The sequence below is a fragment of the Mirounga leonina genome, unplaced genomic scaffold (assembly GCF_011800145.1).
Source record: "Mirounga leonina isolate KUSES-001 unplaced genomic scaffold, KU_Mleo_1.0 Mir_115, whole genome shotgun sequence".
Classification (NCBI taxonomy): Eukaryota; Metazoa; Chordata; class Mammalia; order Carnivora; family Phocidae; genus Mirounga; species Mirounga leonina.
Genome location: NW_023270268.1, coordinates 72448143 through 72592321, shown reverse-complemented (window position 1 = coordinate 72592321; position 144179 = coordinate 72448143).

Here is a 144179-nt window from a genome sequence, read left to right as displayed (position 1 = left end):
TTATTCTCTGGAGAGGTCTCTGAACTGTAGGATACTAGGCACATAGCCCAGCCCTAACCCTAACACTAACTCTAAACCATAAACCCCAAACGCCTAAGCCCTAATGCTAATTCTAACTCTAATCTTAACCCTGACTCTGTAGAGGTCTCTGAACTGCAGTACCAAGACACATACCCTCACCCTGACCCTAACCCTACCACTTACCCTTTCCCTGAACCCAAACCCTAGCCCTAGTTCTGAGGGGAATACAAAAGGAAGATGTGGCATACACACACACACACACACACACACAATGAAATATTACTCAGCCATAAAAAATACAAAATCTCGGCATTTGCAATGAAATGGAAGGAGCTAGAGAGTATTATGTTAAGTGAAATAAGTCGGAGAAATACAAATACCATATGATTTCACTCTTGTGTGGAATTTGAGAAACAAAACAAAAGAACAAAGGGACAAAAAGAGAGAGGAAAACCATGAAACAGATTCTTAACTATAGAGAACAAACGGATGGTCACCAGAGGGGAGAGGGAGGGGGGGATGGGGAAATAGGTGATGGGGATTAAGGAGTGCACTTGAGATGAGGACTGCGTGTTCTATGGAGGTGTCAAATCACCATATTGTACAACTGAAACTAATATTACACTGTATGATAACTGGAATATAAATAAAAACTTAAAAAATAAAAATAAAACTAGCCAGTCGACCCCAGAACCTGCATTGTAGAACACTGTGCTATTTATGATCTAATGACAGGTTTTTAAACAAACACAGCAGAATCTATATATCCAAATGGATCCTGCCCACTCAAAAGTTGTCACCTATGTATACTCTGGGTTATTCCAAATGTTGCCATGGCTCAACAAATCTGGATCTTTCTCTCCATCTCTCTCTTTTTAAAAAGATTTTTTGAAAAATTAAAAAAAATTCCCTCAGAGTCTATGGCTTGTTGTTCTAAATATCACCAGTAAAACCTTTACTCTTTGACTTCAGATTTGAGTTTTAGAAACAGTCAAAAGAAATTCAGAAGCCAGGTTGTCAGAGAGAGGAGAAATCAAGTTTGGTAAGGTGGCTATTAAACTGTCTCTAAAGATAATTTTCAAAACATGGGTTCTAAAATTCCAAACATATTTTGTATACTGGCAACATAATTTAAAAAAAATTGCAAAGGTCATCTGAAGAACATTCCATGGACAGAGAGCAGTAGCATAGATGTGTCTGATAGAGTACTCATTCTCTAATCCTACCAAACCACACAAGTAGGTCATGATTCAGTAGCTGCTACTTGGCCACCTGACCTGTCATAAGCCCTTTAGATTTCTTTCTGTGTCCAAGTATATATATATACTATATATATATATATATTTGTATATGTATGTATAAATATATATATATATATATATTTGACTATATATATATACATATATATATAGTCAAGATCCTGTTGAGAGTCACTCAAAATGGATAAATAAAGGGACAATGTACAAAGTTACTCTCTTGCTCATTTAATTCCTGCTCCATTCCTCCTTGGAGCAATGCAACTCCTTGCTCCTTAACTGGCTCCATTGACCAAACCCCACACAAACCTAGACAGCCAAGAATCTGTCTGTTAGACCATAGAGATCACCTTTCTGGGGCACAGGACATGAGAGAGGTCCCAGAAGGACAAAGCATAGGGAGCACTTGTACTCAGGGGGCTGTCCCCGAATATGTTAACAGCAATCCAAACTTCCTCTTTATTCTCAAGCCTGCTTTTCATCTGGATCATACCTTTCCTAGAAAAGAGGACCTGGAACATGGTTAAGAAGTTTCATGTACAGATAATTTTCTGGTTCCTAAACTGGCCTGAGGGATGGGAAGAGAAGAATCTGTGTTAATTATTGAGTGCCCGCTATGTACCGGGTATTTAACTTATGTTAAAAAAGAAGACTCGTTATCAGAAGATAGTATCCCTTTACCTGTGTGGTCTTCCTCCCCAAAACCCACACCTGCAGTTGATTTATGAGAAAAACTTCAGACAGATATCTCTTAAAATTTGATTTTTTTTATTAAATATTTTATTTATTTATTTTGATGGGGCAGGGGGAACACAAGCAGGGGGAGTGGGAGAGGGAGAAGCAGGCTTCCCACCGAGCAGAGAGCCCAATGCGGGGCTTGATCCCAGGACCCTGGGATCATGACCTGAGCCAAAGGCAAACGCCCAACTGAGCCACCCAGGAGCCCCAGACAGATATCTCTTGAGGGACAACCCACAAAATATCTAAGCTATCTTCAAAATATGCTCAAAACTCTCAAGGTCTTCAAATACAAAGAAGTCTTGAGGAACTGTCCAAATTTCCTGGAAGAGAAAAAGGACAAAACTATGGATATCCCAAGAAAGAGTGGACTTTGGCACATAAGAATGTATCTATATTGGTTCATTAATTGTGACAACTGTGCCATACAATGTAAGTTGTTAATAATAGGGGAAACTGGGAGCAGAGCATATAGGAATTCTCTGTACTATCTTCACAGCTTTTCTGTAAACCTAAAACTATTCTAAGATAAAAATTTTATTAAAAAAGAAAAAAAAAGCCTAGGGCTTGCTTTACTTGGAGAGTGAGAATGGGGGGAGGGGGAGGAGGGGGAGGAAAGACTCCATTTCTTGGCCTCCTTCATGGCCATTGTTTTGCATAGCAGGCATTGTGGCAGTTGGCGGGGGAGGGGCGGGAGGGGCAGGTCCTGCCATTTCTTGAGTAGGCATCCTAAACAAATGTTGAAATGTTTTCACCTTATGATGTGAAGTATTATATTTTATTACTGAGCCTAAAATTTCTTAGACCATAGGGCCTCAAAATTTAGTATGAAGGACACCAACAATATTTCTTTTAAAAACTCATCTCCCCCTCTAAAAAAGGCAAAAAAAAAAAAAAAAAAGTGGCATAAGCATGGTAAAAATAAAAGCACTTAAGCAAGTATTATAGCAATGAAAAATTAACATATATCTGATTTTCATAATAGAAATAATAAATTCTACTTCTAAGGAATAATAAATTCTACTCCTGAAGATTGACCAAAAGAGTGTTCTCTGTCTTCTACCCATGCCAACCACTCATGTCTCTAAAACATATATAGGACATATGTGTGTACATCAACATACACTATACCAGGAATCACACGCTATGAGGTGTGTGCACATAAGATCTAAGAGAGCCACCATTTGGTGTGCAGGCCTCTGGCCTGCCATCATAGCCTAGCGGTCCTGTGAAGGGGCCCACCCTACATTTTATTTTACTTTGCACTGAGCCTGAGTCTCTCCTGGGACTGAGAAACTTGTGTTTGGAAGGTCCAAGGCAGAGGGAGTGCCTGGCACCCATCAAGCTTGCCTAGACAGGGCAAAGTCCCTAACAGACAAGGATGCTCTGCAAGGCCTGCCAGTCCCTCTTCAGCCAGTCTGGAATCTCTGTCTAATCGTTAACACCTTCCCAAACTGCCCACCTTGCTCTGTCTCATGGCGCTGTGTGCCTGGGCCCTGTCTCACTTTGGACGGTGCCCTGTGGAGACCTGCGGGAAAGGTGGTGCAACACTGGGTGGAGTGAGAAGCGTGAGGACTTTGCAGCCTGCAGAACTGGTTTGGATCTGCCTCTAACTTTGGCTGCTGTGCATCCTTGGGTCAGCCCCCTAATGTCTATTTTCTCATCTCAGAAATAGGGATGTGACCCAGAGATAATGCCTATAAAGTGTCTGATACATGATGAGAGTTCCTCAGACGGCAGTTATTACTGGCAACTGCAGACCTGGCCTCTTATGTGAGGCCTCTAGTGTGAGGCTTTTTCTAGAATCCTGAGCAAGCATTTGCCCTAGAGTAACGAGTAGCCCTTTTCAGTTAGGTATTTGGCATTTCATTTTTCTCAGGCTTCTTTCCTCTTACTAGACTGAATCTGAGGATTCTTTGAATTCCCTACAGTTGTCTAGAAGAGATGCATATGAGGTATGCTAGGGAATATTTGTTCAATAAATGAATCAATGAACCTTTTGAAAGCAATTCCACAACATGTGCACCCGTGAATGTAAAAGTGTGTATGTGTGTGTGTGTATGCACACATGTATGCAAACAGACCCATACCCATGGCATCATTCTACACACACACATATATGCAGCTCAACAAACGTATCCTTATGAAAAGCAATACGGGCATATTTATAACTCAGTGAGCCAAGCTACAAGCTCTCTGCATTTCAAATGGTTCTTTGCACCAACTTAAATTAAATTTTAAAATGTGTGAGTGAATGGATGCTCTGAAATTGAATATTAAAGCATTCTACAAAAAAAGTGCCAAAGAATAGCTACATATATCCATGAACAAATTTCCAACAATAAGTGCGCTTTTGAAGTTTTTAGGAGAACATTGTTTCCGATGCCTACTTCAAACATGAAAGCGAAGATGTGCCAAATTCTGAAGTACTCTTTCTACTTCCATTAATGGGAATTCAATTCTGTCAAGATAATGCTATTCTAATTGCTCACCAAAAATAATGGCCACATCATATTTATTATTAGTCCTTTTGAATTCTAAAGAATCCATTCTAAAACATTAGGTTCATGTTACATTTCCCAGCACAGATTTGATCAGCATTTTCCTTCTTCAGTTTAGGGCATTTTTTCTGGGTGTAACAAAGATATACATGTGAAGTATGTCTCCAATACACCTCTCCGTGCCCAGAAAGTTCCCTGAAAGACATGTAATATGAAAAAGCTGGGATATAGAATTATGTGATTCACTTTTTTATTTAAATAATTGACATACAATATTGTTTTAGTTTCAGGTGTGCAACATAGTGATTCAATATTTATATACATTATGTATGCTAACCATGATAAGTCTAGTTACCAACTGAATCGGTACAAAGGTGTTACAATATTGTTGACTATATTCCCTATGCTAGACATCATATCCCCCTGTCTTATTTATTTTAAAACTGAAAGATTTGTACCTCTTAATCCCCTTCACCTACTTCATCCATCTCCCCCTTTTGGAAGCCATCAGTTTGTTCTCTGTATCTATGAGTCTGTTTCTGTTTGGTTTTGTTTTTCAGATTCCACATATAAGTAAAATTGTATAGTATTTGTCTTTCTCAGTCTGACTTGCTTCACTTAGCATGATGTCCTTAGGTTCATCCACATTGCAAGTAGGAAGATTTCATTCGTTTTTAAGGCTGAATAATATTTCATAATGTATATACATATACCACATCTTTTTTATCTTTATCCATTCATCTATTGATGGACATTGAGATCACTTCTATACTTGGCTATTATAAATAATGCTGCAATGAATAATGTAAGATATTATTTCAAACTAGTGTTTTAGCTTTCCTTGGGTAAATATCTAGAAGTAGAATTGCTGGATCACAGGGTAGTTGTATTTTTTTATTTTAATACTGTTTTTTCATAATTTTAATACTGTTAATGCACCAATTTACATTCCCACCAATAGTGCATGAGGGTTCCCTTTTCTCCTTATTTTCACCAACATTTGTTATTTCTTATCTTTTTGATACTAGCCATTCTGACAGGTGTGAAGTGATATCTTATTGTGGTTTTGATTTGCATTTCCCTGATGTTGAGTGATGTTGAGCATCTTTTCATGCCATCTGTATATCTTCTTTGGAAAATGTCTATTCAGATCCTCTGCTCATTTTTTAATCAGATTTTTATTTTTATTTTTTTTCTTGCTATTGAGTTATTTGAATTCTTTATATATTTTGGATGTTAACCTCTTATTGGATATATCATTTGTGAATATCTTCTCCCATTCAGTAGGTGGCCTTGTCATTTTGTTGATGGTTTCCTTCACTGTGAGGAAGTTTTTTAATTTGATGTAGTCCCAGTTGCTTATTTTTGCTTTTGTTGTCCTTGCCTGAGAAAAAAGATCAAAAACATGTCCTTTAGACAGATGCCGAAGAACTTACTGCCTATGTTTTCTTCTAACAGTTTTAGGGTTTCAGGTCTTACATTTAAGTCTTTAATCTCCTTTGAGTTTACTTTTGTGTATGGTATTAGAAAGTGGTCCAGTTTCATTCTTTTGTATGTAGCTGTCCAGTTTTCCCAACACCATTTATTGAAGAGACTGTCTTTTCCCCATTGTATATTCTTGCCTCCTTTGTTAAAAATTAATTTGTCCATATAAGTGTATGGGTTTGTTTCTAGACTCTCTATTCTGTCCCACTGATTTATGTGTCTGTTTTTGCCTCAGTACCATACTGTTTTGATTGCTGCATTTTTGTAGCATAGTTTGAAATCCAAAAGCATGACACCTCCAGCTTTCATTCTCAAGATCACTTTGGCTATTTGGGGGTCTTTTGGGGTTCCATATAAATTTTAAAATTATTTGTTCTAGTTCTGTGAAAAATGTCCTTGGTATTTTGCTAAGGATTGCATTGAATCTTTATATTACTTTGGGTACTATGGACATTTTAACAATATTAATTCATCCAATCTGAGCATGGTTTTAAAGAAAGCAACCAAACCTGGCTTCATTACTTATGAGGTGTGTGGCCTTGGGAAAGTTATTAACTTCTCTGTTTTATTCCCTCAGCGGCAAAATATGGGGAAAAATACCCATCTCCCATAGGATCACTGAGCACTTTAACTGAGATAATAAACAGAAAGTGGTATGTATTTGGAACAGTTACAACACAAGACCTTTGGGTTACAAAAATGGATAATTAAAGACCAAAAAATAGTTTATAAGAAAGAGTCTTTCCTTCTTTGGAGGAGCTAAAGCTGCCTGCCATAGGTGCTATGTGTGAGGCTAATAGCTGCAGTGACCATTAACCTCATAATCTCGCTGTATTCTGAGTCACCAAAAGATGAAAGATCTGATTGTACCACATGTAAGCATTTATTGGCGGTAAAGACACATGGTCTGCTCAGGAAGACCCCCCCACACTCCAAAAAAAGGCATTTGCCAGGCTTCCACAAGCCAGAATTCCCACATCACTGATGTCCTTGCTATGGGTTAGAGATACAACTATACCCTTACTATCTCAATAATTCTCACAGTACTCTGTCAACCTCCATTATCTATGTTTATCCAGTGCCTAGTACTATGCCTGGCACAGAACAGGTTTACACTGAAGAGGAAGAACCTGATGGAAGAAGGAAGTGAAGGAATAAATGGATGAACTCTCTGTCCTGCTCTTCTCTTTGTGTCATTCTCTGTGTTTAGTACTCCACCTATCAGCCCTGCTTCATCCGGGTCATCAGTCCTGGCACTTACTTATCCCTTGGCAATACTCACCTCCTCTAGGAAGCCTTCCATGATCTATCATACTCTCATTCCCAGCCCAGAGAGGCCACTGCTTGATCCTTCTTTGCAGCTTCAGTGTATGGCATTTGGATAATGCTTTTGCACTTGAGCTGCCCCATGTTTTTATTTATTATCTCCCCATCAAAACTTTTTAGGTCAGGAATTGTCTTCAACATCCTGAAAAATGGTTTTTGTTTGTTTGTTTTTAGTGAATTTTTAGTATATTTAGGTAAGGGCCTAAAATACCATGAGCTTTATTTATACGAAGTCAAACTAGACAATGGAATGCTTAGTTCGCAGGGGAGGTGAGACATACAGCTGTAAAGTGGAAAGTGAAGAGTGCTGAAAGCCGGGTATGGATGAAGGTGGCAGGAAAGGAAAGGTCAGGTACATCTCCCAGATGTCACAGTCAGGGTGGACTGCTGGAGGAGGTGCCACTGGAATCGGGCCAGGAAATACAGAACGAATGGTGCTCCTAGCAGAAGAGAAAATGTGCGCACAGGCATGGAGGAGGCGTGTGGCAAATATTGAGATCACACTTCACAGTTTTCAAAGGGCCTTTGCTTCTCTTTAGGGTTCTGTACAACAGCCAGGTAAGGAGAACAAGACAGAGGTCACCTGGCGGCTTCCACAGTGGGGTGCAGAGAGGCTATGGGACTCGCCTAGACTAGTGATTGAACTAGGACATGACGTGACTGTCAGTAGGACTGAAGTCTGACTCCAGGTCCACAGGGAAAACTCCCTCTTCGGAAAAAGCAATGACCCCCATGGATATCAGTCAGTTCTTGCTTACTGGTGACCAATGGCTTGGAAAGATGCAAGTAAATGATGCACCTCTTGCTTCTGGGAGGGCAACTACCCAAGAGGCCTGTGGGTTCCTGGAAGGACTTGAGGACACTGGTCCTTAGAGGTCTTAGATCACAAATACTCGTCTGGGCCAACTCTGAACAATGGAGGACCACATAAGGCAAGTGATACCATCGGGAATGGAAAGCCTCTTAATAATAATGAGGAATATCACTAGTGTGCCCTCATTGTGAGCTGGGTGCGGCGCTATGTGTCTTAGATGATCTCATATGACGCTCACAACAAACCTATGAGGTTCTCTTCCCACCTTTAGAGACTGGAGAAATTAAGGCTTGGAAAAGCAAAGAAACATTTCCTAAGTACTCAGCTGGTAAGGGGTGGAGTCAGGATTCAGATACAACAGAACTGACTTCTGGGAGTTCTTAACCATGTGCCGTGGACCTTTTGGGCCATCTGGGGAAGCCCATGGACCCCTTCCCAGAAGAATGCTTTTAAATGTATATAATAAAATATGTAGGTTTACAAGACCAGTTGTGTTAAAATTTACCAACATATTAAAAAGCAAATTTGTATATAATAATATGTGCTTCTTTGTCAATAGATAAATGATAAGAGCTGGCAGCAGGTCATGATTTTGGGTCACAATAAGTGTAAACAACATGTTGAGATAAGAACGACAACTATAATGGGATATGAAAATACCTGTGATTTCACCTGATTTCACAAAGGCATGGGTACCACTATACCACTGTTTTGTTTCATTCAAAATGGAAGAAAATGCTACATTTCAGTTAAAAGTTAGTGAAAATTAAATTATGTTGTTTCTATTCAAGTTTATAAGCACCCTGAATTCTCTTCAGTAATCCACTGTCTTGTGCCCTGGACCTTGACTAGCAGGGTCTTCGAAGCTCCAATGCTGCCTTGATTGATGGGGCAAGGGCTTTAAAGCACCTCCTGTGAAGGTGTGATGCTTAGGGCGTCACAGGGCCACTCTCTAGAGGAGGGCAGGGAAATGCACGGATGGGGCTGATAGGGCCAAACCAGACTGAAGGGCTGAAAAGGAAAACACAGGAGAGTGAAGGGGGACAGAAGGAAAAGGAGCTCCCAGTGATAGCCGGATGGATGGTGCAGGGTTAGGGAGTCGTGGGTAATGGGCTCTGCCAGAATCCTGCACACCATGAATATCTGGTGCCCAGAGGAAAGAGGGCTGAGGGGAGGGGAGGAAGAGAACAAGGAAAAAGTGAATGGCAAGAATACCCTCCTTTTCCTCCACTGGAGGCAACATGAAAGAACAGGGAATATGGAGCAGTATCTGGTTGGCCAAATCCTGTTGTCCTCACTTTATAGTTCTATGACCTATAGGGAAATCAATATCCCCACTCAGAGCCCCCATTGCCTTATTTGTATGGGAGGAACTGAGACATTAAACTCTCAGGCCATTTGAAGGGTTGACTTACTCATTGGCACCAGGCAGTTCCTGGCACATGGTTGCTGCTTGATAAAATTAGGGTGAACTCAATGAGATTGTTGTTTTTGTAAGTCAAAAAATGGTTGAATATGGGTAGTTTCATACGGTTCCAATTATAGTTCCTGGTAAACAGGGGAACTGATATGAGCATACCCAGCTCTCTTTGGTGGATTCAGTTTTAATATGGGATTAAGGGATTCCAATCACCCATACTCCCACTCCATCTCTTTTGGGGAGGAGTGTTATTGAGAACTTCCTTCCCCACCTTCATCCCATGATCCAGAGTAAATTCTGTAAAGGGAAGCTTATGGTAACTTTCTCTTTGGTATCCTAGGAAGTGATAAATCACGAATCACAGGATGGCATAAGAAGACTCCTGTGATCTGTCAGTGAATGAAGAGGGAGACAGAGAAGGAGAAAGAAGGACTTTACATTCCTTGGACTAGACTCTTATTTTTTTGGTATGACTTTTAAAAAGCTCAGAGTGGTGAATTGAAAAATCCTGTGGGCTGGACTTGGGCTGTAATCCGTGCTCCATATTTACCACCAATTGCTTATATGACTTGGGCCCATCACAGCCACCTTGAACCTCAGTCTTCTTATCTGTAAGAAGGGAATATTAGACCAGACCATCTCCAAGATCCCATCCATGAGTAACCCTGACAATGGAGGCTTTGATTTGCTCCTCAGCTCTGTACTAGGAGGCCTTGAGTTCATTCAGTATCAGTTTAGCCATCGGCTTAGCAGTGTAATAATAATTCAACCTGTGAAATGGGGCTTAGAGAACCCAAGATTAGAGGTGCATCTGCAGACCTGGATGGATGTGTGGAGAGCCATGTGGAAGGGTCTTGCCATGAAGCAAAGCGAGACCCAATAGAAGCATTCAGGGTCAGTGAGGCGATGCCAAGGAATAACTCTTGAGGTTTGTTTTGAAGTATAGTTTTTCTAAAAGCTCATTTCATATTAAATTATAAGAACCTCATGGAAAAGTGATTACTAGCTCCTTCTGCAGTAATAAAACAGCCCTTGGGGCAAAGAAGCACTAAGGCTTAATACATCTAAAAATATCTTATTTTTCTGCAGCTTGATTGAAACTGATGTAGGTGTGCTTGGCATTTGACTTGGGGAGGTCGTGCCTTTTTTTCTTCTTTTAATAATACTCTTTGGCAGCTTTTTGCTCTATCTTACCACAGATCTTTGCCAAAACTTGAATTTACTTCCGTCAGATTAACTGTCTCCAAAAACAAACTGGCATTTCTTCTAAGGGCTCCGATTAAAAGGATAAGCTTGAGTGACACTCCCTTAAATGGCTGGATGTTCTCACAGGGCTAGGAAAGCAGAACTGGAAAAGTAAAGGGCTGAATTTAGTCACAGGGCAGCAAAGGCCTCTGGACGGTGAGAGGGGCTGCCGTTCAGAAACAATGGGTGAATTACGATTTTGAATGCACACCTCTGAAAAAACTATGACAAGAAATCCTTTCAAATCTCTCCACTACTGCTCTACTCCAGGTCTCAAACTTCCAGCATTCTATTTGATTTAAATATCACCTTCAATAATTTTACTGACCAAATTATGTTGGCTTCTCTAAACCACCAATGAAATAGAAGTTTCTTCTAGTTGCACAGCTGAATGCATATGGAATTTGAATGAGTCAACTACGTAGGGGCCAAAGAACGAACTTTCTTCAACATTCCAGTGGATGGAGAGGAGAGAACAGGAAAAAGGAAAGCAAGAAAAGATGAAGGAAACATTCTCCAGTTTTCCCCTCACTCCTGTCTGTAATTTGGTCCCTCAAGAGTAAGAGTAAGAGTCAAACAATTTTCCAAGAAGGTATTTTTCTATTTTTTGTTTGTTGTTGTTGATTAACTTCTCTTTAAATATACATTTGTTGAGGGAATGGCAAGGGGAGAAAGAAACCCGGTCACTGATTTTCTTTACAAATTATAAATGTGAATACTAATAAATAGAAAATTCAAGTGAGATAGCATTTCAAGAATTGAGTTGAAATGTGGTTCCTGAACATTATCTGGCCTCCCTTCCCCCTTTCACAGGAATCTGTGTTCGTCAAAGTCACAGTATATTGAATGAATGGGTCCCATGAGAAAGCTGTGGAAAACCTTAAGTCAAATGTGAATACTATGCAAACTTCTCTAATCCTGTATTGATACTAACCATCCAAAAATGTAGGACAAAATAACTATTACTGTTTTTTTCCCCTAACTTTTATTACTCAGCCTAAGAAGATGTAAGATCAGTAAATAATGCATTTAATTCATTCTGAGAAAAGACATTTTGCTCAGATTGCTATATATACTTAAACTTTTTCATTACCAAAATCCAAATTTCTCTGTTAGAACCTTTTCGGCTTAAATAAGCAAGGTATGTTATATTTATATTTTATATTCTCTATCTCTTTGGATCCTGAAAATGAGATTGCTCTCATTAACCTAGTTAAGTTTTGCTGAACAGAAGTCAGAAATGGACAATCACCAGCCTCAAAGTGATTAAGTTACTAAGACTTCTTCCATTTTCCATGAGAACGAAAAGCAGTGTTAGCTCAAGGATCACCGGATAACTCCTCAGGTGCCTTTGGTTGTGATATAAATATTCCGTTGAGAATGGGATTGTTTGTAAAGACCTGTATACACTGAAATGAATTAAAAATATATCTAAGTCCCCACTGACAGTTGTCTCAATAAGAGCCACTTAGTATACTAGATTGACAACCACTGGTGATAAGTGCTTTTTCCGGGACTTCATATGTATTTTTGTATCTGATCCTTGAAGCAAGTAGTTGCCAAACTTTTTCGATCACATATCCCCCAAGTATCATAATTTGCAACATACAACCCTCAAAATATGCATATTGCCTTTTTATTATATACATTTACTGCACCACTACCATATTGCATATGTTATGAAATACACACAAAAATAGAAATTTTTTTTTTAAAGATTTTTTTTATTTATTTATTTGACACACAGAGAGAAAGCACAAGTAGGCAGAGAGGCAGGCAGAGAGAGAGGCAGAAGCAGGCTCTCCACTGAGCAGGAAGCCCAATGCGGGACTCGATCCCGGGACTCCAGGATCATGACCTGAGCCGAAGGCAGTCACTTAACCAACTGAGCCACCCAGGCGCCCACAAAAATAGAAATTTTAAAAGACTCGGATGAATATGAAACAAACATTATTTTAAATAATTACTTCAGTTTTTAAAGGCACAATTTTATTTTGTTCTCAATAAAAATATAATAATATTTTAATAAGAGCAATGTAATTAAATGTTTCATGTTCTATGAAAATTTTGACTTACAATTTCTGATTCAAAGGCCTGGCTCTAAGTTGGCCTTATTTTTATGCTTGTTATTAATGATGTCAAAGCTTAAACATACTGTCATTTTTTAGCTTAATGTGGTTACTAATGATTCATAGTAGGGGAAGGAGAAGTGTCAGCTTTGTCATTTCTTGTTCCTTTGTATTCATATTATTAATATTAATTTCAATATATGGTTTCATTGAAGGATCTTCCAAAGCCATTAGTCCATTTTGTGAGGGATCCTGCAGTTAAAACGAGATAATGTAATCCACAATTCCCTTTAGCTAGCATGTGAAAACTGCAATGCCTTACAATATGCTGAAAGCACACTAATGAAAAAAATATAAAATAAAAAGCAAACTAATGGGTGAGGGTGCCCGGCCAGCCCTCTGGGATGTGGTCCCTCCATCAGGATCCCTCCTGAGCTATGTGAGACCTATGGTCATCTGACACATGAGACAAGCAATCCTGTACCAGGCATTGAGGGTCAATCCATGCATTCAGTACTGAGGTCAGCAGAGTTGTATATAAATTAATATATTTATATATGAAGTTGTAATGCATAACATATATATACACATATGTAATGAAAGTACATCATTTTTTTTCTCTTACACCTGCTAGGATGAGCATACCTAATTTGAAGGCCATTTCTCAGAGTAGTTTACATTGTAAAATACATATTGTTGATCCTTATTTTACTGATGAGAAAAATTAAGTTGCTGGAGGTCACAAGTCAGTGACTCGTTTTCTGCAGCCTGTGTTTTCCCAAAAGTACTGGCAAAAAAAAAAAAAAAAGAATAAAGACACAGTCAAGTAGTTTAGTCACCACCGTTTTTGTTTTACTTTTTAATTCCATTCTTTAAGTCTCTTGTTTAGGGGAAAAATATGTTTTCACTTGATAGGATATGGAAAAAAAGCCTGTAAACCAGTTATAATAATGATCAGTAAAACTCAGTGGGGCCTGAACAAGAATTAGTCAACAGTACCCTGATATTAAAAAAATCAATGTTCCAGGGCACCTGGCGTGGCTCAGTCAGTGGAGCGTGCGACTCTTGATCTCAGGGTCATGAGTTTGAGACCCACGTTGGGAGTAAGAAATATTTAAAAATAAAATCTTTTAAAAAAATAATAATCAATGTTCCATTATTCCTATTATCTGGTTATTCTGATTATTCCCCCTTCCCCCCCTTTTCTTTTTCCCATCCATCAGTTATTTTATATCCAAATCATACTTCTCACCGGCACACCTACCAACTGGGGGTCAGCCTTCTTTTTTGGCATAGACTCAGAATTTTCATGTCTACAACATGTAAAATAACTTCAGCAAAATGGAAGAATGATTTTAAACATTATTTGAAAATATGACTCAAACTCACACTTCACTTTACATGAAGCTTTTTATATTATGAAAATAATTTATACTTGGTATATACAAAATTTAGAGAATATAGAAAAAGAAGAAAAATTACTCATAACTCAGTCCCCCAAAATAATTATTGTTACTATCTTGGTGTATTAACCTTCTGATATTTTTTCCTATTTTTCTTTTACATAGTTGTAATCATATTGAATATGCAGTTTTGTACCCTGCTTTTTTTTGCCTTAACATAAATATCATAAATATTATCCATGTTTATAAATTCTTATAAATACATGTAAGTTTCTGTGGAGGCACAATAACCTACCAAGTGGATGGCAGCATACTTTTTTTTACCTATATAGCAATCCTGAGGTAGGAGAGATAAATACATGATGTAGGCAAGTTTAGTCAGCTCATGATTCCAAATCTAATGGGAAATATAAATAGACTAAATAATTGAAAATCAATTGTATTTTCCTTTCTTTTAGTGACTAACTTTGTTAAGACCAAAAGGTATTTTGTGTTTCTCAAACATTTATCTTCATATAGGAAAGGGAAAGTGATCCAAGAATAGAGTAACTGGCGGAGGAAAACCAATTTTTTAAAAAAATACAGATCATAAATAAATAGTATATTATTTTATATTATATTAAGTATTATGTAAAAAGATTAATGAAAGTTAATTATACAATATTTGATTTAAGTTGCAGTTTCTCATCGCTTCTAGTAATATTAGTGTTGATTACCAACATGAAAGGTTGGCCACTATTTTATAAATATATTTCTGCACCAGTGAAGATGATCTTAAAAAAAAAAGGCTGGGGCCCCTGTGTGGGTCAGTCATTTAAGTGTCTGACTCTTGATTGCGGCTCAGGTCATGATCTCAGGGTCATGAGATGGAGCCCTGAATCCAACTCCACACTCAGTGAGGAGTCTGCTTGAGATTCTCTCCCTCTGCCCTTTTGCCCCTCCCCCAATCATGTGTGCTCTCTAAATAAATAAATAAATAAAATCTTTTAAAAAAAGAACGCTAACTTTTACATGACAATTTCCACTTTTTAAAGTCGTAAGTACTGTATGTAACGGAAAAAGAAACAGAAAGCATTCATGAAACTATTCTTGAATACAAGCTGTTATATGGACAATGTCTATGTAAGAACATGGCATGATGATGAGCTATGGAAAACGTATTGCTAATACCATTCCTGTTTTCTCCCATGTACCATTTTTAATAAAAGTGCCTGCTTTATGGTAAGGTTATAATTATTTTAAACCAAATAACAGACAAAATTTAAGGGGTGTTTTTCTATGTATATATATATGTGTATGTGTATGTATATGTGCATATATGTCTATTTTCTGTGTTTAATACAAAGGCTTATTTTACAAAACACATTTTATGAACCAAATTTGATTACCTCTATATATGAAAATAAAAATGACAAAAAATTTTAAAACTTAGTCAACTAGAAATATAGTTCCATTTAGACAAAAATGTTTTGGTAATTTCACTGCAATTGTTTTAACTTTCAAGCAAAATGGCTTCAAATGGTTCTGGCTTTTGAATAAAACCAGTCCTCCGCCTTTCAACAATAGAATATATTAAGATCTAAGATTCTGTGTGGCTGCGAAGTGCTTAAGCAATTTCAGGCAGTCTGTACAGTGCCACTTCAAGCACAGGAAAAAGGTGAAGAATTTCATCAACCAGGTGTTAATTTGATGATTTCTTTTTCTCTTTTCCTTCCTTGCTTCCTTGCTTCCTTCCTTCCCCTTGTTTTTAACTGAGTTTATGGAATTTCTTGACTATTCCAAGGTCCTGTAGTCAAACAATAGACAAATTGTTCATACCTTCGTCATCTGGAAATTTCTGAAAGTATATTTAACAGAGATTTTAAGACAAGCTTTTCTAACATTTCTCACTGGATGGGTAATAAAGCATTAACTTCCTAACCAAAGCACTTCTGAATCCCAGAAATGATAGTGTCCTTCTTCCAGAATTAAAGAGCAGATCAGTTCTCAGGTACTTTGTCATCCAACAAACAATTGTAACCTTGAATTAACTTCACTGAGCCTCAGTGTTCTCATCTATCGAACCAGAATGTTAATACCGGCATCGGAGGGTTGATGGACAGATGAAGTGAAAGGGCATTTGTATAGCCCTTGGCAGGGCACCTAACATATAGCAAGTGTTCAGTAAACAGTAGCTGTCATTTATTTAATGTATCATTTCCTTGTGTCTGCAGTACAGATTGTACTGAACTCAGGCTACGGTGGGGTGATTGCCCAAATGCTCAGTGATATTGCTCTAGGTAACCAAAAGACTATTATAGAACTCAGGGTAAATACATTTAATTCTCAGATGGCATATTTGTTGATATCAGTCATATATATAAATTGTAGAAATAGGAAGACAAGCAATTATGTCTAGAAAATACTAGAGCTGACAACAAAAGCTTATTTTATGGAACATATTTTATTTGTTAAGTGTGGTCAGGAACTAAACAAGAATCAAAGACCTGATGAAAGATAATGAAAATTAAAATGAGCTGTGAAAAGGAAGCCCGTACACTCACAAAACACTTTACCAAATATTGTAAGCTCTGACATGATAGCATCTGATGTTTTCAATGTGCTTTGAGGGCATTTTACTGATCTAACAGAATTTCACTTACACCCTTAAAAAAAATATAGCATAACCTGCTGTATTCAACCACTTTTGAAAATCAGTTAAAAGGGCCACATGCAGGGGCACCTGGGTGGCTCAGTCAGTTAAACTTCTGCCTTCAGCTCAGGTCATGATCCCTAGGTCCTGGGATCGAGTCCCACATTGGGGTCCTTGCTCAGTGCGGAGCCTGCTTCTCCCTCTGCCTGCCGCTCCCCCTGCTTGTGCGCTCTCTTGCACTTTCTCTGACAAATAAATAAATAAAATCCTAAAAAAAAAAAAAAAAGAAATACCTTTAGAAAAAGGGGGGGCACATGCAAAACAGAGAGCGGATATTAGAACAGTCCTACGCTACAACTTAAAGTCATAGTAGGAAAAGCAAGAAAAGCTGCTCCAGCCTAACAGGTTGGAAGCAGAAAAAAATAGGGACATTTCATATGGGCCCATTTATCCTGCTATCTGACTTTAAAAAAACAAAACGAAACCAAATAAAACAAAACAACAACCATCAGTACAACCACCACCCCCAACAGTACAACACCAAATTGTTATCCCATAAACCACTGAATTTATTTGGTGACTACTGAGTGACATGGAATCCACCAACATAATTCACCAAGATATGAGCCAAGGAATATTGGAAAACGAATTGAAAATCTAGATTAGACTGACTGTAGTTTCTTTAGAGCCATCCAAAAACATAAACTTCATTTTATTAAAAAAGAAAATCTATTAGTCTGCTTTTCATGAGGGGAAACTATTCCCTCAACCTCCATAATTTCTCCACCTTTTGTTTTATGGCAGAGCTTCATGTTTTAATATAGTAAATAAGGATGTGATTGGGGGTGAGGGAAGGTCAAGGCACACAGCTCTCTCTTTCTTTCCCTAAAGATCTTCTGGGGCTTCCAATCAATTCAGTCGAGGGCAAAATGAATTAATTAGTCGAAAGTGATATTTCAAATAAAACAATTAGCACTTTAATCCAATTTTGTAGGGGGTGGGGACTTCACCAAGTCTCCTGCCTTTTATTGAAATGAATTCAATTTCAAAGTTAATTTTAAAAATTGAAAGCACAACCTTGAAGCTCAACAGAAATATTTAACTGTTTGCAGTGTGTGCAATTTTAACCTACCCCTGCTGAGTGAATGAGAAAGTTTAAATAGATTTCCTCGGTCACTTTATTTAGGAAAGAAAAGATATAAACAAACAAACAAAGGTGGAGAGGGACGTGACCTATCCTGCTGCAGTCCTCAGAACCATTCTGAAAACTCTCCTTGGCATTCTATAAAAAGCAGAAATTATAGATTAGATCTACATACATAATCAAAATGAGATGTAAGAGAAAGACAAATACAATATGATTTCACTTATATGTGGAATCTAAAAACACAGAACAATCAAACAAACAACAGTAACAACAACTAAAAAGAGAGAAACAGAGGAACAGACTCATAAATACAGAGATCAAACTGGTGGTTGCCAAAGGCAGGGGTGGGGGCGGTTGATTATCAAGGTGGGTGAAGGGAAGGGGTTAAGAGGCACAACTTCCAGTTATAAAATAAATAAGTCACTGGAATGAAAAGTACAACATAGGGAATATGGTCAATAATACTGTAATACACTTATTGTGGTGAGCATTTTGTAATGTATATAATTGCTGAATCATTATGTTGTACATTTGAAACTAATTTAATATTGTATGTCAATTATACTTCACTTAAAAATAAAAAGTATATTATAAATGATTAACAAAAAATGAGTAGTCATCTTTTCTATTCCATATCGAACATAAACATTCTACCTTTATGTTGTAATTTTGTGAAATTATATATACAATCTACATTCTATAGGTTGAATCAAGAAGCATGCCTAGGGGCACCTGGGTGGCTTAGTCGGTTAAGCCTCCAACTCTTGATTTTGGTTCAGGTCATGATCTCAGGGTTGTGAGATTGAGCCCCTTGTGGGGCTCTACTGTGGGAGTGGAGCCTGCTTAAGAATCTCTCTCTTCCTCTCCCTCTGCCCCTCCGTATGTGTGCGCGCCTACACACACACACTTTCTGTCTCTAAATCAATAAAGGAGGCATACTGTTGAGTATTGTTGATCTGCCCAAGAAAATGAATACTGTGAACATAAACCAAATTGCACAGTGAGTACCAACTACAGGTTAAAACTGAGTTTTCCAATGCTAAACCCCATGAGCTCCTGGTAAGACAGAACTGCCGGGAGACTGATGCATGTCAATAGGAGGGAGCGGACAGGTTTCGGTTTAAATCCGATTGGTACCTGTATCTTGGACAGCCATTCTTAACGATGCTTCCACTTAAAATATCAAAAGTCTGTCCCACACAAACTTCAGTGATGACCCCTACCCACCACCACCACCACCACACACACACTATAACTAAGAAATGAATAAAGGGCAAATAACTTTTTAGCGAATAGAAACTTTCTTACTTCAGAGCCATTTCTTTCTTTTTTTTTTTTTTTTTAAAGATTTTATTTGACAGAGAGAGAGAGACAGCGAGAGAGGGAACACAAGCAGGGGGAGTGGGAGAGTGAGAAGTAGGCTTCCTGCAGAGTAGGGAGCCCGATGTGGGGCTCGATCCCAGGACCCTGGGATCATGACCTGAGCTGAAGGCAGACGCTTAACGACTGAGCCACCCAGGTGCCCCACTTCAGAGCCATTTCTAACGGTGCTGGTCCTACACATTCCCTGATGAACAACTTTGATTAAGAGCATTTTTCAGCGACGTCACTAATTGGTCTACTCTTACTCTTTGCTTTAATTTAAAACCAAAGGGGGGAAAAGTGATTTCAAAAGCACCTGCAATCCGGCATGTGTGAGCAGAACTAAAAGTATTTTTTTTCAAAATTGGATTAATTAGCATTATCAGAAAAACAAAGGAACAAAGCCACCAGTAAGTAGTGCATTAATCATATTGCTAGTAATTAGTGCCACAATAGAAATACAAGACAAAGCAAAGAAGTTGGAAATAGTTCTGAAACTAGTCATATTTTGCAGGTATCCCTAGCTAAGAAATAGACATACTTGGACATGCAGAGAGGATAAGAATAAAATAGAATCTCAAAAATCACATAAAGTTGAAAGACTAGACTGCACAAATCCTGAGCCCCAGAGAAATAGAGAAATTGATATATTTATAGTGTCTAATACACAGAGTTTAAAAAAAGAGGAAAAAAGGGGACAGGAGGAGGATGGGAAAGAATTAGAGAAACAGACTATATTTCCATTTTTAAAAGAGAGAGAGCTTATGCTATTGTAACAAAGCTAATGCTAGGTCTTGCCAAACCTCAAATATGCAGGATCATTTTGAAACACAGAAATAGTGAGATTCCTTTTCACTTTAAATATATGATTAAATGACATTGGGGAATGCAAAACCTTTTTCTGAATGCTAAAATTTTAAATTAATTATAACTTTTTAAAGAATGGAACAAATCATAGGGTTGATTTCTTGGCCTTTGATTTTTCTATATCAGAGTTTATTCCAAGAATCCTTTATAAAAAAAAGTTTCATATGAAAACACTGATTTGTGTTGATTCATTTTACAAATGAAAATTGGGCCCAGTGATGTCCAGAAGAATGTGGATGAGAGGAAGAGTAAAATTTTTCTTCTGGTTCTGAAAAGCCCATATTAAGTCATTCACTTTTCTGTGCTCCAATTTTCCTTACCCAGAAAAAAAAAATTGGCAAGATAGTCATCTAATCCAAGTGTTCCCTCCTTGAAGATGGCCTTCCAGGGGGCATATGGGACAAAGAACTTTGCCTCTCCTATTAAAAAAAAAAAAAGAGTTGTGCATCTGAAATTGGTGACATGGTGACAGGTAATGCTGATTGGAGTTGATTTTCATCTCAAGGCCTGCAGGCCATAGAGACAGGAAAGAAGTCACCTCGGAGAAACTAAAGGGAAGAGAGAGATTTGCCTGGCAATTCCCCTCTTATACTTCTTCTGGACCTTCACTAAATACCTTTCTCAGTCTCTGTGCTTTTCTTTTCAATACTCCCATCCTCTCACTCCCATCATCCCTTCTCTGTTGGATTTTCTCCTTCCATTTCCTACTTATTCTTCTAATGTCTTTCTCTTCACAAATCTTTTCTACTTTCATATTTTATGTTAATGCCTTCCCCAAGTGAGTCTGGGAGTCAGTCACCAGCTAACTCTCTCTTTCTGTCACCCCTATCAAGTTAGTTTTCAGGGGCGGTCAGTTGGGTGGCTCAGTTGGTTAAGCATCTGACTCTTGATTTCAGCTTATGTCATGATCTCAGGGCCTTGGGATCCAGGTCAGGTTCTGCATTCAGCAGGGAATCTGCTTCTCTCTTTCTCCTTCTTTCTCTCCCCCTCACCCTACTCTCTCTCTCTCTCAAACAAATAAATCTTTTAAAAAAGTTAGTTTTCAATACTTAAATTTCTCTATTTATCTGAAAAGGATAGCAACACTTATTATCTTAAGTGGTCTCAACCATGCAGATAAAAGAAAATACAACAAAATTCATTGTTGCCTAATTTGGCTAATTAAGTAGCTATTGAGTTTGCAATGTTAAAAAGAAAGCCTTTAGAAATATATCTTCACAAAATTTCCCTGTGTAAAGTATAAATATGGCATCAAACATCTAGAAATTATAAAGGAAAAGGTTGATAACTTTGATCACATTATAGGCAAAAAATAAAGTTAAAAAATAAGAATATAGTGGGAGGAAATTTCTCCAATATAAATGCCAGAAAAAGAGCCAATTTAATAAATACACAATCCTTATAAAGTTAATAAGAAAAATATAAATCATTCAATATAATATGGACAAAAGACAAAAATAAGCAATTTTTAGAAAATAAAATACAATGGCCAAAAATAAATAAGGGTTCATCTTCTCTCATAATTGTAGAAATTCAAATTAAAGTAATAATGTACCCCTTTTCATCTACCAGATAAATGATTCTAAAAATTCAACAATGCTGTTGTTGAAAAGAACATGGAAAAATGGCTGCTCATTCACAAATATATTAAATAAATATTTATTGAATTCTACTCTGAAACACTGACTAAGGGATTGCAAAGTGCAGCAATCTTTTAGAAGGGCAATTTAGAAATATCTAATAAAATTTTAAAATGCACACATCTTTTGACTTAGGATGTATCTACACAATGAATTTATTGCTGCAACACTTTAATAGCAAAGAAATTGAAAACAATCTAAGTGTCCTCCAATAGGCGAGAGTAGTTAAATGTATCATGTCATTTTTACACATACCATCATGCACAATGCATAATATTATATAGGTAATAAAAGAAATGTAATAGAGCTATATAAGCTGACACAAAAAGCTATCCCAAATATATTAAGTAAATATAGAATATAGATATATTTTCTAAAATGATTCAAATTTATAAAAATAAGGAATATATATTTATGTCTATAACATGTTTATGCATTAAAAATTTCTAGAAGGATACAGAAGAAACTGTTACCAGTTGTTAGCCTTGGAGAATGGTAATATGGGGTAAGGAGAAAAAGGCATGTAATATTTTCACTTTACACTCTGTCCCATTGAATTTTTGTTTTTGCAAAGAGTATATGCACTGCTATTATAATTTTAAAACAAGTTTGGGGCACCTGGTTGGCTCAGTCGTTAAGCATCTGCCTTTGGCTCAGGTCATGGTCCCAGGGTCCTGGGATCAACCCTGCATCGGGCTCCCTGCTCAGCAGGGAGCCTGCTTCTCCCTCTCTCACTCCCCTTGCTTGTGCTCTCTCTCTCTCTCTATGTCTCTCTCTGTCAAATAAATAAATAAAATCTTTTAAAAAAGTAAAATAAAACAAGTGTACAAAATTGGCCATAAAAATGAATTTCCTGTCTTTGCAAAAATTCATTTCAGGAAGAGACAAAGAAATTTATTGGTATCCGTAGGTTTTGGGAAAAAAATTATGAACAAAGCCAAAAAATCTTTTTCATAATCTTACTGTATATTTCATACATAGACATGAATATTATAGAAATAATTAAAAGAGACTATAAATGGATATTCATCAAATTTGCCTGGGGGCAGCCTTTTTGTTTAAATGTTTGAATTTGTGAAATTAGGATCAAAAGTTAATTATAATAATTCTCTCAAATAAAACAAAAAGGATAGTAGTTTCCTAGTCTTAATAAAACTGATTTTCACCATTCTTTATAAATTACCTTACAATTTTAACAAGAAAGATTTTATTTAAAAATTGCTTTAAATAAGACCCAGCAGTTACACAACATTGAAGCAAGGGCAGGTGACTTCTGCAGCAGGAGAAACTTTAGGGACCACCAAGCGAATTAGAAAGAACTTGGGCTGTGGATACAGACTGGGTTCTATTGCAGCTGGGCCTCCTGAAGACAAATACTTCATCTCTCTGGGCTTTGTTATTATTGTTGTTGTTTAAATCGGTAAAATAGAGATAAAACACCCACCTCAGGAACTGTTTGTGAGGGATATAACTTGATCCATGAAGGCAGCATGACCCTGTGTAAAGAATGTGCACTTTGGAGTCAGTTCTGATTTTGAAACTACCCTCCACCACTACTATAGTTGTGTGAACTTGGATAAGCTAATCTATCTTCTCTATGCTTCAGTTTTCTCATTTGGAAATTAGGTATAATAATCCATATATCTGATACGGTGAGTGGTTTCAAAGATTTAACAGATAAGTGACATAAGGCATTGAACATATTGTGGCACCTAGTTAATCTTAAGTAAATTTTAGTCTCTAATTCACATGGAGTATCATAAAAAGAATGTTAGAATTATAGAATTATAGAGTCCTTTCTTTTATCTCAATGGTCTATAGAGAGAGCAAAGGAGGAAAGAAGAAAGGGAACTGTGATTTTTCCATATCTGGATTTATAAAGACTTCTGTCTAGAGATAGGACAATTACTCAAAACTTCCTTTGCACTTCTACTTCTGGCCAAGATAGAGTAACAGGAATTGGATTTACTCTCCCACCTGGAAGAACCAAAACCCAGATACAATATATGAAAAAACAATTTTCAAGATGTTGGCATCAGGCAATGAAGGACAGTGATCCCTGAGAGATGAAAAACAAATGGGGTGGGCTCTACTATTCTACTGCTTTGAGCAAGCCTCCAGGTGATGGCACAGAGAATGAGAACCCAGGTAGAGTCTAGCAGACTCCCTCAGTTGAAGAAACAGTGTTGAGCACCTGTGAAGACCAAGGTTGCTAGAATTGACAAGATAGAGCACCAGAGAGGAGCAAGCTGCTGAGAGAGAAAACTCTGGATATCTGCAGAGGATCTCTCTCAAATATTCAGCAAAACACTGGTCAACAATGCATATGAGGAAGTTACGTGAGGCCTGGGAAAGAACCACCAGAAAGGATTGGAGGTAAATGGTACTGACAGTTTCATAATGCTGCCTCGTCCCATCAGCCAGACTGAAAAACCTCATGACTTAAAGGGCATTGGGCAGAGTACACAAAAGAGTCTTAACTCAGTAGTAGGTAATAAGTAGACATAGACTTAATACTGCTCTGGTCTTGCTTTACAAATCTCGAATACAAAACTCAAAAAAAAAAAAAAAACTGTTTCCAAGTAAATTAATTATATCTGAAAACAAAATTCCAAATTATATTTAAGAGTACAAAAATGATGGTCAACAAATCTTCAACAAAGCAGGAAAGAATATCCAATGGAAAAAAGACAGTCTTTTCAACAAATGATAGTGGGAAAATTGGGTAGCCACATGCAGAAGAATGAAACTGGACCAATTTCTTACACCATACACAAAAATAAATTCAAAATGGATGAAAGACCTAAATGTGAGATAGGAATCCTTCAAAATCCTAGAAGATAATACAGGCAGCAGCCTCTTTGATCTTGGCCACAGCAACTTCTTGCTAGACACATCTTCAAAAAGCAAAAATGAACTATTGGGACTTCATCAAGATAAACAGCTTTTGCACAGCAAAGGAAACAGTCAACAAAACTAAAAGGCAACCTACTGAATAGAAGAAGATATTCGCAAATGACATATCCGATAAGGGGCTAGTATCCAAAATCTATAAAGAATTTATCAAACTCAACATCCAAAAAACAAACAATCCAGTCAAGAAATGGGCAGAAGACATGAACAGACATTTCTCCAAAGAAGACATACAAATGGCCTACAGACACATGAAAAAATGCTCAACATCACTCATCATCAGGGAAATACAAATCAGAACCACAATGAGATACCATCTCAAACCAGTCAGAATGGCTAAAATTAGCCACTCAGGAAACGACAGATGTTGGTGAGGATGCGGAGAAAAGGGAACCCTCCTACACTGTTGGTGGGAATGCAAGCTGGTGCAGCCACTCTGGAAAACAGTATGGAGGTTCCTCAAAAAGTTAAAAATAGAACTACCCTATGACCTAGCAATTGCACTACCAAGTATTTATCCAAAGGATAGAAAAATAGTGATTCAAATGGGCACAGGCACCCCAATGTGTATAGTAGCAATGTCCACAATAGCCAAAATATGGAAAGAGCCCAGATGTCTGTTGACAGATGAATGGATGAAAATGTGGTGTGTATGTGTGTGTGTGTGTGTGATGGAATATTACTCAGCCATCAAAAAGAATGAAATCTTGCCATTTGCAGTGATGTGGACAGAACTAGAGGGTATTATGCTAAGCGAAATAAGTCAACCAGAGAAAGACAAATACAATATGATTCCACTCGTATGTGGAATTTAAGAAACAAAACAAATGAACATAGGGGAAGGGAAGGAAAAATAAAATTAGATAAAAACAGAAAGGGAGGCAAACAAAAAGAAACTCTTAACTATAGGAAATAAGCGGAGGGTTGCTGGAGGGGAGGTGAGTGGGGGATGGGGTAACTGGGTGATGGGCATTAAGGAGGGCGCTTGATGTAATGAGCACTGGGTGTTATATGCAACTGATGAATCACTAAATTCTACCCCTGAAACTAGTAATACACTATATGTTAACTAAGTTGAATTTAAATAAAAAAAATTTATAAAAGAGTACAAAAATATCCAGCACCCAACAAAGTAAATTATAATGTCTAGAACCAAATAAAAAATAACCAGGCACACAAAGAAGCAGGAAAGGATGAAAGGGGAAATCAACCTATTAAATCTGATCAAAACTGATGCAGATGATAGAATTAGCTGACATTTCTTTGCCATTATCCAGAGCTAACTCCCCCACTGTCCATACCTTTTGTGCTTATACTACCTGTGAATATGCCTTATTATGTTTTCATTCATTCATTCATTCATTCATTCATCCAACAAGTGTTTATTGAATCACTGTGTGAGAAAGAGATGTACTAGCACATATTTTGCCTCTTTAACAGTCCTATAAGGTTTCATAGGCTATTCATACAATCTGCATTTAACTAGGACAATACTGAGAGCCTAAGGAATTTGCCCAAGGTCATCTTTGGTGTTAGCTGAAGTGTTAGATCTAAACTCCACTTGTTCTATTTGTGAGTCCTTTTTTTTTGTTGACTCTGACCCACTGTGGATTTTCCATATGTATTAGTTCACCTTTCCCCATAATTGATTATCTTAAAAGTAATGGCTTTTGAACTCTTTTTTTTTTTAAGATTTATTTATTTATTTGAGAGAGAGAATGAGAGAGAGAGAGCATGAGAGGGGGGAGGGTCAGAGGGAGAAGCAGACTCCCTGCTGAGCAGGGAGCCCGATGCGGGACTCGATCCTGGGACTCCAGGATCATGACCTGAGCGGAAGGCAGTCGCTTAACCAACTGAGCCACCCAGGCGCCCGCCTTTGAACTCTTATGATCTTGGGATGTCACATTCCTAGTTATCTAAAACCCAGAAGCCCCAATACCTGTTTCTTGGTGCAGTCACACCTGAGTTACTTTGGGATGAGAAACTAATGGCTGCAATACTTCTCAAGCTGTCCGCATGTCTAGGAGCACATCTCCATGTGCAATGTCAGCCTTCAGAAAGGATCGTGGATTATTTAATAATGATGAAGAAGATGATGATAATAGTAAATAATTTCATGGTGAATTACAGTTTACAAAAGGTTTTACATATATGATTGAAAATGTAGTTTTTACAACAAAACCTATTACAAAAATGTTATCATTTAGCATCCTTGTCTCCATTTTACAGATCAGAAAATAGAGAGATAAAAGAATCTTTCCAAGATCAGCAGCTTTTAAGTAGAAGGGTGGGGAGTAGAATTCATGCCTATCTGATGCCAGACTTCATGGCCTTTACTTATAGCTGTTGTCTGCCCATTTCTCATTTAACAGACTGTTTTTAAATGTGGCTGAGAATACCAAGGTCCATGCTTACTTCCAACTTTACGAATTAAAAATCTACCCTTCCTATGGTCTATCATGTGTAACTCCATAAAGGTTTTTTTTTCCCATGGAAATCTGCTCTTAAACTTTTAAAAATTTAATCAGCTACTGATGAATGAATACTATACCTTCATGTTTTCTACAGTTAAATGCAGATTTGGAAATTAGGTAGATTTTTTTTTAAGGATTTATAAAATCACAGTTGTACTTTATGAAGACAAAAGGGCTATAAAATTAAAGAGGACTAGCAGAAGTAAGACTTGGAAATGGAAATGTTACCAACTTTCAATCAAAGGTGTTCCTCATTACAAAGGAAAGAAAATGGAAATTCCTTTCTTTAAAAGGGCTGTTATGTGGGGCGCCTCGGTAGCTCAGTCGTTAAGCGTCTGCCTTCAGCTCAGGTCATGATCCCAGGGTCCTGGGATGGAGCCCTGCATCGGGCTCTCTGCTCAGCGGGAAGCCTGCTTCTCCCTCTCCCACTCCCCCTGCTTGTGTTCCCTCTCTTGCTGTGTCTCTCTCTGTCAAATAAATAAAATATTTAAAAAGTAATAATAATAAAAAATAAAAGGGCTGTTTTGTTTGCCCTAGCCCTCTCTTTCCTCCAGTGTGGGCAAGACAAGAGAGCCACAAAATGAAGGACACAGAGTATAAGGAAATTTGTACTAAAGTAATCCTGTTTTTGAAAAAATAAATAAATAAAATCATTTGGGGAGGCTTTCTTTGCTTCCTGCTCATCTCTTACCTTACCTCCCCTCCTACCCTCTCTGGAGACTTAGTGGGCTTGTTGAAGTGTAGCTAGGTCCTTACTCATTGAGTTTAGACTTCAGATTGGAAGCATAAAGTACTCCAAAATGGAATTTAGAATGCAATTTAGTTCACAAGACTCCCAGAATGTTCCTCTAGCCCTAAGGAGAACTTGGCCAATAGTTCCTGCAAATGATTCCCCTCTTCTAATATCATGCAAATCCAAGTTCTTTCATATTGAAAAAGTATTCTATATAGTATGAAAGAGAACTGCATCCTAAATTTTCTGGGCAGCACTTTGGAATATAACATGGCCAAAAAACAAAACTTTCACCATGAACAATAACAATCCACTTCAGGAAGTCATGCTTCTCCATGGAGCTCAGTGTCCTCACCTGTAGAATGAGGAGGTTGAACTAAGATAATTCAGTTCTAAATTACTGTGACTAAGATGAGCATTATAATATAATAAATAGAACGAAAGTGATTATATCAATATGATCCCAAAAAACATTTTCTCCTGTTACTTATACTCTTTCACCAGGGAAGGGAAAAGAAAACACTAGCGTGGTCTGATTTCACCTTTGCAATGTGTCACTGATCTTTTAAACCCAAGTAGGAGAAGGCATTTACTAAGAGGACACAGCATTTGGAAGAATTAATGCACCTCCAAGTGGGAGTGAGTATGCTTCTTACCAGTGGGAGCAGCCCCTTTATAATAGTGTCTGCAGACCTGGCGATTCCAACCCATGCTTTCTCAGGCAGCATTCTGTAGAACGAGTCTTTCTGGAGATTACAGAGTCAGTTATTGAATTTCTATAGCATAGATTAGAGTAACATTGAGCCCATTTAGAACCAGGGTTAAATTTACAGTTGCTCTTCAGATTCAAACATTTTTAGTGTGTTCACTTTTATACCCTTAAAACTATATCGCTTATTGATGTTGCCACCTCCTCTTATCTTATCTCGCCCCATCTTACCTTTCCTTACCTTATCTCATCCTCTGAAGTCATTACACTAATATTAAGACACCTTCATAACAAAAGGCTTTTGTTCTCAATAGGACCTTTCTAAGTCCTCTCTCCTCTCTACCCTGACATAAAACATGCACCTTGGTTCTTTTTTCTTTCTAAGTTCAGCATTTAGATGGAAGCAAGAGAGAGAGGGAAAAAAAGGAACCAAGCAAATATTTTGTTGAACATGAGCAGATACACACGTGCACATATACCCAACCCCAAACCAATTAGGAAAGCATGCCGCTGTGAATAGTATGGAAGGCCAGGGGAGCTTATGCCTTTTGTTTAAGCAGGTGCTTGGGAACAAGCAGACATCAGCCAGATTCAGGGCATCGTGTGAAGATCTGGCTTCACTCATCACTCGTTGTTGAGCACCGGGAGCAAAAATGTAGCAAATAACGCAAAGAAAATCCTTCTAAGAGACCGGGGCCCAGAAACTAATCCAGGCAAGTATGACTTGTGCCTCTGTAGTTTTATAAGGGCAGATTGCTTTGGTATTTAATTAGTGAATGGGTGGAATCTGCACATTGAATTTAAGAAGAGAACATTTCACTTTTTAGTCCCTGGGAAGTCATGAGCAGTCCAGAAAAGATATTGAATTGCTCAAGGCAACTCCTCACAGCAATCAAAACAATGTAGATGGCATTTCTTGAATACCAGCATGCACCACAATGCAACAGAATGGAGCATGGCATTCGGATGAGAGACTTCCATTTGCAAAAATGAGTGAGAATTAAAAATAGACTGGGAAGAGATGGGCACTCCTTGGTGAAGATTACCCATCTCAACAGGTGTGTGGCAGGAATAAAAAGGGAGGGGGGATGTTAGTTAGCTTTAAGCTTTCATTTTGTTGGCAGATGGTGCCTGCCCACCACCATTTGTGGTCATATTAAAAATCTATCTGAGTCCACCTATGAATACTCAGTCCCTGTGCCCACAGGAAGCAGGGAGGGAGGGAGAATGAAAGGAAGGGCAATTGACATGTACTAAACACCTGCCGCATGCCTACGCCTACTGACACTATTTGAGGAAGACCTGTTTTTGGCTGCTAGGAGGGCCACATACGGGCCTTGGAATCAGGGGCAAATTATTGTTTTGTTGTTGTTGTAGTTGTTCTGAACCTTACTTAGTGGTGGGGTGGGGGGGGTGGGGGGTGGGGGAAGCACAGATTCCAGAGCCGCCCCCCCTGGACTTAAATTCTGACTCTGCAACTTACTAGCTACATGAGCTTGGGAAATTTACTCAACCTCTTTGCCTCATTTTTTTCATCCATAAAATGGGGATGGTACTATCTCCCTCTGTGGGTCTGTGAGGATTACAGGATATACTGTGTATAACACAGTAGGACAATACCTGGTGTCCAGTAAGTGCTCATAGTTTTTTGTTGTTTTGTTTTTAACTGTTTTCAGGCATAATAACCCTACTTTATAGGTTCTCTATTGTCAGCCTTAGAGAAAGAATTTTGAGCACCTATTTTTTTCTCAAAAACTATTTCTTCGTAACCAGCTAAGGGATATTTATATCCTTCCTTCCTTATTTTTTGCCACAGTTAGTTCTTTCTTAGGTTGCAGAGAATCATCCTGCAGATTAATAATAGTTCCCCGAATGTATATACCAGTCTTCTCTGAGTCCCTGTGGCTTTTTAGATCAGGTGAACCACATCTGAACCTCCGCCAGCAGCGTGTGGTGACAGTGGCTGGGTTATTACCTGCATTTCATGCGAGAGGGATATGACTCACAGACGGCAACTGGAATGTGATGTCCAAAGTTTCACAAGACATTGAGGGTGTTCAGACCTTAGACCCTGGCTCACCACTGGACACATAACAATCTCATAGCCATCTACACATGCCATGTCCTGAACTGTCACAGTCTAAAACAATAATAATAATAATAATAATGACTGATTTCTATTGCGTTTTATGAAGTGCTTGTATACTGTGGTGATAATGTTACATACATATCAAGTGGAATGGGGAAAAAAACATCCAGAAAGCAGAAGGTAACTTGAAGCATGCAAAATACTCACATGGAAATTCAGTGATATCTAATCCTCTTTGTGCCAGCATTATGTAAATACATAGGTAGGAGGAATTTTGTTAAAGCCTTTCTTAATTATTACAAATTACCATTGCATTTTTAAGATCAAAATTTCCAAGATGTTTTTGGGAAAGCCTTATCTTATAGCTAACAATGTTTCTTGGAATGCAATCATCTAAAGACTTTTGATTTGCTCTTGGGTTTGTGACTTAAAATTGACCATAAAATGTATAGCATTTGGATACAAATGATATATGGTGAAATCTAAAATTATAGGATGTGAGATTTAAAAGAGATATTAGAGGTAATATAGTTTGGTGATCTCCCCACTCTGGCTCACCCATTTGTAAGGTGAGGAAACTGAGATTCAGAGAGATTACTTATGCAAATTTGTATCAATTATTAGTTTTTATAATAACTATTATTCCACAGTTGGGTTGCCAGATTCCAAATCCATTGATCTTTTCATTTCATTATATTAAGTTTATGGAAACAAGTAAATTAAAATGTTAACAGGGGTGCCTGGGTGACTCAGCCGTTAAGCATCTGCCTTTGGCTCGGGTCATGATCCCAGGGTCCTGGGATCGAGCCCCACATCGGGCTCCCTGCTCAGCGGGGAGCTTGCTTCTGCTTCCACCTGCTCATGCTCCCTCTCCCTCTCGTGCTCGCTCTCTCTCAAATAAGTAAATAAATAAAATCTTTTAAAAATAATAAAATAAAATGTTAGCACTAGCACTAACAACAGCACCACTTAGGAAAGCTCACCTCGATATTATAATTTATTTTTCAAGCTTATGTATCTGGGGGGCTTCACACATTCATTCACTACATGTTTATGGTCGGTTCAACATTTTATAGAGTGTTCAAACAATAGTTTACTTTTAATCCAGCCCTTCAGACAATTATATTTGCTTTTGGTTCTCCACAAATAAAATTTAAGCTTTTGAGAAGATCTTTGGCCCACAGGCATTTTCCTTCCCTCCCCATCCATGCCAATTGGCGCCTTTCTCTCTTTTAACCCATTGGAAAGCTGTTACTACTACCCAAATCAATATACATGCTTTATTTCTCCGTTTCATCTAAGCATTTTCTCTGAGAAGGTGAGTTCCATTTACCATATGCTCCTTTTCTTCAGGTGACTTCTTTAATAAATACATTTTTTAAAATCATGTCCTTGCCTCTGAGAAATCAAATTTTTAATTTAGTTTTCTAAAAGAAGCAATGTTCTCAGATAAGGAGCCGTCCAAGGGAAACGGTGACCACATGCCACATCCTCTCATGGAGCCACATTAGTGAAGCCCGCGATGGCTCCTCTCACCCAACGCACACTGGAGCGTTAGTGTGGATCACATTTACGTGTGTGTGTCTCAGTGGGTATTTTGGGCCATTTTCACTTTGTCTACACAGGCTAAAAGAAATAATTCTTTGTTTATTCCTTTCTAATTGGAAGTTGCTTTAACTATTTTCTGAACTGCAGTTTTCATTTGAGTGCCATGTTCACTTTGATAAGAGATCGTTCTGCTGTTTTCATATCTCACTGCCAAAAGGGACTCGCTGGTTATCTCTGATTGCAGGGCAATTCGAACTTTAAGTAAGCCTGTCTTTATCAACTACTGTTTTAACAGCTGATTAATTAGTGCTGCGGAGATCCAGGGGAGGCCTTTATCTGAAGAGCAGTTCAACCATTAGCAAAGGAAACTTCCTTGTGCACCAGCAGCTCAGATAACAAGGTAAGATAATAGTTCACAGTCCTTCCCCGGCTAATGCAAACAGGAGCACTCCCTCTTATCCCCACACCATGGCCAGACAGAAACGCTCAGCCAAATCCTCAAAATGCCAGGCTCTTCGCGGGCAAAAACGGGTCATTCCTGTGAGTACTTTTTAGAATAGCACCTTGCAAGGACACAGAACAGCCAGCACTTAGAAGCTCGAATAATACTGCCTGGCTATTGGCAAGTCACAAGAGGAAATCAGGCCCCAGTAGGATTCAGCGATGAGCATGGTGGGATTTGTCTTATCAGCTGAGATGGTCTGTGGGCCTGGAGACAGGCCTCTTGTTAGCTATTCACTCTTGGACAAGACACTTATTCCCCTGTAACTCAGTTGCCCTATCTGTGAAATGGAGCTGATAATAGTACCTGGCCTTATAGTGAGAATTAGGTGAGCCAGTGCTTTCAATGTTCTTAGAACTTGTCTGACACATGACAAGCGCTGAGTAAATGTTGATGTTATTACTAAGGTAGGAAAGGTGCAAGAAATGGAGGTTCTTCAAATCCTAACAGAGTTAACCAGAGGTAATTAAATATAACCAGAGAGGATCTGGGGCTGTGTTTGAGCACGGACTGTTAAAACTATCACACCACCACCACCACCACAACCATTATAGCTTCTACTCGCAGCGACTATAATTACCGTAGTAAGAGTTACATTATTCTAAGGACTCTGTGTAGGTTAATATATGTAACCATCCTGTGAAGTGAGTACGATTTTTACTCCAATTTGACAGCTGATGGAATTGAAGCCCAGAGAACCGAAATAACCCACCCAAGGTCACACAACTTACAATGCTGGGAGAGATTTGACCCCAAGCAGTGTGGCTGCAGACCACTTGCTCTGAACCACTTGCCACCGCAATCACATTATTATTATTCCATCCTGCTTGTGGATGCTCAGAGGCCAAGTGACTTACCCAGGACCCAAAGCTAATAGAGTTGAGCCAGATTCAAAGCTAGATTTGCCCCAATTGTTTTCCTTGCACTAGGATGCCTCTTCAGCGTGGAAGTTTGGGGGGAAGGTGTGTTCGAGGTGAAGGGAAAAAAAGTGACCCCCAGGGAACCAGGAATGTTGGGTTGACTCCTTTGATTTTCTACCCCTTGGGATTCCCTCAAGAGCTCTGGCTTTTGTTCTGAGCCTGTCTCTCCCACCACTCATTCATATTTGCACCCCAGCTCCTAACATAAGCTTAGTATATCGTGGGAAGCATTAGTGTAGTGCCCAGTAGGAGACCAGTACGGGGGAAGGAGATTTTGTTGAAATTAATCAGTACAGAACATTCATGAGAGTGATTTTTTAAAAAGGTATTATTATTCTTAAGAGATAGAACGTGATTTAACACTTCTAACAGATGAGAACTGAGACTCTTTGAAAGCTAACACAGGGAACAGCCCAAAGCAGCTTTTTGAGAGGGATAGAATCAGCCAAACAGATGTTGAGAACTAGACGTTCATCCCATTTAAAAACAGGCAGTATGTCATTTGTGCTTTAGATCATGTTTTTCCTTTATACAATATTGAATGCTCCCAAGAAGTAAGTTTAGCAATACTTTTCTGAATATAAAAACTGTAATTAATTTTGGGTGTCAAACATCAAGTTGTTTCTGGAGAGCATAGAATAGTATAAGCCCCAGCTTCTTAACTCTTCCATACCCACCTAGGAAATTCTAAACCATTTGACTGCCAAGTTTCTCAAAAGACCCACCTCTGGTCACCTGATGGTAGACACATCAAAGAACTAATTGACCCCTTAGGACATATCCCCAAACTTCAATCCCTCAGCTGAGAAGGAAATGTCATATCAATTACGGAGGGAAGTTGGCAGAGGACTGGAATTAAGTCTGGCTACAGGACTTGGGGACCTTGTTCAGCTAATGCATAAACATTTAGGGAGCACCTAATGTAGACAAGGCCCTGGGGGATGCAGAGGTGAGTCTCACGTGGCCTTTCCCTCCAGGAGTATCCAGTTGCACCATAAATAACAAGAAGGTAGAGGGTGTTAAGTGCCATAAAAGATGTGCAGGGGAAGTGCTAAGGGGACATTAGGAGCACAGGGAAGGCAATCTGTCCAGGTTCTGTTGCACTCCCAAGAGTGAGAACAGAAAATGCCACACCAGAGGAAAATGTTTTCTGAGCAACACCAGGTATAAGTAATATATCGGTGAAAGTGTATGTGTGTGCCCCAAGATGTTTATAACAGCATTATTTATAAATACCAAAAAGAAAAAAAAAAAAAAAGAAAAAGAAACTTAACATAGAGGATTTATTTGGTGAGCTACTATGCAGCTATTAACAATTACATAGAATAATATTTAACAAGGGAAAAAATCATGCTATATTACTAAGGTTTTTGTGCTTGAAAACAATTATGTATATGTTACATATATCCACTTACATACATCAATGCATATATGATATATGTTATTATAATATATACATGCTGTTATGTAATAAAAGTTTGCAAGCATATATACCAAGAGGTCAAATTAGTGATGGTTATCCCTGAGTGGCAGAATTATGAGTGATTTTTTTCATGTGATTCTCTATGTTTTCCAAGTATTCTGAACAAGCATGTACGATTTTTGTATTAATATTAAAAAATAAATGAATTTTGATAAAAATCACTATATCCATCCTTCCCCAAAATTGCCTACTCAGAGCCCACAGACTTTGGTCAGTCAATAATAGCGTTCCGCTAGATTGATCTCATTTGCTCCTGAGAAACATCCTCCCCTTGGATTGTCCTGCTCTCTTGGCTCTTACAGTGACTGAAACCAGGCTGGAAAAGCCCTGTTTTGTTGGTTCTGCCTCCATGTAATTTGAGTTATTAGCAATGAATGTTTTTATTTGGTTTCTCATGGGAATTTTTTCTCTTCATTCTGTTTAAATATTTGTATGTTTATGTCATAGTTGCCAATCTTGTTTCCCCAGGGCACCTGTCTTGGGGATAACCAGGGTGTGGATAGCGATGGCCACGGAACCTGACTATGGCCTCAGCCTGGGGCTGTTCCCAGGATGTTGGGCTGTCAGATCCCTTGCATTGGTTGGTGCTGGTTCCAGGAGGCTTAGGTCTCTGGAAGCCATAGTAGTAACGACCTGCTTCGCTTCTGTGACCCTTCACCCTGCCTCTCACCATGCCACTGTCCTTTGCCCTACCTCAACTCCATTGGCCAAGACTCCAACCATGGGGAGTTCTGAGGGGTTCTCAGAACTGGCAAGAGGTGGGGGTCACTTGGTTATTTGATCCTTTTTAGCCAACTTTGAATGGTTTGCAGGACCAGCTTCATGGGCCTATGATCTGGGCACACAGGGCCCCACACTCAGGAGGACCTCATGCTTGGCTTATTCCTCTGCTCTTAAAAAATCTTAATTTCCTTGTTTGGACAGGTAGGGTGGAAAGAGCATATTTGAAGGTAGGCAGTCCCATGTTTGAATCCCAGCTGTACCACCTAGCTGTGTAATCAAGTTCCTTGATCTCTGAGTCTTAATTTCCCCATCTCTAAAATAGGTATAGAAGCATCAACTCTACAGAGCTGATGTTAGAGACAAACACATGTAAAGCTTCTAATATATACTAGACAACAAATAATACTATTTCATTATTACTGTTGAATAATCATAGCATCAAGACGTTCCTTCCCTTAAATGTAGCCTGGCTCTTTGAGTCTACAATTTGCTTGATTAAGGGAAGTTAAGTTGGTTTTTCTAATGCCCAGGCTGGATAGTGTCCACACATCTGGTACAATCTTGTGCCACCCCTGGACTGAAGGACCAGGACTGAGCCATCGGGACTTGGCATGTCTCCCTGATATCCTCCCCATAAAGGCCAGTCTGATCTTTGTCTCCCCAGTTTTCCTGGAGTGTCAACCCAGGGGTTGCCTGAAACTGCCACATTGCCCTCCTTCCTTCCCCAGGTGGTAGGGAGTCTCTCCTCAAACAGAACTAATGGGGGACCACAAAATTCCTGAAGTTGGTATTTAGGTTCAGTCCCTTTCCTGTCCTGGCTCCACACTTGCTTTCGGGACACAGTTGATCTCAGGTCTGCTTTTGCTCCATGTCCTGCATCTAAAGCTCCAGTGGCAGCAGTACTTCTTGTTCAGTAGCTTACATGTTAATGGAATTTTATCCCTCTCAAGGCATTCATGTCCCTTTCATGCCATGTGATCCTCGAAACTATATTCAGAAGGGATCCAAATGATATCATTATTTTCTCAAATGAGAGAATGAACACCAGCAGGATAAAATGACTTCTTCAAGGGAACCCCACAAGCTGGTGAGAAGCCAGGTGTAGGGAGAGTGTGCTATTCATTCATTCATTCATTCATTCACTAATTCATCCAATCTCTCTTGGGCTTTGTGCTAGGGAGACTCTGGTAACAAAAGCAGACAATGCCCCCTAACTTCAGGGAGCTGATGATCTATTTATGAAACACAGATATTAAAGAAAAAATCACAATAAGAAATGTAAAGTTTCACTTGTGATAAGTATTAGGAAGAAGAGGCATCCAGGGTCAGGTTCTGACTGGACAGGAAGTCCCTCGATCAAGCTGCTTCTTTGAAAAAAAGCAACTTGTAACTCTGCCTTTAGAGATGTTTATTTATTTGCTGGTTTATGTGATACTTTAATATACAAATGATTTCTTTGGAAGCAAAACAATTTGTTTCATTGGGTAGATATAAACAACTGTAGAGTCTTCTTTGCTTTTGGCCTTTCTCAACACTAATGTTTCACCAGGGGTGTATACTGTGGTAAAGCACAGTATACCTGGGCAGCAGGGAATTTAGAAATATTAGACTGTTTTGATCCTTGGAAATCATTACCATCAGAAAAGTTTGCCGTTTACACCTGCACTCTTTATCTAGAGCACCATGCCTCCACAGCACTCACCTGCTGGGCACAAAAGGGAGGGGTGAGCACCCACCGGCATTTACACTTGGTGCTGAGAACCCTCCTTGCTTATTGCCACCCTGATCTTATTCTGCCATTTACTTATTATTGATTTATCAAAAATTATTTATTCATTTACTTCTCAAAACACCTTCCTTGGGGCACCATGCAGGACACTGGAGACTGAGTAGGAAAGCCGAAGGATGAGGTCCCTGGTCTCAGGAGCTTATTGTAGTCAGACACTAAACAAACACATGAAGGAGGAAAAGACGCAGGAAAAGAATGAAATTGCTCATCAAGTGAGGCTTCTCTGAAGAGAAAGTGAGAAGTGGGCTGAGATGCGAAGAATAAGATGGAGTTCATGCAGGCAAATCGAAAGAGGACAACTTTTCCAGGCAGAGGGAACACGGGCAGACAGGCATAAAAAAAGAGAAGGACAGAGAGACAGAGAAAGACACACAGATAAAAAGTGCACCTGAAATGGCAGTTATTGGTGGCATTTCACAGAAGCCTAAATCAAATGTCAACTAAATACCTTAATTCAAGGACACAGTTGCATTTCGGATAGCTTAAATCTCTCTGGGTGTATGCAATGTAATAGATGGCTTCTTTATAATGACAACAACAGTCAGAATGTTTTCTTCTGTGTGGTTTGCTCCCATTTGTGCATTAAGTGGTTTAAATGTTGAAGGCCACTTTCCCCACTTTTAGCCTAACTTTGTTGTTGTTGTTGTTGTTGTTTTCCCATACAGATTTTGTGCTCTGTATTTGCGGTACTGGCCTTTGAGGCAGAACGGCTGCTTTCTGTCACCACCGTGTGAGGTGGAAAGACAACTCACCATCACCCTACCGATTGTCCGAAAGCTGTTATTCTGTCTGTGCCAAGGGATGGTTCCTTTCTCTTGGCCCGGCGAGTGTTACTTTAATGTGGCCCTGAAAGCAGTTTTATAATCTGAAGAATAAACAGATTACTGTCAAATTCTCTTTGTCTGTTCCACTGTGACCTACGAACATTTACACTGCTTTGCGGAAACCTGGTAAAAGGGTTAGTTGTCTACATCAACCATTGCCGTAACAGGAAAATGTGATGAGGCCACTTTCAGTCCGGGGGCGCCACCCCCACTTCAAGGCCATCACCAACCAAAGACGATGGGACTGAATGCTCAGTAGGTATTTGCAACTTTGAATCATTTTAGAAAAATCCCTTGGAAGATTAGATGCATGGATGAGACTTTTTTTTTTTTTTTAAATAAAAACCTCTCACCAAAGCCATTGTTTTGGGACTCAATTTTTCCCTGATGTTGAATATGCATTTCTAACAATCCATGATTTTTAAATTACAAAAGCCATGGGTACGGGGAAGTGTTTCTTAGCGATAAAGGGAAGGGTTTTAGAAAATTCTACAATGGCATTGAGAGGTCATATAGTGCACCACCTCATCTCAGCTTCACTGTGTCTTCTTTATAAACATCTCCAGCCACGGGGACCCTCTGATGCAGCCCGTTACATATTGGGCAGCTCAAATCATTAGAAAATTTGTCCTAACATGGAACCAAAATCCACCTTTATTTTCTAACCATTGGCTGCAGAGCTCATCTGCACAGGGCAACACAGACACATACTCTACTGGAATACCGTTGAGGAAGGAACAGCAAACTCAATTTCTCCAGGCATCTGGTTTGAATTAGCTATTTCACAAATCCTTTTCTGCTAACTGGCACCAAATTTCTTTATAATTTAAAAAAAACCCACATTTTCACCTTAAAATCAAATATTCTCCCATATATTTATGTAGAGAATGTTCCAGTGGTTTCTTGTTCTGGGGAGGCAGTTTCTTTCTAATGGCTGCAAGTAGAAAATTAACATTTTTCTGAGCAGAGTGACTTGATTTTTTTTTTCCTTTTCGTGATAGCATGTTGGAATTTTAGGAAAATATTGTGACTTCACAGAAGTTCGCTGGAGCGAACAGTGGAAACCAATGATCTCTGCTACCTGGATACTGGATGCCACCACAGCTTTGCCCTTTGGTCAAGCCCCACAAGCACAGTCCACACCCAGAGAACGGGGGGATTGCCGGTCCAAATAATTGCCGGGCTTAGCTGCCGGATTCATTCCGAAATTGCTGGTATTGTCTTCTGTAAAATGATACGTCCCCATGATCTCTCTCTCTCTTTTCAGCAAACCAGAGTCCTGGATATAATTTGATCTTCATTACGAAGAGTGGAGCTGAATCAGATAATAGAAGACCTGAAGAGTTTCAGTAACAGGGGATCAACCTCACATCCCCCATCCAGCTCTGCACCCCCAACTGAGGGAGTTGTTTATGACTCCAGTTAATTTGGTAGGAACTGAGAACAGAATATTTTGAGTCCAAGACCTGAGGCTAAGGGCTTTCCCTCTCCTGGGAAATCCCTATCCCTGAAATCTACCCAAATCTTAGATTTCCATCTTACAAAGGGAGATGCCAAGACTGCCTCTTTGCACAAGTAATACACCTCTCCCGCCTGCCCCCAGGAGCCTACAGGTAGCAATTTGCCACATCCTCTGCATTTGACAGAGGGCTAGGAATTAGAGGAGGTGTTTTGCTCTCCTGTCACTTGTCTCCTCATGGTATAATTATCTGAGTTCCTAGGTGTTGCTGTGATATGTGAAGAAATCCAAAGAAGAAATACAATATGTCCTCATTGTCTTTCATCATTAGCCTTCAATTAAATATTTCTTACCCTGGGCTAAGGTAGCATGGGGTGGAAGGAGCCATGGGCTGCAAGCCAGAAGAGGTGAATCTTAATCTCTCTTCCACATGTAGGAGCTGTGTGTTTTCAGTCAAATCACTTACCATCTCTGAGACTTGGTGTTTTCTCCCATAAAACCACCGAGGATAGACTGGATTATTTCTGAAATTCCTCCTGGGAATGAATTTTTTTTTTTTTTAACTCTCTGAGTATAATTTATACTCAAAAGGATGGAAAAAATAGTCTAAATACCAAGTGAAGGTGGTTAAAATCAGGTAATCTGATGATGATCTGTTGACGTTTCCTCCGTAAGGTAATTTCGAATTTCGCCTGCCCATTTGCAGCAGCTGGTAGTGTTAGGGAGGAGGCAGGAATTCAAGCGACATTTTTTAATCTAAACATGGTGTTTTTTTAATTGAAATCAACTCCTAGGAAATGTTTTGAAGCAACGCATGCATTTCACTGTCTTTATAATTAAATTCTGAGAAATTTACTTGCTTTAGGAACATATTTATCATATCTAGGTATGCCTAAAAAGTAGTGGGACTACTTTCTAAAGGGCACACCCAAAGAAGTCTCCTGTGTGTCATACATCCTGTCCTCCTTTCCCCAGAAATGCTGGATTTTGAGAATGGATAGAATTTAATAGGTCATTTATTCCTTAGACCCTTGCCTGTTTGTCATCTACAGAGAAAGCAAGTAAAAAACAAACAAACAAAATACTTCAACAATTAAATTCAAGTCTTAAGTAATAACATCATTTTATATTTGAATGGGGCTTTAAAATCTTTAAGGTATTTTCATATAAATTACTCTATTAGCTTCTCCCATCCCCCTCATGAAGTACAGAGGAAGGTAATATCCCCCATTTTACAAGTGAAAAAATGAAAGCGAGGCAGTAAAAGTTAAAAAGGAAAAGGAGACACAGCCCCTAGGATCTGGTATTGAAGCCAGAGCGCCATCAAATGGGATTTCCTTCGGAATACATGTTGGCATTTAGGGAACATTGCATTAGCCTTGCTTTTCCTGAAATGAAAAGCCATGAAACAAATCTTAAAGGCAAGCTCCTTGCTTCTCATGTGGCTCCTGCATGGGGTCAGGCATCCACGGTCTCTCTGTTTAATGGAATTTTAAAGGGGATTTCTTATAAACCTGACTATTGCTAACAACTGCAGCCCGTAGTATACACATAAGAACATGTGATCCACAGCTCTGAATGAGCTCCTAGAAATTCCAGGAAGCCAGCCTGGTGGATTTTCTAGGTGGCCGACAGTGACTAAAATCACTATGGACTTCCTAAGAGAAGATTCTGTTGTATAACATATGTCTTTGATGCACTCAAATATCTAAAAACTTTTTTGAGAATGGGATGTCTTTTCTGCCTGCATTTTGGGTTGACAAATGAATGACATGGTGAAGGGCTTGAGTTTAAGTTGGTTTGGAATCTCTTTCCTGTCTCCTAAGATCCCTAGACTCGAGCGGCCAGAAGGTCAGAGTGGCAGTCACATTGTAAGAGCTTGCAAGTGTAATCCAGCAGCCAGAAGAGCCATCTCGTATCATTCGAGTGACCCCCTCACACCTCCCGCAGGTCACCTTACACTTCCTAGCTTGAGGTCTTTGCAGAATCCATACAAGCTGTGAAATGATTCCTTTCCATGAAGCACTGGAACAAAGAAGCTCACTCTGCTTTCTGGTAAGCCTTGCTGAGCTATCTAGAATTGTGGTTTAGCTCCACAGCCTTGGACCTTTTGCAAACAATATCATTTCTTTCAAATGAAGATAATAGCAAGCAAGGCTACTATCATTATTACTTTCTTACTCTTTTTTTCCACTGTGAATGTTTCAAGGTTTTGGAGGCGGGAAAAAAAAAAAATCCAGGTTTGCAGGTCAGTAGTAACAACTTTGGACAAAACTTTTTCAATAAAGCTTCACACTATTTGATTTAGCCTATTTGAAAGCAGTAACTTGCAGAGACAAGTAACATCTTGCAAAACCTGTTGGCTGGCTGTTCAGCTTTGTCATCTGATTTCTTAAGGAAAATACCAAGTAGTTTTGGATTTTAACACCCTCTGTTTCATGGTGTCTTAGTAAAGTAAAATATTTCAGGAAAGTTAGGTCCAAGGAGAATCCAGTCTTAAAGATTTACTTAGTGAAAGGAGATATAATTCATAGGGCAGAGAGAGAAGTCCATGAATAGAGTCTGGACTTCACCATGAAATCACTCAGTTTCAGAGCCCCCTAAGTATCTGTGGCTGGGGAAAATTGGGGTTGATTTAATTTCTTGGAATGCATCAAACTGGTAGAGACTTGTAGTAGAAATATGAATCAAAGTCTCAAAGTTAAGAGCGTCCGTAGGTCCCTTCTAGTCCAACCTCCCATTTAATACAGGAGTTTCCTCTATAATCTCACAATCTCTGCTTGGACATCTCCCATGATGAAGAGCTCACGCCCTCACAGGCAGCTCGCCCCATGTTCTAATTTTTAGAAACTTCTTTCTTGAGGTGGGATTTTCTTATCTTTTAACTCCCGTCCAGTTCTGGTCTTTGGAATATGGTGAAAAAATTAATTCCCTCTTCCACTTGACATCACATTTGGAGACAAATATGATAGTAATATTGAGTTTGCTTCTCTTAGAGAAATATCCTTCTAAACTATAAAAAGTTTCCCCTAAAATAGGGTACCAGAACTTTGATTTAAAAAATAAACACTTGGGTAATTGGAAAGACATTCAATGGTCTTGGGCAAGATTTAATATGTTAAGCATGTCATGTCTCCCTATGGTAATCTGTAAATTCTATGTGATCTCAATAAATAAATACATAAATTATAAACAATATGGGTTTTGTTTGTTTGTTTTCTAGAGCTATCAAAACACTTTCCACTTATTATGGGCTTTACTATGTATCAGGCAATAATCCAGCTGTGCCTGTGTATACATTTACAGGACAGATAAAGTCACTTACTTGTGGGGTTTACAGCCCACTGAGAAAGACAGAAAATACTTATTATCATTTAAGAAAGCTTTACGTGAGATGGAGAAAATATAATAGGGCAGTAAAGTAGAGAGTGATTGGGGTTGTGGGTATGTGGGTAGGTGTGTTTAGCTAGGGTAGGTGGGGAAAACTCTTACAGAAATAGCATTTGAGTTGAAATGTTAAGGATGAGAGAGAGTCAGTCCTACAACCCACAGGGAGATGAATCTTCTCAATAGAAGGACGAGCAAAAGCAGAGGCCCTAAGGCTGCCTACTGTGTTCAAGGGACTGCAAGGAGGCCAGACTTGCTGGAGGGGAGAGAGTGAGGGAGGGGATGATGAGCAGGTGGTGAGTCAACCCAACGGTCAGGTCCTGTAGAGCCTCACTTCAAGTTAAGTGGCTGGATTTCATCAGAAAACTTTAAGCTGCTCAGTGACAGGGTCTGATTTGAAAAGATTACCTTGTTTACTGTGTAAAGAACCAGCTGCAGAGGAGTGGAGAAGCAAGAGCAGAAGTGGACCAGTTGGGAGCCCAGGACTAAAAGATGGAATAAAGGCTTAAGCTACAGTAGTAGTGAAGGACATAAGGCTTTGCCTTGTATTTTGGAAGTAGTACTTCCAAGCAGCCAGATCTTGCTGATGGATTGAATAAGGAGCATGAAGGGAAGAGAGGAACCAGGGACAATATCAAACTTAGCAAGGGGGAGAGGGCACCTCTGGTTAAGACTAGGGGAACAGTAAATGGAAACTGGACTCAGGAAATAAGAGTTCTGCCTTGGACATATTGAGTGTACAGTGTCTATCAGACATCCGAGCAAGGATTACGTGTAGATCATCAGAAAAAGAATTGAAGCTCAGAGGAGAGATTGACGTTGAAGGAGTAAGGTATTAAAAGCTGTAGTACTGGATAAGATCAAGTAGATGGAGGCAAAGAGGAAAGAGTAGAGCATGGGAGGAGGAGGAAGGAGAGGTGAGGGAAGGAGAAAGGAAAAGAGGTGAGATGAGGGGGAGAGGAGAGGAAAGGTCTGAAGTGCTCTAATGCGTGGCCATTAGATGGAAGAGTTTCAATAGAAGAGGACATAGAGAGTGGCTGGTGAGGTTGGAAGAAATGCAGGAGAATGTGCTGGCCCCAAAATCTCAGAAGAAAATGTATCAACAAGGAATAATCTGTTGTGTCAAATGATAGGGAGAGTCAAGGAGAATGAGAGCAGAGAACTGACCATGGGTTTGCCAAATGAAAGACATCAGTGATCTTGATAAAAGCTGCTTCAGAAGAGTGGTGGAAAGGAAAGCCTATGGAAGTGGTTGAGGAAGAGCTGGGATGTGAGAGCAAACACAGACAGCTCAAGGATTCCTGCTGAAATGGTGAGCAAAGAAAGGGGCTGAAGCACTGGGAAACAGAGCCAAGAGTTTTTTCTTTCCTGCCTTCCTTTCTTTTTTCTTTCTTTTTTGTGAATGGGTAATTTATTTTTATTTTTATATTATATTCATTTAGCCAACATATAGTACATCCTTAGTTTTTGATGTAGTGTTCAACGATTCATTAGTTGCGTATAACACCCAGTGCTCATCACAACACGTGCCCTCCTTAATACCCATTACCCGGTTACCCCATCCCCCAACCCCCTCCCTTCTGTAACCCTGTTTGGTTCCCAGAGTCCAGAGTCTCTCATGGTTTGTCTCCCTCTCTGATTTCTTCCCATTCAGTTTTCCCTCCCTTCCCCTGTGGTTCTCCACGCTATTCCTTACGTTCCACATATGGGTGAAACCATACGATTATTTTATTTTATTTTATTTTATTTTTTTAAAGATTTTATTTATTTATTTGATAGAGAGAGACACAGCGAGAGAGGGAACACAAGCAGGGAGAGTGGAAGAGGGAGAGCAGGCTTCTCACCGAGCAGGGAGCCGATGCAGGGCTCTATCCCAGGACCCTGGGATCATGACCTGAGCCGAAGGCAGACGCTTAACGACTGAGCCACCCAGGCGCCCCCATATGATAATTTTAAAGGTATATTTAGATGCATAGTTAGCGAGTACCAAAGGATAAATGAAAGAGAAGCATAACTACAAGACCAAAAGGGGCTGAGGATCAGGACCCCGTGAGAGAGAGGCTTTACCTAGGCATAGAGACCCTTCTTTGCTGTAACAGGAAGAAAGGCCAAACAGAAGGTTTTGGGTTTTGGTGTTTTTGGTGGAGGGATGATGTTATTTTGATCTGATCACATCATTTAATATAATTTTACCTGGAAAAATAAACATGCCTAAGGAAAATGTGATGGAAGGTATGAATGTGGTGAACTCTACCAGAAATTAAAACAATTGGTGCTATATAAGAACTGAATAGAAAATTCAGAAATGAACACAGTGCATATGAAAATTTAGCATTTTACATCACCAGGGTAAAGATCAGTAATGTCATCAGTAAATGACATTGAAATACATGTGTAGTTATTTGGGGGAATATGAAATTTGATCTCTGCTCCACTCTTTAAAGCAAAATAAATTCCAAATAGATCAAACACTTAAATATAGAAAATGCCATAAAATATTTTTAAAATAAAACTATAAAAAATATAGTCTTGGCATAGTGAGAGCATGATGCAAAAATCAGAATCATGAAGGAAAGAAATGGGTTAAATTGAACTACATAAAAATTTAATAAAAAATATGAAATAAAAATTAAAACTTACAAAAATTAAATTAATGAAATAAAGCTACTGTATGAAAATATCCCATGAACAAAGTTAAAAGACAAACTAGAAACTAGAAAATAATATCTCTATTATCTATGGCAAAAGACTGGTTTTCTTAATATGCAAGACTCTCCTAGGCCAGTAAGATAAAGGAAAAAATAAATAATCCAACTGAGAAACAAGTGAAATATATGAATAGGGAGTTCACAAAAGAAAGAATACCAATCGCCTATAAACTTATGGTGTAATAATCATATCCATAAAATAAGAAACACAAAATAAAACAATAATAAGATACCATTTTTCACCTATAAACTATATAAAAATTTACAAATGCCTAGAATTGGTGAACGGTTGGAGAAACAGACAATTCTACAGAGGCAATTTGGAAATTGTTAATAGGAAGAACAACAAACATGGATGTGCCCTTTGACCCAGTAACACCATATGCAGGGATTTAAACTGGATATTCTTGTAGGGATGTACAACGAATGATCAAAAATGTTTTTTGCAGCATTACTTGCAATAAAAAAATGGAAACAACCTAAATGTTTATTAAGAGAATATCATTACATACACTATGATAGTCAAAAGAGAATTATTAAGCAACTGTGATACATTCATGTTATAGAATATTATGCAACAATTAATAAGGTATGATATATGGATAATATGGAAATATAATCAAAGCATTTTTAAGTAAAAATTATCAAACTATACAGACTTGATTCCATGTGTACTTAAAGAAATATACCAGCCTGTGTCAGTATACGCACAGAAAAACTCTGGAGTATGCACATTGAAGTATTTACATTAGTTTTCTTAAGGAATGAGTTTAGGGTGTTGGGATGATGGTGGGACGATTTACATTTCACCCCATACCCGCCACTGTCAGGGTATTTGCTTTTGTTTTTTTGTTTTTTTTTTAATTGGTGGGAACCTATTACTTCTATAAGAAAACTAGTTAATTTAAAAATTATATCTAGAGGGGCACCTGGGTGGCTCAGTCGGTTAAGCATCTGCCTTCGGCTCAGGTCATGATCCCAGGGTCCTGGGATGGAGCCCCGCATCGGGCTCCCTGCTCCACGGGAAGTCTGCTTCTCCCTCTCCCACTCCCCCTGCTTGTGTTCCCTCTTTTGTGGTGTCTGTCTCTGTCAAATAAATAAATAAAATCTTTAAAAAATAATAAAAAATAAAAATTATATGTAGAACCAAGCACTATAGTCCAGATAGTGTCTAACATGTGCAGAATGCAGTTTGTGGCTAGTGTATCCCTTGATCTGGTCACTCTCTTACTACCTTTCAGGGGAAGCTCTCGTCTTCCCTCAAGTCTTGATCTTCACTAGATGATTCTAGTTTATTTCATCTCCACTGAAATGATAGGATCCAAGACCTATCCACAGTCTAGGTGCCCACCAGCAGAGACACTTGGATTTATTAAACTTAAAAAAAAATTGAACGTATTTTTTTAAAAGATGGCTAGATCCAAACACAATATTGTAGATCCTATCTAAGTAAAAAGGAGAATAGAAATATCACCTGCTTTATTTTAGACACTATATTGCTCATAATGCAAACTGAGCTTCTGTTTTTCTATTTATGATATACCGTTAACTTATTAAATTTAAACTCAACAAAAATCTCCAGTTTTTTGGACACCCTCTATTATGTTATATTGGTAGGGTTATTTAAAACTCAAGTAGTAGGGGTGCCTGGTGGCTCAGTCAGTTAAGCATCCAGCTCTTGATTTCAGCTCAGGTCATGATCTCGGGGTCCAGGATCCAGCCCCATGTCAAGTCCCAAGCTCAGTGGGGAGTCTGCTTGAGGATTCTGTTCCTCTGCCCCTCTCCCTCTTGTTCATGCTCTCTCTCACTCTCTCTCTAAAATAAAGAAATCCAGGGACACCTGGGTCGCTCGGTCAGTTAAGCGTCTGCCTTCGGCTCAGGTCATGATCCCAGGGTCCTGGGATCGAGTCCCACATTGGGCTCCCTCCTCAGCGGGGAGTCTGCTTCTCCCTCTGCCTGCCGCTCCCCCTGCTTGTGCTTGCTCTCTCCCCGACAAATAAATAAATAAATTTAAAAAAAAATAAAAATAAAAATAAATAAAAGAAATCTTAACAAAAAAAAAAACCTCAAGTAGTAGGTTTCACATTTATTCCTAATAAATTGAATTAGTTCTTCCCAATAATATATGCTGTCAAAACGTTTTGAATCTGTGACACGGAGTCTTGCTCCATTGCCATTCCATTTGCATTAACTTGAGTATCTTGGATAAGGTGGTTCACCCATCTATGAAACCACTTCTTGAGGTCCTACAATGTTCAAGGAACGTTTGTTAAATAATTCAGATTATAAATCTCTCCATCAGTACAAATGGAGCCAGATATGTTTCTGCGCCTACTGAAAAACCAAGATGAACTGGTATTTATAAAGCCTTTACCTAGCAGAGATCATGATTTTGCATGTTCATTCATTTTGCATAATTACTTTAAATTGACCTCTGACTGTCCATGTTTTCAGGCCTCCTAGAAATGGATTTTTTTCAACTGTTAAAATCACAAAGTTTTAGAGCTTGAAAAAAAAGGATTCTCTGGCCCCAAAATCAGTTCTTTATGTAAACCATTTACATGTAATGGAGAAAATCATTTTAGAAATATTTCCTGAACAAAACTGGAACTTGAGAGCTTGCTAATTACAGTTAAGACTTGTGTGCTCAACAGGAACATAACACTCTTCTATTAAGGGCCATTCAATTAGCAGCTTAACCATAAACAGATGCTATGAGGAAAAGTTTTAGGTTATGTCTCCCAAAGTGTCTTTTTTTAAAAGCAGAATTGCAATTCTTAATAGTATTAGTTGATTTACTGAGAACTTCAAAGACAAAAAAAAAAACTAATTAGGAAAGAAAAGGGATAACTGAAATAAAAATGATTACCAAATGTATATATATTTCCAGTTTCCTAAAGAATTCTGCCCGTTGTCAGTAGGATTGTTTTTTTTTTTTTTTTTAGAGATGGGGGAGGGGCAAAGGGAGAGGGAGAGAGAGAATCCCAAGCAGACTCCCCAAGCCCAGCGTGGGGCCTGAGGCAGGTCTCAATTTTACAACCCTGAGATCATGACCTGAGCCAAAATCAAAAGTCTGATGCTTAACTGACTGAGCCAACCAGGTGCTCCTAGAATTTTTCTTTTAGGAAGCTTAGACAAAGGGCAGACCCTCAGTGGGTCACATTCATTTTCTGTCTTATCTCTAAGTCCACCTTTTTCTTCCATTCCTCATTCAGGTACCTTGAATTTTCTATCACCTCCTTCTCTAGCTCCTCTCCTCTCTCTAACCCACAATAAAACCCTACCCAAATAAAAGAGTTGCTATCGGTCACTCACACTTTAGTATGAATTTTCACCATTTTTCTTCTCCAAAATATTTGTATTTAAGCTATTAATAGTTATTACGGAATGAAGTTCATTACCTCTATCAATAGATTCCAAACAGAATTATTCTAGAGCTAGAATCCCCTCCAAATCTTACTTTTTTTTTAGCACTGTTTTGCTTAGGTGTCTGGAGCCATGATAATGGTTAGCATACATGCTATAAATTTATTTAACATGAGAGAGTTAAAAAGAAAGAATTCAGATTTAAGAATTGTCCCCAGGAAAAGTTGCCAAGAGAGTGTAAAGAAAGATACAAAAATCCTTAGGAAGCACATCCTTTCAAGTAGGATTTAAGAGTAAGAAAAGCAAGGAGGCTAAGAACTGAAAGGAGCATTGGAAATCACCATGCCAAACATTTTCATTTCATTAGCGACAAAACTAAGGCCAGAGAGGTTGAATACTTGCTCATTGACATATGGCTCTTAGTGGCAGAAACGAGGCCAGCATTCAAATCTCCATATTGGTTTTTAGTTTGTTCATTCATTCATTCATCAAATACTCATGGAGGGTCTCCTGGGCCCCAGGCTGTCTTGCAGCTCTGGGATGCAGTCATGAATAAAGATACTGTGTGAGTGTCACTGTTGATCACTTTGTCATAGCTGTGGGTCAAGAGCTGTTCCCCAGATCACTGCACAAGAACCTTACTGACCTGCAGGACATGGCAGTGAACAAACTCCCCTGATTAATTACAATCAGCAGAGTGCTTAGTGGGAGCTTAGCAGGAGCTGACATAAGTATTTTCTCGCCATAGATTTCAGGGGAATTTCAACACATGTGTTTCTGACTCACTGGGAGCCTATAGGGCTGTTATGACAGGAAGACTGGATATCCAAAATCTTTCTATCATAGCTATGGCTTGAAAGGGTAAAGACCCTCACATTCTACCAATAAATAAGTAGGATTATAATAGATTCTCTTTTTTAAATTCAAACCTCTCACATTTTAGCCAGTACCAGTTTGGTCCTCCAACTTCGCAAAGATTGATCTGAGTACTATTATACAAGACCGTATTTGGTAAAAAGTATGACGAAAAAGCTTCCCTCCTGCCTTATGTACCTAACTTCAGATACACAACATTCTAAAACAGATTTATATATTGCAAAAGAAAGACTAAATTTTCCTGAGCAACTTCTTTTGTGAGGCATTGAAATTGGTGATTTGCATGTTATTTAACTTAATCTCCCCCCTAATGCCACAGAAGGAGCTAGGGTTTTGGATTTAGGGACCAAGGCTGAGATCCCCGCCCTGACGTTAATTAGGTGTGTTCTCAGTAACAGGCCTGTCTAAGCCCCAGTTTATCTGTAAATTGGGGCCAGTACCACCTCCTCTCAGACTTGTGGTGAGAATTGCACATGGGATTGTCTGGTAAGTGGCAGTTATTTAGAAAACATTAATTCTTCTTTTCCTTTCCTCCTTTCTTTCAAACTGCTTATTTCCACCTGGTTCCAGAGGTCCACCTTGCAACCTGACTTAGATTTCCTTTTCCTGCCTTGATGTCACACAAAGTTCAAGGCCCTCATGTTCCAGGAAGCCTGGCCTGGCCAGCCCTACCTATTCTCCAGCCTGCCAGCTTTAAGCTCACTCCTCATCCTCCTTAGATGGATGCTCCTATCATTAAAATCTGTAAAAGCTTATTACATACGTCCTAATGGAAACTGGGTTCCCGTGAGGGTCTCTTCCAGTGACTTGTGACTTAGCCACAGTCACTGTTATGAGAGGGCCATGCACGCAAATGCCCAAACTACGTTATTACAAAAAGGAAAGCAAATTGAAAGACTATATGCTCAAAATAATTTCATTCGGAGTTGTAAAACGTCTATCTAATCTATGTGTTTGTACATGTGTAGAAAAAAATTGGGAATTGGTAAACACACGAAAATGAACAGTGTTTATGAGAGTGGGTAGGATTGGGAGGTAAAGAATAAATAGGGGATTTTACTTTTTACTTAACTGAACTGGTGTGTTATTTTGATTTTTTTACAAAAATTATTTATGCAACAAAAAATATATTTCAAAAAATACAATGAAGAAAAAAATGTGTATTCAGTTTTAAAGGATCTGGGATTAGATGTTTGAACTGTTTTTAAAACAGGTAACAGAATGATATAGTCTCTCATTTACATTTTCTAATGATAAAATAATCTTGCCATTTGGCTCATTGTGTTCAGAGATATCTTCTTTCAGATTATTTGACAAACACAATCTGAACTCATATCAATTAAATTTGGAAGTGACCATTAGCATTACAATTCCTGCCAAGGGGAACCTATGCTTGAATTTGATTACAGGTAATTCACAAGCCGGAAAGTATGCAAGGGTGGGACAATTTAAAGTATTTATTAGAAGGTACCACATTCAAAGTGAAAATAAAGCATCTTTAGATTCATTTTCAAAACATTCTTACAAAACACCTGCTATGTATCCTCTTGTGTGCTGTGCATTTTTACCTATATGTTCCTTATTAGGGTCTCAAACAACCTGGTAAAATAGATTGTGCTAGCCTCATATATGGACGGGAACACTGAGGTTTGGTAAAGAGACTAAAAATGATTTGCCCAGGGTCAATCAGCTAATGGCATCAGAGCCAGGACATGAATCCTGCTCATTTGACTCACGGACTTGGGCTCTCGGCTTGGTATTGCACTGCTGGTGAAGATACTCTGACGTGTGAATTCCCAGGAATAGACAGGCGAGTCACAGGGGCTCTGAAATCAACAATATGCTTTTCCCCTTGGGTTGTGGCATACACCCTCTGTCTACTACCATTGTAACCATCCTTACCAAATGCCTATTTGCATTCGTCTGGCAGCAACCCCTTAGAATTAAAAAAAAAAAAAATCATCCAGTTATTACTGAAAGCTTTCTCCTGTGTCACCATAGCCAGTATAACAGTGGTGAATGACAATTCGGAGACAATAACATCTGCCGTGTCCTCTTCAGTAAGCTCTTTGACTTAAATTAGAATTTCACTACACTTCTTTGTAGTTAAACAAAGTCTGCATCTTGTTGAAAGTAATAGAACTTATTTATACTTGATATCCTTTGAAAAGTGGTGGCAATTCAGCAACTCAAGCAGAAAGTCTTCCCTAATTCTTCCAGATGAAGCGACACATCATTATCAGATAACAGCATTGTGAATATTTAAATATTGGCATAAACCTATCTATTCATTTCCAAAACTGTTTGAGATCTACCAGGGGAGATGAATTGGTGTGTGTCTCTCGATTCCGCTTCTCAGTGTTTGGAGGCCATGTATACTACCAGAAGGATCACCCAGGCACCAGATCCTGCACCACCTGTTTTCTGTAGCTCCATGATGCATTTGCAGTTATGCATGACTTTTCTCATTGCCAAGATTTTGACCAGCATTTCTTGCTCATCATTCTTACTCTTGTCTTTGCACTTTGGGTGAGTCATCACCATATTGTCACCGAAGCTTTCTGGGGTGAAACTCTGGATCTCTTTTTCTGTCATCCCAGACAATCCTATTGGATGAGTCTAACCTTTAATTATGTTGTTGGGGTTTTTTTTGTTTGTTTGTTTGCTTTTTACTAATTTGGAGATACCTACGTATGTCAGCCCTAAGTCCAGATGTAAACTGTGTTTTCTTTTGCATAAAGCTTGACCTATAAGAAAGTCCTAACTTCAGGGAAATAGTTAACAAAATTTATATATGATCTTTGAGTCACCTTTACCCCCCTCCATCCCCAGCACACACACATTCTACCACTGGTCCTAGGTTCATACCCTTGACCTAGCCCATACGTGATGTTAAACAAGTCACTCCCTTTCTCTAGGTCTCTGTTTCCTTCTCCACAAAGTGAAGGCGTAGGTCTATCAGAGGCAGGCTTCTTGGAAACTGGGTTCCCATGAGGGTCTTACCACCCCTCCAGTGCCCATGGAAGGCATTACGAGTTGAACACCAAACACTTTCCCGATGAGCCTGGAAATGGCTATAAGATCCTCAATACAATATCCTCGATATACACAGGTAGATGATATATCATTAAAATAACTTTCAGAGATCCTTTCCCTTCTCAAAACCTCTCTGTCCAAATTAGACTCTTTTAGAGGCTATTTGGGTTTCAGATTTCAGATTCCTAGAGGAGAATAAAGGGAGCACCGATGATTGGCACGCTTAGGAAGTTTCTCTCATGGCCTGGACTTGTGCCAGTTACTCTGGTGGAATTTGCAAAGAGTCACATACTCAGAGGGTTTGGTAAGTCTGATGACATTTTTATAAGATTGACCTGGAAATCTTGTGTTTAAATACTGATTGGACTGGGGGTAATTACCTTGCTATCTTATTGCAAAGATGAGAAGTGATCCTTAAATATTTTATTAATTTTGTGAAATATCATAGCACTTATCAATTGCCATGCTCTCTCTCTTCTAAGCACATTTCAGCTATGAAATCATTTAATCATCACAATAACCTTTAGGATGGAAGTACCATTAAAACCTTCATCTTACAGATGAGGAAACCAAGGCTCAGACTGGTTAAGCAACTTGCCCAGGGGCACACAGCTGGTCAAGGGTGGAGCTGAGATTTAAACCCATCTTTCCACCCTTGGATGAAGTTCCCAACCGCTGCACTCTTCTTCATCGAGACGTGGAAACCCTATGAGGCCTGATCTCTCCCATGGGGAGGGCGTTCTTGACTAGAGAGGAGGCTGCCCTCAACCAATACTACCCATACCAGAGTAACAATACTGTAAGAATCAAATTACATAATACATACAAAGGATCTGGCACATTGAGTAGGTATTTGATCCAAGATTCTACTCTGCCTTTCCCTATCAGGAAGATTGCAAATATGTGAATCCAGGAGAAAATCAAGAAGGCATGGTCTATGTACATAAAAGACATTTTTAATACTGTATCTGAAGGAAATTTTTATTAAAAGTGCCAGCGTTGAAATCAAATAAACAAATACAACCAGTGATTTGAAGAAGGCAAAAATGAAGAGAAATCGTTCATCAGTTAGGAAAATTTCATGGGATGCTTTACATTTATTCTATGGTAGTATTGCAAAGCTACCAGTTTACTGACTTTGCTATATAAGAGATGGAACTTCTTACTCCTACCCACCTTCTCATGGTTCCCTTATCATAGAGACATAGAGACACTGAGATTTCTTTTTATTTGACCTGATAAGATATTTATCAAGGGTCTTCTCACTTCAAAACACTGTTCCATTGATCCCTTTCTTGAAAGGCAGCACTGAGGTTCTAAGAGTTCAGAGGGTCTCCTGACAACGAGGGAAGTTTCTCCTGAATTCATCGTGGCCACGCTTTTCACTCAAATGCCGTTGAAGGTATTTAGCAGTTCAGTCCATGGATGGTATCATCCATTGATTGGGATTCCTTTGTAAGTGGTCCTACTGAGCACAGAACATCTTAATGCGATTTCAACATGAAAGAGTCAAAGAAAAATTTACAGAGGAAGCTTGAACAAGAGTGGGATTTTGAATGAGGAGAGAAATCTGAATTGTAAAGGATGAGCGAGTGTGTGCAAGGCTAGGGAAACGAGTGGGGAGTGAAAAGGAGAACAAGGCCGAACCTTCAGGGGAAGCTTCATTGTTATTTTGTATGCATGATGCTGTATCAGCTAAGTCTGTTTTGGTTGCAAATGACAAAAAAACCAATTCAAACTGGTTTGAGTGGGGGGCAGGGGTAGGGAAGCCAATGAGTGGGTGTCATTGGCTCACATAACTGCGAAATCCTCACAACCACTGGGTTTGGGCTTTGCATACTGCCCTAGGATTCCACCCTGTTAGCAATGTAAAAGTGCTCTCTGTTGGTCAAGCCTCTAATTTTGTTTTGGTGAAATCATCTTGGGGGTGGACTTGAGACTGGATTACAGATGGAAAATTAGACACTCAGCTATGTGAAAGGGCAACTCCTGCTCTCGTTCAGAAAAGGCAGAGGTTGTAGGTAAGAAGAGGACATTAAAGAGGTCTAGAGATTGAACATCACGGGTGCAGGGAGGGAGTGGTCTAAAATGGTTGTTAATAAACGGCCCTGGGTCACTGGAAAAAAACTGAATCTTTCATCAAGATAGAAATAGAAGAGGTTTAGTAGGAAAAGATAGATTAACTTGGTTTTGCCTTAACTCTGGGGCATTCAGGTACAGATTTCTAGTAGCTCACCTTGAGATCTGAAAATCACTCTGGGCAGCAGATATGGATTTTGGGGGTCCTCCCCAGTGTATGGGTCACCAAATAATAGTAGCATTCAAAGGTTTTGGAAGAGAAAGGGGGAAGGTCTGTAAAGAAAACCAAAAGGAGTACAAGAACCAAAAGACAGTTTCCACAATAAACAAAGAAGAGGAGGAAAAGTGTGAAATTCTAGATGAAATTCATTGAAATAAGAGATAAAAATGTCCATAGGATGTAGCAAACCAAAAAGTCACTATCAAACCGGGTCAGTGATGGAATCCATGCCTTCAACCACTGGGTGTTGAAAAGAATCACAAGCACTGATTAAATCAAGAAAATCAGCATATTTATTGCTCACCTGCTAGGTGAAAGACACCATACCAAGCGGATGGAGAAACAACAATAAAAAGCATGCTACTGTCCCTGAGCACTAAGAGCATAAATTCGTCATTTTATGTTTAATTTGAATTCAATCTGGCATTATAACTTAATTTGAAACATGAGCTGAATTTATTCAGAGGGGTTAAGCTTTCTAAAAAGGGAAGGTGGTTTATATACCAAAGTGTGTAATCAAGATCAGAGGATTTTGTTTAAAAAAAAAAAAAAATCAATCACATATGATTGTGCTCATCAAAATTATTCCTCGTTATCTCTGTTCAAGCCCTAATACGTATTGCAACTTTATCCTATTTCTGGAGTATTCTTGCCACGAGAACAACTTCCAGCTCTTCCTGCTCAGCGGCTTGCCACAGAGGAGGCTTTCCCTCAATAGCTGTTGCCACTTAGTGGCTCCCGTGCCCGCGCCGTTGAAAACACTTCTTCAGTTTCTCCCTCTGTTCTCTCTTCCTTTGAATCAAGCATACTAATGGCATCTATCTGAAAGATGGTCACTTCACCATGCTCGTCTGTCTTTTAGCTCCTGGACTCCCAGTGTTTCATCTTAATCTCTCTTGTAACGCAATATGGCTTTGGGCCTTTTCTGCAGCCCTTCCCAGGTTTCTGGGAGGAAGTGAAGAGACTAGCACTGACAATGGCAGTGGAGTCCATAATTCTCATGACCTTGGAGGGACTGGCTTACATTGTAGAGCTTACAATGTTTGTGCAGATCTGCGAGCCAGCCCCGACGGCGGGGATTCCTCATCCATATCCACGGACATCCTTTAACCCTTGTTGTTTGGTAGATGACAGACCTTTTTCTCTCAATTCACAAACCTTCCCGTATCCCCTGTAGGAACATCTAGACCAAATTGAAACTTTCTGTGGCTTGCATGAACTCCACCGAACTGAAATGGGACTCACCTCTTTTCCTTTTCATTCCACAGTTTTGGCTGTGTAAACGCTTGCTGCATTTTCCTCGCTCCCTCTAGCATTTTCTTCCATGTTTTTCTCCTAGCAATGGACCATATATAAGGCCACTGAAAGGCAAACAGAAAGGAATTCCGACGTATCTGCCGTGTTGCGTCCTCCCTGCCTCTGTGCCCCTCCACTGGTGTGGGCCATCAATGGCCAGTTGTTTCTGTGTAGTGTGTATGTGTGATTGGCACTCCCTGCAATTACCCTTTCCACAGCCTCTGCCCCCGAGCAGTGAGGCGTCTTGGGTTACTGATGGCCTCCCAACAAACCTGACTTTGTTCTTTTAACCATCTTCTCTCAATGCCATCTCATTAAAGTATATTGCCAGTGAAAGCAGCCTTGACAAATGCCTCTCCATTTGTAACCTGGTCTGAAACTGCCTAACTCTTCTTGTTGAATGGGCTAAATTTTCCAAAATAATTTAGTAGAGAACTGAAAAACACCAGTTCATGGTGTCACCTATTTGTTTAAGTAGTTATGGTAAGCACGGACTACTAGGTTTTTAAATGATTGTCCCGTTTGAATAGTGAGAGGAGCATAATTTCATTTTGTGTCCTTTGGTCTTAAGCATGAATTATGATAGAATACAAGATCCAGGCAATAAGGAAAACCATAGGGGACTGAGAAGTACAGGGGCGATGGGGGCTCCACATGTTGAGTCTCTGGTGGGAATCTTTGGGAACTAAAGCTTTTTCTGGAAATTCTTATGAAAAAGTGGTAAAGTGTTCTGCATCTAGATGGAAAGCTGTTCAATAAAAAGTTTGTTAATGTAAAAATAATTACACTGCTTATAATTTCAAATAGAGTAAACAATATCACTGAAAGCAAGAAGGTAGTCCCATCTCCTGTCATGTGGTTTCTTCCCCAGCCCCTGGTTTATTCTCTTAAGAATAAGTAACGGCGTGCCTGGGGGGCTCAGTCGGTTAAGCGTCTGCTTTCGGCTCAGGTCATGATCCCAGGGTCCTGGGATCGAGCCCCGCATTGGGCTCCCTGCTCCGCGGGAAGCCTGCTTCTCCCTCTCCCACTCGCCTTGGCTTGTGTTTCCTCTCTCGTGCTCTCTCTCTCTGTCAAATAAATAAATAAAATCTTAAAAAAAAAAAAAAAAAGAAAGAAAGAATGATGCAGAAGCAGAGCAGAGGAGTGGAGCTAGCACTTCCCAGCTTGGAACACAATTCTGCTCCCAGTTCTTAGCAGACAATGAGTGTTTCCACTGGTTCTTATACTTTATATCTGGTTGTCCTATCACATTCCTGCCTCTGAAGGGATACGCCTCCGCAAAAGGAGGGAAGAATAAAAATAATACAAAAAAAACATATTTTTTTTAATTTCAGAAAGGAGAAAGAGTTTAAGGGACGACTCCTTGTCCCAGATACCACCTTAATTAATTTATTTGTAAATACTTTGTGAGCATTTTCCAGGGACACTATACGGTGAAGTGGCTGAAAGTATCCACTTGGGTTCAAACCTCTTGGACTCAAACTTCATCTCCACCACCTTGTTGCTCTTTGACTTAGGTAGCAAGGCCAAAGCACATTATTTAGCTTCCCCATGCCTCAGCTGCCACATCTATAAAATGGGATTGTGGATTAACTGCTATAGTCTGTATCAAATGGTTAAGATAATACATGGGACTTAGTAAGCCCTCATTGACTATTAAGATTATTATTCTTGTATAGGAGGTAAATTTCTAAAAAGTACCATAATAGATTTCTGCCTTAAAGAAACCTTATATGGGCACCTGTAACATTTGTAAAAAAAAAATTCACATACACTTAAATCTCCCAAAAGGGGCTGCTGTGAAATGTGAAAGAAAGGAATTGGCTAATGTGAATGCTTTATAAATAGACAGATAAACTATTTGGGCTTATGAATGGTGCTACTATTGACCTCAATCCAGTCCCTGTCTTTCCAAAGGATTAGTTACCCCTACTCACTTGAATCTGTAAGGAGGCCCAGCTGAGTTCGTCCAGTTTGAATCACGAATGATAGCAGAGCAATTTTACATACTTATATCTCTTAACCCTGCATCGCTATAACATACCTATTTTTTATTTCACAGATTTGGAAGTTGACGCATAAAAAGTTAAGTGTTGGCTGAGACCAACATTACCACATCCGCTAAAAGTCTTAAGTGTATGTCTTGATCGTGAAAATCATGCTTTTGTGTCAGTGCGAGACTCCCTCAGATGACTTCTCCACTGACAAATAAATCAAATAAGTAAAAGTACAGGTAAAAGGTGTCATTGTATTCTCACATTAATGTGCCTGAGTGAAGCTCACAGAGAGAAGTAACCGGTTTACGCTCAGCAACCCGGGTACCAGGATTCAAACCAAGAGCGTGTTGGTGTGAGGTCCCTGCTCTTTCCACGACCTTATGGGCCTTTTTCTTTTTGGTGACTTCCCCTCTTATGGTTTTTGAGGTTCATAGGGATGTGACAGAGACGGCAGGAGTAAAATATCAATATTTGCCAACATTAACAAATACGAGTTTGACGCCTTCTACCAGAAAATGCAGTTGAACGGAAAGAATTCATATGAGCAATGCTGGCGTTCCATTTTTTGTTCTCATCAATGGAGACGTGTTTGTCCCAAAAGCTATCTCTTAATATTTAAATCCAAACATGCATTGCAAAGACGGTGCCCATAAACTCAAAGGATTACATGGCACCTATAAATATTAAATGTTTACATTTCAGGTACTCTAAAAACCTGACTTGCATTTAAAATAAAACTCGATCACAAATTCAGTGGAGAAGGGGAGGTGTGCAAGATATTTGGAGAGCTGGGAAAGACGTCTTAGAGCTTGGCACCGTCGATGCCTGTGAGCCCCCACCAGAAGCCAGTTAAGAGCAGGCCTTCTGGATCACAGGCCCAGTTTCAACATAGAATGTGGAAGCTCCTTTATCTTTCTGAACCTCCATTCCCTCATCTGTGAAATGGAATGATGATGCCTAGATGTTTGTGACAGTTCAGTGACATCACTTGCCTGGTACATGGCAGTCCCTTGTTGAACGCTGTTGGCCCACGGTTCCTTCCACTGCACTAGCCTTCACAATGTACTGTTTTTTCCAAAGTGTGATTTCCCACAAAGAAAGAGACAACTAGGATCATTTCTCTTTCATCTCTCCTTCTTAATTCATCTTTGTCCAAGCTTTGCCTATGTGGCCTGGCACACTTGCCTCGGCTCCCTGTGTCCAGAGCTGGTCCTAACGTGTTGAACTTGGTCATTGATCATGGCCACGGGGTTGGCTTTCTGCTGCTCACTCAAACTGTCAACATCCAGATGCTGAACACTCACCTATTTATAATCAGGCCCCCTGACTCCATGAGAGAGAGCCTGTCTGCTGGCCTTCTCCATGGTCTGGAGACACTGCTCCAGATCATTCCAGGTGGCTTGAATTCGGGGGAGTTGGGGGAAGGGTGCAGTGAGATGTGAGGATAGTTATTGCTCCAACTTTGAAATGGCCACAAAGCAGAATGGTAACAAAAATCAAAATCACAAACACTAATGAGGCTCCCTAGTTGGTGCCAGCTCTATGCCTGTCACCACCCTCCACAGCCCCAAAAGAGAGTGGAGGATTATAGGTTTGGTGGAATCCTTGGGGCACATTCAAAGAGTTTGAGGTTTTGTTTGAAAGTCTGTTTGCAGACAGTAAAAATGGATTAAATTGCCTCTCCAACACAAAGAAATGCCAGGTCTCAGTAGAGGTAAGACACCAGAGACTTAAAGTGCCACTAGAAGCTAAAATAATGAAAAGAGCCCAGATGCTGGAGCATCTTTGCAGCCAACATTATATACCTCGCATTTAAGAGTATCTACATTCATTGTCATGGAAGGAACCGAAGAAGTGATGCGTTTAATAACATGTCTTTTCTTCTTGAGAGAAGCGGGTTATTTAAGGACCATGGTGTATATTATGAATTCCCTTTTCTAAAAGTACAACAGAAAGTGATTCCTTTTGTTCTATATTCCATTGCTACTCCCTTCTATAAAATTCAAATTCTTTGCATGTATAACTTCTAGAAGCAATGTGGGTAGGTCAAAAATGCCAAGGGGACCCAAAAATTACATGAAGATTAGAGATGTTACTTTTTAATCTCTTAAATTACAACATTTCAATTCATTCTAAGAACTTAAACGATTTTTTATTACTTTTATGCATGTTGAAAACATCAGATTATATATTTAGAGGAAAATTGGGGAAAAAATTGTATGGCTATACCAAGATCACGCTAATAAAAAAGAACAATGAATTTGGGAAGATATTGATGACTATCCAAGCTTTAAAGCAGTAACACTTTTGATTGATAGTACCTACTAGAGACACTATGAGAAAGATTAACTACGTACTTTTTTTCTTCAAATGACCTAAATCATCATTAATCCCACACAAGTAGTTTAGTAGCTCTTTCCAAGGCTGAAATAATATTTGCAGAACTGAGTCAGGCAACATGCATAATGTGCATTGTGTATGTACTTTGTTACATATATTTTTTCATCTTTGCCCTTCTTTATGTGTTCGTGTGTGTGTGTGTGTGTGTGTGCGCGCGCGCGCGTGCATCTGTGCCTATGAGTTTACAGGCAGTCTGCTTTGTGGCAGACATTGTGCTGGACATAAGGGGAAGGGACAGGCCCAGTCCCTGCCCTCAGGCAGAGCACTGTTCTAACACCCCAGCTGCCTGCGCATGTGTTATGGGAGTACAATGAGCCATCAGCCATGGAGAGGGCACAGAGCTTGAAAGATAAGAGAAAACTTAATGGAGGACTGGGTACTTAAATTGGGCTCTTAAGGAATTTTAGGAAGTATTTTGAGAATATTTCTTTTTATCGTAAAGTACATCATGTTCATTTTTGTAATTAATAAACTTTCTTTTTTAGAACAGTTTTAGGTTTACAGAAAATTGAGCAGATAGAACAAAGAGTTCTCATATAGCTCCTCCCTCCTCATATTTTCCCCTATTATTAACATTTTGCATTAGTATGGTACATTTGTTATAATCGATGAATCAGTATTGATGCATTATTAACTTTAGGGTTCTCTTCTTCTGTTGTACAATTCAATGGTTTTGGATAAATACATAGTGTGATGTATCCCTCATTATAATATCGTCTGGAATAGTTTCAATGCCCTAAAAATTTCCTGGGCTTCACCTTTTCAGACCTTGCTCCCTTTCCCCAAGCTCCCAGAAACTACTGATCTTTTCACTGACTCAATAGCCTTGGCTTTTCTAGATTATTGTGTAGTTAGAATCATATAGTAGGTAGCTTTTTCAGACTGGCTTCTTTCATTTAGCTATGCATTTAATGTTCCTTCATGTTTTTCCATTACTCAATAGCCACATTCACTTTTTTACAAATAGAAAAAAAGCCTCATTCACAATCCCAGTGATAGAAACTATGAACAATTTGGTGCATTTCTTTCCAGTTTTTTTCATAGATAGATAGATAGACAGACATATATGTATCAAATGATCATACCACCTATACCATTTAGAAATCCTTTGTTACTCAATAATTTATCAAGAATATTGTATTGTTAAACATTGGTTTGTAAAATTATTTGTAATGGCTAAAGATGATTTCATTTCTAGATGTATCATCATTTATTTAACTAAGTCCCCATTTGGGGCATAAAGATCGCTGCAAATTTTCTGCTATTGTATATGACACTATCCTTGCCAAATACTTACATATATATATATATATATGCTTTTTATTAAGTAAACTCTACCCCCTACATGGGGTTCAAAGATCAAGAGTCACATGCTCTACTGATTGAGTCAGCCAGGTGCCCCAATTTCCATACACACACACACACACACACACACACACATGGTTTTAGGGAAAAAAAATTCCAGAAGTGTAACTGTGGCATTACATGGTGTATGTAATTTCTCGGATTTTGAGAGTGATAACCAAACTCTGCTCCAGAAAGTCTACAACAATCTCCACTCCCCCAGAGTGGAGAAACTGGACAAGAAACTGCCCATTTCCCTACACCTCCTATAAACTGAGTGACATCCTTTTAAGCAATGTTTAAATTACTAGGGTGGATAGGAAGTTAGGGAAGGGGAGAAAGCATTTGGTGATAAAAATAGCATGCACAAAGGCTTAAAGGTGGGTAAACATAATCATGTTCAGATAATCAAATATTCTACAGAGGTTGAAGTCACAGGAAACATGGCGGGAAGCAGCATGAGCTGAGGCCTGAAAAGCAGATTACAGCCAGATTATGGAGGTCCTTGAATGCTCAACTGGAGGATTAAATATCTTGGGAAGACAAAAGGGAAGCCCAAAGATTTTTGAGTAGGGTCTTGAACAAAGCCATGCTCTTGTAAGATTATTTTGGTGGCAGTGTAAGGGTAAACTGGAATAGGATGAAAAGGAATTCTGGGAGTCTGTTTAGAAATACTGAAATAGTTGAGGCTAGGGATGGCAACTGATTGTTTTAAGGAGACAACAATGGAAATGAAGAGGGAAGGATGACATAAAGAGTAGGTGCCAACTGATGTTCCAGAATTTCTTTGGCCCCTTTGCACCTTCTGTTCCCACCAAGAGCTTTCTCTCAGACTCTTCTGCATCCCCAGCCAACAGAAATGCCCCACTCAGGGATTGTTGCTTTCTATGGGGAGTTGAGGACACAATTTGTTTTTCATTTTGGAATTTCAGGTAATGTGGCAAGTTAGGGAGGACATCTTTAGGCACAGGTTTTTAGGGGCACTCAAAATACATAGTAATTTTTAAGCCAGCCAGGAATCTTTCTGTGCTTTCAATCTCACCAAGAAATTGTTCCAGGTTTGAATTTACTTGTGTGAGAAGCTTTATAAAGGTGTAAAATGGAGGAGTGCCTAGGTGGCTCAGTCAGTAAAGCATCTGCCTTCAGCTCAGGTCATGATCCAGGGTCCTGGGATTGAGTCCCCTGTTGGGATCCCTGTTCAGCAGGGAGTCTGCTTCTCCCTCTGCCCCTCCCCCTGGCTCATGCACGTGCTTTCTTCCTTTCTCTCTCTCTCTCTGTCAAATAAATAAAATATTTTTTTTTAAAAAAGGTGTAAAGTTGAAATCATATTTAGTTATGCAGTTAATAAGGCAGATTCTATTAAAAAGAATATAACTACCCGACATTGAGACTGTGGTCAAATTCTGGGATATTTAGTTACCAAGTGGCATGATACCCTCCTCTGGACTCTTTCAGCTGTTCACAGAATTTCCCGACAGAAGATGAGAGAAGATAGTTCAAGGGGAAGGGGCAGAGGAAAGGCCGGGTTTTGAAGGAGCTAGTGAGTCATCCACATTCAATGTCCAGCCACAGCTGAAATGCTTCCCAGGACCCAGAGGAGAGAGGTTCACATTGCTTGCCCTATTTGGGAATTCCTCTGCATATTCATAATTGTGAAAATTGTGAGAATTCCTAAAATGTCCTTAACATCAAATTTTGAGTTATGTCAGATGGTTTCACTGAGAGAAAGATCACACTGTGAGTACCCCGTTTATATTATCTTTTGAACTGATGCCTATTTTTGGCCCCTTATAAATTACTCGCCTTTTGACAGGATTGTTTTTGTGTTCTCTCACTAATATATGTGTGCATCTCCACGTGACTCTTTCTCTGTCTTTTTCTGTCTTCTGTTATATAAGATCTTACTGCTGTCTTCACCATGATCACACTTCGGCAGTCAAAAAAAAAAAAAAAAGATGTATTTCAGGTGTTTGAGATGAAGGAGGTTGCGTGAGTTTAACCTTCCTTGGTATCCTTGTGAGCTTTCTGTATTTAATACTTGTTTTATCTGAAGCCTGTGGAGGTTCTAAACTATTAGAAGACACACTTTCTGAGAACTACCTTTCTAGTAGCCTGAAGAAATATCATTGATGTGGGGCAACAAAGTTATTCTCTGTAATCCTCTTGATGTTGTAAATGAAAAAGAGGACGGAGCCAGCGCCATCTGAACTTTGGGCAAACCATTTGCTCAAAAGGATCATCAAAGGACCAAGCCCTGCCAAAATAATATTTTTTTAAAAACATCCAGCAGAAAGGAAAACATCGAGGAGCACGCACAAAAATGAAATTGGTGCAAATTATCTCCATTGTGATGGGAGAGCGGCACAAAACAAACTCCCACCACAGCCTGGAAGGGAGAGCCACACAAGACAGACATTGAAGTTCTGGCCTCACAGTAGCCATCTTTTAACAGCTTTCTTTCTTCAGTGCTTTAACCTAAAAAAAAAAAAAGAAGAAGAAGAAGAAGAAAAGAAAGAAAGACAGAAGAAGAAAAAAAAAAGAAAGAAAAAAAATAAAAGGAAAGAAAGAAAAAAACCTACCATTGTTATGCCCCCTATTCATCCTTCATTCAAAGTCATTCACTCTGCATTAATTACCACTTCCTTCAATGTGCCGGGAGCTCCCAAACACGGCCTGTTTTCAAAGAGGCACACTTCCATGCCTCTGCTATTTATATGCAGAGCCTGCTGAAATTTTCATCCCAATACTTTGAGATCCCCCCCCTTAATTTTTGCATACTGTAATTGTTCATAAGGGGGGGGAGACAAAAGAATGACTTCATGCTTCCAGGACAGTTGTTTGCATCTCTTTCATTTTTCTTTCCAGCTGTGACTGGCAGCAGTGTGTTCTTTCACAGGTGTCCTGCCTGCTCTATGGTAATTTTTAACTTCCCTTCACTTTCTTTTATGTCTGTCACATTTATAGAGATGGTTTTACCCCTGTTGCCTGGTACTGTGTGTGTGTGTGTGTTTTTTTTTTTTTCACCTTTTTTATAGCAATCTAATTTCTAGATTTTTCCTAAATATGTCGCTGCCCTTAGGGGCCATTTAGGAAGAAGGAAAAGGACTGAGCCAAGAGTTCAAAATCTCATGTAGACATTTTTATGATATAGTAATTGGATCTCTGACACCCACTTCACTTTATTTAGTTCCTATGGGTCTGATTACTCTGAAATTTATGACAACTACAATGTTGCTTAACAGGAAATTAATGCACACTTGACAAAAAGAAAATCTGCTCCAGTGTCAGTCCTCAATAGAAAGCTTTGATTTTCTGATATTATTTCAACATCACAAGATTGATGGAGCTGATTCCGCCAAGAAACCTTAATAATTAAAACATAATTAGGAAACATATTTGTGAGTCAATTCAGATATTCATATAAATGTGTCGTGTTCGTTTATTCAGGCTACAAAACAGATGTTAATGTTGTTTTAAGGAGGGAAAAAGAAAAAGAATTAGTGAACTGGATACACCTATTGAATTATATACATTTAGAAGAACAGGGTTCAGGCAGGTTAAATAACTGAATATTACATCAGGGCATAGGATGCTAGACTTGGAAGGAGATTTTCTCAGTCTTTTTTTTTTTTTTTAATAGTTGAGAAAACTGAGGTCTAGAAACACTGTGACTCGTGCACAGTCTTTAATAAAAGAGAGATTCTGGTTGTATGATGCCAATAGCAGCCTATTTTCCATGACATACCTGCCACGTGGAAAAGTTTTGCAGTCTTTTGTGAACACTTCAGCTGAACAACATAATGCATATTGTGTCTCCCCCTTCCCTGGCACCATCACAGGGCCATGATCTCCAGTGTCCTAAGGTTACAGTCAACTTTCCATAGTGGGGTTTCCAATGCCTGAAATACAGTAGATACTTTAAAAATGATTGTTTTTTGTTTTTTGTTTTTAAAGATTTTATTTACTTATTTGACAGAGAGAGACACAGCGAGAGAAGGAACACAAGCAGGGGGAGTGGGAGAGGGAGAAGCGGGCTCTCCGCCAAGCAGGGAGCCCGATGCGGAGCTCGATCCCAGGACTCTGGGATCATGACGTTTAAGGACTGAGTCACGGATTGTTGTTATTACTGTTGTTGTTACCGTTGTTACCAGGTGGGTCTCCTTCTGGCATTGTTTATCACTAGGAAGACCAGGCTTTTCCTTTAGGCATGTGGCCCGGTTCTATTTTGAAAGGTGTTTGCAGTATTTTATATATATATACAGATAACAGATCACATGCATGAAGACAATAGTGTCTATTTCGCTACCATCATTAGAATCTCTAATAGGGAGGACACATTGGAAAATATAAATTATAATAATAGGAGCTCAGAGTTACAAGGGATCTCATAGATTATCTAGTTCAACTGCTCTCCTGTTGACAGAACTCTCCCTCTGCCTACACTAGATTTCTTATATTAACTAGTACAATGTATCACCGTCTAGACCCAACAAGTTGAAAGGAAATGAACCCTATGAGCCACCATCACCGTTTATTGAAGTGCTTATTTTGTAAAACAGTACATAGCAGGAGCTTTATAAAATTGTGTCTAATGCTTACGAACGACCTTGCAAATTAAATATTCATACTAACTCCACTTTAGTGTTTGACGAAGTAGAGCCTCCAAGGGATGCATCGCTGAATGTGTAAGAGCCAGGGTTTCTCCCCAGGCTCACAGGGCTCTAAAGTACAAATTCTCCCGCATATCCAGATCCACATTCTTCCATCAGCAGACAATGGCTCCAGAATTCTGGAGAATTCTGAATTCTGAAGAAATGTGCTCTAAATTCTGGAGAATTCAGAATTTCTGAAGAAATGTGCTCTATTCCTTTTCCTTTTTCTTTCTATGAATGGTTTCTATAGGTTCTATACTCATCAAAGGCCATTCCCGACCTTCAAATCAATACACTGATCTTTCAACTTGAAAGATGACCAGTTATTGAACCATTTTAGAGACTCAAGGAATCTCAACTTCAAACTACAAATGAAATAAACTCTGGACTCCTTCCAGCTGAAATGTCACTTGATGATACAGTAGCCTAGAAGTAAATAACTTCAGTTTAATCACATTAATATTCACATAAGAACCAGCACTAGGAGATGTCTGTGTTCTGGTCATGGTCCTGTGGGTCTCTGAGGCCTCGACCAAGTCATAAGCTCTCGGAGCCTCCTTTCCCCACTGATCAGATGGAGTGATTAGTGATCCTTTCCTAATAGAGTGGGATCAGGGCTAGGGAAGAAGTATGATCCTGCATGTAAACTAAAATGAATGATAAAAAAATTTCATAATTAATAATGATTAATGTATAAAACCTCTATGGTTTAGGACTTTTTATTAAATGTTTGAAAAATAAATTAGAGTAATAAGGAAATAAGAATTCCTTTGTTCTGAAGAGGCAATAAAATACCACCATCATTTTTTGGCTTCTTGAAAGGAGAAATTTAAATTTAGGCAACTTCTGTCTCTGTCTCTGTCTCTCTCTGTCTGTCTCTCTCTGTCTCTCTTTGGTTTGTTTTTAAAGGCAACTTAATTATTAAAAATAAAAGGAAAAAATCACCCAAAGCAAATATGATTGTTTGAAATGTAATTTCATTCTTTGGTTTTTAGACATTTAAGACTTTTAGAGGTAATCTGGTCTACCCCTCCCCCCCCCCACCATCTGACTCATGGTGAAGCCTAGACTCTGAGAGAGAAAGTGACTGCCCAAGTTCACCCAGCTCTTGAACTTGGAGCAAGAATTCAAGGGCAGTTCCTTCTAATTCAAAATCCAGGTCTCTTTTTGCTACACCACAGGCCTTTGTTCCTACCATCAAGGACACCTGGAGGGCTTACAGTTTACTTTGTTAAGGCTGTAAACTCCTAGTAAAAATGTTTGTCTTCAATTTCACACACCCTTCAGGATATCACAGCTGCCCCAGAAACCCCCCAGGCAGCACAGGCCAGACTAAAGAGGCACCAGTGTGTGCGTGTGTGTGTGCATGTGTGTGTGTGTGTGTGTGTGTGTGTCTGAGTGTATCTGTGTATGTCTGTGTGTGTGGAGGCGTATGCGTGCGGGTGTTTGGGAATGGCCAGGAGACGCACTACAGGAAAGATTTCTGACAAAAACCTAAAAGCGAAAAGATTTCTCTATTTACTAAGAGCTTTCTTTAACAACATCTCTATCAGTACATCTCCTTATCAAAACAATAAAATGAGTAATGCTTAAGATCAAAAACACAAATAGTGCTCCCATGGGTATGCAGTTCCTTACTCCTTTAGAGAGCATCGATTTCCACAGGGAATCACTTTTGATTATAATATTCCCAAACGCATGATTTAAACATCTGATTATTACTGCTGCTCAGGCATGGTGCTATTTCTCATTTATGCAACTACAGAAAACAGACCACTTTTATTGTCCCTAAGCTTATGGCTTAAGAAAGAGTACATTATGACTATGTGTGTGTTGGAATCGTAAAAACAAAACAAAACAACTTTTTCCGGAAAGTTTTAAAAGAATTCAGGACGAGGGTGTATAAATACAAAAATTTTAATTAGCAGCCACAAGAGGTAACCAAAAATACATGCATTATAATAGCCTCAAAACTGATGTTTCTCAACATTTTTATCACTAAAATTAAATAAGGTATAAGCTTCCTTTCCAAAACTCACATCTTTTACTTCAGCATTTTTTTTACTTCATGTTTTTACTCCAACGTTTGTAGACCTTGGACAAGAAAGCTGTACCATGTACTGTTGGCAGGAAATTTTTGTTTTCCTTGAACATAGCAAGTCTTTATCATGACCTGGAACTCTCTTCTGCGACAGATACTTATATAGACATTAACTGGTGATTATGATGGTCATCTTGGGGTACTAGACAGGGAAAGAGTCCTCTGTCAACTGTTTACCTTCTAAAATGTTTTCTTATTTTCTCTTCGGAAAAGAATTTTTTATTAATCAAGATTCTTAAGACCTTAAGGGAAGTATAACCAATCATTAATGTCAGTCTTCTGTAAAAATATTAGTTTGTAACATTGTATCTTTCAGGTAACTAAGTCATGCTAAATAAGACAATTTTCTCTGACATTCTGAAATTTACAAAGTGCTAATAAAAAGCAATTTTATTATATTTTATGTAAGCATACAGCATAGTTCCCACAGAAAAATGGGATTCAGCCTAACTTCCCAATAAGTGGTATGCGGAGCATATGTAGATGTTACTGTGTGGAAAAGGAGCAGCTTCCCTCCTTATAACCCCTCCACCCAAACCCAGTATTCACCCCACCCCTTCTTTTACCAGTCTCACAAACATTACATGAAAACCATTACCTGTAATTCTAAGAAATATGAACGTGGCAATAAAATAAATTAAAATTTTATAGTAAGTGTTAATAGTTATCTTAATATTGAGAGCTTTCAGAAAAGATCTAATACGGTTGGTGATGTTTGAATCCTCTGGATGGTTGCTCACATGGTTTTTTGGGTTTATTTTATTTTATTAATTTATTTATTTAGAGAGAGAGAGCATGAGAGGGCCAGAGTGAGAGGGAGAAAGAATCCCAAGCAGGCTCCATGTTGAGTGTGGAGCCTGACTCGGGGCTCGATCCCAGGACCCTGAGATCATGACCTGAGCTAAAATCAAGAGTCAGACTCTAACCGACTGAACCACCCAGGTGCCCCAGTTCACATGTTTTATAGGTTTTATAACATATATTTTTTCTATGTCCTTTTATATGTTCACATGATGAAAAAATATAAAGTGGTAACAATAAAACTTTAGAAAAATTCTCTGTAGACAGATTTTTTATGATGAAAAGTTAATCTGAAATGTTGTCTAAATACCTTGTACTTGAAACAGGATGAGTCTCAGAACTATTAAAACATAAAGTAACTGTAAGTAATAGCTACCATTTATTGAACAACTATTTTGTGTCCGACACAATGCTAGGTGCTCCATGCACTTCAGAGCCTGGCAGACCTCCCGGGTTCATGTTAGAAACTCCATTTTACAGGTCCAAAGATGTTAAAGAGCCTGTTCAGAGACACAGCTAGTAAACAGTAAAGCTGCATTTTAAACCCATCTATTTTCTTCTATAAATACAAATGAAAGCAGTAATATAATACATAAAACTATTTAGTGTTAGTGTGTCTGAAGAAACGTGAAGTGTTATGGCAAATACACTTAAAATCTCCTTGTGAGTATATGATCTTTTTTAATGAAAAGAGACGAAATGTAATTTTGTTTTCATCTCTTCATTTCTACTTTCTCCAGGGCGTTTGAGAGCAGAGATCATTTTTACTTATATTTATATGCTTGCACCCGGCACGTAATAAGGGCTTTTATCACCGGGACACGTTATGAATTGTGACCCATGAATTCAGAAACATGGCTACACTACTCCCTAAGGTATTGCTAAAAATTCAAACATAATCTAGAGTGTTGAAGGGTAAGTAGATGAAGAAAAATATTGTTTAAAACTTTCCCAATGTTCAAAGCATTCAAAGTATAAATATGAGTACTTTCTTTGGTTACCAGTTCTTAGTATCTCTTTTAGCCACCCCATACAAGATGATCAAACTGCTGGATCCGCAAGAGGCTTCTCCATGATACCCATATTTTTGGGTTACATTTGCATCTGCGGCATAGAAAGATGTTAAATTTGGTCAAATATTTCATCGTAGCAATTTGGATGGCTCAGCCGCATCTTGATCCATTTAGCATATGCACTAAGCATATGCACTAAGTAAGGTATAGTTTTAGGGCACCTGGCTGGCTCAGTCAGTAGAGTATGTGACTCTTGATCTCGGGGTTGGGAGTTCGAGCCCCATGTCGGGTGTAGGGATTGCTTAAAAATAAAATCTTTTTTTTTTTTTTTTTTAAGTAAGGTGTAGCTTCTTCCTTGAAAAGGAACACCTGTCACAGTTACCCTTTTATGGGATGGGACACATGTGGCTGACAGGTGACCTTTTAACCTCTCGGGCACTTCCATACCTGGGGCATTTTTCTCAGAAATGTGCTGCCGACGCTGTTTGCTTGCACTCTCCTCTGTTATCCCGTTGTTTGTTTTGCATACATTGCTATATTTGCGCTGAACACAGCTAAAACCCTAGAGGGAGCACAACCTCTTGTCAGACACATAAACAGCATCTGGGAAGGGGACCCTCAAAGAGAGCTGCTTAGTGTGTAGACCTGAAGTGAGAGTGTTAATTCACGATGAGTCAATGGCCTCTGATTTGGCAAAACACATCTTGAAGGTGCACATGTGTGCGTACTTTATCCCAGCCCTATTTCTGTGCATTCTTTTCCGTCAGAGATGGTGCCGTGATCAGGCATTACCTTGTTAACAGAGGGTGGCCAAACAGAGGCTGGCTTGCCGGAATGCTGAAGAAGGGATTTTTGTTTTGAGTCAGAGTTTGAACTAAATGACCTTTTAAATCCTGAGATTCTATGATTTTATAAGGAGGGTTGAGAAAAAAATATTTATGGCACTTAAATAATTCTAAACAGATTGCTTTGGCAAAGGTTTCTAAAATAGCATAAAGTAGAACTATATAAAATTTTCTAAGCAAACAGTTTACAGCAGTGTTAATTAGCACCATCCATCTACTCAGCTTCTGTCATGAACTTGGGTTTCCATGTACTGTAAAAGGGCTCCTCTGGACTTTTCTCAGTACAGTCAGATTTCAAGTAAAGGCTGAATGGAGTTCCATATACATCTAATCCCTCACTCATGTCTTAATTGTTGACTTGTATTTATGAATTTTCCTTATGCTCATGTCTCATTACAACTCTCTACTCACCCTGACTTCAATAAACAAAATCCATTTCTTAAATGTTCTATGTTGTGAGGCAAAGACTTTACTCACCTAGAACTCATTTTCTCCACTTGAAAATTGGGATGATTGTTGAAATCTATCTCTGGGAAAATCAAAGGAGGGATGCTTTTTAAGGCTGGTAAAATTACTTCTTTCCCTAATTCTGAGTCTCGCACATTCCACAAGGCAGAGGACAGCAGTATGGCTGAGTGGGAAACCATGGTCCTTAACACCCTGCTGTGGGTTTGGATAAACCACCACCCCTCTCTTGGTTCAGGTTTCCCGTTCCTCAAGGGAGGGAGTCAAATAAAATTCACGTCAAATGTTCCTTCTGATGTTCTTATGTTTTGAGAATCTCCTGCCCAACCTCTTAAGGTCAATTTGTGAAGTAAACATCTGAACAATGTCATTATTATTATTGTTATTTTGTTTTTCAAAGAGAAATCTCAGGGATTTGGGGGATACAAATGTCTAGATGAGTATTAAAAGTTTCCATTCCAAAATGGCTGTGCCTCTTTCATCAGCCCTAACCTGGTGCTTGGAAACCTTTTGAGCTGGTGGCAGCCAAATGCTCATTTGATTCCCTTACTCTTGAAAGAGTTACTGGCCATCTATTTTTAAGTGAAGTAAAACTAATTTCATTTTGAGAATCCTTTGGAACATTTCATGTCATTCGTTGAGGTAATTGGGGACATCCTGGAGTGTCACAAAACCAAGGTTGGGAATCAGTGTTCTAAGGACTGAAGAAGCAAATTAATTTTTCTTTCTGGTTTCCTTCAGATAGTTTTATGTGTGAAAACTCAACTTTCTAAGGCTTTCATTATGTGTTTTGGCTTTCTTTTCCTTGTTATCCTTTTTCTTCTTTATTTACTGTGTCTAGACTCCTGCAGAGCTCGTTAATGTATCTCTTTACCTAATTAGCTTTCTTCCAATGAAACAATGCCCCTTGTTCAGGAATATGCAGGTTTTTAGAGCCAGGAAGAAGGCTGCGACCTTCTGAACCATTCCGCTGTCAGCCTGAGCAGAGGTGACTCATGAAACACTTGTCAAGGTACAGGAAAAAACAGCGCAGCAAGACAGTGCCCTGTCTTAATAATAGGAAAAATACATTTTCAAAAAGTTGTGCTAGGTTTCTTTTGAAGATTCTGTTCATGGTTTTCAAGGTCTCTGACCTAACCTGATTGAATTCTGGAATAAGCAGAGCTTTAGAAGAGGAAACCTGCATGCTGTCATGATGATGTGTTTATAGGTGAAGCCAAAACAGTTCCCAGGAAAAAGTCCATGTAAATGTCTAGTTTAGGGTGGCCCATTTAAAACTTAATTAAGTCTCATAATATTTAAGTATGACTACCATGTGAACTTTTAATCTGCCATCTATCTGTTTACTTGAAAATGACAATTTCTTTGCTTACTTAGTTTCTCAATGACTGCTTGCTCCACCTTTCATATTTATTTAATATACATTCATTCATTCATTCATGCATTCATTCATTCATTCATCCATTCACTCGCCCCATTAGCACTGAATAGACACGACTGCAAATATAACTCTTTCATAAAATGCTTTTCCATTAGCCAGCACCGTTACTTTAACGAAGTCATTTAACTGCTCTGAGCACCTGTTTCCTCATCTGTTAAAATATGAAATGAGACGGGGATTCCTTCATCAATTTCATCCTATAATTTCTAAACAAACCCCCAACTGATGACATGGACATTTATATCATTATCTATAATTCATCCATGCTGAGAAATAAATATAATGTTTGGCAACTCTTTATAAACAACTCTCCCTGATAACTATACTTTTATTGACTGGCAACCCAACCAGTGATGTGGGTCTGACCATCCGACCATAAAAATTTTGCCAGGAAAGGGGTCTAAGCGTCCTAGAAACCCACAAACTTGATAGTCAGATTGCTTTAGTTTTATTTGCTTATCATTTTAAGATGGCTGGCATTGAGCTCACCGTTTGAAAGTAGAGCATTTAAGATTGGTACTTAATACTTCTATCGCCTCATGTAATAGTCAACACCAGACTGGTGACCAGACTGAAAACAGAGGGAGGCAGAGGCAGCTGCTTGTCCCCAGTGTCCACCCTCTTGCTTTTCCCTTTAGTAACAGAAGACCTGAGTTTCACATAAGCAGTTGACTGCCCAACAAATGCCTGCATTTCCCAGACTTCCTTGCAACTCGGTACACCCCTTGAGGCTGCATTTGAGCCAATGGGACGAGAGCTGAAGCGACGTGTGCGACTCTGGGTCATCTCTTCAGAGATGAAACCAATTGCCATGCATCCTCCCTCTCACCCTTGCTGCTGTCTGGGAAGTAGTAATAGCTCAAACAACCTTGGAAACAGGCATTAAAGATGCCAAAGCTGCCCATCAGGCAGGAACCATTGTCCTCCACACTGCTAGGAGAGAGAAATAAACTTTGTATCTTATTTGTGCCATTGTTTATCATAGATGCTTTGTTACAACAGCTTGGCCTATACCCTAATGAACACACCCTTAGTTCTGGATGTAACAAAAGAAAATGGTTTTCAGAGGATATATAACTATTAAATATTTTAAAATAGCACTTTGGGAGGAAGGTAAAGGGAGGATATATTATACAGCCTTTCAAGTACATTCCAAAGAGAGGGGGTGTCAGAAAAATTAGGAAAAAAGGAGGTAATTTAAGGATCTCTTGAAAGTCAGGGGAGGCTCTTAGGCCAGCTGAACTTTACAACACAGAGGAGACTCTTGAATGTCAAAGGCAAAAACTTACATTCATAAATTTTATTTTGTTCCGTTTTTGGTATTATATTCTTTTTTTTTTTTTTTTAAGTAGGCTCCATACCCAACATAGGTCTCGAATTCGAGACCCCGAGATCAAGAGTTGCATGCTCTACTGACTGAGCCAGCTAGGTGCCCCTTTGTTATTATATTCTTATGCTCATATGTAAACAGAGGTTTTGCAGCCAGGCAAATGTGAATTCAAATTATGTTTTCACCACTGACTAGCACAGATATTGGGCAAGTCACTAAATGACGGAGCTTCAGTTTGCTCATCTATAAAAGGGGAATAACAACGGATGTTTCCTTACAGAGTTGTTGCAAAAATCAAAATAATATATAAGCTGAAGTGGTACATACTGGGCTCTCTTTAAGTAGGAAACTGTTGCTATTATTGTCCTTCCTTGCCTGGTAGTTTGGTGTTGTTGCTACCGTTGACTCAGCAGCAATCTTGCTGGTGCTTTACTTTCTAAGTGGCCTGAGGGAGCCTATCTGCATAGGTCTTTCTGCAGAATGCCCCACCAGAGCAATAAGCTCCTCACCTCCATGCACAACCCACGCATACCGAAAGCAGGTTCCTGGTCCCTCGTGTTTGCACCGCTTGTAGGCGAGCATGCTCTCGCAGACATTTAGTAAGAGGCTTGGGTAACTGGTAGAACTTGGTACAATTACCTGAACAGGTCAAGTTCCTACTGCAGTCTCATTTGTAAATACAGAGTCTCAGTCTCTGGGCCCCTCACTTACATGCTGTCTTCTCCTGATCCTTCTTTGGAGATTATTTTTCAAAAAATACTTACACAGCTCTCCAAACGCCTGCCTCAAAGGACCCTCGTCTTTTTGATGCACTTTTGCTTCTGCATATTATGGTGCCCTCGTTTGGAAATGGAAGAATTTTAAATGTATGTCACGAAACATCTGAATCCTCTTACGCACTTTCTAGTTACCCTTGAAATATTCTTGTGCAGGTTAAACAGACTGCACGGTTTCATCAGAATCAGAACCTGCTTTGTGCTGAATTCAGAAGGTTTTGACTAGGATGAGCTCTTCAGGAATCCAAAGTGGAAGATGAAACAATGGACTGTGCTTCTCATACTGTCAAATTTGCCCAAATACATCCTCTCTTCATCCAAACTCAAATAAACCTTAGGTAAAGCAAACAAAAAACTTGAACAGGTTGTAAAGACATCATGACCTGTGCATTCAAAACTCTTCTACCTCAATTGCAGGACACGATTTCCATATTTTAAAAAGTGTCTGCATAATGTTTGAGATTCCAATGATGATGACATATTTATTCCAACTGAATTCATGCCAGCTTCACTCTTAAGATAGCAAGGAGTATCTATTACATGCCTCCTATGGGCCAGACAAGACACAGAGCTTAGGGCTTTCCATTAGCTAAACCTTAAATTTAATACTACAAGTATGCCCATTTTAAAGGCAAAGTAAGTGAGGCCCAGAGCACAAGGTCACACAGACAGTAAGTGGCCAAGTAAAGATTCAAACCCAGGCTGCTGCTCTTTAAAACCCCTGCTCTCCCCAATATTTCTTACTCCTTCTCAGACTGAAAGCATAACTGGGATTAGATAGCTCCACTTTGTTATAAAACTGGAGCTCAGGTTTCAGAATTAACTTGGGTGGAAACCAACCACGTTTTCCCTTTGTCATACTGGAAACTTATGGTTTTGGCAGATACCATGATCTTGGAGCAAAAATAAAAGGAGAGATTTTTGTAAGTGGATCATGTTTCCTTTCTTCTTTTTACAGATATGATGGGGAAAAGAAGCTTAATGGAATTTAGTACAAGTTCAGATTATTTAAAAATGTATCTGTCTGTGTTAATGTGCATACCCCAGATATGCAAAAGGTGTCAGTTTCCCTTAATGAATGGAGGGCAGAGGGAATAAGTTTGTCAAATTAATTCCTCTTCTTTTCTATACCCCAAAGATCTCAATCGATAGCCCCTCAAACTTTATCTTCAAAGAACCCCTGTGGATTTTAGGGGCATATTTGTGTCCAGCAGTAGCAGAGCTAGTGAGCCCCTTGCCCCCTCCCCACGCCCAGGAAGTGCCCCAGTGCCCCCAGCTCAGTCGACACTTAGGTCCTTCCTCATGGCCACACAGCAGACAGTGTGCAATTTAGGGCAATTACTTCGCTAATCTCTCTTGCCCTCTCTCCTCACCCACCCCCAAATTCCCACTGTACCCATCCATTTCCCCCTTTACATTTTTCAGACAAAGCAATTGACGAAACCTAAAAGTGAGCCAAGCTTACTTGAAAGCTTACTTGACCTGGAGGCCACACCAGGTCGCCATAACCAGGAGAGCAAGGCCCACCTGACAGGACCACAGGAAACAGCCCAAAGAGAATAGATGCCGACAGGTAAATGGGGCAGAAGAGACACATGGCTGGGGGGCTACAAGTCTCCAGCCTGTCATCATGGGCACTGTGTCCTACCACTGAGCAGTACGTGAAAGAGCAATGAAGAGAATGTCTTCTCATTTGGGTGTTAAAAACAACAATGAAACCCATTATACGTTTTTGGGAAAGAGCCCTAGCTAGAGTATACCTTTAAAAACAATTTTTATGAACTTTATTAAGGTAGTTAATATCTATAACATCTCTACTAGAAGAAGATAAATGACAGATTTAAAGGATCGACTGTTAATATAGCAAAAACATTATTATAGTCATATCCAGATTGTAACCATTTTATCATGAGCTCCTTTACCCAAATAGAAGTCACTAGCATTTTACACTGAATCATTATCACATTTAATAATGTACTGGCTTGAAAGCGTTTATGTTGTATGTAAAAAAAATAAATAAATAAAATAATAATAATAATGTACTGGCTTGATATGTACAGCATTGTACTATTCTCAAAGCACTTTTCCATAAGTAGTATCTGTTAAATGCTTTGGGATCTACTATATGCTGGGTGCATCCTTAGTGTTTTCCAGGAGTTATTCCATTGGATCTTTAACTTTGTCAGTGAGACAGCGTCATCTCCATTTCAAAGATGGGAAAACTGAGGTTCAGGTGATTCTCTCAATATCATAAAATCAGTAACTGGCAGGTTAGGGCTCCCTTTTTCTGTTCCATTCTTGTGCCCTCAGTGCTAATCACCTACTATTACTAAGTCACACTGAATGGGATTGAAACATCTTTAATCATCATTTATCAATAACATCTACACTCTTCTCTTTGTCATAAGAAGAAAACCAAGGTATTGCAGTATCTTTTCACACACACTACATATTTTCCACGCGTTACCCAAGGGCTGCCAAGTCTTAGTGCTGGATGGACTCCCTGATTTTTTTGTTAATGGTCCTGTCTTGCATGTGATATTATTGTGTATGGTCTATTCACCCATGGCACTGTTGGTAGAGTGAACTAATTGTAGATTGTTATGTCTTCTTTCTGACCAAGAGTAGATGTGGTCCTAGTAAGGTGAAAACCCAGGGCTTTGCTCAGAAAGCCCAGAGGACAATCAGTTCATTCTGCCTCTGTGTATTGGGGAAACTTCTTGGAGCAAGTGGGGTTTGAACTGGAGTTTGAAGAAAAGAAAATCGACAGTTGTAAGAAAACACATTCCTGAGCTTTATAAGTGAAGATGTAGTCAACTATAAGATATTTGATTTAAATACTTCAATTGTGCCAAGCCAGTTCTTTTAGGTATCTATTTTCATCTGTAAGATATAGATACTTGTCAAAAAGTAAAACAAACAGGGTGCCTGGGTGGCTCAATTGGTTAAGCGACTGCCTTCGGCTCAGGTCATGATCCTGGAGTCCCAGGATCGAGTCCCTCATTGGGCTCCCTGCTCGGCAGGGAGTCTGCTTCTCCCTCTGACCCTCCTCCCTGTCATGCTCTCTGTCTCGCATTCTCTCTGTCTCAAATAAATAAATAAAATCTTTTAAAAAAAAATAAGTAAAACAAACAAACAAAATTAAAAGGAATTTGAGGGCTTTATTTATGTAGTTGATTGGTATTACCCAAACAATTCCTTCTATGCATTGCTACTCAAAATTAATGTTAAAGAACACTCAATTTAATTATTTAACTACTATAGGGTTATCTCTAAAGTACAGAATATTGTAGAAAGATAAAAATAAGTAGATTTCACTCTTTGTTTAGTATCAATAGTGGATGATTTAGGCAAGAGTTCTATAGAGTCTTATATACCAAATCTTATTCTGTCCTCATTGGCATATTTATAATCTCCATCTCTAGTGAAGAGCATTGACTGCTCATGCACGCACACACGCACGCATATATACATCACCCTCCTCCTTCTTCAAAATAATTTCTTTGATTTGGTATTGTTTACCTTTTCGTATTTCATATATAAAGTCAGGTTTTTTAAGATGAAACTACTGAATGAATGGTTTATATTTCTATATAAGGCTTTCTTTATAAAGCACCGTATGGTCTGCTCCAATTCGAAACTGTGGCATAGGAAGCAAACACTGATATAATGACCACCAGTCTGGTCCATATATTGGAGAACCAAAACTGCCCCATTACTCTTCTTGCCTTGCTGATCTCTAAGCATCATCCTCATCATTTCACACTGTTGACATTTTATCTTGCCTCCTAGATCCAGTCTTCAAATTGCCACCAGAGTTGGGTTCTCCTGCATCATGTCACAGCTCTTCCTCCAGATCTCTTTAAGTCCCCATCATTTGTGAAATAAAGTCCGTCTCTCTTTTTTGCACAGAGGGAGCCCTCCATAAAGGAGCCTCAAAGTGCCTTGCATACCACACTTCTCACCAGTTCTCTAACGTGCCCCCAGCCCTTCTGCCAAACACATCTTTTGCACCAACCAGGCAGAGCCTCACCCTTAACCAGGAATATTCTTCCTCACCTTGTTCTGAAGAGATGTTTCTCCTCACTCTGTTTTAAATGGAATAATCCCATTTTTTTCCTGAAAGGTAAGATCAATACTTACTAATCAAGGAGACTTTACTAAGATGGGAATTGTTTTGTCTAATTCTCCCACAGGCTGCTCTTCGGCATTCTCCTTACCTTCCTTCCCTACTTCCTAGTGGCTCTTCATGTTTTATTTATTTTGTTTGTTTGTTTTATTCTAGCTCTTATTAAAGTGAGTTGTTCACTTATCTCTCTCCCCAACTAAATTGTAAGTGCCCGAAGACAGAGATCATGTCTTATTCATTTTTCCATACCCACAGCTGCATTGTACTCTGTATTTTCGCCAAAGACTGAGAATTTAATGCTTTTGCATTAATGAATACAAAAGTCTAAATTTAACAGTAGAAAACTACTTCTAGATAAACAGTATGGTACACACAGAACAAACATCCAAAAACTGTCTGTTGATTGGAATGTTGGCTGAATGATATACATTTATAGAGTGAATTATTGAGAGAGAACATTCTTTATTCTTTCCTAGTTATATAGCACAAGCTGGGGAAGACCAAAAAACAAAAACAAAACAAAAACAAAACAAAACAAAACAAAAACCTGTCCCTTCCTTTGTTTCTTTAATATTCTTCTTTGCTAACTATAAACTCATGAAAAAGAATTTCTTGCCTTCAAGAAACTGACATTGCTTTTACATAGTTTCTTTAATCTTTAAACAAATACACATCAAGTCAAGTTCTCACGTAGAGACTGGGAAATTTATGCTCTGGTGCCCCAACTCTTTGAGCTTCTAAAAGATTATATAGCCCAATATATCTACAGAAATTCTCTAAAAGTCACTGTAGATGATAATGAATAACAGTTTACATTTGTGAGTAGTTTACCATTTGTAAGTTGTTTTCATGTGTAGTATTTTATAATCCTCACAGAAAACTTGTGAGTAGGTTTTAACTTCATTTTCAGGTAAAGAAACTCATGACATTAAATGCCCTGGCCAAGGTCAAACAGCTAAGATGCAGCTAAATTAAGTATGGAACCCATGTCTTTCAACTCCAAATCCAGTACTCTGCATAGCATCATGCAGAAATAGAACAAGAACTGGGCTCCTGCACACTAAAAAAAAAAAAAAAAAAGGAAACGAAACAGAGTCTACACAATGACAAAGGTTGAAAAATACAGTGAGACCTTTGAGATAATGCTGCCTCCCCTCATAGGGTTTTTGGAGATGGAGTAAAGTCTTGAGCAATGGAGTGGATCATGCAGGTGGGGAGAAGAGCCGGCACAGGAAAGCAATACAGAAGGATCCGAGGGGCCAATACAGATCCATCATCTCCAAGGAGGTGATTAGGAACAAACCCCTAAACAATAACCTTATTCTAAAATGTGCTACACCTGGAGGGAAGTTTGGATCATGACCCAATCCCAAGGAAGACTGTGATTGGACCAGAGAAAGATCTCAGTATTCTCAGCACTTTGCACAGTGCCTGACATTGGCAATATTGAAGGTTCTTGTAAGTGTAGGATTCAACCAATATAATTGAAATGAATACAGGGATGCTATGCATGGGCAGGCCTCAATGTTTCACTCATTTTAGCCCAGAAAGGCTAAAACAGGGAGGCACATGGACAAAATCTACAAATCACAAATAGCATGGTTGATGTAAACATGTTCACAAAATCCTGAAAATACTAGAACAAGAGGGAATCTTTCAGAAGTTAAGTAAGATAAATACAGGCTCTGTAAGAAGTCCTCTCTGCATCGCTTCAGGTATTACTTATGTAATTGTAGCAAAATGTTTCAAAAGTTGGCCCAAACTGGTGACTCACAGGGCTAAATGGTTCCTAACAGAAATTGGACTGATTCAAACCTTTCAGATATGTTTTCTACTTCATTCAGCAAATGCTTATCGAGTGTGGACTATGTCAGACCTATACACGATGCTAGCAATGCCACAGTGAACACAAATTACAATTCTCAGTCCTTTGAGTTTGCAGTCTGGTTGACATGTGTGAGAATGATGGGCTCATCGATATGTCCTTTGGGCCCTGGCTAGACCTTGGGTTTGATCTTCAATTGCAGCTTCTATATGTCTTCCTTTTCCCTCTCCTGTTAATTTGGAACAAAAAAGCAGGGAGCTGTTGAGCTGTTGGTGTTGAATGGGGGGATTTAGCACTAAACAAACAATTATCAACTATTCATAGTGGCACAGAAAGACAACAGAAAGACCTGAGGCCCCTGTAAGAGCCTATGGTGGAACTTCAGATTAGATGTCGTCGACTGCTGTCCTTTTCAAGCTCTCTAATACAATCCAAATTCCAAATATATTTATTAAGCAAGTACTATGGTAGAAAATGTGGTACAACAATTAATAAATACCATACCCTTTATTGTGCATATATTATATATGAAGCCCTTACTTAAGAACCTTATGTTCATTATTGCAGTTAATCCTCAAAACAATTCAACAAGATAGCTTTTATTATTATCACAGTCTTGATGATGTGGAAGCTAAAGCTCTGGGTGGTTCTTTAATCCAAGGTAAACCCTACACAGAGTAAGGTAGGTAAGTAAATGCTGAAGTCAGGATTTAAAACTAGTTTTATCTGATTCCAGAGTCCAGTGTTAATTGGAGGCAGCATTGTCTCTGAGTCCCTGCCTTCAGTGATCTTAGTCTTCTAGGAGAGAAAGATAATTTAAAATGCCATTTTCAGATTAGTGATAACTGCTGTTAAGTAGAACAGGCATTGGGTTACTATGGGGGCACACAGGAATCATTAAATCCAGCTTTGAGGGTCAGAGGAGGTAACATGCAAGCCAAGACCTGAAGGATATGCAGACATTAAACTCCCAAAGAGAGTAAGAAGGGTGATCCAGTTAGAGGAACAGTATGTGCAAAGATATGGAGGCAGGTCTGGGGAACTGCAGGTACCGAGGACATGATCATCAGTAACCACCCAGCCACCACGTGCTGCAGGTTGCAAAATGCTTTCAAATACCTCACCCCTGCTGGGATACCACCTGAGGGCACATGAGGACTCTGTTCATGCTTTGAAATCTGATACAAGTTCAGTGCGAAACCCTACTCCTTATACTAAATCACTGTGCAGGAAGCAGTGGAGTCCTGGTTACCCTAGGGCAGTACAACCTGGGAGGGGAGGATGCTGACACATGGCCAGAGCAGGCTCAGCCGGGGTCATTCTACTGTCTGTGACTGCCTAACAGGTGGTGATTGGCTGTTCCTTCTTTGTCACCAGATGCCCCTGAAATTCTTAGACTTTGGGTCTACATCAAAGCATGCATTTGAATGGAAAGAAATAGACTGAGTAACCAGAAAGAGCCAGTTCTACACTGGCTTGCCAAAACATGCAAACTCTTAAGTGGGGCAAGCAAAGCCATTGGATTTGAGGTAAAACCATGAAGGAAATGAAATCAAGTCTTTACACTCCACCATACGTGTCTGTCTTGTGGCATCTTTCCCGGGGCCATTATTTTAGGACCTGCGTTAGTTTAAAAGTAATGTGGACTTGGTGTCATTGATCAGTATAGCTTTATGCATTCATTACTCCATCTTACAGGGAGAAATGAAAAGGCTTCAGAAACACAGAGACCTGGATTCAAGCCTTGGCCCTAGGACTTACTAGCTGTGTGGCCTTGGGCAACTTACTTATCCTGATCTTTAGAATAAGGATAATAATGCAGACTTTGAACGACAGACTTGGGGATTAAAGATGTAATGTATGTAAAGCACCTAGTCTGCCCCTCTGTAGGCATTCAACAAATGGTAATTATTATTATGATTATATTGACATTTAAAGGAGAGATTTTCAGTGACTTAACTCAAATTTTGACTAATGGTGAAAGTTTGAGGCTACTGGAGAGAGATATTTTTTCTAAGTATTGATTATTTTCTGAATCAAACAATAGTTTAAATTCACCAAAGATTCTTGCCATTTAAAGGCATCTTATAGTTAAATAACTATATTTCTGAGATAAGAAACTTGCATCCACTATCTGATCAGTATTAGTAAATTTATGGGAACAAGAGAAAAGAATATTCAAGGTAGGACCCCCAGGAAAAATGCAACCTGTGATTCTTTCAGGATAAGCGATTCTGGCAATTAATGATGTTTTATAATGCCCTGAAGCTTTCTTGCTCCGGATCAACCAAGTACTCTAGAACTCTAGTGTGAAAAGCCAAGTTCACCAATTGGTAGGTAAGAAGGTGTGTTTTTACTCTTTTTCTAAAATTGAATAGATTAGATATTCGTGTTTGATTTATTCCCTTATATATCAGGGCTAAAGCAGAGCATTCAAGAGAGGTACAATTGTGGAAAGACCTTTGGGCTAAAAATCAGAAGACTTGAGTTTTAATTCTGACTCTGTACCAGCTAGTTATTAGAAGTTGGGCATAAAAAAGTAAAACAGACAGCTATCACTTTCTCACTAAGATGGAACAAGGGGAGTCCCCAGGAGCTTCATCTCTTAGAAATGAAGTCTGATGAACCCTATTCTCTCAACATCCGCATTCATATATGGCTACAATTTAGGTAGCTCTGAAAGTTTAATTAAAATTTTTAGGCTTATTCATAAAACCCAGTAATTATTTGACACTCCCTTTACTTATACGTCTTAAAATCTAAAAAGCTATGGAGATTTAGTTCTCAAATATTAAGTGCAATAATAATCTAACTATTCCCTTTTGATAAATAAGTTTTAGGTTATAGAAAATATTAGGGGGGGGTGCTATCTTAGCCTTCTAAATTTAGAAACCTAGAATATTACCGGAAAATCTAACAGCTGCCAACAAGGGTGTACTTTCAATCTGTCATAAAGGAATCTTGCTCAATTATGGAATTCTGAAAACAAAAGCATACTTCACATGAAAATAAATTTTCTAAGGGTCATATAAGTATTTCGTTCATTAAATGAATTTACAGGCTTCATTTGAGGAAACATAAATCATTTACCTTATTTTAAACCATCCATGTTTCCCCTAATGGTATTTACTAAGTCTGAAAGGCATTTATTTAAAATAAGTAGAGTAACTTGTACATTGATTAAACTGCCTATCTCTTTAGGCAGATCATGGAATTGCAATTTCGCATATAGAGTTGAAGAGAGCATCAATTAAAGATATAGCTAGGCTGAGTCAGGTGCTCATCAGAGGAGATGGGATTAAAGATCGGTTAAAAAACATCAACCCCCAAGTATTCAAAACCTAAACGCAATAATATAATGAAAGCACAAAATCAAACCAATTGAGATAAAAATGAAACACTTACCTAGTATGATCACCTGAAAAGCGTGACAAATTCCTGCAAATTGCAGGAATTCATATTGCAAAGTACTCAGCAATACTTCTGTGTAGTTCTATAGAAAGCCCAGAAAATCCTGCAATATCTTGCAAAGTGCTCCACAGGTATCCAGTACTTTTGAACTGATATCATTCTACCTTCCTCAGTGGGTCCAAATCATGTAACCACTGGTCTTCAAGTGATGAAAAGGTGAACCCTGGAGAAATGGAGGATTGGTTTTCAGTTTTGAGGATGGGCTAGAGATCAAAAATCTACTACTCAGAGGTACCCTGGATACCAAAAAATACAAATAAAAAAAAATGCCCCTTTGATTATTTTTTTTAAGTATTTGCTTCTAAAAAGGACAGAATCCCCCAACCTCCCAACCCATATTTTAATAACCCGACAATGGAAGAGAAATATTTGACAGAGGGTGTATTGGATGTTGATGATCTCCAACTGCTTCCAAATCTGCATAAATAGAACTCCAACAAATCCCCACACAATGAACCTACTGAATGGGGCTCTATTTATCTGCCGCTGACGGATAAAGGGCCAAGCCAATCCTATTGACAGTTAAGTCTGTAGCTTCCAACATATCACTGAGGTCACTAACCCATCACTACAGGATAGGCTGACATAAACAGCTGATGGACTCAACAAAAATTAGGGTGCAAATCAATTCACTGCTGAAACCCAATTTAAGGAGTGCTCAGTTTGCACAGTTTGGGTTGATCAAATTCAGAGACGGGATTCGATTCATATTTCAGTAATGAAGATCAGGGCTGGGAACTGATATATTGAAAGGTGTATTTTTCCATTTCTTCTCCACATAAAATATTCATGGATGCCATGTTCTACAGTGTACTCGGACAGTGTAACAGCTGCCAAAAACCTGGTACCTGAGGCCACTTTTACATCAATAAATTATCGACGGTTACATCTGTAGCAAGATAGCTTTATTTGGCCACGCAAATAATACCAAGGTACGCAACACAGTTATCCCAGCTTTTGTTCCCTCGAAGGCAGACTATTGTTATACTCCATGCAGCAAAGCATGCTGGGAAGCTCCAACCAAGATGTAAGGAGGAAAAATACTTGCCTTTGTATTCTATTAGAAGCAGTGTGATGTTAAGGAAAGGTCATAATTTGGAGTCAAACATCAGGAGCTGTGTGAAAGTGACCAGATGATTTCAACTCTCTGAAACACAGTTTGTCCATCGTTAAAATAAAAAATGTTCTTCTACCTCCCTGCAGGGTCATTGAGATCAATAAATAAGCAATGTTTCTAAATGGTCTGCCACATGATGGACAGTCAGTTTATGTTATTCAGGGTGCTACCTTCTAAGAATGTATCATATCGTGCTGAAACACCAAAGTAGTGCATCTCTCGCAAGTCCTGGAGAGCTTCTGTCTAGGAAAACCGGCCGAGTGTAGAAATTCAGTTTTCTGGAATTCTGAAGAAGCTGGTTTCACAAATGGATAATTTACTCCTTTGCCGTTCTCACTGTCTTTCTCCTATCATCTCTTAGAACTCTGAATATCTCCTTCCTTCTGCCCAGAGGAGTGTGGGTAAATAAGGCACCTCCTCAATAAAACCACTAACCATATAGTTGAATATTGGTGTAAAAGACTTTGTATTTTGAAAACACTTTTTAAAACTTATCACTAAGTGCTTGAGAGAGAGAGTGCACGCGTGTTTAGTGATAAGTTATATATATATATAACAAATGAGTAACCGCACATCAAAGACCACAGAAAACTCTGGTATACAAGCACGGGATTCCTGCCTGGCTTTGAGGCTCAAGGTCTGTTGAATCGTCCTCCTGCTGACTCATGCTCAGGTTAAATAGCCGCAGCATGCCAGATGGCAGAAGGAGCTTTAAAAACAAGGTTCCAATAGCTCCAAACTGAGGCAGAATCTCCTTGGCTCCCCCAGAACACATGCCTGTGAGACATGTGTTCTTGCCCAGTAAACACCCTTGCAAACTGGATTCACTCTTTTGGATCTTTCAGGTACTTTTTTTTTTTGATCAATTAAACAACAACAACAACAACAAAACCCAACAATAGCTAAATTCATTGGTTCTGGTGTTTTCCAGATACGATTCTATTCTCTTCACAGACATTATACCTAATCCTCACAAATCAGGCACTTTCAAACTCAGTCAGTAGATTTTGAAATTGAGGCTCAGAGAGGTTGAGTGGCTTGCCCATGTCTACAAGTCTAAGGAATATAAATCTAGTTCAGTGTGGCTTCAGATTCGGCTCTTTTCACTACACTACACTGCCTCCTTAAATCAATGAGTACATTATAGTGAAGCATAAACAGTCAAGGGATCCTCAATCTCACTTCCTTACCCACTAATCCCCTTTGTTGAGTGCATTGCCCTGATCCCACCCAGTAAAGTAAGGAGGAGGAAGCAACAAAGGAGTTTGACCTGGTTGCCAAGAAAATTATCCTCTCAGTATCCAAGAGACTAGTGCACCCTGTGAACCTACTAGGCTCCCGTAGTCTGGCCCTATGTTAGCCACAGGGAGCACAGATGTTTTCCCATTGACATTCCAAGGAGGACTCTCCCACCCCCCATCCCCACACCCCCTGCAAGAATATCGATTCCTGCATCATGTGCAATGATACCGACCGCCACAAAAGAACCTTGAATCTCGGTTTGGATCACAGAGCACACACTGGCTCTTTTTCCTGCCTCGCATAGGTGATGCCATTCAAGGGTGAGGTCTAAGTGACTCAGAAGTGACTTAAGGAATCAGATTGAAGGGATAAAAGCCACCATTTTTCAGGAGCTGAGTGTTTTGTCTAGAAGATAGCATCTTGGAAAGCTCCCGGCCTCATGCCCGTCATCCCAGGGAGTGAATCATGAGTTCTGTCCTTCTGAAGGAAGAAGCCAAGTTCTGACTCACTCGCTTTTCTGAGTACATCATTGTGGTTTCCATCATGCCTTTCACTTGGTTACCACCTAGGTCAAATGCCTGCACCTCAGGAGTTTGGAAAACACATCCTGAGGCTAACAAAGGCAGCCTCCACCATAGCACATCTCCTCTTTCCCTGCCAACTTGCCCAGTATTTGACTTAAGTGGAACTGGCTGTTCATTGGCTAGGTTCATTAGTGAAAAATGTTTCAACGGTTCCATTTAACAACCTGGAATGTCCTTTGGAGAAGGCCAAATTAATATGATTTTTACCTTAAGAAGCTTAGAAACATAGCTGCCACTAACTCAATGATTACATTGTACGGCTAGCAACAATTCAGTATTTTTTTCTCGCCTGAGGGTTACAACACATTTGCACCATGGGGAAGCTTTTTCTCTTTACATCTCAAAACTGTACCACAAACTCTTCCTTTATTCATAACAGCGAGATCTCCAGCTGAGATAGGCACTTTTGTATTGCTTTAGATGACAGTTTTCTGTGTTCTTTCCAAGCACAGGGGGTTTAATAAACATATCTGGCAGGCCTTCCATAGCTGGAGGGCCCAGGATGACACTGTGTGCAAACAATATGCTCGCACTGGAGGGAAACAAGTTTATTCAATTATTCAATTAATAGATTACAGTCAAGATACTTGTTATCCTACAATGAAAAATGGGGCAAGAACTCCAAGAATTAGGGTAGGTCCCAAGATGAGCAACAGCAGGCAATATGGCATATACAGATCATGAGGGTGCAGTCAAATGCGTGAAAATGTACCCACCGACCATCCAAACATGCACACACACACACAATACACACTCACAACAGTTCAAACACACACACACATGCACACATGCACAGATACACACATACTTGTGATTGTACCCTCAGAGGAACTCAGACTCCAAAAACCTAATATTATCAGGGCCTTAAAAACTTAGTAAATACTTTGTGTATTTTCGTTCTGAGTTTGGATCTTGGGGGGAGGGGCTCTATATTCTGTTCTCATAGAATTCTATGAGAATTCTAGAAAGTGATGTTCATAGACTTTTCTCTGTGAAAACTGAAAGTATTTTTGCAGGGTTTCATGCATAGCTGCCTTTCTGCTTCAAGGCAAGACCTTTCCCCAGTATAGAACATCTTAGACTGTACTCCGTGCCAGGACTTCTCACTCAGAAGCAATTCTTGTCCAGAGTGAAGTTTATCTAGTTTGCATAGATATGTTAAGATCTCGTTAACAAGAAATGAACCACTACACTTAAATGTATGATTTGGGGCAGGGAGGGCACTTTTCTTTCTGTGAGGTTGGTATGTTATGTTGATATGAAATCACTTGGAGGAGTGAGGAAAGGATAAAGCTGCAAAGCTACGTTGGGGGAAAACTGGCAAAGATACTGTGGGCTTGAGGAGGAAATTCTGATTTACACTATGGGGAATGGGGAGCCATTGAAAATGTTTGTCCTGAAGAACCATTTTCCTTGTGCTCCTCCAGCTGTACTGTTTAAAAGTCCTCGCTTTTATATAGAATCTGTGGAATTAAAGACTTGGGACACAGTGAAAATAGTCATACTCTCTTTGAAATGGCAATGTAGCTAGCATTCCAGGAAGCTATTTGCAGTACAGATCAGAAAGGGAGTAACTCTTTAGGTGTTTTAGTATGGATCTATTTCTTTGAATGTCTTCTTATCTATGAGGATATATACCCTTCAGTTACGCTATAAATCTGGGTTCAAGGTAACTGGAAAAGTATCTTTTGGTTATATGGTTATACTGAGGAAACATCTCCATTTTACTCAATGGAAAATAAAGCCAATGAAAATGTTGAAAAGTCTTCCCAAAATGACTAAGGAATAAGACAGGAAATGCATTTCTAGATAGAGAAATCTCGTGATGCCTTCAAGAGAGATTGGAAAAAGCCTCTGGGCATCTTTATGTCTGTCCTCTGTGAGCTTTAGCCAGGTGGGAGGGTAGACAAACAATTCTTCCAGCAAACAAGTGGGCATAGGAAGTTAAGCAGATGGTTTATTTTAGCTGCTAAAGAAGCTAGCCAAGGCAAGAGCCTGAGGTTGAAAATTGAATCCCCCCATTCTCAAGGGCAGAATTACTCCCAAGTTCATGGTTGTCTCCCAACAAAAGAATCAAGATTACTTTTTTCTGTGTCGGTTGGTTGTGACCTGGCCCTGGCTCTTCCAGCTGGAGTCACTGATGTTCTCTACAGCAGGCTCAGCCAGTCCCCATCCCACCCCCTGTCTGGTCCCTGAGCCAAGCCAGAATAAGGCAAGTCTTACCCTGTCCAGGAGGCTGGTTGTAATTAAAGAGTGAAGGCACCATGGCCAGGGCTGGAAGCAAATGCTGCAGACACCTTTTCCAAGAGTGGCAGACACTGTTTTAAATTAAATGAGTGTACGCAGGTTCAAAAGTCATGTTTGGGTGTGCATCCATGTGAGGGGGTTAAGCCTGAAAAGGCAGTCCAAATGAGTTTTCCAAAGATGGAGGAAAAATAGGTATGCAGAGTTGGAGCTCTCAGACATGTAGAGACAGGGAGAACAAAAGGATAAGCGGGAGAGACGTCTGGTATATTCCTGAGTGAAGGGCTATTGCCTATTACTTTGGCTGGTACTTCAAGCCAAGCTTACCAGGTGGTCAGCTGTTTTCAAAGGACTAAAAGCAGAAGAAGGAGAACAGGGCTCAGGTGACCAGCTGGCGGGACCTGAAATTAGTCCTGTTACCATGGATCTGCTCTCTGGTTTGCCTACCAAGAGCCTGGGCACACATCTGGATTCTGAGTTGTAGCCTTTTCTGGTCTTCATCATCTTGGCCATGCCTTCTCTTCTATTCTCTTGGAAATGGGATTCTATTCTGGATTGCAGAGCCCTTGGCTGGAGCTGAGATGATTCCCTTCCTACATCTTCTGGGGGATGACCCCAACGACTCTGTTGCTTGAGTCTTCTCTTCGTGGCATCTGTCTTAAGTAGGTTGATGTCCTGAAAGCACATTGTCACAGAAATGACTTTGTTGTCCTTAAGACTCTGATTTCTTATTTCTACCCACCAGATTACACCTGCTAGTGTATAGGCCCTTGATCAAATGGTGACTTTTTTTTAAAGCCAGTGTTATAGCCCATGAGCTTCTCCATCTCCCTTCTACTGCTGCTAGCTTTTTACCTCTCCTACAGAAGGTGGTTGAGATCTCAGTCTGCCTTGTGCTTGAAACTGCCCCAGTTAGGACAGTGTTTCCTGTATGCCTCCAGTTGCTCCAATATGGAAAATATAGATAACTTAATTCCCATCCACAGAGAGTGTTAGAATCATCCCACAAAGGAAAGAGCTCTTAACTGATAGAATATGTGTGGAAAGTGCTTTGTAAATTGAAAAAATCTATATAACTGTCAATATAATCGTGGAGAAAAGAAGACTACTATTCATGGAAGAAGCACACCATATACATGATCTCATTTAACTTAATTCTTTCAAAAACACTAGAAAGTGGTTATTATTATTGTTTACAGACAAAGCCATTAGGACTTAGAAATGCTAAGTAACTTATGCAAGTCATTCAGCTCATGAATGACAGATCTGAGATTTTAACCTAGATCTGTCTACTTCTAAAACCCATAATTTTTTCTCTGTGCAGGACAGACACTCTGTAGCCACTAGTATTGCAGAGAGTTAAAAAAAAGACAATTTATGAGTCAAAGAGTATATACTAAGATACTAATTGTGTGGTAATGATAAATTGCAAATGCAATTTGGGAAGAGCAAGATTGAGATGATTGAGTATCTTTGAGGGTTTCTTAGAGGGGGCGGGACTTAAGGTGAGCTTTGAAAATTGGCAGAATTAGGTAAGAGGGAGGGTATTTCTGGGAAGAGGATCAGCAGGGGTGAGCGCAGCAGGGGTGGAACTGGTGCTGAGAAGGCTTGTACAACAGTCTGGGTGAATTGGGTGGGACAGACAAGCAGAGGAATATCAAAAGCCAGGCCAAAGAGTTAGGCATCATGGGGCAGGAAAAAGGGAGCCAAAATCACATGGAGACTCTAACTCAAAGCAGCCTCAGTCATTATAATGTTTTTTTTTTTTTTAAGATTTATTTATTTATTTGAGAGAGCGAGAATGAGAGAGAGCACATGAGAGGAGGGAGGGTCAGAGGGAGAAGCAGGCTCCTCGCTGAGCAGGGAGCCCGATGCGGGACTCGATCCCAGTACTCCGGGATCATGACCTGAGCCGAAGGCAGTCGCTTAACCAACTGAGCCACCCAGACGCCCCTATAATGTTTTTTTTTACTCACAGCCAAAAGGGAAGGCTGCAGCCAGCTGGTGCCCCATCTCAAAACTTTCTCTTACCACATTCCTTCTGGTGAATCACTCAAGAAATTAAGGTATGAGCTGTGTGCATGATGATAAGGGTGTGAATGGGATAATATTACAAAACCAATATTCTGCTCACCAAGTCTCCGAAATCGGTGGTCATCTTCCAAACTAGACTTGGAGTGGAGTTCTGCTCACTCATTTTCACCCACAACTACAATTTCTCCTTGACAAACATTCTTTATCTGTTCTTACCTTCTATATCTCTTAAGCAAAAATGTGACTGGGAAGATGACTGCACTGTGGTGGAGACTTGGGAGAGAAAATGGAGGAAGAAGGGACTGGTCCCAAGAAGTGAACTGCTAGGCATGACCTTCCTGCTGTGGTGGCAGCAATTTACTTGTGCTATGGGTAAGTCCAGCCAAATAGAATCACATTTCTTGTTCAGAAAGAATGTTTGGGAGTTCTAGTCATTTACCAAAGGAACAATCCAGCTACGGACAAGATGTGGTAGCTTTATTTCCAGCATTTAGTGTCAGAAACAAGGGGCGGGGGGAATTGGGCTCATTTCTTTTTTTAAAAAAGATTTTATTTGTTTTTTCGTCAGAGACAGAGAGAAAGAGAGAGCACAGTCAGGGGGAGCAGCAGGCAGAGGGAGAAGCAGGCTCCCCGCTGAGCAAGGAGCCCGATGCAGGGCTCGATCCCAGGACCCTGAGATCCTAACCTGAACTGAAGGCAAATGCTTAATTGACTAAGCCACCCAGGCATCTCTAATTGGGCTCATTTCTAGAGCTTTGTCTAGGTGTAACACTTGACCTTGAACCAGCCCTGTATTAGTCTGCTAGGGCTGCCATAACAAAACACCACCAACTGGTTAGCTTAGACAACAAAAATTTATTTTTTCACAGTTCTAGAAGTAGGTTTGCTTTCTTCTGAGACCTCTCTCCTTGGCTTGCAGATGGCTGCCTTCTTGCTATATCTCACATGGCCTTTCTTCCGTGTATGTGCACTGCTCGTGTCTCTTCCTCATCTTAAGACACCAGTCCTATTGGATTAAGGCTCCACCCTTATGACCTATTTAACCTTAATAACCTCCTTAAAATCCCTATTTCCAAATTTAGTCACATTGGGGGTTAGAGCTTCCATATCTAAGTTTAGCTGGGGGGGGGGATCCAATTCAGTCCATATCAAGCCCTGATACAATTTAAATGGAAATATGAAATTATGGAAATATTACATATATGTATATGATTATTAGTTAATTTCTCACATTGTTTAAAGTTTGTGGTAGCTTATATCAAGTAGGTTTTCTCTAAGTCACCTTACAGTAAATGGATTGTGGACAATGGGAGAAAAGTGTGCCAGAGGCAAAGAGCAATGCAGATACATGAGTATGGTCCTAGTTCAGCCATTAACTTCCTGTGTGACCTCGGGAAAATCACTTTACTTATCTATGTGTCAATATCCTTATCTCTTAAAGGAGAGGTTTTAAAAAATAATAATCCCTAGGGCCATTTCTAACTATAACACCTATGATTTTGTGACTTTGCTCTACAATGTAGTTAATCAAAAGCTATTCATTCAGAGATGAAGAAGGCTATAAGCATGGGCTACTTGCTGTAATTGCTTAGACCTGAGCATAAATATTTGCATGTTGCTCAACAGCAATATCTCTTCAATAGAAAATGGAAGTGAGATCTGGAAGGTATCAGATCAGGTTCACCTGGTCACCACAGTCAACTTAGGCCACAGAAGTTATGATCTGGTATCAATCAGGGTTAAAATCAGGGGAAAACTGCTAGATCTCCCCTTCTTTGATGACATTTGTGCACAACCTCATAACACACCCTTTGGTGAAACCAATTTCACAGTCACTTTGAGTCTGTATGTCTGTGTATATATGTGTATGTGTATGCATGTGTGTATAAGTACTATTAAACATTTTTTTAAGATTTTATTTATTTATTTGAGAGAGAGAGAATGAGAGACAGAGAGCATGAGAGGGAGGAGGGTCAGAGGGAGAAGCAGACTCCCTGCCGAGCAAGGAGCCCGATGCGGGACTCGATCCCAGGACTCCAGGATCATGACCTGAGCCAAAGGCAGTCGCTTAACCGACTGAGCCACCCAGGCGCCCTATTAAACATTTTTTAAATAAAATAATTTTATTGTGAATTTTCCTCATTTCTTTTTGCAAGACATATGTCTCATAATTAACTAATGCCAACTCTATTTAATTAGACTGCTCATTTAAAAAGATTTCCATTCTGCATGTGGTATCCACAGGTGTCTCAGGTAATTGATGATGAATGTATGTTAACAAAAATGTCACAGTTATAATAAAATGAAAGAAAATGACTGAAACACTCTGGGGATAGAAGAATAGATATATCAATCTAGAGGCAGGGCCAAACCACAAATCTTGGTATTCTTGTGAGACAGGAAAGAGGAAAAAGTATAAAATGAGAGAAAAAGATATTTTCCAGATAAAATTAAAACCTACCCTGTTTAGTTTAAAATACATTGAGCTTAAGATTTTTATTGAAATGTTTTCACTGCTATATACCACTTATAAAATTAACCCGTTTAATGTTACACTTGGCTCTGAGCCCTCATGCAATCATTAGGGCAACCCAGTGAAATATGTGGAGTCACAAGTGTTTACTTTTAAATTACTGTATTTTAAAGCTTAAAATATATATTTTCTAAGCAATCTTTAATATCTATTTGTGAAACCACAAATAGAAATAGATCCTCCAATTTAGTTCCTAAAACCAATGCCTTCAAGTAGAATTTTCTTCTATATATCAATCTATTTATTATTTGTTCATTCATCTAATAGAAACTATATACCAGGCAGGCAGACACTGTTTTACTAACTTGTTACATAGTCCTTGATGTTCGTAGGACCTAAAGTCAAATAAATAAGTAAACAAATACTGAGAAAATGTAAGTGATGAGCGCAATGAGAAAAACAAAATAAGATAATGTGATAGAGCAGTGGCTCTCGAAGTGTGGCCCTTGGGCCATCAGCTGGAAACTTGTTAGAAATGCAAGTTGTTGGGCTCTACTGAGTCAGAAACTGACCCAGCAATCTGTGGTTTTAACAAGCTCTCCAGGGAATTTGATGCACACTGCAAAGCTCAAGAACTCCTGTGATAAATGTCTTTGTGGCAGACAAAAGGGAACTTCAGCTTGAGAACTCTGGAAAGGCCTCTCTGAGGATGTTTGGGCTGAGGTCTGAATACCGAGAAGGAACTTGTCATGTGAGCAATTTGGGGAGGCATTTTCCATGAAGAGGAAACAGAACTGAGGAGACTTTGAGGCAGAAAAGCTTGGTGAGTGTGGAAACACAGAAAGAAGGCCAACATGGCTGGAGCATCATGAGAAAGGGGGAGAATGGCATGAGATCATGATGAAGAGGCAAGCAGGGCCCATCATGAAAGAGATGGTTTGCCAAGTGTCTGGAAGAAAAAGCAAGAGTCACAAGAAGACAGCACATAGTCTTGAAGAACAAATCATCAAAAACTCTACACTCAGGAAGAGATTTATGCTTTGCTTGAAATATGAGGATTTTCAAAAAAACAAATAAAAAATTTTTTTAAAAGATGTGGATTTTCTCTAAATGTGAGCCTTTATTTCTCCTTTCATTTACCTACCACATATATATATATATAATAAAACACCAAATTTATATAACTGAATGAGTTTGTTTTAATTCAATTTGCTTGTAAGGTAACAACAGAACTATGAACTCCTAGGTGGGGAAGGGTACTTAGGATTTGCTCATCATGAGTTTATATCATCTATAATATATAGCAAAAGCAAATCTGTGACTAATATTTCAGCAACACTGGTATCAACAGAAGACTTATTGCCCTTATGACCTGATGGGACAAAAGTCTAACAAGGTATTTTACCATCTTTAAAAACTGCAATTTCAATGAAATAGTTGGATCAAGTTCTCAGTACTTCCTAGGGGAGCAGCTGCACATATGATATGTCTCCTCTATCTGAAGTACGTTTACTGGGGAATTGAAAAAATAAGGTGACATGTTAGATACACTCTATTATAGCCCCCATGATCCTAGTATTCATACCCTGTGTGGTTCCCTCTCCTTGAGAGTGAGCAGGATCTGTGACTCACTTTTTGCTGATGGGCTATGGCAGAGGTGACAGGAGATATGTGACTGCATGTATGTGATTCTCTCTCCCTTGCTAGTTTTGAAGAAGCAAGCTGCCATGGTGTAAGCTTCTATATGGAGAGACCCAAGTAGCAAGGAGATGAGAATGGCATTAATCTGTTAAGCCAGAAAGAAACTGAGGTCCACAGTCCAACAACCTGCAAGGAACTGAATGCTGCAAATAATCATGCAAGTTTGGAAGCAGATGCTTCCTCAGTCAAGCCTCAGATGAACTTGCAGCCCCAGCAGACACCTTGATTGCAGCCTGTGATTTCCTGAAGCAAAGGACCTAGCTAAGCCATGCCTGGACTCCTGACTCATCAAAACCATGAAATAATGTGTTGTTTTAAGCACTAAGTTTGTGATAGTATTGTTATGCAGGGATAAATAATTAATATAGCTAATAAATAATAGCTTATATTAATTGTTTTCCCTGTGCCAAGTGCTGCTTTAAGTGCTTTACATAAATTGACTCATATATTATTGGTACCATTTTACACATGAGAAAGCTGAGGCACAAAGCAGTGAAGTTACTTGGCCAAGGTTATATACCTACGAAATGAAAGGGCTGGGACCCAAATCCAAAGTCTATACTCTTAGCCACTACACTATAGTGCCTCTCAGTCTGCCTAGTTATTACACCAATACCAACCACTTAGAAGGTTGAGTTTGGAGTTGTCAATGGATCCACAATCAATATGCAAAGAAATAATACATGGTATTCAGTGGGAATTTCCCTGGAATCATTTGTTGTTCCTTTGATTATTCAAATTTTATTTGAGTTCACAAGTGTTAAGTAAAAAGGTGTCCACTGAGAGAATTAGGTAAGAGTTCGAAACGACCATGGTTTATAAAGAGTGAATAAGAAATAAAAAATTATCATTTATTAATAATAGCAACCTACATTTGTGCAGCTCTAATCCTTGTATTACACTCTCAGACATTTCATCACAGTCTATCCCCAGCGTAACCTTTTGAGAAAAGGAAAGTGAATATTACTGTCATCGTGAGATGCTATAGCCCAGTAGCAATGCAGTCCTGTGGGAGAGCTAATTACATAACCATACAACCCTAAAGATTAAAGAGGCTTTAGAAGTGATATGGCCAGGGGCGCCTGGGTGGTACAGTTGTTAAGCATCTGCCTTCGGCTCAGGTCATGATCCCAGGGTCCTGGGACCAAGCCCTGCGTCAGGCTCCCTGCTCCGCGAGAAGCCTGCTTCTCCCTCTCCTGCTCCCCTGCTTGTATTCCCTCTCTCCCTGGGTCTCTCTCTGTCAAATAAATAAATAAAATATTTAAAAAAAATAAGTGATATGACCAAATGAATCTTAACTAAAATTATACTGCAAAAGAGTAAATTATTCTGTATCCTTTACCTCTCAAGTCAGAGAGAGGAGAGTGAGCAGTATTAGAGTAAGAGATACCAAGCCCTAGCAACAGTGGCCACAGATGAAGAAGGGACCAGGTTCAAAGCAATATGCTTTTTTCTCTCTTGTCGAAGCATCTGAGGTTGGGAATCAAAGATGGAGACCGACCATGCCTCATGGGTAATCACCCAGTCTCTGCTCAAACACTGTATGATCTACTTCCTCTCCTATCTTATCTCCTATTACTCTGCGTCTTGCTTGTTTAATTTTGGCCCCTCTGACCTTCTTGCTGTCTTCAGAACATGACAAGCTCTTTCTCCTATCAGGGTCTTTGCACTGTCTGCTCCTCTCTCATAGAGAGGTTCTTTCATCAGACCTTCTCATGGCTTTCAGTTGTCTGCTCAAATATCACCCCAAAGACACATTTCCTGACCATTCTATCCAAAAAAAAAAAAAAAAAAAAAAAGCCTCCTCTGCATTCTTTTATTCCCTTAGTCTGCTTGATTTTCCTTCAAAGTATACATCACTACTAGAAACTGGTTTTTGTCTGTTTGTTCCATTGGAATGTAAACTCTGAGTGCAGGGACCTTGTTTTCTTGTTCCCTGCTGAATTTTCAGTTCTTACAATGGTGCCCGTGACATAAAATACGCTCAGTAAATATTTGTGGAATGAGTGAATGAGTGAATGAACCCAGAGCAGAGTGCTGTGGCAGGATGCAGGGCAGTTTCTCTCTGTAACATGAGATGATTGGGCAAGAAATTGGAAATCATCTAAACAATATTACTAATCAATTTTCCCATCAGGTTTGTAAGAAAATCTCTCAAAGACTTTGTGGAGTCAAGACACTCCCCATGCCTCTTTGTTGCTTCTGTAACAGATTGCCTCCAATTTAGGCTTCAAACAACACGGATTTATTATTTTATAGTTCTAGAGATCAGAAGTCCAAAATGGGTCTTACTGAGATAAAATCAAGGTGTCTGCAGGGAAATGTTCCTTCTGTGGGCTCCAGAGAATTGGGGTTTTTTGTTTGTTTGTTTGTCTTGTTGTTGCTGTTGTTGTCTTGCCTTTTCTAGCCCTTAGAGACTGCTAGCACTCCTTGGCTCATGGAACTCTTTTATTTGCAAAGGTAGCAATGGCTAGTGGAGTCTTTCATTGAAGGCATCGCTCCGACATTGACTCGTCTACCTCCCTCTTTCACATTCAGGAAACCTTGTAATTACATTGGACACATCCAGATAAACCAGGGCAATCTCCCCATTCAAATTCAGTTGATTAGCAACTACAACCTTAATTCCTCTTTGTCATGTAACCTAACTTATTTACAGGTTCAGGAATGAGAATGAGGACATCTTTGGGGGCTATCATTCTGCTTATAACTACCAATCCAGAACTGATGTCTGTGTGTCTGTGTGTGGGTGGGGGTGGGGGGTGGTTTAATAATCAGGATTTGTTCTTAAGAGAATCATGTTGACTCTTCATGTGTGCTGCTTTTATCACAATGTGCTCACAAACTCTCTAATTGAAAAATGTATCCTATTTTTGCTAGAGAACAATATTGTGTTCATCAGATGCATGTTTTCTCCTTCTATCTCTTTAGAAAACTGGGATGGTGTTTATCTTTCAGTCTTCTGACTCTTCTCCTGTTCTCTGTGGTTTCTTAAGAGCAGCAAGACAGGTCCTTTGATCATATCTTTCAGGTATCTCAGCATCCTGGGATGCTGCTCTTCCGATCATAGAAAGTTTTCTCATTAAGGGCACTTGATACTCTCCCTCTTCATCTCTCTTGGCTCTGTTTCCTCCTTGCATTGTTTGTTCTGCCCTCTCAGTTTAAAGATTATTCTTCTTGTTAGATCAGTCCACAGGCAAATAGAAGTGATTCCTGGTAACAAAGCAAAAGATTCCCCGAGCAAGGGGCCTAACACTGAGCAGATCCAGGCCTCCTCATATTCCGCATCTCCCCACAGTTTATAGGACGTGCTTACCCATGCCATCCACTTTCACTTTTATAGCTCTCTGTCTCTCATTTCCCTTGCTTGAAAGCAACTTTATGGTCTTTAGCATTTTTTTTTTTTATCAGCACCCACTTATCCTGGGCTGCTCTAACTTGAATACACTCTGTTTAGGATCATGGTTTTGCATGTTTAGTGTTTGCAAATCTTAAATCTTAAACCTGGGAGAAAGAATGTCTACTACAAGGCCCACACAAGCAAAGAATGGCCCATCCAAGGTCACCTGTAGCTGAGCAGCCTATGGTCTATTCCTCTCACTCTCAGGCACTGCCCGGCCAGTCTTACCCATCATCGTGCTTCCCTTCTTGCATCTCTCCTCTGAGTCCTTTTAAATATAAGCTCATCAGAGAGCCCCCCTTGACAGTTACAAAAGCTTCCTTAGATGTGCCTACCTTTATTCATATGGGGATTATTCATGAATATATGATCAGAATTACATTTTTCAGACCCCCTATCTCCTTTGAGCTATGTTCCCTTTTAAAGTCTCTGTCCATAGAAGGATGCCATTTCTTGAGAGCCATGTCTTTGATTTAAGGGGAAAAAAGGCATTCTGAATGCCTAGAGAACATATTTGTGCTTAGTCTCACCTCCTTCAATAGTCTTTAAGTCTGAAAAATGTGCATATCTTCCCCCATAATCCCCATCTCCTTCATAAGCATCATCTCACTAATGAGAAATAAGTTCAGAGCCACAGTAGCCTCTACCTCTTGGAAAATCAAAGTGGTGGTAAAGCACAGCAAGGTAAATATTTTTCTGATTTCCTGACTTTAGCACAATAAAATTTCCTGTCAAGAACTCAATGGTACATGTTCCATTTGCTACTTGGGTGACCTCTCTGAACTTTCCTTACTTCGCCCATCTATTAAATGGGGGAAATACCTACCTTAGCTACTTTTCCTATGATTTCCAGGGAGGCTCAAATGAGAAAAAAAAAATGTGAAAATGTCTTGGAAAGTGAAAGCTAGATAAACAGAGTTTTTAAATATCTCTTCCAAGATCCAAAGTCCATAAAGAAAGAAATGCAGAAATAACAGGCCAGCACTGCCTGGCTGAGCAAAGGCAACAAAACTGAATCCAGGGGTCAGAAAACTCCTGACTTAACTCAGAAATGCAAAGCTGTTGCTTGTAGGTATTCATACCAGAATCTGTGGTTAGACCGACAATTTAGGGTTGAGGAGTGGAACCTATGCAGAAAAAATGAACTTGACTGACAGTCTTCAGTCAGGAAAAGAAATATTTAAGAGGTAATCCATTCACTCAACAGTCCATGCTTACTCTATGTTAAGTGTGTAGGGCTTAGTGGGAGGTACAAAAGTACGAAAGACAGCCTCAGCAAGCTATCCACTGAGTAAACACTGATATTCAAAACTCTGATATTCAAACTCCAAACATGAATTCAGGAAAAGGTTTCAAGTGTCTACTAAAGGGCAGCCAACTTGTTGGATGAGGAACAGTAGAATAAAAACATGGTTTATATTCACCATATAAATGGACATTATAGGTATATGTAAATCACTTGGTATAACGTAAAGATTTCCACCTCTGTCAGAATGGGCTCAGTTACGCTGTCATAACAAGCAACCCCAAATTTCAGCCACAGAAAACAACAAATGTTTATTTCTCATTCATGCCACTTATCTACTTGATATGTGGGCTTATCACTATCAAACCAGGTTTCAGGAGGGTGTCTCATTCCCATGTTTGCTGCAACGCAGTGAGGATAGGACCAATGTGGGTGTATTTACTATCCATGAATAGAAGGTGAGAAGACATCTTCTCTTCAAGGCTTCCAAGTCAGAGTTTCAGCTTAGCCTCTGATTGCTACAGGTGGGCTATTGTTTGAAGGCCTTTCTCTCAGTCTTACTCTCCTCAGCCCTCCCCTCCAATTCTGCCATGTGTAGTAACTGGGCTTTTAGAAGCCTCATGATGCTACTCCCTCTGCTTAGATAATAACCTTGTTGTGCCCCTCCCCCCACTCCACCAACTGTTTACCTAATTCTAGTTCTGGCCTAAATTGACAAGTATGAATCAGACACAAAGAAGCACTTCCTTACAAGCAGTTGTAGTCTTAGAAGACCAGAAGAGCAGTATTTCTTTTATCTGAAAAGTTTGAGTATGAGTCCACCTGAACAACAGTCATCCGACACATCTATACTGGGCCCCAGGTGGGTGCCAGGCATGGTACTGGGCATGAGATTCATTGGTGAGCACCACTGACCTGCTCTCCATCCTCATGGAACTCAGTGCAGAGACAGACGTTAATCAAATAATCATATGAATGGATATTACCGACTGCAATAAATACTAAGAAGGGAAAGAGCCGAGTGTTGTGAATATGTATCCTGGGGGTCCTGGGAAGGCTTTCTCAGGGAAGTGGCATTTGAGCTGAAACCTGAGGGGTGAGTTATAGTTAACAGCTACAGTTAACTCCTGAGAACAGGAGATGAGCTGACGAACTAGGTCAGTGGTTTCCAGCCACATAATGGCTACTTATGAGTCATATCTACAATAAAACTAATAAAGCTTAAGAATGGTTTACATTTTTTAGGTAAAATAAATTCCAGACTTGCCCTATAATTGCATCATTCTCAATCACCTACTTTCCATTCCTCTTCCTCTGTTGGAAAGAGTGGAATTCTGAACCATGTACTCTGATCGAGCACATCCTGTTATGCTTAATGAGTTGGGTTTATTTTGCGTGATCATTATCTCTCACATGTCTCTCTACGATGAGAGGTTGGGAATTAGTGGAGAACATGACCTATAGGGAATTCCAAGCCAATGATTCTTCCACATGTCAAAAGAAATTCCATTCACAGTAGAGAATGTAAAATGTTACAAAATGTAACTTTTAACAATTCTTACTGGCATGATGTAAATAATAATAAAACAATGATTGGTTTATTTTTAAATCGTTTCACTAAAAGACATTTTATAAACTTAGAGCAGAGGCAAAAATACTTTCGATGCTGACATGATACAAATTAAAGATCACATCGGCTTTTATTTTAATGTTTATTTCCTCCTCACATCCCAATCCATTGTGGTCTACATGTACATATATATGATGCATTTTGTATATATTCACCCTCATTACTTGACAGATGGGAGGGATCTTGCAGTCATTTCTAAAAGCAGACAAAAGGCCGTTGGTTCTGCTCGGCATGATGGTTTGTGAAGGCAGAATATCACACGCTTCCGTTGATGATTATATAGCTCTATCCATCTGTCTGCCACTGGAGGTTGGGAGACGGAGATACAGCTCCCACCGTCCCCATAAACAAAAGTAGACCATGCTGTCACCAGTCAGACACGCCAGCTAATTGGAGCTGTCGACAGACACAATATTCTGTGTCAACAGCTCTAGTAACAGTTTGAAACAACAATGATATGTTAGTTGATGGTGAGGATGACACATGTGTCTCTAATAGCATGCTAGAAATCTGACATAACTAAAAAAGAATTACTAAAATGTGGTTCCTGGCCTCTGGTATTCCTGTTCATACTTACCAATCTCTGCAGAGGTTGGGGGAGGGGGTGGTTGTAACACCTCTCTCTCGGTATCATATCGCAGGCTGACAGCTTAATTCGATACTCATAATGTCTAACTTTAAAATTAATCTTGCTAAAAAGATTTGCTTCAACAAGCCACCTAGCCTTGAACTCTTTTGGAAAATTAATAAGGCAAAAAACTTATTTGTATAGCTTTCTAAGTTGAAAATAAAAAGGAGATGTTTTGTCAATCATTTATACTGATCTTCAGGAAAGTAATTTTTACAGAGCTAAATGTATACAAACGCTCATAGACATGGCTTGTTCTTTAAAAAAAAAAAAGATTTTATTTATTTGTCAAAGAGGGGGAGAGAGAGAGAACAAGCAGGGAGAGTGGCAGGCAGAGGGAGAAGCAGGCTCCCTATTGAGCAGGGAGCCCGATGTGGAACTCGATCCCAGGACCCTGGGATCATGACCTGAGCTGAAGGCAGCCGCTTAAACAACTGAGCCACCCAGGCTTCCCTACATGGCTTATTCTTGAATTTCATTTCATGACAGACAAAAATACACCTCAGATAGAAACATACTTACAATATAAATAAGGCTTTGGAACATAAATGCATATTATACATTAATCTCTGTGTAAATTGTACCTGCTAAGGAAAACTATATCATGCATTATAATCAACGAAAAGTCAGGAAGTCTCTTGCTGGTTTCCAATAATTTATCTTCTAAATAACTTCATTACCTGACCACCTGAGTTTAAATTTTAGCCCAGCCACTTATTAGCTTAGAGAAGTTAGTTAACTTTTTTCAGCCTGAATTTTCTCATCTATAAAATGGAAGTAATAATGTAAGCTACATCATAGAGTTATAAGGATTAAATGGGTAATCACTTGTCGAGTGTATAAAACAGTGCCTGGTATTTCACATAATAAGCAGTCAATAAATATTATTATTATTATTATTATTATTATTAATGATTCATTTCCAAGGAGAGCTTTAGAGATTAATACAAGCAAGAAAATAAATCAAGAACAGTTCAAATGCCAAAAAGCAAAGTCTTGGGCATCACACGGGCCTGGGTATAAATCCTTCAGCCATAACCAAGCTTTGTGACCTTGGGCAAGTCACTTAACCTCCCTGAACCTTTTTCTTTTCTATAACAATTTAGTAATTCTTACCTTTAAAAGATATTTTGAAGATTTAAGATAATTTAAAGCTTCCAGCACAATTCCCAACATGTATTAGATATTCCACAGATTACATCAAGAATTATTATTACTAGTTTGCATTATAGATCACTTCTATTTTTAGACTAATTATTTTATCCTCTTATTAATGCTGTGAAGTAAAACATAATAACTACTGTACAGAAAAAAAAGTAGTGCTCTGTGTGGTAAAACAAAGGGTCAGTGCGTACAGGGTTATTGAGGTTAGATTAGGATGACGTCTTCCAGTTCTAGGACCAGGGTAATATTCAGCTATTTCTGGTACCTCTTTGTCAGATGACCAAAACTGAAAGCCTCTTGATTTGTTTTTTCCATTCAGACCCCAAAATTTGATGTCATCAGAGGCCTCTATCCTTCACATTTAAAACCAGCCTTAATCATTATCTACTCATACCTCGTCAATCCTTCCATATTCCTTTGCCCATTATAAAGATGAATAAACTGACACAACAAAACTTACCACACCACTACCACCACCAACAGCAACACAAAAGCCCATGCCCACTGGACTTAAATCATCTTGCTCTTTGAAGATATAAGGAAGACAAAGAAAAAAAAAAAACAAAACCTGTCTTTGATAAGCAAGTAAGATACTTTTGTAGCAAATACACCACAAAGGAGGATTCTGTGTAAAAGGCATTTCCATGTCCCAGCCAATGGCCTCTATCAACTATATATTCTTTTTCAATCATAATGTTACCAACTATATGTAAATAATAACATCACCCTGTGCAACACAGTTTTGTCTGGTCACTTCATGTCACATTAGCTCTGTAATACAAGATGTTTAGCCCTCACTTCTAATGACTCAGAAGGTAATGGGGCTTTACCTTCTACGAGGCTAGATAAGCAGCTGAGCTCTGACCATAACACCTGCTTTCTGGAATTTGCTGGGTCCCTTTTTGAGAGCAGGAGCAGAGCAACATTGACCTTTCCAGGGAGGAACGAATGCTTCAGCCTTGGCTTCTTCACTGCTGCACCAGATCACTTGAACCTGGGAGCTCAGCTTCTGCCACCCAGTGCAGCCGCACCTGCCTTCCACCAGTGGAGTCCTGTACATTATCCCCCACATTTCCCCACCTCTGGGCCTTTATTCATGGCCTGCGCCTCACATACTGGTTCTTTCATGTTTCTAAATGACCAAAGTCATCAAATTCCCTCTATGCTCCAAGGATCCTGCTGCAATGGCTCCCCTTCAGGAAGGTTTCGCTCATTGCCAGTACACAGGTCCCAAGATGTAGGTAAAGCTCTCCCTCATTTGAAGTCTCCTTAATACGGCACTTATTATTTTCTTCTATGCATTTTTAATTGGTTACGTACAAGCCTTATTTTTTCCCCTGTATTGTCAGTTCCTTGGTAGCAGGATTCAGGCCAGATTCATTTTTGTTTTCCATACAGAGCTTAGCGTCTGTCTGCATTTCTTGGGCACTTGAATAAATGAATAAATTCCCCTCTTCTCGCTTCAAATATTTAAACTGCATATGCTTAAATGAACAAAACCAAAACCTCACAATATATCCAGGAGAAGAAAAGGCTTGTGGTGGACATGGTGACAATTTACATGATGAGGCTTGAGGGGCACCTGGCTGGTTTAGTCAGCAGAGTACACGACACTGGATTGCAGGGTCATGAGTTCGAGCCTCATGTGTGGTAGAGAGTTTACCTAAAAAAATAAATAAATGAATAAATAAATGAATAAATAACAAGACTGGAGGTACTTTTTTCACATCAACCCCACCTCCTTCCTAGGCCCTGGGCTCTAGGGAATATGGTTTACAGCAACGTATGTGCTTTGGCCAATTCCATTATTAAGATAGCCAGGGTGTTTTAACTTGAAACCCATTGTAAAAGAATTTTCCTGTATGATTATCCACATTCATTCACATTTGTGCTATCTTCCCTAATTCCTCCTATAAAAGTAGCTAAATATAAATAAGCCTTGACAAATCACCTTGCCTTTCTACACATAATCTTTAAATCAAGAATTAATCCAAGGTACATGACTTTTCAGGTCATGGGGCAGAGGTGCACATTGCACAACGCTAGGAGGTGCCATTTAATAGAACCTAATACAAAGGACACCGCTGACGTGTGCAGCACAAAATCTGCGTGGCTGCATGACATTCCCTGAGGTGGAGAAACCTCAGAGAAACAACCTTAGTACGTACATACGTTTCAGAGTATTTCCACTCATATACCAAGGAAAAAGAATAAGCTGGGCTTCTAAGTATGTACAAGAAATGGCTTGATAACATTAAAATAACGCTTTTTGTTATGTTTGATTATAACTCACTGTACACATTGCAAAAAGCACAGGCAAGTGAGGAAAACATAAGTCCTTATCTCAGAGGTTATCACTCTTAATATTAACCTCTTTATTGTGTTTCCTTCTGGCCCATCTATATGCACGTATGAAAATATATATCTGCGTACTTGAGAATATACTCTTCATACTACATCTTAAAACTTGACATTATCTAAAATAGCATTTCTCAAACTTGCCTATTGAATAGAATACCCTGAAGAGCTTGTTTAAAATATAGACCTTTCTGAATTCTCCACAAGAGAACCAATTCACTAAGTCTGAGGTGGATCCCCAAAATTGGTATTTTTAAAAGCTATCCCCTACTACGTAATTTTTATTTTCAGACAAGTTTGGGAAACAGTGATTTCCTAAGCATGTCCAAAAGTATTCAGGTGATTTCTGAACAAAGGAAAACAGTTTAACCTAATTCTCTCAACCCTCTTGGCTCTGGAGCAAATGCTGCCATTGTATAAAACTGGAAAATTGAGTGCATTGAACAAGGAAGGAAAGGCTTCCAATGACCCAACTCTCCTTAACGTCCTGGCCCTGGCCACGAGGGAGCATTCTCTAGTGATCCAGATGTTCCTCCATCAGATTGGAAAGGGCCAAAGATCATGTTAGTTATGTTAGTTATGGACTGTCCAGGGGTTCTCTGGGCAAGAACAGTCTCCTTAGGTCAGGAGGTGACCATGTGCCCCAGTTTGCCTGTTCCCTCCCAGGCTATACCTGTTGTTCCAGCATATACTGTTAATAATAATGCCTCTTTCACTTACAGGAGTGTCTCCCAGTTTAGACAATAAATATACCGGGGTCAATTTGTAAGGTTACCTCCACCCTCCTCTCTGATCCATACATCAGAAAGCGGGCTTACTTCTCCTTGGCTCCTTCATGTCCAAGACTTTTTTTTTTCCAAGTGGAGGTCTTATTAATAAATCAACTGCTCTCTTGCATAGAAGAACCATGTTAAATAAAACTGGGAACCAAACTATTCTCATGGCGAGGTCTATCTGGCCAATTAAAGGTTATTATGTTGCCTTTTTTCTGAAAGCACTTGCAGTTCATAAACCTGTTAAGATGTGTTCTCCTTTCCTTATCATGCCCAGTAAGATAAACCAGATTTCAAGAACTCTTCTAAACACTCTGCCACAAAAAGTTCTGCAAAAACCGCATTTCAATTGCTGTAAAAGATTCCATTTAACTTTTACTTATTATGAGCAATGAGCTTTTTAATTTTCACTATGATAAACATAATTGTGGTTAATATCTCCATTCATGGACCTTTAGTCATTATTTCTTTAAGCAGAGTTCTAAAAGTTAGCCATGAGTTAAAGTAACTCTCCTTCCTCAAAATAACCCCCCCTCTTTTGTCTTATTTTATTTTATTTTGTGGTATTTTATTTTATTTTATTTTATTTTATTTTATTTTATCTTATTTTGTGTGTGTGTTCCAATAAAATGTTATTTACAAAATTAGATACTGACCTGGAGTTGTCTGGCTTCAAAATTAGGTCCCCCTTTATAAAAAGTTAATGATAGTCACAAAGAATTCAGGATAAAATTAATGGGAATAGCCTATAACCCTTAAGTGTTAAAAAACCACTCTCTCATTGGCTGTGCCTACGAATGTATGACTGAAACAGATGAGATTCAGATGTTTCTGCTAAAATCTGGAACAACAGAAATATCAATCTTGCCTTTAGAACAATAGCAAGATGACTGAGTTGTTGCCTGATAGGGAGTTACATGTCTATAACTCCTCTTCCTTCTCCCTGCTACTTCAGATAGAACATGGGAACATGAAGGAATGGTTGGATCTGCTCTGAACTGCCCTAGAGACCTGTCGCTCACCATCATCTTACCAATTGCTGGACATGGGATTCTATAGTTACAGAAAAATCAATATGAGATGTCATCTAGAAGGATGAGAGTAAAATAGAATGATGGTGAATGAGACACTGCTTCATGCAACCAGTAAATGAGAGGAAGATCCACATTTAATTAGCTGAAGTTTCCAATATTGCAATAAGAATGTGATCAATTATTCATTCACTATTTATGCAACCTTTCCTTCAACAAATATTTGTTGAATACCATCATTTTGCAATATATACAAATACTGAATCATTACGTAGTATACCCCAAATTAATGTACTTGTCACATGTCAATTACACATCAATAATATATATATACAGAGAGAGAGAACCAACTATTACCAGACACTGTTCAAGGCAATAGAAACAGAGTAGTAAATAAAACAAACTAAAATCACTGCCTTCCCGGAGACTACATTCTAGTAAGGGAGATGGATTATACACAAGATAAATAAGTAAAATATTTAAGATGTTAGTGATAAGTGCTAAGGAGAAAAAAATTAAGCAAGGAAGAATAATATGAAAAGTGGGAGTTGAAATTCCAGTTAGAGTTTCCAGAGAAAATTCCACTGAGAAAATGGCTTTTGGAGTAAACCCCTAAAGGAAACAAAGGAGCTAGCAACGTGACTATCTGAGGAAAGAGAATCTCTGGAAGAAATCATAGGAAGCGCAAAGCTCCTGAGGTAGAAGGTGCCTTGGGTGTTCAGGGGATTGCCAGCCCAGTGTGGCAAAGCAAGATAAGATCCGAAGGGCGGGGGGGGGGGGGCAATTTTCTAGGCCATCAGAAAAATATTTTGGTTTTTCCTCTGAATGAAATGGGGAAGCACCACAGGATTTTTAGTGGAGGAGTTGTAAGATTTTGAGTGGAGGAGTAACATGATTTGACTTCTACTGTAATAGTAACTCTCCGCTTTGAGAATAGACTTGATGTATGTGTGTGTGTGTGTAGGGGGGTGGTTGGTGGGAGGAAGGGAGGCTAGGAGGTGAAGAGGGATGGCAGAAGCAGAGAAACTAGTTAGAAGGTGATTTGCAATAAAGCCAGATGAAAGATGATGGTAATTTGTGCAGGATGGTGGCAGTGGAGGTGGTGAGAAGTGGCTGAACGTTGGATCTGTTCTGAAAATGGACCAAGAGAATTTGCTGACAGATCCAATATAGGATTATATGCAACTGATAAATTATTGAACTCTATATCTGAAACTAATGATATGTTGGCTGATTGAATTGAGAAAAAACAAATAAATAAAAATTTTTAAAAAGAAGATCAGATATGGGGTGAGAGAAAAGGAGGAGAGCCAGAATGACACGGAGATCTCCACCTTGAACTACTACAAATGAGGTTGCCATTAGCTGAGATGAAGATTACAGGGCAAAGGGATTTGGAAGTGATGAGCAGGAGTTCGGTCACGTACTCATTTGGTATGGGATGCCTGCTAATCATACAAGTAGAGACTTTAATCAGGCAGTTGAACCCAGAGGTCTGGAACTCAGGGGAGCGGTCCAGATTACCAAGCTGTGTTTGGGAACCATCAGCGAATGGATAATATGTAAAGTCATTAGACTTGATGAGATTATCACAAGAATGAGCTTCAGTGAAAAAGATGACCGAGGAGGACACACCAACATTAGAGTGCAGTCAGAAATTAAGTAGTAAAACACAAAACAACAAAAAAAGGTGTTTTTCTTTCACTTGTGGGTTTGTTGGCTGGCATGTGACCTTGTCAGTATGTTTCTCAGAGGTGTTAGCTAGGCTGTATGCTGTGTGTAGGCAGCCCATCTGCCTTACCTACACCCTCCACGGGGCCTAGCGTAGAGACAGGGTAGGTGTTAAAGAGAGAATTGAATTGGCTGGAAGAAACGTCATATAGTTTTATGATTTAACTTTGCTTCTTTCTGCCTAAAATTCCTACATTTCAAGTCTTACAATTCAAAACAGTTGTTGGTAAAATCATTCTGGTGCAATGACACTCATACATACCAAAAACAATAAAGTGTAAAATAATTATTTTCATTAGGCTGTTAAGCTTTAGATATTTTCATTAGGGATTTAGCAGCTGCTGCAATCTGACCATTGACTATTTTTTTTATCAGGGCTTCACTTAGACTGACCCTAAATGACTAATAATAGGATTTTTAGAAGCTTGTTAAATGAATTATTTTTTTAAAAGCACATATGACCTGAAATAGTATAGAAATAGTCATGCATTCTTATATATGTGAATATTAAGAAATTCTAGACCTTAATTGGCACATGAAAAAAATAGCAAAATATTACAAAAATAAGACACACCAATGCAAACATCATTTAGGGAGTACTGCTTAAGGTCACAGAAAATAAAATCTATTTGATTGGTTCAGTGTCAATAAATGGAGCAGTTATATTATAATAGACAAAGTGTAAATATAAAAGGGGGCGTATCTTCCTGTTCCATCTGCAGCCTCCGCTGGCCCAGTAAAGCTAACTCTGACTCTGGGTTTGGTGTGTAAATTGTACTCCTAGGAAGAAATAAGGGGGAAAACTTTTTAATAAAAAGAGTAGAGAAAACAAAGAAAAATAAATTTATGATGTTCGAATCCTTGTAGTCTGTTGCATGTAAGTTTACAGATCAGTTCTTCATTCACTGCCATTTCTCTACTTAAGATGTTATGAAACTAATATATTAGGTTTATAAAGAGTATAACTGATTGCATTTGAAAACAATTATTTGTAGAATACATTAAATACTTGAGTTTTTCACTGAATCGTTTTTAAGGAATGAAGGTATACTTAGAAAACATATTCAAAACACGAAGATTAATAAATGGAATTAGACAAGGTAAATGTAATAGTGAGCATTTCTGTCCATCTACAAACATCTTACGGCCATTAGACCCCAGAGCATATGTTTATATAGAGAGGATTACATGTGCATTTTTAGCACAAGTGTTCATTCGAATATTGGAGCAGAGATTCCAACTAAGTGATGAGCGGTTTTCTCCCTGGAGTTGTGCAGCAGGTTCCAGAAGCCCCCAGGAGGAATCAGTACAAACACTGCGACCGTTATTTACTAACTGGGACTCCAGCAGCTGGGCTGTTTGCATGATATGCAAATGGGCACATCATTCAAGGAAGAAAGGATGAATGCTCTGGCCCTTGCAGGAAAACATTAACTGCTATGGGAAAAGGGCCAGCAGAAGAGAAACCAGACAGAAGTGAGTGGGTGGTGAGGGGCAGGACAAGAAACATCTTCCAAATAGGCAAAATGCAGGAGGCAGACACTGCTTGCTGGGAAGCGATCAGCACTCTCAGCCTCAGCAAACAACAGATGGGCGTGTGCTGCAGCCCATCTCGGGCAGAACAGTGAAGTTCCTCTCTACCCTATTTCTTGCTCTCGATCACATTCATAAAACACTTCATATGTGGAAAGTTACCGAGAGGCACAGAGGGATGGCATTCGCCGAAGACCAAAGGCCCAGGGGGTCTAAGAGGACATCGTGATAGGGACAAACACATGCCTGGAGTCAGCCACCCCTCGGCAGCAGTTTCCGTCCTACAACTTAACAGCAATGGAAACTGGGCAAGAGTTTCGTTTTTCTGTCTCCATTTCCTTATCTGTTAAATGGGCAAGATAATACTATCTCATTGTGGGATCGCTGTCAGATTTAATACATCTTCTTGATGTATTAAGTACCTCCTACAAACATAGCACTAACTGGTTGGTATTAGAGCTGGGACTTGAATTACTCAAGCTCTGTGACCCCAAAGTGCATGAATTCCTTGGAAGTCCAGAGATCTAGAGATTGTAGGGATCCCTGCGGTCCCTCTGTATCTTGAAGGCTGTCCAATTCAGTAAGGCATATTTGCTTAGTTAGAAAGTAACTCTACTTCCAAACAGGTTATAAGACGTGTGGGTGAAATTCGGGGTTTTTTTTTTTGAAGCTCCAGCTTAACCAAGCCTGGTAGGAGCTTACAGACGCCAACAGACTTTGTTGTTTTAATTACACATGTATGTAGAGTGTAAAGTAAAAGAACATCTCTATATCCACCAACATGAGCGTGGCACTTAACTCCTTTTAGTTAATATTTGCAGGGAGTTTCATTTTTAATCCCTTCACTTTCAACTTTTCTATATCCCTATGGCTTTGTAAGGGCCTTGTAAACATCCCACAGCTGGGTTAAAAAAAAAAATCCATTTGAACAATCTGTAAATCGGTATTTTAGTTCATATTGCCGGTATATTTAGATTTATTTCTACCATATTATCTATGCTTTTTATTTGTCTTTCTTTCATGCTTTTTTGTTTTTCCTTTCTTGACTTAGTTATTTTTCTTTCCATTTTTTCCTCTTCTAATTTAGATGTTGCATATTTTATTTCTATTCTTTCAGTGATTACCATAGTAACTTAAACATGCATTTGTACTTTATCAAGCCTACAGTTAATAACTTTACCATTCTCCTAACCTATATAACCATATTATTACTACTTCTCCTAAACTGTAACCATGTAAACCATAGAACACTAACTCTAATAAAAGCTTTCCAACTTAGATATTTTTCTTGTCCTACATTTCATTTTTACTTTTTAACCTCATAAATTAATCATTATTGTTTTAGACAGTCAATGTTGGCTTAAATGTACTTATTGTTTAACACTTTTTTTTTAAGTAGGCTTCACACCCAGCATGGAGCCCAACACGGGGCTTGAAGTCATGACCCTGAGCTCAAGACCTGAGCTGAGATCAAGAGTCAGATGCCTGGAGAGCCTGGGTGGTACGGTCGGTTGAGTGCCCGACTCTTGATTCAGTTTTGGCTCAGGTCATGATCTAGGGTCATGGGATCAGGCCCCACACCAGGAGCGTGTGGAATCCGCTTGAGATTCTCTCTCCCTTTCCCTCTGCCCCTCCCTCTTATGCTCTCTCTCCCTCTCTCTTTCTCTCTCAAATAAATAAATAAATCTTAAAAAGAAAGAAAAGCGACTAAGGCACCCAGGCACCTCTATTTACCACTTTAAAAAAATCCTTCCTAATGCACCTCAAACTTCCCACCTGGGATCACTTTCCTGCCTGAGGTATATTTTGTTGTTGACAAACTCACCCAATATGTATTTGTCTGAAAGTGACTTTTTTCATCCTCGTTTCTAGGGAATATTTTCAAAAGCATATGGTTCTAGGTTTTCTCAACACCTTCTCAGTATCATACTAGTGTTTTCTGGCTTCCATAGTTGCTGCTGAGAACTTGGCTGACAATATAATTGTCATGCCTTTCAAAGTAACCCTTCTTTTTTCTCTATCTACCTTTAAGACCCTCTTTTTGTCTTCATTGTTCTGAAATTTCACTAAGACTGGGCTAGATATTAATTACTTTTTAATTATTATCCTTAAGATTCTCTGGGCTTCTCCTATCTAAGAAACGTATTTCTCATAATTTCAGTCATTCTTTCCTCATGTAGTGCCTCTCCCACACATTCTCTCCTCTCTTCTGAAACTCTACCTACATGTTTCTTAACGACTCATCATTGTTATAGCTCTCTGTGCTGCATTCTATATAATTTCATTGGCTCTTTCTACTAGTCCATTACTCAGTTTTACCTATATCCAACCTGTACTTAATTTTATCCATTGAGTTCATCCTTTCAATTACTATATCTGGCTCTTTTTAAATCTGTTTCAAAATGTTTTAGTTTCCTGCTCTTTACCCCTAATTATATTCTCTCCCTTTATTCCTTTAAATATATAAACATATTTATTTTATATTTGTGTCAGACACTTTCAATTAAATCTGAAACTTTTCCAGGTCTGACTCTGTTGGCTCTTGTTCATGGTATCTTGTTTCCATGGGTATTATTTGATTTTTTACTATGAGCTCATGTTTATTGGAAGTTCAACTTATAGGAATTTTGGGGGGCTGGATGTTACATAGGTTTTTCTATACATTTGTGTTTCCTTCTCTTAGACACATAGGCATGGCTAACCTAATGCCCCTTTTATGCCTAATTATTGGCTTTAGGATTTTTCAGCCCACCCAGATAGTAAGTATATAAGTAAGTAAGTAAGCTACAAACCTAAGCAAGGACTCACTAGTAGATGAGAATACTCAGGAGATTTTTTTCTCCTCTTCCCACCACCAAGACTTAAACCAGACCATTTTTCTTACTTTCTCCCAGGAATTAAGGTTTTTATATTCTTATCCTTACTCTGAGGCTTAAACCTTTACAGTTTTAGCTTTATATGAAGGTCTCCTAATTAAATTCCCTTCCTTGAGTAGGTTCTAGTTTTGCCTCCTGTCCACAGTATGAAAATTGAAACTCAAAGTCTACTGAGGTTCAACCGGCTTCAGTGTGTTCAGCGTGCCCCTCTGGGTTCCTATTTTCACTTAGTATTTGACCTCTCAGGAATCCTTATCTTCTTGCCAGTTCATCAGCACCTTTAAAAATATTTTTATACATTTTATATAGCATTTATCCAATTCAACAGGAGACTCAGCCAGGATCTCTAGCTGGTCGTACTGCTGGATATGGAAATTATGATGAATTTCCATCAAGTAAGAGATTAAATCTGCCCACCACGAATCTGTCCTGAAACTCTAAAACCAGTCATATACTTCTTTTCCTTGATTCCTACTATCAAATTTTTAAAAAATTTTTAAAGATTTTTTTTATTTTTTAAAGTAATTTCTGTACCCAACATGGGGCTTGAACTTATAACCCCAAGGCCAAGAGTCAAATGCTCTACTCACTAAGCCAGAATTTTTTTTAAATTTAAATATATAAAAATATATTAAGGCAGGTGTCATCTCAGTTTCTGTTATAGAAAATCCCACAGTAGCTTTATTATTCAGTATCCAAACACTTTGATGTTGAACAAATTCAAACAATCTTAGAACTTCTGGAATAAGTAAAGGTTTACCAAAGTCTTTTATCACCATTTTAGCCTTAAATGTCTTAAATGTCTCAAACTTAGTCCTTTCAGAATTAATAGCTAATAGATGTCTAAAATTGATATTGGTCTTCTAGGCCAAGGATTTTCAAAATGTTATATGCATACCTCTTGGCATGCAAAAGGTAATCCAGTGAGGGGTAGGAAGAAATTATTAGAACTTTTATTAGCAAATGTTTTTATCTTAAAAATCAAAAGGAATTAACATTTACTGAATTTAGTATCAAAATTTGACACTTGCATCCATACTTGGTCTGCATGTCCTGAGGAAAGAGGGGATACTCTATACTGTGGAGAGATTAACAGTAGCACCCTTTCTCTTTCTCCCTCCTGTGGCACATTACAACTTACTGCAATATGTATGCTCAATTCAGTGCATTTTCAAATTACATTTTCTGGTTTAAAGCAATCCTCTCAAAATGGACACGTGGCTTTTAAAGTTTTTCTGCAAAGAAGCCGTGGATCAAAAAATATATTAATTATGTAAGCATATATAAACAACAGGAAAATAGCAGAGATGAAACGTGTCCTATTCCTACCATAAGCTCTTTGTTGGACACATTAAATAATGATGAAAAAAATAATGATGATGCTATTAGATCTGACAAGATACTGTCCTTCTCCAAAAAAAATCAAGATGTTTTATATCTGAATTTGCATTTCCTATTATTAATAATCTTGCCTTAAGCGTATTTTTCTCTGAGATATTAACTAATGATAGTTGTACATGAATATTCTGCATGATAAACAGATGCGAATGTATTGGGATATATAGCTAACATTGTTTACTGTTTGAAACAGTTTGAAACCTACTGCTGAGGCACCTTCTCAAAATTGCCCCCCCCCACACACATAATTATTTTCTCTCTAGTTACTGTAACTCATTTAGATACTGTATTTCAAGTGATTTACTGTCTGTCTTTTAGAACTATTCATTTGAACAAAGGTTCATTCCATGTTCACACGCATCACCACTTTCTCCCCACTTTCAATTGTTTGACTAGCTCTTCTTTATTTTCAAAACTTTTCATTTACCCCATCAAATGAGCACTTTCCACAATCCCATTGCTCTTAAATTTAGTTGAATATGATGGGGTAAATAATTCTGGTAAAACATCTCAAAGCTATGCACAAACATTGTGAATAATAGACTAAGATGAAGTGTCCTGCTTTGACGGGGCCATCAAAGCCATCAAAGTTGAAATCCCACATACGGAGCGTGGCTTGGTTCCTGTCTGTGAATGCTTTTAGATTAGAAATTCTTAAGTAAAGCACTTTCTATGTATTCAAAGAGCTCTGAGGGTCTATGAGAAATTACATTTATAAATATAATGCACCCACCTTAGCCAAACCTAATTGCTGGAGATTGTTTTTCAGCTTGTAAAGAATAAGTACTCCCTACCATTCCAATCTCTGTGAAGAAAGCAGAAAAGCAGGTACAACTAGCCAGAATCAGAGTGAGGGAGATTGCCCCTGTCAGCTGCCTTCTTTTCCCGAGTTTAAATACAATGTATGTTAACCCCGAGTTGTAAGAGAACAAGGATTGTTTATTGTGGACCTAACAAATTTATCTCATTATCTCCTGAGCCTCATTACCATTAATACTTATTCACTTTCCATCTCATGGTGTTGTTTTTCCCTGAAGCCTCAAAACCTTTTTGTCTATTGATTGATTGCTTGATGATAAATCAAATACATATACTTCATTACTAATATTTTACATGCAAAAGAAAATGTACACAAAAGATAAAAATAAAGAATAAAGAGAGTTAATGCAAACCAAAAGTACAAGGGTCACTACTTTACCATTTTGCGTATCCCTGGAGTGCAGAGCCTACATTAGCAGTCACTGGTGGATAAAGCTTTAGAGACTCAAAGAGAATGTTCTGGCTTCTTTTGCTTTTTTTTGCTACCTGGGGGTAAATAACCATAATCAGCAGGCACAAATAGAATGAATTAAGAGGAGCTTGCAAAGAGCATTGAGGAATGGTGAATGGTGGCAGAATACATAGTATTAAAACCAAAGAATAATCCCAAATTCTCCTAGAAAAGTAAAGCTTACAGGACTAATACTAATACTAATCACCCATTTGTCTCTTAGTTCCTCCCACCTTCTTTTACCAAATGCTTTTTAAGTGTTTTTTTACTACTATATGGGAATTCTCCTAAGTGTTTAGTATAATAAAACCAAAAGCAGTTCTTTGAAGTCCCCCTGTCATTACTAATGTGCCCTTGTATAAGGTCTCTCTGACTCTGATCATACTAACAAGTTGTGAACCAAGAAAAGCACAATAGTCCATAATGCCCAGTACATCACAATCATTAATTAATATTAATTGAATGCCCACTTAGTTCATAAAACTACTCTAGACATAGTAATTATTAAAATTCTGACTGTGAGAGAAAGCAATGGCAATAAGGGGTAATACAAAAGAGGCACTCAAAGACTATAAAGAAGAAATTCCTTTTTTTTTTTTTTCCAATAAGCTCTATACCCAGTAGGGCTTGAAGTCAATGACCTGACATCAGGAGTCGCATGCTCTACAGACTGAACCAGCCAGGCACCCCAGAAATCATTTCTCTTGTAACTACTGTATCTGCTACTCCCTGGTGCCTGCTCCCCATTGTCACCACACGTGGGCAAATGATCCTGTGTGATTTATAATCAACTGATGAATCAAAGACATGATTTCATGTTGGTGTTTTCTTCTCCACTTTTTCATTCTCTTCTTTCACTTGTTTTATTTATTTTTTTAATGGTTATTTCTCACATTCTGCCAAACATACATAAAACCTCTTACTTGGACTTTCTTATCAAAGAGACATTTTCATAAAAGATACAAAGCTGAGATCAGAAATATATGCATAGGGGTGCCTGGGTGGCTCAGTCGGTTAAGCATCCGCCTTCAGCTCAGGTCATGATCCTGGGGTCCTGCGATCGAGCCCCACGTCGGGCTTCCTGCTCATCAAAGAGCCTGCTTCTCCCTCTCCCTCTGCTCCTTCCCCTGCTTGTGGACTCTCTCTCTGTGTCAAATAAATTAATTAATTAAATCTTTAAAGAAAAGGAATACATGTATAGATACTTATTAAAGTGAAATTAAAAGATCACTCTGAAAATGTGCTCAACACTTCACTATTCAAATATTTTAAAGTATTTTAAGCCTCTTGCATTTGAGTGACCTATAATATCTTAGTATGTGATAATTGCCACAGCTGTCCTCCAACCTCCTTTTACCATCTTGTGTGGACATTGTTGGCCATAAGGCTTCTCTAGGTACAAATTGCTGAAAAATTACCAATGAGAGCAAGGTCATAATAATAGGTTACAGAAGTCTGGGCTGGATTTGGGACCATTTAGATGGAACCATTTTGTTTTATTGTTATAAAGGTGAGAAGGAAGTAGTTTAAGAGAGAGACAAGCAAACAAAAGACAGGCAAGCAGAGCTATATAACTTCTACTTTCACTTCCTGCTTACTCCATTACTTGTCGCATTATGGGAGAAATATCATGATTGGAATGACCTGAAGGTTAGTGGGTAGGTGAGGTTTACCTGGTAGAATGTAGATTGAATACTGTTGGCTAAACCTTTTTGAAAGTGAAAAGTAGTAACATTTAACAAAATAACAAACTGACAGTAAGGGTGGGAAAGGACTCAAATTGTATTTGGTCATTGGCTTTTTTTCTTCTTCCTAAGTGTGTATCTTTTATTAAAAGAGAAAGATAGAGTTGAGATGGGGGTGGGAAGAGGTTGCTGGAGAGGGAAAGAGACAGAGGGAATTGTTTGTTTGAAAATTGAATGTCTATTATGACACATCTGCAGCTATAGTTGCTTCAAATATTATACAAGGATCGGCAAGATTCTAAATTGTATTCAATCAATAAATATTTCTTGAGCATTTATTCTGTGTCAAAAAACTGACTTTATAAAGCTCAAATAGCTTTCCTTTTAGCACATAAGTCTTCATCTGAGGACTGTGGATCTTTGAAAGGTTAATACAAATAGTATCTGGTCTCAGTAAATTTAAAAGGTCTGACACCAGTTACAGTTCCTCAAAATAAGAAGATTGGTGAGATTAAGGAAAAAACTTAAAAAAAAAAAAAGTACAGACATACATACATTTGTAACACTAGAAAGGTATATTGTGATTTGGCAAAGAACAATAATAGCCTCTTTACTATTTGCTGGATATTTATAATCTTGATAGGAGTAATTACGTCTACCACAAACTATACCTTTTAACCTTTTACTTAAAAAGCAAATGCATGAGATAATAGGATAAGATATTTGGAATTGAAGTTGATGTTTAGAGTAATCTACTCATACATTCCAAGTTCAAGGATATTATTTCTGGATCACAAGTATAAAGGGACTCAATATTCAGAAGAAGGAAGGGTCTCAAGTGGTCTAGTTGGTCAATACCCTGTACAAGGTTTGCAAAAGAGGGAATGTTAAAGAGATTGGAGCAAAAATAATGGCCCCTTCTCAAAAACAATAAGTTGTCTCTAGAACACAATTTGAAATTGGAATGCCAATTCAAACTAAAATCCCTCAGGTTTTCTGACAATAATAAATTTCATTTACATATTCTTGACAAAACCAAATTTTCTTAGGGATCCAAGTTGAAATATTAGTTCTTTATTATATTAAAAGTTTACTCTCCAATATTTCAATAATTACTAAATAGGTCACATCAATTCAGAATTGTCCTCTCTGTTCTCATGTGGTTTCTGGTTCTCTGCTCTAATCAAATGATTTTCATAGGTTTTAACCAACTGAGCCACCCAGGCGCCCTTCATAGGTTTTAGATAAACAAATTAATTTGGGGATATTCTCTGAAGACAAAATTCTTTTCTTCAAATCATCTAATACACCTCAAAATTGGGTATGGTCTTCTAATAAAGAGTATTGGTAAGTGTCTTGGGGAATATCAGTCAGAAGGGAAACAATTATATGACTCATTTTTTTTAAGGGATGTTTAGAACAAAAGAAGCATGGAATACCTCTGATCTGAACAAGTAAATGAAAAGGGAATGGTTTACTCACTTCAGAAAGCACTGGGAACTGGAGGGTGTTATGCTGAGCGAAGTAAGTCAATCAGAGAAAGACATGTATCATATGACCTCACTGATATGAGGAATTCTTAATGTCAGGAAACAAACTGAGGGTTGCTGGACTGGTGGGGGGTGGGAAGGATGGGGCAGCTGGGTGATAGACATTAGGGAGGGTATGTGCTATGGTGAGCACTGTGAATTGTGCAAGACTGTTGAATCACAGATCTGTACCTCTGAAACAAATAATACATTATATGTTAAAAAAAAAAAGAAGAAGAAGAAGAAGAAGATAGCAGGAGTGGAAGTATGAAGGGGGGGAAATCGGAGGGGGAGATGAACCATGAGAGATGATGGACCCTGAAAAACAAACTGAGGGTTCTAGAGGGGAGGGGGGTGGGAGGATGGGTTAGCCTGGTGATGGGTATTAAAGAAGGCACATTCTGCATGGAGCACTGGGTGTTATATACAAATAATGAATCATGGAACACTACATCAAAAACTAATGATGTAATGTATGGTGATTAACATAACATAAAAAAAAAAAAAGCACTGGGAAGAATTAAGTATTGGGTAGAATTCTGCCTTTCCTAAATGAACTGCACCACCGAATAACCAAATAAGGACAAATTTCTCTATATGGAGGTAGTCCAGCTACTAAATGGAGAAAGGATAAGATAATTATAATATCCACTTTGCAATCCCTAATTAAATAACAAATCTAAGTGATGCACATCAATTCATGTTAATATCAGTAAGAAGGGCAACTAGATATTACATGCCTCTTCTTGGAAACACATACCACTCTCTGAAGTATCCTTGTTACAAAAATCTCCACTACATCTTTTTATCAAGATACAACTAGATACAACTACCATTTTGGAGCAAATACAGAGAACTCTGGAGATACAATCAGCAAAACCCTGACTGTGGGAAACTACAGAACAAACATCCTGGTATCTTCAACAAAGAAATGCAAAGAAGGTTTAAAAAAAAAAAAAGATAACGTAGAGAGGAAACCTATAGATTAAAAGGGACTTTAAATATATACTAACACATCACAACATGTAGATATTATTTTAAATTCCCGGTTAAATATGAAATTGTAAAAACTGACATATATGCAACATTTGCGAATTTAATGCTGAAAGGATATTCAATCATATTAAAAATTGTCAGTTTTTAGACTAATAATGGCATGTACTTAGGGCTTTCAAAAAGTGCTTATCCCCTCATCATGCCACAACCCCATCCCAACAAAGACAATTTGGCACCCATCCCTGGACAAAAGTACCTTTGTGTGAGCTGTGGGATCCAGCACCATACACCAAAGGACCCAGGAGGAATTTCACCCACTCAGGTAGTAGACATACAGAATTCAGTCTCATCTATGGACCTACAGTGCCTCAGCCATGGTCCTAGAGACCTTGGAAAACTGCATCTTAGACAACCAGCCAGGAACGAGAGAGCCATTGTGGAAGTTCAGGTATCCAGCAGAGAAGTTCCAGCATATCAATGGAGCAAAAAATCAACAAACAAACAAAACCCCTGATTTTGGATGCCATTGGAGAGGGCAGTTAGTAAAGACAGAAAGAGGTGACTGCTGCTTCAAATGCAAAGACAGCAATGTAAAACTTCAAGGAACATGAGAAAGCAAGGAAACATGACATCACCAAAGGATTCCAAAAATCTTCCAGTAACATTGCAAAAACATGGAGATCTGTGATTTAGCCAATAAAGAAATCAAAACAGGGGTGCCTGGGTGGCTCAGTTGGTTGGGCGACTGCCTTCAGCTCGGGTCATGATCCTGGAGTCCCTGGATCGAGTCCCGCATCAGGCTCCCTGCTCAGTGAGGAGTCTGCTTCTCCCTCTAGCCCTCCCCCCGTCATGTACTCTCTCATTCTCGCTCTCTCAAATAAATAAATCTTTAAAAAAAAAAAAGAAAAGAAATTAAAACAGCTGTTTTAAAGAGGCTCAAAGAGCTACAAGAAAACACAAAAAGAAAATTTTGTGAAATCAGGAAAACAATACAAGAATGAAATGAGAAGTATAACAGAGATAGAAATCATAATGAAAGAAACAAATAGAAATTCTGGAGCTGAAGAATACAGTGAGTAAAAATAAATAAAATAAAAAATTCAATAGAGAGCATCCACATTAGAATGAATCAAGTAAAAGAAAGAATTTATGAGTTAGAAGACAGAAACTTTGAAATTATGCAGTCAGAGGAAAACAAAGAAAAAAATAATGAACAAGTGTGAAGAAAGGCTATGTGATCTACAGGACACCATGAAAGGAACAATTTGTGAATTATTGGAGTTCCAGAAGGAGAAGAGAGGACGACAAGGGCAGAAAGCTTATATAAAGAAATAATGGCTGAGAACTTCTCAAATCTGGGGAGAAATTTGGATGCTAAGTTCACAAAGCTTATAGGTCACCAAAGTTAACTTAAAGAGATTTTCTCCAAGACAAATTATAATAAACCTGTCAAAAATCAAAGATAAAGAGAATATTAAAATCAGCAAGAAAGGAGTGCCTGGGTGGCTCAGTTGGTTAAGCATCTGACTCTTGATTTCTCCTCAGATCATGATCTCGGGGTTGTGAGATCAAGCCCCACATTGAGCTCTGCACTGGGCATAGAGCCTGCTTAAGATTCTCTCTCTCCCTCTGCTCCTTCCCCCACCGCTGCTCTCTCTCACTAAAAAAGAAAAAAGAAAAAAAAAATCAGCAAGAGAAAACAAGTTTGTAACTTACAAGGGAACCCCTATAGGGCTATTAAGTGGCTTTCTCAGCAGAAACTTTATAGGCTAGGAGAGAGTAGGATGATATATTCAAAGTCCTAAAAGAAAAAAAAACTACAACAACTAAGAATACTCTATCTGACCAACTTGTCCTTCAGAAATAGGGAAGGATAAAGACTTTCCTTGACAAACAAAAGCTGAGGGAGTTCATTACACCTAGATCTGCCTTATAAGAAATGCTGAAAGGAGTTCTTCAAGTTGAAATGAAAGGACAGTACTAGTAACATGAAAACATGAAAAAAAAAACATGCTGGTAAAGGTAAGTATATAGTCGAATTCAGATTACTGTAATACTGTAATACGGTGATATGTTAACCACTTTATTATAAAGGTTAAAGGACAAAAGTATTAAAAATAACTATAGCTGCAATAATTTCTTAATGGATACACCATAAAAAAAAAAAAGAACCAAATTGTGACACCAAAAACATACAAGGAAGGGAGTAAGAGGATGTTTGTATACAAGTGAAGTTAATTTATTAGTGTAAAATAAACCATTATATCTGTAAGATGTTTTGTGTAAGTCTTATGGTAATCACAAAGCAAAAGCCTACAGTAGATACACAAAAAAATAAAGAGAAGAGAATGAAAGCATACCACTATGGAAAATTATCAATTCACAAATGAAGGCAACAACAGAGGGACAAAGGAACAAGAGAACTATAAGATAGCCAGAATACAATTAATAAGATGGCATTAGTAAGTCCTTACCTATCAATAATTACTCTTAATGTAAATAGAGTAAATTCTCCAATCAAAAGGTATACAGTGACTGGGTGAACAAGAAAAAAACAAGATCCAATGTATGCTGCCTACAAGAGGCACTTCAGCTTTAAGGACACACAAAGGTTCCAAATGCAGATATGGAAAATGATGTTCTGTGCAAATGGAAACAAAAAGGAAGCATGGGTAGCTATACTTATATGAGGCAAAATAGACTTCAAGCCAAAAGTAGTAACAAGAAGCAAAGAAGATCATTAGATAATAAAACAAGGTTAATTAATCAAGAGGATATAACAATCATAAATACATATGCACCCAATATCAGAGCACCAAAATATAATAAGCAAATACTAAGAGATCTGAAGGGAGGAGATAGACAAGAATACAATAATAGTAGGTGATATTAAATACCCCACTTACAACAATGGATAGATCATCCAGACAGAAAATCAATAAGGAAACATTTGGTTTGAACTAAACTTTACACCAAATGGACCTAACAGACATACACAAAACATTGCATCCAATAGCAGCAGAATACACATTCTTCTCAAGCACACAAGAAACATTTTCCAGGATAGATCATATGATAAGTCATAAAACAAGTCTTAGCAAATTTAAGAAGATTGAAATCATACTAAGTAGCTTTTTAACCATAATGGTATGAAAATAAAAGTCAATAACAGGAGGAAAATTGGAAAATTCACAAATATGTGCAAATTAAACAACATACTTTCTGAACGCCATGGATCAAAGAAGAAATCAAAAAGGAAATAAAAAAATATCTTAAACAAAGATGGAAACACAACATATCAACTTATGAGATGCAGCAAAAGCAGTTCTAAGAGGGAATTTTGTAGCAATAAACACCTACATTAAGAAAAAAAAAGAAAGATCTTAAATAGCTTTACACCTCAAAGAGCTAAAAGAAGAACAAACTAAACCCCAAATTAATAAAAGGGAGCAAATGACAAACATCAGAGCAGAAATCAATTAAACAGAGGCCAAAAAAACAATGGAAAAAAAGCAACAAAACCAAGGGCTGTTTTTTTTTTAAGGTAAAAAAACAACAACGGATAAATCTTTAACTATACTAAGAAAAAAGAGAGATGCAAAGAAATAAAATCAGAAATGGAAGAGGAGACATTATAACTGATACTATGAGACTACAAAGGATCATAAGAGACTACTATGAACAGATGCTAATAAATTGGATAATCCAAAAGAAACAGATAAATTCCTAGAAAGAGACAATCTATCAAGACTGAATGACAAAGAAGTAGTAGGAAATCTGAAAAGACCAGTAATATGTTAGGAGACTGGATCAGTAATCAAAAATCTCCCAAAAGAAAAGCCCCAGACCAGGTGGTTTCCTTGGTGAATTCTACCAACTATTTAAAGAAGAAATAACTCCAATCCTTCTCATGCTCTTCCAAACATTTGAAGAATAAGGATCACTCCCAAATTAATTTTATAAGGCCAATATTACCTAATACCAAAGCCAGATAAGGACACTACAAGGAAAAAAAAAAAAAACCAAACCAAACAAAAAACAAAACATAAAAAACTGCGGGCCAATATCTCAGAGGAATATAGATGTAAAAATCATTGACAAAATATTAGTAAACTGAACTCAACAGTGCATTAAAATAATCATACACCATGATAAAGTGGGATTTATCCCTGGGATGCAAGGATGGTTCAATACATGCAAATCAATAAATGGGATATACCACATTAGTAGTATGAAAGGTAAAAATCATGATCATCTAAATAGATAGAAGAAACTTTTGACAAATTACAACATCCTTTAATGATGGATGTTGGGTATAGAAGGAAAATATCTCAACACATTAAAGGCCATATATAAAATGGGTATAGAAGGATTGGGTATAGAAGGATATACCTTTATTGGGTATAGAAGGAAAATATCTCAACACATTAAAGGCCATATATAAAATGCCCACAGTTAATATCATACTCAGTGGTACGGTAAAAGGTTGAAAGCTTTTCCTTAAGATCAGAAACAAGACAAGGGTGCCCACTCCCACCACTCCTATTCAACATAGTACTGAAAGTCCTAGCCACAGCAATCGAGCAAGAAAAATAAATAAAAGATACACAAATCAGAAAGGAAGAAATAAAATCGTGTTTGCAGATGATATGATCTTTTATATAGAATATATATGAATATACATATGATCTTATATATATTATATCCTAAAGATGCCATGGGAAAAAACTGTTAGAACTAGATATTAAATTCAGTAAAGTTGCAGGCTACAAAATCAACATACAGAATCGGTTGCATTTCTACACACTATCAGTGAAATATCTGAAAGAGAAATAAAGAAAACAATTCTATCCACAATAGTATCAAAAACAATAACTTACTTGTAAATAAATTTAACCAAAGAGGTAAAAGATCTGTACGTTAAAGGGTCCAAGGCTTTGATGGAAGAAATTGAAGAAGACACAAATAAATGGAAAGATATTCCATGCTCATGCATTGGAAGAATCAATATTGATAAAATGTCCATATTATCCAAAACCTTCTACAGATTCAATGCAATTCTTGTCAAAATCGAATGGCATTTTTCACAGATATAGAACAAACAATCCTTAAATTTGTATGGAACCACAAAAGACTCTAAAAAGCCAAAGCAGTCTTAAGAAAGAATAAAGCTGGAGGCATCACACTTCCTGATTTCAAACTTACTACAAATCTATAGTAATCAAAACAGTGTAGAACTGGTATAAAAAATAGACAAATAGACCACCGAGATATAATTGAGAGCCCAGAAATAAACCCTTGCAAATATGGTCAAGGGAGCCAAGAACACTCAGTGGGTAAAGGATAGTCTCTTCAATAAATGATATTGAGAAAACTAGGAAAACACATGTATAAGAATGAAATTGGACCCCTATCTTACATCATTTACAAAGGTTAACTCAAAATGGATTAAAAACTTAAACGTAAGATCTGATACTATAAAATTCCTAGAAGAAAATATATGGAAGAAACTCCTTGACATTAATCTTTGCAATGATTTTTTTTGGATATGACACCAAAAACACAAGCAACAAAAGCAAAAAATTAATAAGTGAGACTACATCAAATTAAAAATCTTCTGTACAGAAAAAGAAATAATGAACAAAATGAAAAGGCAATCTATGGAATGGGAGAAAATATTTGCAAATCATATACCAAATAAGGGCTTACTATCCAACAGCAACAACAATAACAAAACAAACAAAAACAAATACTATTAAGAAATGGGCAGAATAGTGGGGCCTAGGTGGCTCAGTTGGTTAAGCATCCAACTCTTGATTTTGGCTCAAGTTATGATCTCAGGGTCCTGGAATAGAGACCTGCACTGGGCTCCTTGCTCAGTGCAGAGTCTGCTTGTGCCTCTCCATCCCCCCACTTGTGCTCGCTCTCAAATAAATAAATAAATGAAATCTTAAAAAAAAATGAAATGAGCAGAACTGAACAGACATTTTTTTTCAAAGATTACAAATGGCCAACAGGTGCATGAAAAGGTGTTCAACATTACTAATCAGGGAAATGCAAATCAAAACCACAGTGAGATATCACCTCACGCCTGTTAGAATGACTATCATCGACAAAGACAAAAAATAACAAGTATTGGTAAAGATGTGGAGAATAGGGAACACTTGTGCTGTGTTAGTGGGAATGTAATTGGTGCAGTCACTATGGAAAACAATATGGAGGTTTCTCAAAAATTAAAAATAGAACAACCATATAATCAAAAAATCCTACTTCTGGTTATATATCCAAATGAAATGAAATCAGGATCTCCAAGATATATGCACGCCCCCATGTTCACTGCAGCACTATTCACAATAGCCACAATATGGAAACAACCTGAGTGTCCACTAATGGATGAATATATAAAAAACACAAGGGTGCATTTTTCAGCCATGAGAAAGAAGGAAATTCTGCCTTTTGCATCAAAATAAATGAACACTAAGGGCATTATGTTAAGTAAAATGTCAGACTGAGAAAGACAAATATTGTATGATACCATTTACATGTAGAGTCTAAAAAAAAACAAATTTATAGAAACAGAGTAGAATGGTAGTTGCCAGAAGCTAGGGAGTGCCAGAAATGGGGAGATGTTGGTCAAAGGGCATAAACTTCCATGTATAAGATGAATAAGTTCTAGAGATCTAATGTACAGCATGGTGATTTTAGTTAGCAATACTATATTATACACTTGAAAGTTTCTAAGAGAGTAGATCTTAAATGTTTTTAACCACACCACAAAAATAAAAAAATAAAAAGGTAATTATGTGAGGTGGTAGAGGCACTAACTAACCCTACTGTGGTAATCATTTCACTATATATAAATGCATCAGGTCACCGTATTATTGCCCTTATCCTTACACAATGTTATATGTCAGTTTTATTTCAATAAAGCTGGAAAAAAATTAAAATTTAAAATAAAAGTTGTCTATATTTTAGAGACATGCTGATATATTCATAGATGAAATGATATGATATTTGGGATTTGTTTCAAAATAATTTGAGGGAGGGAGAAGTAGGTGGGGCTAAAATGAAATAATATTGTTTTTGAATTAATAATGATTAAAATTTGGTTGATGGATACCTGGATTTTATTACACTTTTTTGCCAGTTTTCCCATATATATTTAAAATTTTCCAAAATCAAAACAATTCTTTTAATAAAGTTATTAGATGATCAGAAATCAGGAGAAAATACAAAGAAATCCCAATCAGCAATGTATTGGTAAATTTTTAACTGACTCATTTTACAGACTGATTTGCAGTATTTGCTAATTTCCGTGATGGGCAAAATCATGATTGACAAAATCAGCTGTCATAACCCTAAGTGAGTGGTCCCAAACTAATGTTTTCTTTTTTCTTAAGATTCTTTTATTTATTTTGAGAGAAAGAGAGAAAGAGAGCATGTGCACAAGTTGGGGGAGGCGCAGAAGGAGAGAATCTTTCAAAGCAGAGATTCCCACTAAGAGAGAAGCTGGATGCTGGGGGCTCAATCCTACAACCCATGAGATCATGACCTGAGCTGAAACCAAGAGTCAGGCACTTAACCAACTGAGCCACCCCTGTGCCCTCTAAACTAATGTTTTCTTACTAGACTCCCTATCTCCCTATATTTCTGGGGCATTTGAAGTGGAAGAAGTCAATATGTTAGAGTACCATCTGTATGCAGAAGGTATAATTAGGAGTTCTAGAAATTATTTCTTATCCTCCTCCTTATCCTCCTGTCTACATGAATTTTCTTAGTAACTGGAGTTTACCTTTTTAAGTGATCAATCTCATTATTTTTTTGATAGACATCTTTCTAAAGGCATTTTAAACAGAAAGTATTAAACAGGAATTTCCTCAACATACTGTTCTATTTTAGGCTAAACAAACAAAAATTAACACTGCTTTGATATAACAGAACTATTTTTATAAATAGTGAATATTAGAGCTGCCCTCAGGGATGGCTCAGATCTGTAGGAGAATTTGTCTAGACTGATAGGATCTTTGCTTTTTTGTGCGTTTGATTTTTGTAGCTTCTCTCTTTCAGCCCCTGATTTTAGGCTGTCTGTCAGCTTTCACTTCCTATTTTTAATCTGCTGTGAACTTGAGTAGCAAATACTGGTGGCCCTCAAGTTTTGTTATATTTGACATTTCTACAATTGCTATCTTCCATCAATATACACCAGCCACATGCTTAATCTGGACTTTTGTACCTCAGGTAGTGCATGACTATTTCTGTGTGGTAATATTACCTATTAAGAAAGAACGGAGTTTCTGTGACATCTTTGTATGGTAGGGTTTATTCACTTATTTGAATATTTTATTGTGTTTGGCACTTATGATTTCATTTAGATATCTGAAAACGGAAAAGTAAAAGTGATGATGCTAGTGATAAGATGTATAGATTTCATAAGTGCAATTCAAATGATAAAAAGATGGAAATCATTAGCCATGTCAAAGAGAGGGAATCTTTGGCCTCAGTTGAATACTGAAGGAGTTAAGGTACTCAACTGTGAAGGAAATGAACAAAATTAAAACTATATGTGAAATGCCAGAAATTACACTTAACAATTTGTGTGCACGTTTATTTTTTCGCTTTCTGAGAATGGAACTCTCTTATAACACTTACATCTATTGTTTGGAATTTATACACTTAACTGGTATGCATATTTTGGAGAACGCATCAAGTATGAAAGTGGTGTGTTTCCTATGCCAAGGCTGCCTGAGTTACATGTACAGGTTACTGATACTGCCACAACTTTGTCTGGAGTCCTGAAATTGCTCTCTCTGCTTGCCTCTTCATGCTTAGGGGTGGTAATAAGAGCTCCCCACCGATGCTAACCCCGGGATTCTTCACTACACTCTGATGGTCTCCCTATGCCCTGTCCACGCCTTTGTCAATATTCCTTTTATTACATTCTCCTTAGTTACCCGGGTTGGGTGAGACGTCTGTTTCCTTTTGGGACACTCACTGATAACCCAGGCAAGAGAACTCTGGAGAAGTGAAGTGCTCCTAAAACCAGCTTGGATGTGGTCTTGAGTCCCCTGACTTACTTAACCTGCCGTGATTTTGTCACAGAATGTGAGGGAAAATATGACTATACTAGAGATGACGCATACACGTTTCTAATTTTTTTTAATGCCATTAGGATTTTGTTTATAACTAGTGTAGTAATTTTCATTCACGTCAATAAGAATGGACAAACTGAGGATGGTGTATTCCACATCCAGATATTGAGTTTCATTCCTAAATTAGATCTCCATTGAACATACGAAGACCCACCCTTTAAGAGGAACAGCAGAACCTGGGGTTAATTCCATGAAATTAATCTAATCTTTGCTCTATGTCTGATACTCTAGATGATTTTACTACTCCTTATCTCTATATATCTTTTAAATAAGAATAACTTTATCTGAGTCTGAACTAAATTAATTAATAGTTTTGAAGTCTGCCTTTTTTCTCTTCTCCAAAGACACAATACAATTCTGATTGTGGGTTTAAATAAGTAAGTTCTAATAATTTAAGAAAAAAAAACATAAAAAACCTCTGCACTTTGAATGCGGTCTCCTTATTGCTTGACACAGGAATTTTGTCATGGTGGGCTGAGCCTTGGGCCTGGAGAAAAGAAGAGTTCCATTTGAAAATAGAGCACAGAATTTAAAATATCCCTGAGGATATTCATTTCTACTTTATTGTTATTGTTAAGGCAAGAGGGGAATTTACTCTTAAATGCATCTACTGTAAATCACTATTAAACAGTTGAATCAGCTTCTCCTAACTTCTGCCTTTCTTCAGGCAAAAAAAAAAAAAAAATCATTTGATTAGTTTCATTTATTTTCCAGTGCGGTCACTGTGATGAAGCAAGGAGTCCTCAGACAGTCACCCTCCAGCCATTCTCCAAATGCCACTCACTCTGGGTTATTTTCCGCTGCCACCAAGTATCAAAAAAGCACATATGCATAGAAGGGGGGCTAGGGATAGATGGTGAAAGAGCTAGTTCTCTTCCAAAAGATACACCACTCTCTCCCTAAAATGCTCCTTCAATATGTCACACTACGGCCGACCATCCACTCAGGAGAGCCCACTGCAGAGCACAGAAGAATAAGGACCCAGTATGGCCCTGGGAGCCCTAGTCTGCATGGAGGCCCATTCCACCAACACCTTTATGATCTTGGGAAGTCATTTAACTCCTCTGAGTCCCACCTCACATGTAAATTGAAGAGAATAGTTTCTGCCCATCAGACCTCAAAAAATTCTGGCATGATTCAAGTGAGCTAATGTGCATGCTGCATGCTCAAAATTGTTAAACCCGAAGCATTGTTATCGTGGTTTCTGTGGTTTTGTCTAGAAATTCCAAATTGAAGTACTAATCAATCTCCCAGTCACCTGCCAATCCAATATTCTGGACTCTGCTATTTGAAGGATGATTCCAGACCTAACCAATCAGTCTCTCACTCTCCTCTCTCTCTTTCTCTCTCTCTCTGTCACACACACACACACACACACACACACACACACACACCATTTCCCTGAAGAGGAAAAAAAAAAAAGGCTACTTTTTTCTGACCTAAAGGACTTTATCTTCAACTTCAGGCCACACTTACTTGTCCTCTCGTCTCGTGAACCACCTTCTCGACTGCTGGATCCAGACTTCAGCAGCAGAAATTTCCATCTTGCAAATCTCAGCCCCCTGAGCTCACCCTCTCTCTGGTCTTTGAGGTTCTCCATGCATCCTTCAAAAGCCCTGTCTTTGAAATCTGACTCCTCTCCTAGAGAGAGAGAGGTTCTGTTCCTGCAGGGAGGTCTCCTCTGTCCCCTTTTCTCACAGAGACCCACTTCTTTGCTGGTCTCTAACCCATTATTTCTTCTCAGAGGACATTAGCTAGAATATTAGCACATCTGCATCTAATTAAAATTCCACTTTTCTCTGCCTCGAGTTTCCTGAACACACCCAGATACCACAGTGATTTTTAGAGTTTGTTCCTTAGTAAAATTACCCCAGTTTGCTCCCATATCCTGTCCACTAAGGCAGCCCTTCCGATTGCTCTCTGTCAAGACTTTAAGACTGCCAAATCTTAAAATCGGGAAGGGTTGTGGTCTCCTCAGAAATTGTTCTAGTTTTGTCTCATGGACACATGAATTGTGCAGTTGATGAGCTTTTCCTATTCATTTTAGTGGGAAGGAAACAGACCAAATTTTCTCCCAACCCCCATGTTATGAACTGAATTGTGTTCCCCCCAAATTCATATGTTGAGGCCTAAACCCCAGTACTTCAGAATGTGACTATGTTTGGAGATAGGGCTTCTAAAGAGATAATTAAATTAAAATAAGGCCATTAAAGCCGGCCTTAATCCAATCTGACTGGTGTCCTTACAAGAAGAGGTGAGCAGGATGTATAGAGAGACACCAGGGATGCACGCGCCCAGAGAAAAGACCATGTGACGAGGCAGCAAGAGGGTGCCATCTGCAAACCACAGAGAGTGGCCTCAGAGGTGACCAACCTTGCTGGCCTGATATCTTGATCTTATATTTCCAGCCTCTAGAACTGTTAAGAGAGTAAATTTCTGTTGTCGAAGCCACCCAGTGTAGGGCGTTTTGTGATAGCAGTTCTAGCAAATTAATACAAATCTTGGTTCCAAGAAGTAGGGCACTGCTGGTAACAAACACCCAAAAATGTGGAAGTGGCTTTGGAACCAGATAATGTGCAGGAGTTGAAAGAATTTTGAGATGCATGTTAGAAAAAGCCAAGATGGTCTTGAAGAGATTATGACCGGATATACGGGCATTAAAGGTGATTGCGCTGAGATCTCAGACAGAAATGAGGAACATGTCACTGGGCACCAGAGGAAAGATGATCCATGTTATAAAGTGTCAAAGAACTTGGCTGAATTGTTCTCTCATGTGTCGTGAAAGGTAGGATTTGTGAGTGATGAACCTGAATATGTAGCTGAGGAGATTTCTATGTGATGGATTGAAGATATATCCTGGGTCCTCCTTACTACCTATAGTAAAGTGTAAAAGGAGAGACACAGATTGAAGGAACTGTGAAGTAAAGAGGGACCAGAACTTGAAGATTTGGAAAACTCACCTTTCTATATTGAAAAAAGGCAAGTGTGGGGGTGTTAGTAGACTCTATAAGGAGATAGGGGCATGACGCATGGATACAGTCAGCCACCAGCTGCCAGGAACAGGGATGGGATACGCCAGCAGAAACAGTCAGCTTGTACTCAAGGGTGTAGAGATGGGACCAAATGAAGGAAGGCTATTGGACTCGCCTTCCTTCAAAGTGAATTGCATTCATTCTGGCTCACCTTGGGGTATGTAAATGCTCTCATACCCTCTTGAGTCAGTATGATCTTTATAATGTCTTTAGTGACGAGACTGAAGAAAACAGCAAAAACGCTTCAGCTTTCTGCTATTGGAACAGTACCTGATGCTGCAGGTTTTCCTGCTGGCCCGCCCTGAAAGCTTTGGACTTGCCAGCCTTCATAGTCCCGTTAGCCACTTCCTTAAAATAAATACATAATAGATATGTGCACATCCTATTGGTTCTGTTTCTCTGCAGAACCTTGACTAATACATCCCACTCTTAGCAAATATAGAGATCTATATGGAGCATATTTTTATGGGCTGTTACACAAATTCGATCCCAAGATATTTGCAGAATAACATAAAAGTACCCTTCTGAAAGGCCAGTGCTGTTTGTTCATAACAAACCTGCCACTAGTGTTCTGCAAAAACCATCATCAAGGCATATAGTGTGAAAAAGATACCCTTCTTTAAAAAAAAAAAATATTGGCTCACAGAAATGTTCTGATAATTCACTCTTGGTAAAAAGGGGCAGGTTTGCTACTGCTATAAACTTCGAAATAATTTTGTCTGAAACCAAATGTGATTTTTAAATGGGGCAATGGGACAGGGTAGCCACACCCAACTAGGTTTCACGAAGGGGCTCTGCTTTCTTTTTCCAATATTTCTCTAGAATTTTCAACTCCATTGTATGTGATAATTCCTACCTGACTGTATTCTATTAAACCATGTTCTCTTCTTGCTTCCAGCTGCGGTAATGGGAAATAAACAAGACTGATATTTACAACTCCATTTTCTTACTTACTGAAATATTCTGTGATTTTGTTCCCTGATTGGATTCACGCAATTACTGGTTTGCTATTTTCCAAGCCATTGAGCTCAGGTTGCAACTAGATCAGAATTCAACAACCAGGGTTGCTCACTGGAACCATACCTTCCTGTGGTATAATTCCCACATTATCATCACTGATTTCCAATAGCAAAGGGCAACCTAATTTTTAGATTTCGGGGCTGACTTATGTATATTATACCAAATATGGAAGACTTATTTGAAAAATAACTACAATGAAACAAGAAGATATTTGTTCATGCATGTACCACCCAAATTGCCCTTTAGGATATTTTTGCTTCTTCCAAAAATGGAAAACTATATGAATCTCCACGTATTAATTCTGAGGCTTTGGTAGATAACTTTAGGCAAAGGAATGATTTGGTAGTTTTAATATACACCTACATCACCGTGTGATATGCAGAAAACTTTATTAAGTGCCAGAGACAAGAGCATGTTACAATATTTGCAAAGATGGTTTTCATCACATTTGTAGTAAAAAGGTGTTATTCTTCAAACTTCATTTACTTTGGTGTTGAGATATTTTGGGAGATTTACAGGTGGCAGGAATTGTGAGACGTATGTGTGTGTGTGCATTCACAAAAGTTTTGAGATCACTGAAAAAATTAATATTGCTGAGGGGCACCTGGCTGGCTCAGTCAGTTGAGCGTCTGCCTTGGGCTCAGGTTGGGATCCCAGGGTCCTGGGATCGAGCCCCACATCGGGCTCCCTGCATTGGGCTCCCTGCTCAGCGGTCTGCTTCTCGCTCTCTCTCACCCTCCTCCCAGCTTGTTCCCGCTCTCTCTCTCAAAAAAATAAAAAAAATAAAAAAAATAAAAAAATAAAAAGAGTTAACATTGCTGAAATACGTATTCATCTCTTCTCTGCCAGCAGATTCACATTACAATCTGGAAAAAATAAACTTAAAATTAGAGGTTAAGTTACAAATAGAAATGAAACTGAGTTGTGATCTCCACTACTCTCACAGAATTGTCAAATCTTGTTGTTTGGTCTACTAGACACGGAAGAACATGGTGCACTTTTGTTGTGTTACTGGGCTGGCTTTGTTCGAGAATTCTGAGAAACTGTCCAACATTCTTTGAAGTACTGAGTGGCATCAGTTCATCTCAAAGATCACTTGTGTCTAGTGGCAAAAGGTCTAGAAGTCAACGTCTGATATATGTAACTTTAAACTTGCAAAAGAAGTGAATTGTATTCATTCTGGGGCTCACCTTGGGGTATATAAATGCTCTCAGACCCTCTTGAATCAGTATGATCTTTATAATGTCTTTAGTGACTAGACTGAGAAAAACAGCAAAAATGCTACAGAAAACATTTAATACCCACCTTTTCCCTTTATTTAGTGTGCAATAGTATGTTCTCCAAAGTGCATTTAATATAATAGCAAAAGTTACCTGATACATTTAGAATCTTCAACCTCTTTTTAGAGCTTCCATGACAGGGGTTCTTCTCACCAGATTCTTCTGAGTCCCATCCCTTATTTCCACACATCCTACACTTAAAATTTTAAGTCATTACTTTCCACGAAATTCAAGATTTAAAATATCTCTTTTGTGTTCTTTAGTAAAAACATCACCATTAACAATGGTTTGGTCATTTACACACATTAAAGTCTCCTAAAAATCTGTATTTCCCCAAATGCAAGAAATTGAAAACCGTAATTTCTGAGATGGTGGCATTCCCCTCAGCTCTCATAGTTTTAAATTTGTTGCTCACTTTGCATTTTCAAAGCTTTTGGTTTAGTTGCCCAAAAAATGCATTGAAAAAATAAATCCTTTTTATAAGTCCCCTTAGGCTCCATCATGAGTCACTTGAAACAGGATCAAATTGCCCTGAGTATTTTTTCTCCATTGTTATTGGGAGAAATGGGTAAAATAAGAAATTGGAGGGGGAAATCAAAATAACTGAAATTAGTTTTACGATACCATAATTTTTTTAGACTGCATTTCCAAAAATATTGCAAACATCAGTGCTTTACTTTCCAACTGTATGAGAAATAGTAGAGCTAGTATATCCTTCACATGCCTTCATAATTTGAAGGTGTTATTAACAATATTGTTTTCTATGTCAGACTTTCTTCCACCCAGATTCTTTATTTTGTGCTCATTGTGGGATAATGATGTATCAGGAATGCAGACAGAATCTGCAATTCCCATGTATACTGAAAAATTAGGTCTACACCTGTGACATCTGACAAACAACTATACCAATAAACATCTCCTCAGGGCAGGAACTGTGAATTTGTATTTCTATCCCTAACTTTTAGCCCAGTACCAGACAGGTAGCAAGCCCTCAAGAGATATTTGTTGAATGAATCAGTCTCGTTTTTTTAATAACTGTATTAGATGTCTTAACCTAATTATTACAGCTAACCTCTTACTTGAGCTACATATATTTATGTTTTTCCTCCAAGATTTTACATAGATTTCACATTTTCTTGATTTGGGATTAAATTCAAAACTCTAAAAATCCTTGGAAAACATTATGATTTTAAAGGAAGACTTCTCCCCAGGCAATTTTCCCAAGTCTTTACAGTAAAAGTCCTCATCCACATCACCAGACCTTTTATAAACCCTGACATGGCACTCTTCAGTGTCAATTTTCATGCTTCATCATGAGAACAAGATGGGTGATGCTGTATTAAAAGACTTTCTGTTAATTCATAACTTTTGAAAGCTACGGGGTCCCAAATATAATGATATTATCATTAAAATGTTACTTTTTGATCTACATTACATTTTATAATTAATCTGCACAGTTGAAAGATAAGCATTAAGATCAAGTCATGTTGCATTAAAAAAAAAAAAAAACTCAGTAAAAAGTTAACATGAGCTCATCCAAACATTTTCCCCGCAGATCAACTACAGCCAAATGCAAAGTGTGGCAGTCACAAGGGTCAAATTGTCAAAGGACAAAATATATTAACACTAAGATCATGAGATAGAATTATGGAAAGCTCAAATAATTGTTTCAATAAGGAAAGGCATTTTGATATTAACAAACAAATAAAAATCCTATTGGGTAACAAAGGCTTTAAGGTGATTATTGTTTTTTTTTTTTTTTTACTTTCATGTATTAGATTCCTTGAATAACAAAACTAATATCTTATTAATATGAAACCACTAATGCCATAATGAGTGTTATGAAGTATTAAAATCATTATCCGCTGAGATAATGCCAGATAATCACTAAGCTGAGTGAATGCTTCAGCCTGAATCAACAGTGTGCTCAGTATATCCATTTGGGAAGATTGGTCCCAAGTGGTCAGGGCTTATTTTTATAGCATGTTTCCATGACAAAATCCCAAATAAGCAGAAATAACATCTTTATTTTATCTCTTAGGGAAATGGTATGCAAAAAGCACGATCCATTCAATAGTGCTTCATAGTACTAGAAGAAAACGAAAATTCGTCTTTAGGTTGTTTGGTTCAAGACAACTGACAGATTATTTTTTTTTCCTTTTGTTTTAGGCTTGCAGCTATGTAGACAATTTTAGGCGCACCACAACCTTCATTCTGAAATTAGGTAACACAAATGCAAGCCCACAGAAATTCTGAGTACTCCATCCATGTAAAGCATAATTAATGCCTTTTATTATTACTAATATCATTGGTATTTTTCAGCAGACGTTGAAGTCCCCCTTCAAATCAGTAGAAGAGTCATGTGAGAGCCAGGTCAACCCTGTCTTACTGGTGCTCCCATTTCTCCAAGCTCCACTTAGCCCTGAAATCCCAAACCCAGGAAATCAACAAGTAAGGGACAGCTATGACATTTGAAGTCAATAAGTTTTGCCTATATAGAAATTTCAGAGGATATTAACTGCTCCCTGATACTGCCTTAAAAACAATATATATGTGTATATAGGTATATATACGTATGCATACACACACAATGTTAAAAGTGGCTTCATAAAAAGTGACTTAATGTTCCTACTCTTCTTATACAGCAGAAGTAATTAATATCGTATTTTATATTTAAATATTTTAAATACTAATACATTTAAACTTTTTAAAGAGTACCAATAAAAAATTAAAGATCAACTTCTATTTTGAGATCTCCTATGATGTGATGAAAATGTGCATGTTTCTCCCCATCTTTCATTCGAGAGCTCAAATTTAAAGCTGTGTGAGATCACAGCAAAAGAAGAACAGATTGAGTCAGTTCTCTGGAGAAATTCAGGCCAGAATTGCTTCTCTCTTACTTCTCACAACTCTTCCCCTTATTTATTTCATGTAGAAAAACCTGTTTTCATTACTATCATATATCATAGAGCCTCTCAAAAAGATGTATATAGATAAATGTATAAATTCATTGGGTATTTCCTGAATTCCTTTCAAAGAAACCTTAAGTCAGACACTGTATTAATTGGAAATTGGTGCTTCATTCCCACAATGGATGAACCACGTAAAACATTGTTGGCCATAAAACGAATTCCAGAATTGTAAACATTTGAGAGTTTTTTTGCAGTCAAATGTGTTCTTTGCTCAGAAATCAGAACTGAGGAGAAGGCTAAGCTCCTTGTTGAATACTTCCAAGTACTGGATTAACAGGTAAAATGAGAATCACACTTTCAATAACTGTTGAGCATGTGGGAACATGTGGATACATCCTCAAGGCTTTGAGTGATGTAGGTTTTACCACTTCCTTTTACAGTGTGGTTTCTTATTTTTGACATGAGAAAAATAACCCCTAGCAAAAACCATTTGCTTTTAAGCAAATCCAGTCTGTTTTCAGAGATTTGTGCTGGTCTCTGACATCAGACTTATAAATGACAATAACAACTTTGGTTAATTTCCTTCTCCCCCCACAAGATTCTGCCATGAAGCTCACAAATTCTGAAGGCATTTGAGTGTATGGCCAATTCTACATCTTTAGCTGCCAACCTAGATTGAACCCGATGCATATTGTGTACAAGCTTGCTGCAAGTACATGGTTCACGCAGCACCATGGCCTTTTCTTCCTCCCTTCCTCTGTCCCTCCCCACCCCTTCCTTTCTTCCTTCCTTCCTCTCCTTTCTCTCCTTCCTTCTCCTCTCTTTTTCATTTACTTTTTTATGACCTTTAGTAAAAGGTTATTATCACTGTCTAGACATGTGTCCTAATAGTCTGCACTTTTCCAAAAAAATGTTCTGTTAAGATACTGGGCCCGATAGTATTCATTTTGGCCCCTGCTTTCTGTACCTTTTGCCACTGAGCCCTTAAGTGAAAGATTTTAAATAAACATGTGCTTTTTATACTTTTGGGAGGGGGACAGGGAGAATTTGTGTTCATTGGAACCTGTTGGATTTAAAATATTGTTGCTAGGAATATATGGATTTATTTTTCAGACGGAGTCTAGCTAACTAAATGGCAGACGTTTCATTCAGGGAGGACAGGAAAGGAGGAAAACTAGGCCTGGGGGTGGCGGGGGGGGGCTCAGTAATGATGTAGAGGGAGGGGTTTAACACAGGAGGCCCAGCACAGGCGCGTTCCAGTTGCTTCTGTGACTTTGTGGATTCGGCAGTTTCTCTGTTGGCATTTTCACATTGTTTAGTTTCACTCACACACTGTCATTAAAGTCAATCCCAGCACATATCAAGAAGCCAGGGGGACTTCTGGCTCTGCCTAAAGGTCTTCCAGAGTAGATGGGCCTTCCGAAAGCTCAGGGTCACTTGTCCCCATCCTAGAATTTTAAGGGGCGCTTATCATATTAAAGAAAAGAGATTCATCTACTATTCAACGTGTCCTCAAACACCCATCCCCCCCGGGCTGCTGTGGTCCCAGGACTGCACCACCATACACTGTGCATTGTGTTCTATGTCTTAAAATTAGGGTGCCCAGGCATTCAGTATTGTCGGCTCGCTCCAATTCTGAGTCTCCATAAGCACCTCTATGATTAACATTTCAAAACACACAAAAACTAGACACACTTCAGCTCTTTAAATTGAATAGTGCCATAACATGAAGGAAATCCTCTCCCTTGATAAACAACTGCTGGGGTCTTGCAGTTCACCATGGGACACGTAGGATCAGAAGGAATCAAGAGGATTACATTGTCATGAGGAGCATCATAAAAGCATCTTAGAACAGGAAGACCTGGGTTCAAATCTCTACTTTCCACTTACTATTGTGTGAACTTGACCTTGTTACTTACTCTCTGAGACTTTATTGATCTGTTAATTGGGAATACCTACCGTTGCCTTAATAAGGGGTTATTATGGGCATTGAGTAAGAACATGGATAAAACAACAGTGTCTCTCACACAGTCAGTGCAAACTTATAGCTATAATTCATTTGCTGGAATGAAAGATTTTCAAATTTGTGAAGAACTTAAAAGGTCTATTCACCAAAGAATATGATAAGAGTTTTTCAGACAGCTTTCTGCAATTCCATTACAAAAATAGAGCCTCTTCCCAACTCCGTCTCCACCATCACCTGATTCAGAGGAAATGAAATGTTTTAACCCCATTTAGTACTCTGCTCTTTCTATGTTAATGCTGACAAACATGTCCACTTTTTAAAAACATTTTTTAAATGTTCAGTAGTGGTTGGCGGTCTCCAATAGAAGTAATATTCTGCTTCTTTAGGGGGTTAAATCCTCAATATCCTATAATTCCCCCAACCCCGCCACATAAAATCTTGTAACTAATCCCAACCCCCGGTAGTTACAGACATATTCTATCTAAAACTCTTTATGAATTCAGACCTAGGCAGCTAGAAGCACCCACATTGAAATCTGGTCCACGGATGCCTTCTGTGCTGAAGCAAAGCCTTTACAGAGTGTTTCAATAGCCAAAGGGCTACTGTCATGCTTGTTAGCGTCTTGCTCCAGTACACAGAAAAATTGATTCTTTTAGCAGGTCAAATTATTTTTGTATTTTTCTTTTTTCATGCCCAGTAACTCCATTCTTTTACCTGGTCAGTTCCTTTAAGAAAGATTCAGTTAGGGGAGCTGCATCTTATTATCTTCTGCCACTAATGCATGGTGCCAAGACAGTTTAATTCTTAAGGAGAGAATCATTTAAGTGTGACCTATTGTATTAGTCTGGATGCTTTTCATATTAAGCACTGGGAAGTTAAAGAGGTCTTTAATTTGTCTAAACCACATTGCTAATTTACATTGAACTTGAAGTGCCCACTGCCTTTCCAATCAGCTCAACTATTCCCAGACATTCTAAGGTGAATTTTAAATAACACAAAACCTTTAGCTAATGTCTCTTAAAAGAATGCCTATACTAATAAAATGGCTCATAGGAAGATTGTCACATGGCTGAAATGACCCCCAAATTGTACACTAGCGGCCTGAAAAACATTCCACTTGAATGGCATTCGTAGCACTTAACTCCAGCACTGGTCTATGTTCATGCATTAACAGTTTCATTGAGGTTGTCCAAATACACAATAGAGGTATAATCCCAGGACTAGGATCTATAGACTATGGGTTTGAGACAATAACTACTGTCTCCTGCTGGATAGATTTCTTATTATCAACTCTAAAGAGAAAACAATGAAACCCACAAGGAAAAGGAGTGTTAGAGATGCAAATGATAACAGATGTAGAATCCACCTGCCCAGAGGCCATAATTGGCCCCTTGAAATGTAGGATGGTGAACAGAAAGACATAATAAATATGTGATATTAATGATAATACATGATAAATATTACATAATAAATAATAAAAATAATTAATATTAATTGAGCACTTACTATGAAAGATGTTTTATCAACATTATTATCTTACTGACTCTTCAACGTGCCTGGGCAGTATATATTTGTTCCCCTTGGAAAGTGAGTCTCAGAGACATTTCAGTTGCCCAAAATTCCAAAGATAGGAAGCAGCAAAGCTCAGATTCAAGCCCATTTGACATCAATGTCCATGCCCAGAACCACAATGCCAGACCACCAGGCTTCTATGAGTGTGAGCTCTGGGCTCTGTGTGGCAGTAAACCAGGCTTCTGTTTGCAAACAGTGACAGCAGTAGGCTAGACCAAAAGTGAAACCTGGCCCTAAGTTGTATGTCTAATAACCACAATGAGGCTTCCTCCAGCATGATCCTGAAACGATCTGTCCCGTAGGTTTCTTGGCCAAGCAACACCTTGTCACATTGTGCTTTACAGCAATTTTCTATAGTGTGTTCCTTTGCTGTGGATCATCTTTCATGACAGATTATGACATATTATTAAATATGAAAAACATATTTAAAACAAAATTGTTCAGGGAAGTTTGTGAGCTTTGGGTTTTTTCTTAAAGCCTCTGTGGGCCCAAAGCCTACCTTTTTACCTGCTACTCAGGTTGTATTATATTATCATTTAGATTGTTCTGATCCAGTGGGGTGAATGGGATGGGACAAATACTCACAAGGGACCCCAAAAGGTCTTCTGCTTTTAGTGATCTGCCTGTGAAATCTTCTTATGCAAAGGACACTTCTGTGAGATTTCTGTCAGAACAATGCAGAGCCAAAACTTGATAGAAATACTTCATTTTATCTTTTATTCTCCCCCTAAACTAATGGGGGCCTATTTCTCTCCTCTCAGGTCTGTGCTTACCTGGTGAGTTTGAGAATTGGAAGAATTACTGCTATTGCTCTGATCCAAAAATAACAAAACAATTAAAGCAAGAGCATGGTTTTTAAAAATTAGCTAGAAAGTAAACCAGAAACCAACCTTGTTGTGTTTTACTGTGTTGTGATCTATTTTTTCACAAACTCGAAGGCTGGCAACACTGCAGT